This window comes from Pimephales promelas, chromosome 11, assembly GCF_988280905.1.
Source record: "Pimephales promelas chromosome 11, fPimPro1.hap1.1, whole genome shotgun sequence".
In the NCBI taxonomy this organism is placed as follows: Eukaryota; Metazoa; Chordata; class Actinopteri; order Cypriniformes; family Leuciscidae; genus Pimephales; species Pimephales promelas.
In genome coordinates this window covers 8090598-8231357 of record NC_142779.1, presented here as the reverse complement: position 1 = coordinate 8231357, position 140760 = coordinate 8090598, and the positions used below count along the sequence as shown (strand labels likewise).

General features: G+C 37.3%; 13 protein-coding genes across 21 annotated transcripts in view; 7 read left to right on the top strand and 6 right to left on the bottom strand.

Moving 5' to 3' along the window:
* The window catches only part of mrps26 (mitochondrial ribosomal protein S26), a 3365-nt gene extending 1526 nt beyond the window's left edge, over positions 1 to 1839 (bottom strand). The window contains exons 1-2 of the mRNA XM_039671840.2: positions 1443 to 1839; positions 1132 to 1278 (exon numbers count right to left, since the gene is read on the bottom strand). Coding sequence (XP_039527774.2) covers positions 1132 to 1278; positions 1443 to 1663 — 368 coding nt within the window. The 5' untranslated portion in view covers positions 1664 to 1839. The remainder of the gene's footprint in view (positions 1 to 1131; positions 1279 to 1442) is intronic.
* A 1799-nt stretch (positions 1840 to 3638) lies between these two features.
* neff2 (neuronal intermediate filament family member 2) lies at positions 3639 to 6193 on the bottom strand. Its single transcript, XM_039671839.2, has 3 exons — positions 5078 to 6193; positions 4198 to 4322; positions 3639 to 4032 (listed from the first exon to the last, which is right to left on the bottom strand). Exons 1-3 carry the CDS (start codon positions 6056 to 6058, stop codon positions 3972 to 3974), a joined length of 1167 nt encoding a protein of 388 aa, XP_039527773.2. The 5' UTR covers positions 6059 to 6193; the 3' UTR covers positions 3639 to 3971.
* A 233-nt stretch (positions 6194 to 6426) lies between these two features.
* On the bottom strand, positions 6427 to 13792 carry LOC120479422 (uncharacterized). The gene is made up of 17 exons (XM_089116866.1): positions 13667 to 13792; positions 13216 to 13560; positions 12784 to 13143; positions 11937 to 12038; positions 11571 to 11666; positions 11373 to 11474; positions 10957 to 11043; positions 9217 to 9378; positions 9001 to 9084; positions 8766 to 8903; positions 8085 to 8177; positions 7793 to 7876; positions 7560 to 7652; positions 7385 to 7483; positions 7274 to 7292; positions 7046 to 7100; positions 6427 to 6776 (listed from the first exon to the last, which is right to left on the bottom strand). Exons 1-17 carry the CDS (start codon positions 13725 to 13727, stop codon positions 6666 to 6668), a joined length of 2091 nt encoding a protein of 696 aa, XP_088972992.1. The 5' UTR covers positions 13728 to 13792; the 3' UTR covers positions 6427 to 6665.
* Positions 13793 to 15264: 1472 nt separating this feature from the next.
* Positions 15265 to 22310, bottom strand: LOC120479721 (uncharacterized). The gene is made up of 18 exons (XM_039672451.2): positions 22117 to 22310; positions 21751 to 21794; positions 21550 to 21628; positions 21140 to 21324; positions 20978 to 21061; positions 20819 to 20887; positions 20453 to 20644; positions 20170 to 20352; positions 18923 to 19004; positions 18753 to 18843; positions 18519 to 18660; positions 18293 to 18409; positions 18068 to 18158; positions 17162 to 17312; positions 17001 to 17075; positions 16816 to 16918; positions 16540 to 16643; positions 15265 to 16064 (listed from the first exon to the last, which is right to left on the bottom strand). Exons 1-18 carry the CDS (start codon positions 22142 to 22144, stop codon positions 15941 to 15943), a joined length of 1944 nt encoding a protein of 647 aa, XP_039528385.2. The 5' UTR covers positions 22145 to 22310; the 3' UTR covers positions 15265 to 15940.
* Positions 22311 to 23451: 1141 nt separating this feature from the next.
* Positions 23452 to 38967, top strand: alms1 (ALMS1 centrosome and basal body associated protein). 4 transcript variants are annotated; one of them, XM_039672233.2, is made up of 18 exons: positions 23452 to 23597; positions 25328 to 25487; positions 25961 to 26078; positions 26175 to 28011; positions 29280 to 29439; positions 29557 to 30531; positions 30634 to 30752; positions 31368 to 32289; positions 32394 to 32513; positions 33162 to 33287; positions 34195 to 35090; positions 35724 to 35844; positions 35976 to 36191; positions 36287 to 36546; positions 37296 to 37455; positions 37587 to 37644; positions 38411 to 38510; positions 38644 to 38967. In XM_039672233.2, exons 1-18 carry the CDS (start codon positions 23562 to 23564, stop codon positions 38686 to 38688), a joined length of 6429 nt encoding a protein of 2142 aa, XP_039528167.2. In that variant the 5' UTR covers positions 23452 to 23561; the 3' UTR covers positions 38689 to 38967. The 4 variants fall into 4 exon arrangements, with proteins under 4 accessions (XP_039528167.2, XP_088972990.1, XP_088972991.1 ...); XM_089116863.1 differs by having other exon boundaries at positions 23558 to 23597; positions 25308 to 25487; XM_089116864.1 differs by lacking the exon at positions 25328 to 25487 and having other exon boundaries at positions 23469 to 23597.
* A 913-nt stretch (positions 38968 to 39880) lies between these two features.
* On the top strand, positions 39881 to 46677 carry bbof1b (basal body orientation factor 1b). Its single transcript, XM_039672230.2, has 12 exons — positions 39881 to 39968; positions 40108 to 40360; positions 42334 to 42399; positions 42863 to 43006; positions 43178 to 43258; positions 43340 to 43410; positions 43533 to 43677; positions 43897 to 44237; positions 45072 to 45212; positions 45349 to 45447; positions 45798 to 45851; positions 46367 to 46677. The coding sequence occupies exons 1-12, from the start codon at positions 39928 to 39930 to the stop codon at positions 46461 to 46463; spliced, it is 1533 nt and encodes a 510-aa protein (XP_039528164.2). The 5' UTR covers positions 39881 to 39927; the 3' UTR covers positions 46464 to 46677.
* A 28-nt stretch (positions 46678 to 46705) lies between these two features.
* On the top strand, positions 46706 to 49482 carry LOC120479590 (protein YIPF7). The gene is made up of 5 exons (XM_089116862.1): positions 46706 to 47354; positions 47464 to 47597; positions 47681 to 47826; positions 47952 to 48133; positions 49292 to 49482. Exons 1-5 carry the CDS (start codon positions 47236 to 47238, stop codon positions 49452 to 49454), a joined length of 744 nt encoding a protein of 247 aa, XP_088972988.1. The 5' UTR covers positions 46706 to 47235; the 3' UTR covers positions 49455 to 49482.
* An 822-nt stretch (positions 49483 to 50304) lies between these two features.
* On the bottom strand, positions 50305 to 52436 carry grxcr1b (glutaredoxin and cysteine rich domain containing 1 b). Its single transcript, XM_039672727.2, has 2 exons — positions 51767 to 52436; positions 50305 to 50774 (listed from the first exon to the last, which is right to left on the bottom strand). The coding sequence occupies exons 1-2, from the start codon at positions 52190 to 52192 to the stop codon at positions 50739 to 50741; spliced, it is 462 nt and encodes a 153-aa protein (XP_039528661.2). The 5' UTR covers positions 52193 to 52436; the 3' UTR covers positions 50305 to 50738.
* Positions 52437 to 53789: 1353 nt separating this feature from the next.
* On the top strand, positions 53790 to 56370 carry pomk (protein O-mannose kinase). 3 transcript variants are annotated; one of them, XM_039672379.2, is made up of 3 exons: positions 53790 to 53973; positions 54450 to 54569; positions 55036 to 56370. In XM_039672379.2, the coding sequence occupies exons 2-3, from the start codon at positions 54480 to 54482 to the stop codon at positions 55801 to 55803; spliced, it is 858 nt and encodes a 285-aa protein (XP_039528313.2). In that variant the 5' UTR covers positions 53790 to 53973; positions 54450 to 54479; the 3' UTR covers positions 55804 to 56370. The 3 variants fall into 3 exon arrangements, with proteins under 3 accessions (XP_039528313.2, XP_039528311.2, XP_039528312.2); XM_039672377.2 differs by having other exon boundaries at positions 54280 to 54569; XM_039672378.2 differs by lacking the exon at positions 53790 to 53973 and adding an exon at positions 53989 to 54157 and having other exon boundaries at positions 54280 to 54569.
* A 1071-nt stretch (positions 56371 to 57441) lies between these two features.
* Positions 57442 to 64208, top strand: dcaf10 (DDB1 and CUL4 associated factor 10). Of its 2 annotated transcripts, none has more exons than XM_039672376.2 (7): positions 57442 to 58018; positions 58730 to 58843; positions 59845 to 60042; positions 60468 to 60670; positions 62422 to 62493; positions 62625 to 62770; positions 62847 to 64208. In XM_039672376.2, the coding sequence occupies exons 1-7, from the start codon at positions 57624 to 57626 to the stop codon at positions 63216 to 63218; spliced, it is 1500 nt and encodes a 499-aa protein (XP_039528310.1). In that variant the 5' UTR covers positions 57442 to 57623; the 3' UTR covers positions 63219 to 64208. The 2 variants fall into 2 exon arrangements, with proteins under 2 accessions (XP_039528310.1, XP_039528309.1); XM_039672375.2 differs by having other exon boundaries at positions 57443 to 58018; positions 62419 to 62493.
* A 6807-nt stretch (positions 64209 to 71015) lies between these two features.
* cpxm1a (carboxypeptidase X, M14 family member 1a) lies at positions 71016 to 79651 on the bottom strand. The gene is made up of 13 exons (XM_039672691.2): positions 79302 to 79651; positions 77965 to 78074; positions 77738 to 77877; positions 77100 to 77184; positions 76801 to 76951; positions 76088 to 76176; positions 75889 to 76012; positions 75186 to 75382; positions 74845 to 75024; positions 72677 to 72971; positions 72153 to 72292; positions 71964 to 72066; positions 71016 to 71539 (listed from the first exon to the last, which is right to left on the bottom strand). Exons 1-13 carry the CDS (start codon positions 79555 to 79557, stop codon positions 71229 to 71231), a joined length of 2181 nt encoding a protein of 726 aa, XP_039528625.2. The 5' UTR covers positions 79558 to 79651; the 3' UTR covers positions 71016 to 71228.
* Positions 79652 to 80846: 1195 nt separating this feature from the next.
* Positions 80847 to 95466, top strand: slf2 (SMC5/6 complex localization factor 2). 3 transcript variants are annotated; one of them, XM_039672359.2, is made up of 22 exons: positions 80847 to 80950; positions 81509 to 81548; positions 81842 to 81919; positions 82803 to 83188; positions 84084 to 84278; positions 84379 to 84412; positions 84519 to 85486; positions 85600 to 85679; positions 86767 to 86877; positions 87757 to 87924; positions 88231 to 88333; positions 89247 to 89334; positions 89418 to 89559; positions 89715 to 89808; positions 89914 to 90090; positions 90336 to 90430; positions 90569 to 90656; positions 90887 to 90994; positions 91114 to 91191; positions 92564 to 92650; positions 92757 to 92825; positions 94252 to 95466. In XM_039672359.2, the coding sequence occupies exons 4-22, from the start codon at positions 82811 to 82813 to the stop codon at positions 94789 to 94791; spliced, it is 3603 nt and encodes a 1200-aa protein (XP_039528293.2). In that variant the 5' UTR covers positions 80847 to 80950; positions 81509 to 81548; positions 81842 to 81919; positions 82803 to 82810; the 3' UTR covers positions 94792 to 95466. The 3 variants fall into 3 exon arrangements, with proteins under 3 accessions (XP_039528293.2, XP_039528291.2, XP_039528292.2); XM_039672357.2 differs by lacking the exon at positions 81842 to 81919 and adding an exon at positions 81717 to 81803 and having other exon boundaries at positions 80851 to 80950; XM_039672358.2 differs by having other exon boundaries at positions 80872 to 80950; positions 81717 to 81919.
* A 401-nt stretch (positions 95467 to 95867) lies between these two features.
* Positions 95868 to 129763, top strand: sema4ga (sema domain, immunoglobulin domain (Ig), transmembrane domain (TM) and short cytoplasmic domain, (semaphorin) 4Ga). Its single transcript, XM_039672291.2, has 15 exons — positions 95868 to 96032; positions 103665 to 103942; positions 115339 to 115487; positions 117438 to 117500; positions 117575 to 117673; positions 117785 to 117878; positions 117994 to 118107; positions 118683 to 118837; positions 121583 to 121758; positions 124041 to 124188; positions 125705 to 125927; positions 126185 to 126300; positions 126476 to 126630; positions 127183 to 127244; positions 127772 to 129763. The coding sequence occupies exons 2-15, from the start codon at positions 103816 to 103818 to the stop codon at positions 128683 to 128685; spliced, it is 2595 nt and encodes an 864-aa protein (XP_039528225.2). The 5' UTR covers positions 95868 to 96032; positions 103665 to 103815; the 3' UTR covers positions 128686 to 129763.
* Positions 129764 to 140760: the final 10997 nt, after the last annotated feature.

Here is a 140760-nt window from a genome sequence, read left to right as displayed (position 1 = left end):
AGAGGGCATTTAATGCTAAAGGGCCGTTCACACCAAGAACGAGACCTATTTTGATAGCGATAAGGATATATTTCTAAAAAACAAAAAGCTAAGAATAGTCCAGACCACAAATATAAAAATAATGGCACAGAGACGAAACGATATAGAACGACTTTCAGAACGTGTTTTATTTTTATTTTTACATAAAAACACTGACACCCAATTAGAATCCATTCTGCTTCAAAGAGCTCACATATTTAAAGCGGCAGATGATAAAACTGCAGCACACAAAACTGCAATATATTATTATTGGTGCTTTTTCTAATGCTGTAAGCCCTTCTTTCATTTGTGGAGCAAAAAGCAGAATTTTAATAAATTCACACTCGCTCTCATCCTTATAAATGGCAGTGAATAGCGAACAGCATCAAGCTTTTTGAAAAAGATGAAAAAGTATCAAAGAATGACCTTGTACTATATATTCCAAGTATACGATAGCGTTTGGTGAAAAACAAACAAAAATGTAATAGATTATTTAACGAAATTCTTGACATTGGCCGTTGGTCTTCTCTACACGGCTGCATGATGTGTGAGACTCTATTAGTGCCGCAGTTCACTTCACTTTGCCTCACCCAGAAAAAGTGAGAAATCAAGATAAACAAGGTACATGGGTTGTATTTTATCTTGTTTTTGTTCATTTTTTGTTCATTAATTTTTACAACTATTGTGCTTTTTATGGGCGAGTCGAAGTGAACTGCGATGCTAATAAGAGAAGACCAAAGGCCAAGGTCAAGAATTGTATTAAATAATACATTAAATTTAATTTAGTTTTTCACCAAACCCTATCATATACCCCCAGAACACTTGGAATATACAACGCTTGTGGCATGGATTCATTCTGTGATACTTTCGCATCTTTAAAAAAAAAAGCTTGATTCAGGTTGTATTGACTGACATTATAAGGATATGAGTGGGAATTTTTTTTTAATTCTTCTTTTGAGGTCCATAAAAGAAAAAAAAGTGTATGCGGCATTAGAACAACAAAAACAGGATGAGTAAATGATAACTAAACGTATAAGCAAGCATCTCCCAGGCCAGAACTCATCACCTCACGACATAATTGATACGTCACTGTATCACATCTAAATAACTCACCTTATTTGACGTAATCTGAGGTTTTCAGCATCATTCCAGGCCATTAATGACCGATGCTCTTCAGCCTCCCTTTTAGTTCTCTCCTCTGCTGCAGAACCAACCTCATCTTCATATTTCTTCCTCAACACTTGCTCCTTGAACTCAAGTCTACATGCATGAAATGTTCAAGTATGTCAATTCGTCAATCTCAAACGGCAAAAGTAATAATAAAAAGAAAATTAGAGGGGTAGAGTGACCTTGGTAATTACAGATCTACATATCATGCCTGGAAATCATAATCAGTTTTATGATTTAAAGTCATGCAGTCTTACCGCAGGGCTCTTCGGATCAAATTGTACTCAGTGAAACGCTCCTTTAATACAACCATTTCAACTGGATCCACGGGAGGGGGAGTCTTGATTCGGCCCAATTTTGATTTAGCTTTGGGGTCTGTGCGAGATTTTCTTCCCCTAACAGTTTCGACCAAAACTGTATTGCGAGGAGCGAGAAGACGGACTACAGGATCATGGCACCGCGATAAAGCCCGCAACATGTTGAAGATTATATATAGTTATGATTAATGGTAAGCGTCTATACAATTAAAAGCTAAAATAATTAATGAATGAATATACTACAAGCACCAGATTCAAGCATGTCTATATAACATTGAGCATTTTCACATAGGCCGCCATGTTCTTGAACTTTAACCACGGAAGATGTTGCTTCACTCGATGTAGTCACGGCTGAGCTGAACACAAAGCGCTCTCTACTGCCTCGCGCTGGAAATAAACAGAACTGTCTGCGAACGATCGCAAGGTAAAATTATTTATTCTGTATTGATTCTATTTCATCTTAATAATGGTTTATGTTTCCTTAACGGTTTATTAAATGTTCTAGCCTACTTCGGAGGAAGAAAAAAGCGTTTAAAAGCGGTTGGAGTTGAGACAATCTTAATCTAGTTAGTTAGGCTACTATGTTGAGACAATCAGGTGGTCTTTACTGTCGGATAAAAATACTAACTTAAAGTGGATTTTGTAACATATTTCCATCATTCGTTTTTGATTAAACACCATTGACAAAAACGCATAATCTTCACACAATGTGAACAGCTGCTAATGCTGAGAGACTGATTTAAATGGAAGGCCATTTCCACCACAAATTAGTCAATTGAGATTAAATTATGAAAATGATTATTATTTTTTTTTATTATTAAATTACTATTTTAAAAATATGACGTTAAAAGTCGAAATTCTGATAGAAAATGTACAAATCTAAATATTTGATTTTTATCTAATTATTATGGCTGATTTTAGCTTTTAATATCATTATGACTTGTCATACTTTAGACTTTTTGTCATAAGTATGACCTCTTAATATGACATCATTTGGACTCATAAATATTTCACAATTTTTTTTTATTATTATGTGATGGAATGTGTTCATGATTTTATATATATATATATATATATATTAGTGGACATGACAAAACTTAGGGTCAGTGAGTCAGACTGAATCAGTGACCACTCTGATTTATATTGGTTTTGTTCACTAAAAATTATTGTATCAAAAGAGCCAGTTCGAGGCCTTCAGCATTAATTGAAAAAATGATTATCCATTATATCCGGCATCCATTATATCATTTTAATGAGCAAGTTTCTGTCTTGCACACAGGCCCACACTCAAACACACAGCAGAAGAGGTACTGTTGCTTTATTCAGCGTGTATTTAAGTACAAACATACAGCACCATTCAGTTCAGAGACTGTCATGATAAACAGACTCGGTTCCTTGTTCATTTTCAAATTACTGATAATTGACTAACATTATAACTTAGATGACACAACAAAAGCAGATGAGAGCAGTTGCATTTGAACCACGAGTCTAAAAGCTCCAGTTCTAGAGCTTTTATTATTTCTACTCTTGATTTTTCAGTCATGCTTTTATCATGTCAAAAACTTTAAATGCAAAAGCAAAATAATCAAATATCCTCAACAAAACAAAAATATGAGAAGCAGAACACAGACAGATAGAAAACTAAATGTTATGCTACTACAACATTTTTAAAAAATAATACATTGTAACCTAACTAACATAGCTAAAACATAACTGTTGCACTAACGACATATAATCTAAAGAGCCAGGGATGGTGGACAGTATCCTGATGGCTGATTCTTGGTCTAATTTCAAATGAACAAATTGGCTTTAGTCGATTCCTAGCATCCAAAGCAAGCTGAGATCAAACAGGGATTCACCTCAACAAACAATTGGTTAAAAGTTTGCATATAGGGGATCATTGGTGAATCAGTGGGTGCTGGGAATCAAACGAAGAAGTTACAATTTAGCGAAAATCTCAATGGATTTATTTCCAGAACCATATAGTGTTCTTGAAGTGGAACCCACTATGGTTCTCCATGAGAATCGGCCAACATGACACTGAGCTCTGGCTGAGTGAGTGCTGCTCCTAGCGATGTCTGCAAGGTGGTCATTTTTCCATTTCTAGTGTAAAGAAGAAGGGGGACCTCCTTATGTGTACCTCTTGTGTGACACAAGGGCTCGTCTGACTTGAAAGCAATGATATGCTGAGGCTTAGTTTCATGGTTGGATGGTGTAATTTGGGTTAAGTAACTAATAAAGAACTAGGAGGTTAAAACAATAGTTATGGATTTGATTTTGACAAAGAGGGTCATAAATGGGGGGTCCAGTTTAGTCGTTTTTGGAGAGAAAAAGTAGGTTTATTCACCTATCAATGTTTGAAACTAGGTGACATTGGTTTTTAGGATCTTAAAGTGGGTCTCTCTTTCAGTGGTATTCAAAATATGAATATGATGAATGTGAGTTATTAGGATTTTGTGTTTTAGGGAGTTAGGCAAGGACTGGGAGGGTGGAATATGTAAATCGAATTTCTTCTCCCTCCAGGAGTTTCCTGTCAAGAAAAAAAAATGAAGGTCAGTTCAAAACAAACATGTTTGTGATATACCATCCAAGTTACTTAATTCAAGTTAGTACTCCCATATTTGTGATCCTACTTTTTAATTAACTGTAACTCTGATTAAAGAAATTAAAGGTGTACTTCTGTCAAGAATATTACCTGTAAGCTGCGATTTCAACATCCAAAGCCATCTTCACGTTAAGCAGATCTTGATACTCCCGCAAATAGCGTGACATTTCCTCTTTCGCATCAGCAATGTCGCTCTCTAGGTCACTTATCCTCCCCTAGAAGTTATTCAGAGAAAATTTCAAAGCATCAACTCATGCCTAAATGATTAACTGAAAGAAACATTCCTTCATATTGATACATAGTAGCATCATAGATGACAGATTTAGCTCATTAATACCTTTTTCCTCTAGAGAGTCAGTCTCATTTGTTCTACTCAGTGTGTCAGTCATGACTCAGCACTGATGGAATGAGTCAGCATCAGTAACATTTTTGCAACTATCGTTTGGACATTACAATGACAAAAGCACAGCAGAAGTATTCAATCAATGTTGAATCTGTAGAACAGCAAAGGTCAGCACACTGACTTATGTAAAGACTTAGAGACTCAGGAATACGTTTCCTTGTGGGGAAGCACTCTAGACAATGAAAATGTGCAAAAAATGTACTTTTATGGGTACAAAAGTTTATCACTGGGGCAGTACCCTTAAAGGGACAACTTTAAACATTATCACAGTAGTACCTTAAGGGTACATATTAATATGCATATTTTATAGGTAGATTCGATACAAAGTTGTCCCTTCGAGTGTACGGCTTCAGTGACCAGCTGTTGTACCTCTAAAGGTCAATTTTTTGCATATTTTGTCTGAGGATTGTGCCCCAAACACAAATAAAGATCTTCTCTTTTATCAATAACGTTTCTGCAGTCGATATCAGAATGACCTCACTTTTTTTCCAGTGTCTCTACAGAGGCATTTATCAGGTTTTATTGCACGTGTTGCAATTACGATTAACTACTTCCAGTGACCTATACCTGGTATTTGGTGACCTCAGAGTTCTGCGTCTCCTCTTGTTCCGCTAGTTGTGCATGCAGTGAATCGATGACGTTCCTCAGTGCTTCGACCTCAGCTGAACGGGACTGCAGTAGCCGCCGGTACTCAGTGGTCTCCTCGCGTACCAAGCGCACAGCCTCCTCCTGCTTATCCGTCAGCTCCACTGCGCTCGCCACCTTCCCCTGGAACCAAGCCTCGGCGGTTTGCATGTTGCGTCCAGCCAAGGTCTCATACTGCGCTCGGATCTCTCTGAGAGCGGCCGACAGGTCCGGTCTGCTTGTGTCCAGCTCCACGCTGAGGCTGGCGACCTGTAGCTGGACTCTCAACCCCTCCTGCTCCTCAGCGAACACTTGCTTCAGGAAGTCCACCTCCTGTGCCAGGGAGACAACGCTGGCCTCCGCATCGCAGCTGCACAGAGCGGCTTGGCCTGCCTCCTCTCGAAACCTCTGCAGGTCCGCCTCGGCCCGGCTACGCAGCCGTGCCTCTTCCTCCCAGCGCTCGTGCAGCTGTGCGTGCGCCTCCCGCAAGGCCTCCCTCTGTGCCTCCATGCGCGCTTTAGCCTGGGCCTCCTGGTGCAGCTGCTCCCTGAGGCCTCGTACTTCCTGCAGGTAGAGCTGCTGCAAGCGGGACGGCTGACTCTGCCTGCGCCGCAGGGCCTCCAGCTGCAGGAGCAGAGCCCGGTTTTGCTGTTCGAGGTGTCGAACCTTGTCAATGTAGGACGCAAAGCGGTTGTTTAAACCCACCAGCTGCTCTCGCTCTTGGACCCGCAGGTCTAACAGCTCGGTGTTCCCTACGGTCATCTGACTCGGGTCGCTCTGCTCCCAGCGCTGCAGAGGCTCCAAGCGCATCGGCCACCTGGAGGAAGACAAGGGCCCCCGGGAGAGCCGATAGGTGGTGGTACTGGAGTAGGAATGTTCCCTTCTCCGGGAGAGGGAGGAGGAGATGAATGGGTCAAAGCTCATGATGCAGGATTTTTTTTTTTGTTTGGTTTTCAAATGATGTTAATGTTTTGTTGGTTGAAGAAGTTTTTCTTTTTAAGTCCCCCTTGTTCTGCACACCATCAGTGGAGATGAACCGGCACTGCACCAGTTCAGAAATGCTGCAGAGCAGTCTGCTTTATACAAGACACACATACACACTCTCTCCACTCACACACAGATGCTCAGCCAATCAACAGCTCAGCAGTGTCATGATGCTGCTGATTGGTTTTGTGTTTCTTTTTTAGCTGGAGTAGCATATCAGGAGGAAGGGCTGATTTATACATTTTTATTATAGGGTCTATCAGTTTGAAATGTTACTCAAATGGCTATATGAATCTGTGTGTGAAAAATATTTTAAAGAAATCCATGCAGTTTGATTTGAAATATGGAAATGAACAATAATGTAAAGATAAGTTTTTCATATGCAATTATTTATACAAATCATTGTTCAAAGAATCAGCAAAACCACATTTTAGTTGTACAATAATGCTTGATTTTTCTATTAAAATATATACAATTAAATAAAGTTAGCACAGGAAGGTTAGCATTATAGCTCATCATACATTGTGTTATTGCTAAAACTAAGATTTTAAAGCTCTAGTTCTCGCTCTCCCAGGAATGGTGCCGCTTCTGGCTGACATCTTTGAGTTTCAGGAAGGTGAATCTCTGACATATTATCTGATGCACCTAAGTGTCCTTCCTGTAATGAACACAAACAGTTATTTTAGGATTTATAGGATAAATGTTAAGAGCAATAAAAGTTTAGTTCCCCATTTAGGAGTTTTTCCACTAGATTTTGGTATCAGAACCAAGATGATATTACAGCAATGCAATAACATGATTTTAAAAAGCGTTTAACATTATTTTAGTCCCTTACTTTTGTTACAGAACAACTAAGTAGTAAACTAAACAACATAAACCTGTGACTTCACTCTTTGCTATCAAATAGTCAGCCTCTAAAACAGTTACCTGTGGTGTGCACTGTGCCACAAAGTCCCTCAGCACAGTCAGCTCCTTCACTACTCTGAAAGATGATCAATTAACACTTGGTAAAGCAATTAAACAATGCAAAATAATGGCCTACTTATAAACTTTAGCTGTGAAAAAGTTCCATTCATCATATATACTGTTGGCTTCAAATCCTGCTGGTAAAAAAAAAAAAAAAGAAGAAGAAATTAAGGAAAAATGTAAACTTACTCTCTCCTGGCACCTTTCCCTGTAAATCAAGAGTAAAGCCAATGACAGTGAGCGGTGTCATTAACATTAACCGCTATTATACATAATTTAAAATATACCAATGAAACTTACAGTATGCATGGATCTGTAAAACCAGCCACACACCAGACATAATGCTTTCAAATGGCAGCACTATAACACGCAGATCATCCACTGTTCTCTCTCCCTTGTCTAAACAGAAGAATTTAGTGCTCTCTCCAACAGAACCGTTCAAAAATATAAATATTGTTTGGGTGTTGACACTTACAGACTTGCAGTATTAATTCTGTGGCAAGAGAAACAGAGTTGACCACTGGCAGGCCTGCCACCCCATACATGAACAAAGTAGTGTAAATGACATCTGCAAAAGAGGAAGAATTATTGCAGAATTAGGATGCATTTTTATGCCCTACTGATTCATTGAAAATGTTTACGAATTCCATTGGCACAAAGTAAGCAAAAATCTGAATGTTTCTTGACTTTCTTATCCTCATTTGTTACCAGGAACTGTTCTGTGGAATCGTGAGGGTGCAATCGCAGTTAAGACGTGGAGCAGAACTGTGACAAAAATCCATCCAAAACGCTCTATGATCAATAACACATTATAATAGTCAGGTTACAATTGCTGAAAAGCCATGCTATTCCATAAAAGCTAACAAAAAAATGTAAGAAAATATTTGGATGATATATTAGCATAAACCACACAAAACATTTAAGTAAAAATGCAAGCAATTTAAGTTTTTTTCAAAATGAATTGGGCAACTGATTTTGATAATATTTTAAACCAACTTACCGTTATTATACTCCAGAATCATGTTCAGATAATATAAAATAAACCCACTATGCCCGATGAGCGTGACAACCATAATGTTTACCCAAACTAAATCTAGGATAGCGAGAGACAGAAAGATCATCATTAATGCAGACAGCATTTTACTTTAACAAATATAATTTGGGATTTTAAGTCACCTTAAGATGACTTAAAATTTCATTAAAATTAGCTAAAATGACTTAAAGTCAAGATATTCCTTATTTTAATTTTTATTAAAGACATTCCTCTTTTTTTTGGCTCTGAAGAACCAGGATTTCCAAGGTCTTGGAAAACCTTGATATGAGGGGGCTTCATTTAAAACTCACTTGGAAAATTAATGTAATGTAAATTAATAAAATCTTAAAACTGTGGCCAATTTTAGAATGGATATGCATTTCTAGTTATGCCAACCTCAAAAATATTTTTTACAAAGCTTATACTAATTATAAACAACTGGAAAATGTATGGGGCCTTTGAATATTGTTGTGGACAACAGAGGGCCTTGAATTCAAAAAGGTTCAGAACATTTTCGTGTCCTAAAGCATTTTTTTCCTGACCACCATTATGATTTAACAACGAAACGGTTTAATATTCAATTCAAGTGGCCTCACCAGCCAGATGGAACATGACAAGTAAAATGAAAACATTTGTTTGTGCACTTACAACATCTCCATATAAGTGCATAAAGTTGATTTTTGTCAAGTTTTGAACAAAGGTACTGTCGAATTGCTGGAATTGGAAGAACTATGTATGAAATGGCAGCAGATATTCCCCCAAACGCATATGTCATTTTTATCATGGCTGAAAATAAAAACAGACACATTTTAATGACTGTCAGTAAATACATATGTAAAACAAGAGACAGATCCTGGATAACTTATATACAACTCCTACTTACATTCCTTAACGCTTGATGATCTATAGAGGAGGAGACGCATTTGAAGAAAGTTGCTTGACTGCATGAGAACATGTCCTAATGACTCTACATGACAAAAATCACACATTTGACCATTACACATTACAAGCCTAGTGGTTATCTGGAAATATGCCATTTATTCAATTTGTAGATGATTTCTAAAGCACAAATAATACAACAGAATACGTTATTACATACCTGTAACAAATCGAAGGGAAAAATTAACATCAAAAAAACGTATAAAGAAAACGTGGCTTATAGCTAGAAGAGATGCTGGCATGGATGACAGCAGAATAACCCCAACACTGACAAGCACAGCTTCACTCCACGGAGATGCATTCCACAGATCATGAAGAACAGCTACAAAAGAAAGATCATACAAGAATTACAAAAATCCAATACAGGGGCCCAGTGAATGTATTCTGCAAAATTTAAATTCATCTTTGATTATCAAAATGATATTAAAGTATACATTTTTTCCCTATTTGGAAATAAATTCTTCATGGTTGGAAATAGCTTGAATGTAACTATACCATAAAGATGCAAATTAGACCCCACCTCCACTCAACCATCTGATCCCAAAAGTACTGGGGAAATATGCTGGCACATACAGTTGAATTCTGAATATTTAGCAGTTTTTTTAATGGATTCATCAGGAGGATAAGAGTAAAGTGCATTGCAATAAAAAAGCCTATAATAAAAGGCATGAAAAAGCCATTCTGCATCGGGCAAGGAGAGAGAAGTTCTATGTCAATCTGCCAATATTTCTAATGTGGACAAAAGCAGTTTTTGAGACCATTTTAATATGGGCATCGAATGTCAACTGTGCATCAAAAATAACACCAAGATTGTGCACTTATGCTGAATTGGAATCCGTTGAAATAAAAAAAAAAAAGTTTATGCAGAGCCGTCGGCATACCAACAAGTAGAATTATGGTTTTTGACTCATTGTGAAATTTTTCTTTCATCCAAACAATTTGTAAGAAGTGTTATATAGAGTTAGGGTGCGTATAGAGTTAAATGTGTATCGTCAGCATTAAAATGAAACCCCAGACCAAACTTTCGAATGATCAGGAGGCAAGCAACATGCTAAACAGAATGGGCCCTAACACGGACCCTTGTTGGACACCCTGCTGTACCAATGTGGCTTCAGATTTATTTTCCCCAAACATACATACTCAGAAACTATCAGTGTTGAACCAATGAAATGGTTCTAATAGGTTATTTATGGGCAAATATTTCTGTAACTGACCATCAACAACCCATTTAGGGAGCCAGAAAAGGTAGATTCTTTATGGTCCTATAGTTAGACAGCGTTACACCCAGGCTTTTATGAACTGGTGTGATAGCCGCTGTCTTAAGGGCCAATGGAACCTTCCCAGTCATTATAGAATTATTGATAATTATGGTAGGGCATAAAGGTATTAAGCACTTTTTAAGAACCTCGGTAGGCAATTGGTCAAGAGAACATGTGGATGAACTCAGACATGACCAATTTTGAAATGTTGTGTCAATACCCAGTAACAAAGTTATAAAAGAAAATGGAAGGTGGATGCCAGTCTTAGGAGCCAGCCAGGTAGAGCCAGATTTAATGGAGCTATAAATGTTTTGGACTTTCTCCGTAAAAAAAAATTATGGAATTCTCAACAAAAGAAAGATTTTAGCTTTAAAGTTTAACATTTGTTGATGTTTTGTTCTTCATATCATTGTAATTTACATCATATACAAAATTCACCTATATGTACCGTAGTGTCCTGTCCATTAAAGTGTTCTTGCTCAATGATAGGAAAAGCCGAAAAAACCCTGCACGTTAACGGGATTGGTTACATGTTTGTGATGGGCAGTTTCAAACTGCAAAACTTGATTTTCACCTCAGGAGGTCTTTAGGTATTTTAACATAATAAATTCTTTACATTAAGACTTTAAAACTAGCCTTACCTGAGCAAAATGCAGTGGAAATCAGCAGATATGCAATAGGAATACCTGTATGTTCAATTATTTTGTGGATGAAACCTGGAAAATTAACTGAAAAAATAAAAATAATTGTTTTACAACCAATTTTTAAAAATTTTAGAGAACTATAATTTAAATGTAAACCATTTAATAAAAATGAAACTATATTCATAAAGTGATTTACAAATTTTTATTAGCTGACTCCATAACCTAACAGCCTTTAATTACTATAGAATTTTCCGGCAAAGTAAGAATTATTTTTTAGACCCAGGAATCTCTGGGCTTATCCCAGATCCCCAACGATGCATTTATGTACAATGTGATTTGAAATGTATTGCAGAATATATATATAATACAATATACAATCAAACAATGTCTTTCATTAAACTGCACATACATACCAGAAATTTTTTTATTCCAATTATAATAAGGGGCCACAAGAAACAATAAAATGATCCTTGTCAGATTAATTATTGCACACATTGTTACCTCAACCACAGACCCTGAAAAAAGCAGCAACAAAACAAAGTCATCAGAGGAAAAAAAAGATGGATAAATAAAACAATGCATGCAGACTTAGAAAAGTTAATGTCACATACCTTCAATTACACCCCACAGAATAAATGCAATACATAAACAGATGTTGGGACAGACGACTTGCAAATAATTTATGTACATGGGCTTTGTCCCAGTATCTGCAGAAGAACATACAGTAAATGTCATGTACAATCATTTAGTATGACTGTTTATTAGTGTCTTTATTATTGTTGCTCTACAGCAGGTTTGAATTCTTTTGGCATTACTCAAATCATTATCTTCCCGTTTATCACTGTAAGCTGCTTTGAAACAACTTGACTTGATATTAACATAAAGAGTGATGCAGTGGAAGAATAATAGAACCACAGTTTAACATCTTATTAATTTAATATAACTCTTTAAAGCATATTTCATATTGCTTGGCCTACCTTTTCTGCTTATATAGATTGCAACTGGAATACTTAATACAAAAGTCACAAAGAGGGAAATAAAGCAAAGCATCAGTGTAATGATGTGCAGAGCAGACATTCCTACATGAGAGAGACAAGGATTTTACTGGCATTAGATTTAGTTCATGTTAAAAAGAACGATTTGACATAACATTTGATTAAAAAAAAAGTTTTCACTACATAAAATTCTATACAAATTATATGTCCTACTGTTAAAATGTTTTGGGCTGGTAATATTTATATTTAAACATTTTTGAAAGGTTCAACAAGGCATTTTAATACAGTAAAGGCTGCAAAAAATACAGTAAAATTGAAAATTTAAGTAAAAATTAAAATACAAAAGAGGTTTTCTATTTTCATATTAGAATGTAATTTATTCCTGTGACGGCAAAGCTGAATTTTCAGCACCATTACTCAATTCTTCAGTGTCACATCACATGATCCTTCAAAAATAATTCTAATATGCTGATTTGCTGCTCAAGAAACATTTCTTATTACCAGTGTCGAACAGTTGTGCTGAGGTTTTTTTAGTATTATTTATATACACTTAAATTGATCAAAAGTGACATCTGAGACATTTAAAATATTTTTATTTTAAATGATTGTTTCAACAAAATATAAAGCAGTTCAATTTATTGCTTAAGTTAGTTCTAAAATTACTATTTTATCATAAGTAAAAGTCAAATAAATATATGTCAAAAGCATGTAATTACTATTATTATTTAAAAGAAAATGAAAACCTAATTCAAACTAATAATGCATACTTGCTGAATAAAACTTAATTTCTTTCAAAATCATTGTACAGTGTATTTCTCAGATGACTTACCCAACCGCCCTATTTCCACAGTAGCAGAGCCTACAGAATATTTTGCGTGGACTACACACATGTATTCTCCCTTGTCGGCAGTCTGGACGTTTTTTAGTCTCATTGAGAAGTTGCCTTTGGGAATTTCTTCAATGAAGAACTCTGCTCTGTCTCTGTAACGCTCGTGATTCGATCCTGAGAATATTGTCCCATTTTGGAAAAGCAAGACAGGGACGATGTCGGACTTTTTGTCCACCTTCGTCCACGTGACCTCGTCAAAGTGTTGAGGAGGAACATGCGAGTCAACCAGGCAATTTAGAACAACCTCCTCACCAACATGAGCAAACACAATTTGATCTCCTCCAGTCACAACAACACGCTCTGTCATAAGACAAATAATCATTCTAGCAATAATATAGGCATGTTTAAAGACTCTTGAAATTGGATACTTACCCACACGTTGAATTGTAACAGGGATCTCCCCAACATCCTGCTCAAAGTAAACTACACATTTGTAGATCCCAGTGTCCCTGACTGTTATATTTTCCAACAGGATTGAAAAGTTTCCTTTAAAGATCTGCTCAGGAAAAAAATGTGCTCTGTCACTGTAAGACGGATACTGAGCCTCGGGTCTGACCTCACCGTTCTGAAACAGGTGCACTAATTCCTCTTCATCTGTCTTCATCCACTCGACCTCCAGCTCCCCCACAGGTAATGGGGTTTCCACAGAGCAGGGCAGGATGATGGAACCCCCCAGTTGTGCAACCAGAGACTGAGCAGGTCCTTGAACCAAGAGCCCTTCAAAAACAAAACAGCAGTTCAGATGGGACTGTTAGTAAAGAACAGTGCACAAGTCATAAACACATAATGCAAGCAAGTATGGAACAAAGCATGTGATCCTTACCTTCAGTTGTAAGAAGAGCTGCGGCAGATATCAAGACTCTAAACATGTTTACGGTGCGCATATCAACAAAAATCTCTGAATTTAAGAGTAAAAATAAACAGCCCTAGTAAGAACAGACTTACATTATTAAAAGTTCTTTCTACTTTCCTTTTCTTCAAGTTGTGCAACATGGCCTTTGACCGAGGATGCACATGATTGACTTCATCCAGCCATAACTCAGCAGCTGAATTTGCTTTTAATCTCAGTTGATGGCTCGCTCTTGTTCTACTTTACCATTCAAAAGCTTGGGATTGGTGAGATTTTGAGTACTTTCCGGTTATCCGGACCCCACGATGGCCTACCTCTAACCCCGCACCTAAACCTGCCCGTCACTGTAGTTAAGACCAATCAGGGATGATGGCCTACCCCTAACCCCGCACCTAAACCTACCCATCACTGGGGTTAAGACCAATCAGTGATGACTATAGTTCTGAAATGGTATAGATTTTGTAATGTGTTAGGAAGAAGTCCCTAATGCTCGTCGAGACTGCATTTATTTGATCTAAAACGCAGTTAAAACTGTAATATTGTAAAATGCTATTACAATTACTATTATTACTTGAATATATTTGAAAAAGTCATGTACTCCAGTGAGTGCAAAGCTGAATGTTCAGCAGTTATTAACCCAGTCTTCAATGTCAAACGATCATTCAAAATTCATTCTGATTTGCTGTTCAAGAAAGATTTGCTGTTTTTATCAATGTTGAAAACACTTCTTTTGCTTAATATTTTTGTGGAAACAGTGATACATGTATATGAAAAACTAAAATTCATAGTCCTGAGTTGATGTTTGTCTTTGTGGCAATATGTGCCTGCAATTAACCATACATCTTTTGTTTCCAATAAAAATGTCAGAAACAAAATGTCATCATTTCCACTTCAGTATGCACTAGTGAATTCACTGGGAGACAAGTGAACACAAATCATCATTATCAGCTCTAGCTCTGGAATTAAGAAAAAAGATGTCTAAGCTACCTGACATTTGAGAGCAGGATACCATTTGCCTGGAAGACACACCCTCCATTGTAAGCATTATCTCTAAACTCTTAAAAACATTATTACCTTTTTATTAACTTCTTTGGGAATGAGACCTTAGTGCCAGTTGCACGGAGACATTTCAAATGATACCAAACATGTATAGTGTTTAATAATTTTTCACATTAAACCATATAGCTTCCATAAATTTCAGGTGATCTCAGCATGAGCGAGAGACAAGATGAGGAAGGGAGAATTGATTTTGAGTTGATTTACTGTGGTTCCGTCTTTGACGGGGACACTAGTTTCTCAAGAAGTTCAAATGTTAATTTCCTTAGTTCTCTTACAGTAAAAGCTTTGAAAGTGATATATATATATATATTTCACTTAGTATCCATTTATATCAGTCAGTTTACTCAGACTCAATTTAATTAATTAAAATTGCAGCAGAAAGTCCAAGTATATCAGTAACAAGAGAACATTAGTTTGAAATGTGCAGTCACTAAAATGGAAAAGAAGCCAGAATATTAGGTTAGAGACATTACGGATTTAATAAAGTTAAACAATAAAAAGAAAATGCTAGATTTTGAAATTTTCAGGACACTTTTTATTGCATCACAGAGCCAATTTCCATTGTGCAATTAAATATTCCAAGTACAATTACAATTTATTGCAAACTTTTCCATTGTTTACGCCAAATCGTTTGTGGCACAGGTGTTCTGAGAGACTTGAACACAATTTGAGACACATTTCAACTTTTACAGAAGCAGGTTAAAACCTGCAGGTTAGAAGTCCAAATAAAAGCTCTCAGAGAGAAACAATACTTATGGTTTGAAACCCACAGACTGGGTCATAAGCCAAATACTTTTCCCAATAATAATAATTAAAAAAAAAAAATACTTTTGCGGTGACCATTCATTAAACTTTTGACAGCCTTAATTATATAAAGCTTCATGCCACTTTCTTGCAAAATATTAAAACCAATAACTGAATTAAAAGGGAATGTATTATTTTGTGAGACAAATTAAGTTGATTAAAATCGCAGCCATCATACCCATTTGTCCAAACTCAAACTCTCTTTAACTTGTGTATAGACTGATAGTAAGACTTGAACTATTTTAAACAAAAATTACGAAACATTCAGATGAATGACCAAACACTAAAGCCCCAGGATGTTTTATGCATGTGAATTTTTTTACTGTATCCAATTAATTACACTGATTTTGAGATGCTGAAATCCCTCTGTCAGTGTGCTGTGAATCAGGGGTGTGATTTGGCGTTATGTCGCTCAATGCCCTTGTTTTCTGGAATATGCTTGTAAGTGCAGCGATCATTCTTTAAGCAGCCAGTTGTCCTCCAAAAATAGCATTCATCAGGTTGTTTGCTGAGAAAAAAAAAAGGTGTAAAGACAAAATTCAAATTACCATAAAAAACATTGCACATATTGCAGAAATTTAAATAGATAAGATTGTTAACTAACCATAAAGTTCTGATTTTATATTTATATCATGTAATAATCTATCCTACTTCAATTTCTTTGTCTTAAGGTGACTAAACTTTCCATTCTAGATCTAACAATAAAACAAGACAAATCTTATTTCCTTTTACGCAGCCATGAGGCAAACTTTCAATATGAACTAACCATCTAACAAACTTTTGACTTAATGTAACCTTGGTCAATGTAAATTTGAAAATGAACTGAACGTTCTGTTCTTTTACTGTTTTAACAACGTGATTGACTGAAATGTTGACCCCACTGTTTTTGAAGATATAGGATATTTTTTGCTGAGGTCACTAACAAAGGACAATGAGGGGATGGGTCTTGCTTAAAACAATTCAAAATAAGCAAGTTTACTCACTCAATCTTCCCTGACTCTGTAGATGCATCTCTGGACACTCCAAGACGCGTGTGAATCCTATCAGGATAACGCACCACTAGAGTTGTCCCCTCAATGGGATAACCCTGCAATACACAAGAAACATATATAAACTGTAATGTTTCCCTCATTAAAAAGACAATGCATTCCATCCCCACTGCAAGATCTTCATTTGACCCCCAATATCACCAGACAAGGGATAGACATATTATAAGCAGCTATATCATCACCAGCATGTTTAACGTTCAACATACTTACATGAAAGTCTTTTATGGCTTTCTCAGAGTCCTCCTTCTTGGTGTAGTTAACAAACGCACAGCGTCTCATTTGTAACACTCTGACACTATGGACATGTCCAGCTCTGTTTTTACAAAGATGAGATCCATTACATCAATACTGAATTAAGCATTTTACTAGTTTTAAAAACCAATGAGGTCACTTACAAGCTGAATAGGGAATAAAGCTTAGCCTCAGTTACAGAAGGCACTAGATCTCCAACCCAGATAGGGAATAGCTCTCTGTTTAGGGATGAAAGACACATCAGGATTCAGCTGATTTTATGGTGAAAGGTTGTCTCATGAAAGCTTGTATGCGTGCATCTTACGGGGCATGATGACGAACTGGAGCAGCGAGTGGCATACTGGGTCGAGGCTGATTCTGAGGAAGAGGTCTGAGAGGCAATTTAGCTGGAGGTTTTGGGTGACGCTCTACAGACTTAAACTCATTTTCTGTGGGAACCACGACAGGGGCTAAACCTAAAAAATAAAAAAGTGATATTAATGCTAATTTAATCATCAATCTCAATGAACTACTTATTTTAATTGTCTTCCTCTGTATTTGCAAATATATTTACATACATGGAAATCAGTGTCTTTCAGAGTGTTCCCACAAAAAAAAAAATTGGAGTGAAAGAAATGCATCAGGGTCAGAAATAAACAGCACCAAAATGAACATTAAACGCCCCCCAAATTCAAGATACAGGGGCAAAAAAATAACATAAAAAGTTCACAGCTTGTTTTGCCCATGTAAACTAAAATGTGCAGTTTCTCCAAAAACAAAAATGTTTGTACTGTACTACGGTAGTCATTAAAATATACAGGGCTATAATCTACAATATTGCAGCCCTACCCTGTAATGGGTTCCTATTTGTTTATTTTATAATTAATATACTTTAGGAAGGCTATTTAAAATTACCTTCATCTCAAACCATTATGAAATTGTTGTGTAAATACATTTATGCCACATTTAATCTGTAAGTGTATATCAACATAAGATTCAACTTTGCAATGTAAAGAAGGCATTAGTTGAACACATTTTCTAAGTAACAGACTATATAGTATTATAATTGAGGGAAATTAATTTCATAAATGTAAATAACTGGATACAAAAACAAGAATATACTTATTAAAAGAGAATTCTAAAAATAACGAATGCTCCAGGAAATCACTTTGTGAATATATCAAATGACGGGGCAACTGCATCTGACTGATGTGTAGATGCATTATCATACCTGGTATCCCAGAGAGAGCTTCTAAGGCTTTTTCTACAGTTCCATGAAGAATAAGGGCATTTGAACTCTGCTCTTTGGTGAATCCCATTTCCTGTTAGAAGAAGCAAGTGTATTTTGATATGATCATTCAGGTGATTCATAACCAACGGGCAACTTAAAACCAATATTCAAGCAGTGTTAACGCTAAAACAAAGTGTGGTCCATTATTTATTCCCATACACTCACCATAAGCTGCATGATCTGGACCCTCATCAACTCCTCAGCTGCCTCCTTCTGTTCAATGAAGCTGCCACTGTCCAGTTTTAACACTTCATTATATGTAAGTCTGGCTTCAAAATATCTCTGACAGAGGGGGAAACAAGATTGTGTGAGAATAAAAGAGGAGATGGGATTTGCAGGTCAGTCTGTACTCTAAATGATGGATGACACAGGCAAAAAGTTGTGGTAATACCTTCAAACCAACCAGCGCTTTGCCTTTTCTGTAAAGCCCTTTAATCCATTTGGGGTTCATAGAAAGAGCAATATCAGCATCAGTTAAAGCTTTCTCATACTCCAGCATCTTTTCATAGCAGTAAGAACGATTTCCAAACAACCTGCAAACACACAAACGCATTATAAATGTAACCTCTTCAAAGACATGATCTGCTTGATTGTTTTAGTTGAAACTGTTGACATGGACTCTTACTTATACTCTTTAGGGTTGTGTTTTATAGCATCTGTAAAATATTTCACAGCCATCACCAGGTTTCCTGCGTCAGCATACTGGTTACCTAAAACTATAGAAAAGAGGTGGGAATTTGGAGGGCATTTCATGACTAAACCATTTTTAAAGAAAAGAAAAAAAAGCACACACACCTGCCAGCTCCACGCTTCTTGTAATAAAATAATTTGCATTGACAGTCTCCTCTGACTTCTCCTCCTCCTTGTTGTTATCAATCTTCAGGAATAAAGAATTTAATGTTATGGAAATAAAGTCAAGAATTGGCAGCTTCAGAAAGGCAGGCTGAGAAGGATCATGGTTATATAAACATTCTTTTGCAAGAATATGGTAAATAAGCCTCTTATGCTCACCAAGGCTGCATTTATTTGATTTAAAAAAACGGTAATATTGTGAAATATTACAGTTTAAAATAACGTATCAGCTTGCATTGTGAAATGTTATTTCTATTCAACTACAATTTCATAGTCATCGTGTGAAATCCTGTGCTATTGCATCCTGTTCTGCTAGTTCTTATGTACACACTGTTAAACAGTAACTTTTGAGAAGAAAGTGGCACTTCTACCACTTTCAGTGCTGCTGAAATAGGCTTCTTTAACATTCATACAGCAAACCTGATACAATTTTTAATATTCACCTCTCTCTGGTTTTCCTTCTGGAATATATATACACATCTACTCTCATTGCCTTGTACCGGCCCATCAACCAGTTTTTCTTTTATTTGTTTTGATCTGATTACATAATTAGAGAAATGATTAACTACCTTCTGTCAGGATTTGAGGTCAGGTTTATAACAAAGTACACTGCATCACGCCCATACCCGTCTTTTTATCATCTTCCCACCAATACATTTTTTTTTTTTTTTTACAAAAAATAAATCTAAATCACAATCCTGAGTAAACAATTTGGAAGTTGATCAAAAAATACTAGACATAATGGATTACATATCTCAGTTATGTAGTTATGCGTCTTATCCCACTAAGACGCAAGATCTATTGCATATTTACCCGGTTGTCTCCAAAGCTTATTTGTATCTAGATCATTAAACATGATACAACTCTAAATCACCAGACAGTAAACCAGCTGATTTCTATTTTAGACATGCCCAATAACTATATTTTAATTTTCAGTTGTGATTTTAATTCAAGCACAAAATTCAAAAAAATATCACATAATAAAACATATGCGAATGAAGCAGTGTTTTCATCCTATGTGTGCAAGAGAACAAAACAGTCACTTCCTGAGAAATTGGTGCAAAATATCAGCATCTCAGAGCGCACAGAAAAAAAACACAGTTACCATCATACCAAGAACGTTCCCTCAACCTATTTAATAGTATTATATACATTTTAAAAAAAAACAAAAAAAACTCCATATTTCTTACATGTCCTCTTATATCATCCTTTCCAACCGGTTTTTGTGGTGTAGTGGTGCCTTTCTGCTCTGACCCACGCTGTTTTCTTGAGTTAGCTTGAACATATTTCTTGTCAGGTTTGGGTTTTTGTTCTAGTTTACGCTTGGCGATAGCAGCTGCGTTTGACACAAAGCAGCTATTCATGTCAAGCTCCTAAGACACATAAAGCACTGTCAACTGAAAAGCTCTTTATCTACAGTACAAATCATTTAACTTTTGTAAATGACAAGAGACATTAAGTCATATAGCCCACCTCTGGTTCCATAGTTGACTCTTCCTCTTCGTCGTCGTCTTCGTCGTCATTACTGCTATCACTGCTCTCCACAGGTTTTGAGGTGTGTTGAGGACCAGAAGTCACAGATGAACAATTTTTGTTTTTAATTTTATTTTCATTTTCATCTTTATCTGCATGTTTAGTCTTTTCTGGTCCAGGGTCAACTTGTACCTTAGAACAAAGAAAGAAACACCAAGATAAAATTAAGTCTGTGGACTTTCAGTGAGACAGACTCAAAACAATGGAGGTATGATATGACGAGTTACCATAAACTGAAGCATCATTTTAATTAATACTTAAAACACACAATCACAGTCACACACAATAACATTTCTCTTCTCTTACCGGTTTATTTTTTTCTTTATCTGCATTTTCCTTCTCTAATTTTTCCAGCCGACGCCTCTCTTTCTGTCTCTGTTATATAACAGAAAAATATAACAACTAAATATTCCGGCTTGTGATAATCAGGCAAAAGTACTTTTTTTTCTTCATGTATGCTCTCACCATCTTTTTCTGTTTCTTCTTCTCTGCCTTTTTCTTAAGTTTTTCTTCTTCATCCACTAGCTCTTTTGCATTTTTTTCTGCTTCCTAAAACGAAAGTTAAATAACATGTTAAATGAAACGTTAATTAAAACAACAAGTGAACCACAGGTGTTAGACACAAACCTCAGCTGTTATGCGTTTGGATGGTTTTGGCAGGCCTCTATCAAGGAAGTTTTGAGAAAAGCCACAGTATCTGTTGTTTGTATGGACATCATACTTATCGTTATCGTCATCATAATCATAATAATCCTCATCAGATGAATCTTCATATCTTGTAAATTGAGATGCAAAGCGGTCCAGTTCTGGAACTTTAATACAAAAATAATTGCTTATATGCCACAGCCACACACACCTAAAATTCATTAAGTGGAAATGAGTAGAGAACACTAGAACAAACAATATTTGGAGCAGTTTTAATGTATTGCAATAATAGCCAAATCTGAATATCAGACTAGCCCTACAACATAGGTTTTAAATAAACTACCGTGCATGGCTATTAGGTCATGTTTATGTGAAATAAAGACGTTTCTTACCAAATTGATAACCAAAACTTAAAGCATCTAAGAAGCTGCGGTTTGTAGGTCTATCTTTGATAAAATCGACCATAGCCTCCTAAAAAAAGACAGCACAGAAAAATAGAAATTACGGACTAAAACTCACCAACCCAGATTAATTAGAATTTAAATAACGCTGAATAATGTGATCAATCAATACACAGAAACGTAATCACTCACGTGAGTCCGCATGAGGCGTTCATCATCACGCATCCGGAAGTATTCTGAAAAAAAAATCATAAGAAAAACATATTTTTAAAAGTTGGAACATTCATTAACACAGATACAGTCAGTAAGAGTGAATTGTGTGGCTCAATCCGCAGTATGTGATCAAAACATGGCTTCTTTCGTAGAACTACTGCTTAAGTTTGAGATATACAAAACCCGAAAATATACTATTATCAAGACACCATACATAAAAATGGAACTCTTTCAGAGCCTCTGCACAATTTTCAGGCCTTTCTTTGTTAAGAGCTAACTTACATGTGTTTGCATGAGGTGGCGAAGTTTTAGTAGACGTCACGAAAAGAGGCGAGCAATACTTACCCGGTCCTATTGTGTTCTTTCTTGACATTTTTCCGAATATATTTATATATGTTAAGTAATTCTAAATTATAAAATATTTAAGTAACTTCTAAATGGTTTTACATTCCTTCCAATCGTAATGTTTTCTCGAGATTCGTCTCCACCTTTGCTCACACAAGACAGTGCCCGTGCCCGTTTACACGCATGCGCACCTACTTAATCTAGACGTACGCGCGCAACCATGTGCACCACGTGGTGCGGTTGGGAAGAGAGAAATAATTAGTTTGAAATAAAATAAGATAAACTGCATTTATCGCATACTGTGCAAATAATTAGTTTGCCTACTAAATATAATAGACCACATTTTAATGTAAAGATTTCTTCTAATTTTGTTTGTTATGAGGTTGCATAATCGACACATTAAATGAATGGAAACAATTTATTTACAGAATAAAATGCTAAATTAATCATTGAACATGTACCAGCCTCTCACGGTACAGAGATATTATGTATTTTTGGCTTGGGTTTTCTGTCAGTATCCGGAATCATTTGAATAGTCTTATGGAGTGAGGTAATGCCATTGGGGAGAAGCCAAGAATAATTGTGGTATGTGTTTTTAGGGATGTGCCAAAAAAAAAAAAAGAAAAAAAAAAAGAAAAGAAAGGGAGGAGAACACCTAGGTCATTAACTGTATGAAAGTGAAATTATTTTATTATTTTAAACTATTTCCCAGTTTACCAGTTTGTATTCTAGGCACTACAATAATTACAGTAAACATCTTTAGGTAAAATAGTTTAGTTTGTTGGCCACTGTAGGCCTATTTTTCTCAATGCATTTTTCTGAATCTGCAGCAGATCGTCAAGACAATGGCATCATGATGAAAACTGTTATAAAGTACAGTTAATGCACATTTTGTATAGATAGTTCTCAATAAATTAATCTAAAGTAACCAAAAAATCGAAATAAAACTTAAGCAATTATCTTGAAATAACGTTTACAGTACTCATGCCTTGTATTTCAGTAATGTCAAGATAGAAACATGGATAGAAAGACTAAATACTCTGCGGCAATGTAAAGTATAAATAAAGCTTTGCACATGTTGTACTCTCACTTCCCGCGCAAAGCCGCGGGCTTTTCTTTTTGCCATAGCAACAGCGTCATTTCGCCTTGCTACTGGCAAAGCACTGAATCTCATGTTGTATTCAATTTAGCTAAAGCTAAACCGTGTAAGTGTGTCTATGGGGTTCTTGTGTTTAACACGTTTAACATCATAACTTCGAGATAACCAAATTCGCTTAAGAAGCTAGCAAGTTATTAGCCGATGATTACACAGTACATTTTGTTACTGGAACCTGGTTGTATTCAGTTGTATTTTATTAGTTTCACGGACAATTCAAACTCCTGCAAGTGCGCATGCGCGCTAACGTCTGCGTCAGTGAGTGTGTCCGTCAGGTCACAACCAAAACATGGATTTAGAGGAGGATGCAGCAAACGTAAACAATGTAAGTGTATGGAAATTGCTTTCAAGTAGTAAAACTAGAAATATGGTTGCTTACGTGTTTTTTTCTGGAATGTGCGTGCTTTCGATATAATTTCTGCACGATAACGTTAGATCTTACCTCGCTAATCGAGACAACATTGATTGTTGCTAGTAACACTAACACTGCATGGCAACAAGTGAGCGGTGCTCAAACTTTGCGCTAATGACTGTCCAGTGACTTGCTGACACTCAACGCATAATTATTTATTTATATAACGTTAGTCAACATTCAACTGAAGGCACAAGAACAGACTTGTGGATGAACGTGAAAAGCTTTGTAGTCATCGGCTAATAACTTGCTAGCTCATTCAGGCTAAATAACGTCAGTGGATTGCAGACACAGCATCACAAAAACAAGAGTTTCTAGTAGTGTAACTTAAATCACTCTTACTCCACTTAAGTGATAAGGGATAATACATGATCAATTCTGCCATATGTAATTGATGGTCGAAGTAATCACACACATGCACTTGCATAGATAATTCTGTGAATATTCCTGATAGTGTGCTAAACCAGGATACGTTAGACAAGAAATTATGAGAAATGTAATTGTATAATTAGTAACCAATTTGAATAACGGAGAGGTAATTAGAGTACAATAAACTAGAGACTCATAATAATGGTGTAAGGGGGGCTTACAGTTTTCAGCTCAGGACCAGAGATGATGAAATGAGACCAGGAGTCGTGAAGTTCAATCAAAGAGAAAAATTTACTGAAGAATCGTACACCAATTATACTGTTTTCAAGGGCATACGTTACATAAATATTCACTTCTGATTGGCTAAGAGAACATAAAATGTAAACAATTATACATAGATAGAAGGGCATGTTGATGACATCAATCTTGATAACTGTCATCCAAGTCACGAAAGATTCAGCAATGAGCTCGAGGGTGCCATCGAAAAGCGTCATGAGACCTACTGCCTATGTCACGAGATCTGCACAGAACATTCAACACACACCAAAGCACAATGGAATACAGACCTTGCAAGATTGTACAGGCCTGAGCTCTTATTCTCATGTCAAGTGACCCATAACATACTGATAAAACCTTCCATCCTCAGAAAGAGAAGAACTAACAATTACTTTATTTCTTGAGAGATAAGTACAAATTTGTGAAACAAATCATAGAGCCATACAGAAGTTGACCTCTGTCCCTCAATGGGGTCAGCAGAAAAACATGATCAAATGATGAGGGTCTTCTTTAGGCTTAACACATTCATTAGTTTATTAAATCCATACATACAAAGAGCCTGCATTTAATGTCTAGCTCAGGGCCACAGCAGATTAGTCACAGACATCATGATCATGAGATATTCATGAAACATATAGGAATGATTATAACTTGATTAGTGCTTATTATAAGAATAATGTAATCATAAAAAGATTATATGTATACTTGAATTGAAGAGGCAAGGGATGATTCTGACCCCAACCCTTCAATGGATGGAGAAATAAAATGAAAACATAAATCAGATTAATGACGAAATTCAACTACCTGTTGCAGTCCATAAGAACATGAAATGTACTTGGCTAACAAAAAATTAATGATTAGCTGATAATATGGTAAAGTACTCATAAAAGATACAAGGAAAACATATATATATGAATATATGGATATATAGATATGTGAATACAATACAAAATTGAACACACTAATTCATTTTAATAGATATGCTTTCACCTTTACAGACCCCTGCAGAGGCTCTCTGCCAGGATCACAGACAACATGTGCATGCTTCAGAGGCTGACAGACCATACACAGATCCTGACAATCATGGAAGACCATCTAGTAACACTCAGGACTTAAGCGTGCAGCCAATGATAGACAGATCTGAGACTTTACAACTAGGTACAGACAGCAGGTGTATTTATACAGTGGGCTCCAGAGATCTGAGATTCAATCTAATTTAAACCTGGGATTTGGGGATTTTGACATTTTAAAATATTGTGATCTCTGCTGCAAATAAAATAAGCAATTTTTTTTTTGTACAGATGGTCAGATGCTCTTCCACTCAAGTTCAAGATGCTCTTTGCATCATATCAAATTATACTGGAGAATGTGATCATCAGGGTTTCGCACAAACTTGTATAGTCAAGCGGTGATACTGTAATTAAAGCAAAGGGCGTTTCAGATAATCTTTTCAATCGGATGCTGACAAATTTGTCATGAATTTTTTATTGAATACAAAACATTTCTCAGACGTTTGAACCCCATTGCACATTACTTTGTGCCTTAGCGCAAGTTACCTACATACATATTTATTTGTAATTTACATAAAGACATATATAATCATTACATCAAATGATTTTCTTTTTCCCCAGAGTTTCAGGATAGCCAGATGTCCCCTGCACTTACCCTGCTTCCCTGCATGGACAAATCTCACCTTCTTTCTGACTCCACATTTTTTCTGCATACAGATGCAGAATTTGTCCCTCTCCGGTACTGTTTCTTTAGTCATGTTTTGGGCTTTTCTTTCTTTCTTTACCTTTTTGTATTTTTTAGATAATATTTTCTTTATTTTATTTATGTACACAGGGGATTTCCTGACCTCTCAGTTGTCTCTGACAGATGCCCCAGGACTTCGCATGTAGTTGTAACTGATGCTTCCCTCCTCCAACATACTATTTATGACCAGGCTACGCTTTCCCAGCATCCTTTGGAGGCACCAGAATCCATGTTAGAGGGTGAAAAAAGCTGCTGTTCACTTTCCCAGCACAGCTTGTCACCTGGAGACAATTGCAAAGGACTTGAGGATCAAGGGATTGTTTCATATGTTGCTGCGGATAAAATCAGCAGATATATGGAAGGAGAGGAGCAGACCACTGCTCAGCAGCTTAGTGAGGGAATGTCTGCTCAGCTCCTATCAGAGTACAGGGAAGAGGATGTTACTGTGGCAGTTAGCAGCAGTAGTGCTGTTTCCTCTGCCTCAAATACCCAAAACACTGACAAAAGCCAGTTGGATCCTTCCATGAACCTTCAAACAGGCCGAGAGCAGCCACAAGGAGGTTCACTGTCATCACCATCTTCATTTCAGAAGGCTGCAGGTTCAGATGTGTCAAATATTACTTTTCGTGAGTCACAGATGCTCAGATCAGATCAGCTTCTGTCTGCAGGACAAACAGGCTCAATCTCTGCCCCAGCAAGTATTCATCATAGTGGGAACAAAAGTGGACTATGTGTCACACCTGCTGATGAAGGTGTGACGCATGTACCAGGTTTGCAGAGAGCGCTTTGGAGCTCCGGTCATCTAACAACGACAGATGGATCATTTTTGAGCTTGCAGCCTGTGTCTCAGTCCACACCTTCGGTACTTCTCATGAGACCCCCACCAGCATTGACCAAACTCTCACTCAAAGACTCCAAACAAGAGGCTGCTGCCTTTGTGGCTCCATCAGCCGAAAACAGTCACTCAAAAACTGGCTTATTAACATCATTGGACCTAAGTGACCAACATTCTTCTCCTATCTACTCTGAAACAACAGCTACAGCCTTTGGTGGACCTTCAGAGACTCCACAAATGATGTCACGTGTTTCAAATGAACAAGTCTCTCCTCTGGTTTTAAATCCACCAGCCCCTGATACACTTCACTCTAACACTCAGCCCTTTTACTCTGGTACTCTTGGCAGAGTACAGTCTCTTCCCAGTCTCAGCTACTTACAAAAAGTAGATGCCTGGAAAGCCAATCAAAGTTCTAGCAGGTCGTTTTATGATAATTTGGACCTACAAGGGTTTGATGGTGTGTTTCCCAAGAAAAAAGCACAGGATACAGTGTCTGAGACACTTAAGCACATGCTTTCTCGAGACACACATCAAGCATTTGGTGCTAATGTTAGCTCCCAAGTGACTCAGCCACTGTCCTCCCCTCATTCTGGAAGCAGCTCACCCCGTCGGGTGGATGTAATTGGGGCGGGTGCATGTAGAGGACAAGCATCTGAGTCACCTGTCAATCGCTCACGTTCTCACTCCTCTCTGAGCTCGGTGGTGACTTCTATTCAGAGAGACACTGGCACACACATTCAGCGAGTTCCAGCAGCACAATCTGATGACATCGTTCCAGCCACCAGATCATTGGACAGTCGGCCATCATTACTTTCAGGTGGAAGTTCAGCTCCTCACTTGGACAAAGGCTCCATCAAGATCTCTCCTCTGATCAGTCTTGGTCGCTTCAGTGATGTACCATCAAGTCTCAACATGAGCAGCACTCTCTCCAGCTCTCAAGGCAGTTGCCATTGCGAGCAGAGTATGCGGGCGTCAGTGGGGGCTGCTTCTTCTGTAGTGAGTCTTGAGGTAGATAATTATGCACCCTACTGGACCTCCAGACCTGCGTCTCCTCCTCACTCTAAGGAGCTCAACATTGAAGACAGAATCCCTGTAAGTTCACATAGTTCTGTAGAAGAAATTTAATCTAAATCCATCTTGATCTTATTGAGAATGGAGGAAATTATCTGTTGCTACTTCTGTTACATTTTGACTTTACAATCTGCATGAAATCAATGAAATTGCTGCATGAAATTGATCTCATTTCTTAATGTGGTTTTCTGTTCTTATAAAGCATGGTTCATCGGTGCACGTTATTTAAAACAAAATATTTATAATTGTTTTGTCATCAAAATGCTTGACTTCTTAAACACTTACCTTTTTATACCATAGGCTTTTTATTACCTTGGCTGCATGGGCGGTTAATGTCAACAAATAGCCAAATTGTTATTCAGATATTGTTTTAGGCTCTGTTGTTGGTAACAGCATTTCTAATATCTTGCCAGTAGTCAATGCAATGCAATTTAATTAAAGTTGAGTTGTCCACCATTTACTGCAAACTCAAATTCAGGTCTCTAATCTGTAATGGAATGCCCTACTTTCCATGATCACATGCATAAAATCAAAGGCCATACATTATGGAAGTTAAATGTTGAGTGGAAATATGACATTATTTAGTTTTCAGTTTCTAAAGTAGGAGGAACATTGAGGGCAGCATGTCTCAACCTTTTTAACTCTTAATGCCCCCATTGTCCAAGTCAATATTCTACAGGCCCCTAAAATTAATATGAATTAATATATTTATTTGTCCTCAAAGAGGAAATTATTTTCCACAGTGGTGCAATGCATACATAACAAAGACACTAAAACATTCACCAAATAACAAACAATGACAGGCATAGCACACCAGTGGATGATTTCTATGTGCATTGACACAATTCTTTATATATATATATGATACTTCTGCTGTATTGAAAGCTCATTTTCAAACTCAATACAGTATATAAAATAATAAAAGTGTATAATATGAAATTAGTATATATCATAATCAAAATAATGACATTCCATAATTACTGAACCTTCAGTAACTGAATGATTTCTTACTCACAAATAGTAATTTTTGCCTGATAAAATATTTTAGAGCTTGGCATAACTAAAAATCATTTTCATTATAAAAATTGCCTCCCTCATATATCCATTTTTTTTTTAGGGTGAATTAAAATAAGAAATATCTTAAACTTAAAATAAGTTTTATTTTAATGCTTGTTTTGTCTAATTTCAAATAATTTTAAGTAATCTTTAAGCACCCTTTTTGTCATTTGTTTATCTACCTTGATAGTCAAACCTTTTAAAGTTATGATTCTGTTTTTGTATTTCTACAGTTGTACCTCCTAAATTTGGGCATCGACCAATCACCTTCAACAATCCTAAATCCATTTATTCGACGAGGACCAATCAGAGAGCCTGAATTCTCTCCTACTGACTTATGTACCATCAAAGGCTCCATCGGAACATCAACTAAAAGCACACAGCCATCTGAAGGTGAGCCAAAGACATCTGACATCTTGTTCACTGTGAAAGTTTGATATAGGTTTCATTTGCATTCTGTTGCTGGGCATATTTGGTGATAAAGCAGTATGTTTGTTTTCTATGTGTAAGTTGACAGTCTACAGAAGGAGACATTCTCCAGTTCTAGCCAGCTGTCAGCTGACTCCAGTGCTTCTGTCACACACCGCATATCAGTGCATGAGCAAAGCCAGCCAACCAGTGACAGAAGTGTAAAGAGGATATTCACCCAGGCGGACACTCAGTCACTTCTTTCATCATCACATCCTTCATCAAGCCTACAACAATCTGATATTCTACAAAGTGAAGAAAGCTTTAGCCTCCCAATCCAGATCAGCTCAGAATCTGTGCCGCCTCCAGATCCCAGAGAAAAGGTAAAAGAGGGTGATGACTCGTTTGTGGGCTCTGGCACACTGCATGAAATAAGGCGTTTGCTGGGCCATGCAGAAAGCCTGGTTTCTGGTCGATCCTCTCTGTCTTCCTCCCCTGCTTCACACCGTCTCTCAGAGAGTGACACGTCCCTTGTTTCACTAGGGCGAAACACTCAAGGTTATCATGATGATACATCTCTGTCAGCTGGTGGGAACCTTTCTCTGCAGCTAACTCGCTCTTCATCAGATTCGGCTTTAAAAGAAAGCTTGTCGTCCTCCCAGAGGCCACAACAGACAGACCACACAACTATAGAACCTGCTGCTCTCTCTTTGAGCAGAGAGGAAAGTTTGAAGTCACGTGACCTCTGTGTGACCCCAAGGCGGGCTGAGCCTGAGGGCTGCAGTGCTGCTGACCCAGACAAGGCAAAGCCACCTACAGCCACATCTGTCATGCTGATAAGTGTCCCTTCCATACCGGGGAACCTTCAGCAGAACCAGGACAAGACTGAGGATGCTGGGATTGGCTCCTCAGAGAATAGTTCGACTCATTTCTCAGCTGAGGCTGAAAGTTTGAGCGATAGTTGCAGCGAGAGTTCATTGGCTGCCAGAGTTGCCAAGCTCCTGCAGAGTGAGTCACCTGTTTCTATGGTTACAAGCCGGCCAAGCACCGCCGACCCAGAAGATAGCCGTGCCCGAGGTAAACAATGTGTCGTATTGTCATATACATGTTTTGTCACTAGCAGTGGTGCTTTTCTTAAGTTGTCACTGGTTTGACATTGTGAAAATGGCTGTTTTCTAGAATGGATCCTGATGAAGGTTTCTGGGCGCCGATGTGAAAGTTTAGAACTAAATGCAGAGGACAGGGAGAGAATTGAAGACATCAAAAGAGAGCTTCTACTAAACACCAAATACACCAAGGTAACATCCATACGCCAACACAGTACACTGAAAGGTCTGTCAAATTTATTTATGTGAATGTCAGCATTGGTTGACTTGCTGTTGTAGTCAATTAAATAACTAAGTAAATATATTTAATTGTTCATTCTACGGTTCTCTTTTTTTTGTACCATAAACCACTTAAAGTTTACCTTTAAAAACACTAATGAATTAATAATACCAATAGCAAATCTCAAAATATCCATTTTTCATACTGGACATTATATCTGTGATGCCTAAATTCACTTGAAGTATTTAAAATAATTGTAGTTTTTTTAATTAGTTTGGACAAAATAAGTTTTTGTATGTATGTGTGTATATATAGGCCACTTATAATTCATATTATGGCTGATAATTAGTCATTATTGCGGATATTTATGGTCATCAGCCAGAATTTGATTCTGAAATAATGTGAATTTTGTTTCTGGTGCGGCAGACTGCATTGTGTATTTAAGGTAAAGCTGTTGTCTGCTCTCACGCTTGCAGTGTTTCTTCTGACTCTCCCACTCAACACTATCTTCTTCCCACAGTCCTCCTCCCCAACCCTAGATCTCATAATAACACATCTTTGTTTCGTTCTTTTGCTTTGTTTCTCAGTGGAGCTCAGATTCTGAGGGCAGTGCTCAGTCGAGTGTTGGTCCTGGATATCAGCAGACGAAGGACTTTGTTGGACTTCGTAACATGGAAAATCATATCTCACATCAGCTGCAGAAAGATACAGACAATGTTCCAATTACGCCTTTACAACAAGATACAGGGGCCAAAGTTCACCAGAGAGAAGGACTTACCCCTCAGCCTTTTACTTCTATTACTATAGCAACCAATCGCCGTACTCCATCTCCACAGTCACTGCCAAATTGCCCTATTACAGGTTCTGCAGAATTGGAAAGTGTTGTTCCCGAGTATGAGACATTAGAGCGAGAGATCCACCACAGAGGAGCAGATGCCAAATCGGGAACACAACTGAGACATCAGCCAGTCATTAAACCTTATTCATCTGACAGCAAAAAAGAGACCGACAGAGAAGGACCACATAAAAAAGAAAAGGAAAGAGAAGAAATGACTGATGACAAAGAGAATGCTGTTACGAATGATTCCAAGAGTGTTCAAAGACGGCCTCAAATGGATTATCCTGTCACGAGCAGTAACCAGCTAATATCGAGTGCTGCGACGGTCTCAAACTTGGGCTATAAGTCCCACCTCTCTCACATGCACGTGACTTTATCACCCAAACCCAAACATCCATCCAAATATCACTCAAGCAGACTATCCAGTCAAAACACCATTAAAGATGTCCCACTTCAGAGGCTTATGGTGTCAAGCATGACCGATGAACATCTGCAGTCCATCCCCCGAATCTCAACATCAAATCATGCCAGTTCCTATGAACACAGAGAGCCGGTTCAAGGCCAGAATGCAGGAACAGTCAGTGTACACTCACAGGCCAGATACCCACAAAACTATGTTCCCTCTCAGAGGCTGGCTGGGAAATCCAGAACTCTCTCTGTCCAAGCGGCAAGTAAGACAGCACTGATATAAGCTTTTCACTGCCATTTGAATATTCTGTCTCATTTTGGTAAATTAATCAGTTGATTTGTCTTTCCTTATGTACACTTCCTGTAGCTGTCCCTGCACTATTGCCATACAAACCTCATGGCAGCTCCGAGCTGTTCTATGTCCCGCAGGCAGATAAAGAGCTTTCTCCTGGTCGCTCTGATACAACTGTAGAAAGCTCTCACTCAGGTATAACACATAGAACTGTACTCTGATTTTGTATAGTTTTAGTTAACAATTACAACACTGATTACATACTGTATGCCGGGCATAGAAGTCTGCATAAACCCTGGCCCTTTTTTACAATCAACTGCAAGTTTGCATTCAGATCTGCCTCTACCCAATCAAGTCCCCGGCCTACAATTTCTTTTCACTCGGATATACAGTATGTCCCAATACGGAAGGAAAGATCTGTCACTACTTTTGTTTAAAACATGTTCTAGTTCTATCTATAAATAATGTAGAATGGGTTTTTTTTTACGTGAACTACATTTTCAGATAGTTTTTTTAATTAGGATTTAACATTATTTCATGGACCACTACAGTTTATTATAAATATCTAAGCAATATAGGCTATTACATATTTTCCAAACATTTTCCTATATATAACCTGGGATTGATACTTGCTCCGCTACTGGCCCCTCCTCCTGAGTCTTGCAGATGGTTCATGCTCTCACCCAGTCCTGCATTATTCATGGTCTTTGTCCATGAGAAAGGCAATCCAGGAACACAAGCCTCATTTGATCCACATGCCAAACCCTTCAGGGGCCCTCTGCTTCAGTGCTTTTGAGTATCTGTCTGATCAAGCTCTCTCATGCTCTCTCGCTCCCTTTGCAGGTTCTGATGATGCTGTCCCTCCACACTTTCATACAGACGTTTTAGGCTCTAGAGAGATAGAAGACAACATAATTACACCAAAACACAAGGAAGGCATCTACAGCAAGAGGGTCAATATGAAAAGAGGTAAGATGCACATCAGTGTTTCTATTGGCTATACAATATTTGCTGAATTAAAAAAAATAGTTCACTCAAAGAATTTAAATTCTAGTCATCATTTAATCACCCTCATATGACATTCTTGTTATAGAAGATATTTTAGATAAGATTTAAAAAATGAATGCATATATTGGCTGTGAAGCTCAGAAAAGCGCAAGAAAAGTGATCCATCCAACTCGAGCACAATATATCATGTCTTCTAAAGCCATACAAGCAGAATATATTAGTATGAACTACATTTATAGTCTGTTTATTTGCTCTTTTGTTGAATTTGGCAACCTCTGAAAATGCTTCAAAGTGTATAAGGGACCATTAACACAACAGGTTTTTGCAGTTAAAACAGACGCAAGCTCTTGTGACGCGTTTTTAAAAAGTTTAACTTCTTTCTACTTAAACACAGCTTTTTTAGAACACTGTCATGCGCAAGACACTGCAATGCAGTGCAATGGTCGAACATGTCTGTCAACCTTGTGTTTAAAAAAATGGCACAGTGGAATGTGGTCCATCTGTGTGAATAGACCTTTATTTATGTTCCATGGAAGTCAAGTCACCTTTATTTATATAGCGCTTTTTACAATATCGTTTCATAGCAACTTTACAGTGATAACAGGATTGTTGAATATTAAGCATCCCCAACTAAGCAATAGTGGCAAGGAACCAAAACTCCATCAGGTGACAGAATGAAGAAGAAACCTTGGGAGAAACCTTGGGAGATTTAAAATGAAATGCTCAATAAATGATGACAGAATTTTTTATGTTTGGGGTGAACTATTTTCGTCAAAATAAAAAATAAAAAAATGTTTTGCTGTGGACTGATGCTATTACAGTTAAGATATCAATATACAGTAAGCATCTTTGTCTCTCCCACTTTTAGTTTCAAGTGTGTCTGGAAATGGTCTTCCAGAATCAGTAGCCACTTTTGCTGACCAAAATGACTGGACTGCTCCTGAAGCTTCTAATGTTTGTAAGAAGAACATAGAGACTGTTAGTATAAATGAGCAGTATAAAGATGAGGAAGAAAATTTTGTCCCTCTTGACATGGAGGCAGACTACAGTATAGATGATGTGCATCTTCACAGAAGCTCCATGCAGGAGCCTAAATTACCACTAGAACCACTCCATTTACCTTCTCAACCAGTCAGAAAGTCCTACAGGGGGAACAAGAAAAGGCAGGATAGAACACCTCATGATACTAACGTGGAGATTAACAGTTCCCTGGATCACCTGTGGCGTCGCTTCAATGAAAAATGGAGCATGAATGAGACGCGACTCACCAATGAGGGAGAGATGTCTCTGCTTGATAGATTGGAGCGTCTGTCTCGTCTCATTCACAACACCACTCCAACTGACCCAACTATGCTACAACCAGACGGCAGGAATGGAGACTTTGACAGGAGAAGGGATCGAGAGGATGAGACCACTGAGGGAGGAGAGCAGAGAGAACGAGTCCAGTCAGAAGCAGCTCCACAACTAGCATGGCCTGACCATGAAGAGAGTCAAGAGAGAGTGCATCGCTGTCCTGCCGAGAGAGATGAGTCTGCGAGTGTGTCCATGGAGACGAGCAGTAGTAGCCTGTCCACCGTTGACACAGAGCGCCTGCTGCGAGCTTTTGGACCTCACCGGGTCACCACTAAAGGACTGAAAACTAATGACAGCTTGCTTAGACTTTACAACTCCATCAATATGCAGAAGACCGGCCGAAGGAAACCCAGTACCAAACATGCTGCTGTCTCTGTTGCTACCGATGATGTGAGCACGGATGACTCCACAGTAAGCCTATGCCTGATTTAGTTTTTCATACAGACTGTTCATTTTCTTTTTTTGTTCAAAGATAATCAGCAAATTTAAAAGAAAGATGCTATTAGATATTTTATATTGTTAAAAACATCTCTGTATTTACTTAGTATTTCACTACATCTTCATCTTAGCACTCTCACAAGAGACTGGGAGAGGTTGTTAAACTATAGACCATTTTGAAAGATGTGCTTCTGGACCAACACTGGTCCAGAAGCACTTCCTGTTTCAGTTTTTTAACACTACATAAAATCTGGGATAAAATACAACCAACAGAAAATGTAAAACTTAATCAAAAAGTTAAACAAACATCTTTAAGATGTTTTCTTTACATGTGAAATAAAGAAAACAGTTATAAACTGAAACAGGAAGTGTTTCTGGACCAATGTTGTTTACATCTTGCAAAATGGTCTATAATGAATGTGTCTGGGTAAAAACAATGGCTAAATAATTGGCTAAAAATGTTATACTGCCAGAACATTAAGCACAAATGTGTAACAGGTGTACAATACATTGGAAAACTCCAGTGTGAAAAACAGTAGGAACACTGACTCTTCATTCAAACATGCTTTTCTTTATTATTTAGCTAATATTTTGTTGTTCTTCCAGGTCTCTGCTGACTCTTTGTCATCTTCAAGCATGTTTTCCCATCATTCTGAAAGAGGTGTTTCCCACAGCGTCAATTCCAAAAGGTCAAAGGTCAAACTGCTCAGCAAAGGTGTACAGGCAGGTCAGTCACACAACAACGGTCCACTTTTTAAACAAAGCAACCTGTACATTAGACAAAGATAAAAAATAAATAAATTTAAAGTCAAATAGTAACAAAATATGTAATGTGGGAAATTGTACGCTTTTTTGCAGGTGATTTGGAAATTGTGAAAAACGCCACTCGCAGACACACTCGGGACGTAGGAACCATCTTTCCCTCCCCAGGTGCTTTCAAAAATGTCCATTCACCAAACACATTTGGCAGTGGCGTTCCCATCCCCACTGCTTCCACAGCTAAACCCACCCAAAGCCTGACAGCTCTGAAGAGAAACACCGGCAACAAGAGTGTCCGGACCTCTTACCCGAACGGTGCATATTGCATCTACACAGATAAAGGCATTTTTCATCATCTGATCTGTTTTCTCCCTTTGTCTTACTGTTTTATATATCCCAATCTCTTAAAGGTGTGTCATGGTTTGTCTCAGCTGATGAGCTGAAGTGTGATGGTCGCAAGGAAAACCAGCCACAGAGTGAATCAGCACCTTGCATAACCCATGCCTGGTTTGAGCCTTACAGTAAAATCCGGCCCTGGAGAGAGGCGACCCGAGAACCTCTGAGAGAGACACAGAACCAACAAGAGCATGAGAGGCCAACAGAGTCTAGAACAGCTACCGAGACTGATATCGACGACAAACCCTCAGCTCTTGTTCGCCTTTCACTACAGGTGCTGATTTGTTTACCCACCAAATTGTAGTTTTAAGCCCTATTCACACCAAGAACAATACAGTTTTAATAATCATTTTAAGTCTTTGAGAATAGCAGTCCACCCCACAACTATAACAATAATAGCACAGAGGAACAGTATTCTTGCAATTACTTTTAGAACCATTTTTTTTTTCAGCTTTTTTTGACAGCCAATCAGAATCCTCCTGAATTTAATGAGCATTTAAGCGTTACACAACATAATTATATATAATAAACAGAACATTATTGTGCGCTGGTGTGGACCCCAATATAGTTATCATTTTGCAACACTGACATAAGCCACATTTGCAGCTATATGTAAATAAATAGAAGAATAACGAGTGCAGTAAATAGTAAAACTAATTGTGCTACAAACCAGTGTGTTTATGATTACTTAAATACAATTAAATCATAAATACCAGTTTACAATATCAATCAGCATAATAAAATGTTTTTGCAATAAACAGACATTTTCATAATTTGAAGCGACTCACACTGAAAGCATTGCTCATTTAACTTAAGTTATATTTGGTTGCACTCGTTCATATATTAAAAATAAGGTGTATAGGTGTCCTTATAGTTATCATTCTTTACTCTGATTTGAAGCATGGTCCTTATTTGGAGCTATTGTTCATTTTGGACCCAGGCTGTGTGGTTTTAAGAGTACATGGATGTTGATTGTTAGATTAAGCATAACATTAAACATTTGCATTGATGGTTTTCCTACAGGAAGCTTTGGCGCTCCATCGGCCGGAGTTTGTGTCTCGTTCACGGGAGCGAATGAAGCGTCTGGGGTTGCTGGTTGAGGAGAGGAGGTTACAGGCAGTCTTCAGCAGAGAGAGAGAAGAGCTCTTCAACTGCCGTGGACCATCACGTCCACTCAGACCAGGTATGCCCTAATATTATTTAGATATTACTTTGATAAGATTACTGACTACTTAGTAGTCAGCTTAGTTTATATTTTACAAGCTTGGTACAGCTTGCATCAAGAATTAAGCTAAAACATGTCTCTTTCACCAGCGCCAGTACCCTGTAAACGAGTCGTTCCAAGAAGAGAGATGGTCCAACGATCCAAAGAGTAAGTATATATTATCACCAAGACTATATTCAAACCATCTGGATAGTTTATGTGGTGGTAACAGAGAGAGCATATATTACCTAAACATGTAAATATGGGTCATTTAACTGATTTGAACAGGATTCCATGACTTTGTTTTATTTGCAAGTTGTCTTATGCCTTTCTACATCCTTAGTTGGGTAGAGAGGAAATCACACAGTCAGAGAATAGACAGGACAGACAGATTCATGAGGTAATAATATGTGCGTGTGTGTGTGTGTGTGTGTTCCTATTTGTAAAAACGTTTTTAAAATGGTAAAAATGCAGTTTTCAGTTAGGGTGTAGGTTAGGTTACAGTATTTATAAATAGCTGTATATAAGTCTACGAATGTCCCCTATTAAAGTGATGATACACAGGGCAACTTTTTGAGCAATGTTGTCGTCAACGGGCAACCAGATGAGACACAGTGCCGGCCCACGACTGATGTGTAAATTATCCCGATAGAAATGCATTGCCCATTTTTAATAGGAAAGTGCCCAAGCAACAATTGCTCAGAAAGATTGCCCTGCTGCAACATTGCTCAAAAAGTTGCCCTATGTATCATCATCACCTTTAGGTGTGTGTGTGGGGCTGGGTGGGTGGGTGATGGAATACCTGATGTGATTCAAGTCAGAGGAAGTCAGTACCCCACCTGCAGTCTAATTCAACATTTTATGTGGATTTTATTGACTTTGATGTTCAGGTAATTATGCATTTTAATTGTCAAATAAATGTGCATTCCTTCAGGAAATACGCTCAACTTCCTGAGGTCCAGAAGAGAAAGGAAGAGGAAAGGAGACGGATGGAATACCGCTCCTACCGCCTCAACGCTCAACTCTTTAACAAGGTAAACCGGTTGTTCTGGGATAGCAGTTATACACAATAGGCCAGTTTTAAAATCAATGTTATTTCAAGAATTTCAGGAATACACGTGGCCGGTTTGATTAACAATTTAAATGCATTGCATCTTTCTTCTGCAGAGAGTCACCAATCATGTGTTGGGAAAGCGAGCAGCCTGGCAGTGAGGTCAAATAAAATATACTCGATTTCAAAAGCCTTACTGTTCCGTTAATGTCACAGGTTTTTTTAATTTTATATGGTGTCGTTTTTTATAATGGTTGTGTGCATTATGATTTTAGGTGTAAGATTGTATTTAAAATAGTTGTAAATGTGTATTATTTATGTTGTTGCAGTGTTCGATTTTTTTGATTATGACTATTATTATTATTGCAAAATTAATGTTTTGTTATATCTCTTGTTTTGGTCATATTTTTTATGAAGCAAATAAACAGCTATTTGTAACAGCTTTTGTGTGTGCTTTTTGTGTGGCTCAACAACAAAAAAGCTTGTTTTCAGTTTTTAAGTTAGAGTTAAGCAAGCCATTCCATTGAAAGGGTGACATTTCTGTCGCCAGGACATTATATGTATAAAAATGCATGTAAATTAACTCTAAAATACATTTTATCAAGCAAAATGTCCCGTACATTAAGCTAACTACAAATTTAAAATGTATAATTAAAAACATTAATAAAAACAAAGAACACTAAAAACTTGCATTTGGTGCATGTCCCCACTCTATCTCTAAACTTTACCATGAACTATACTGACTAAAGTCCTTCAGAAATCTTAATTTTTTTTTGCATAGTTGTGTCACTTCCGAATCCTATCCAATCTAAAAGGTTTATTTTTTCATGGGATTTTTTTAAATCTAATATTTTAGATAAAATACACATTTAGTCATGTCCCCGGGTTTTCACTCTTGGTATTTACCTAATACCTTTCCCCCTCTGGAAAACTTGGAACGTTCCACAAGACACATTTTCAACATGAAGTTGCATCATACACTTGATTGGTGTTAATTACCAATACACATGTTGAATAGTTAAATATTTGTAGTACTAGATTCAGAAAAAGATTTTAAAAAAAATTCATTTTAAAGAGTTACAACAAGCAAATGTCACCCTTTCCGTAAAAGAATGAGGCCACAATATAATGGTCATGTTCACGCAGGGATGCATTGTTATAGATATGCAGAGCTTCTTTCAATTTTAGTTGACAAATGTTTGATACAACATTTCAAAAGTTTTGTTTTGCATTTTCGTTTAAGCTAATATTAATTATTTTGAAAGATTATTAAAGGTTTTATGGAAAAGAAAACACTTCATGTTAGGACAGTGTGGACAGTGTTACAGTCTCCATGGCAATAGTAGGCTAGTAAACTAATCCTGCACGAGCAGATCACATTGAACACTGACTGCTGAGAGATGCCGATTAAAAAAGGAAAGAAGGGAAAGAAAGGAAAAGGGTGAGTTAAAATATTCCTTCCGTAGATTACGAAGTAGGCTACCCTTGAGTTTCTTTGAAAAACTGCGAATCCAACTGCTCGAATTTGAGAATATAACGTTATATGACTTTACTCTTATTATTTTTATTTTTTTACGTAGAAAAGGAAAAAAAGATGGAAAGCAAGAGTCAAAACGGGATAAGGAGTCTGATATAGAGAAGGCGAAAGCAAACGCGGCTCTGTGGGAGGCCAGGTGTGATATGACAGAGAGTTCCCGCGTGGAGTATTCTGAAGCAGCGAGACGACTGAACAAAGCCAACCAGCAGCTCACTGATCTACAGCACAACACAGAGAAGAACACCATCGAGACCATTGCTGTTCTGAGGAAGAAAGACCAGCAAAATGACGAGAGGGTATTTTGAATGCAGTTTCACCTGTCCTGTAAATTAATTTTAAAAAAAGTTGAGCTAACTTAGCCTACATGATACGTGGCAAGTGTATAATGATACAGTCACTCAAACGAAAATGGTCATCATTTACTCACCCTCAAGTCACCCAGAATATATTTTTCAATGAAACCTGTGAGATTATTGTTCCTCCATTCAAAGATTAAAGCTCTGATGCTTCAAAAAGTTAATAAAGAGATCAAAGTAATCTGTAAAATCTACTCAATGGGACCCACTAGTTACAGCCATGTTAACTGTGTTGTCTCTTCAGAAAACTTGGATTAAATGACTTGATTCATATTGATTGCTTCTTCTATGATCTCTTTATGGATTAACTTTTTGGATCTTAAAAGTTTAAGTTACATGGACTAGTATCAATAGTGGCACAGAAATCTCTCCGGTTTCATTAAAGTCTTCATGAATAGAGTGTCACTGAAACACCTTTTCAACTAGATTTTTTTTTCTTCCATCTGGAATTGAATGGATGGTTGTGGTTTTATTGCTGTTATGACATGTGAGTGACAGGTTGTCCTCACACATCAGAGAAGAGAAGAGTCATTGTAAGAGGTAGATGGCAGTGGCGGCTGGTGCAAAATATTGCAGGGGGGGCTGAATAAGAGGGGGGTCTGGGGCCCCCCCCCCAGAAAATTTTTAATTTAGTAGATGTGATTTCCTGCATTCTGGTGCATTTTAGGCCTTAGGCCATGCCCTTACCTATACCAATAAAATAACTTAAACCAGTCAATACCAATGGTCAAATAATACAATAATAATAATAACAGTTTGACAGTTACTGATAATGAACAAGTTGTTTATTATGCTCTGTGTGCTGACAAAAAAAGTGCAAACGCATAATATTGATAAATTATAATATAGGTAATACAAAAAATAATAGATAATACAACAATCTAGTTTAATCAATCCCCAGCTGTAGATTACATATTTTTGACAAATTGACAATTGGATAATGGATAACAATGTGTTGATACTAGAGAAAGAGAGAGAGAAAAGGCTGTGAAAGAGAGGGTGGGACAACATTCTTGCGGGTAACACCCAAGTATGAGAAGAAAGTTGATTTTAACTAGTATGAAACACAGTAATCTAGCTCAGAACTTAAAAACATCAAAAACAAAGCAAACACACAGGTATTAATATTCCTATAACTATTTTAATATCAAATGTGTGTGAAACAGTGTTTATGTGTGTGTGAGTGAGTGAGTGACAGAGACAGACAGGTCAATTCCCACGACTTACTTTACATTATTTCCACTCGACGTCACTGACGCTGCCATTCTGCTCTCATCTGAGGTAAAAAAAAAATGTCCCGCGGTGCGCGTGCACGGTGCACTCCCCTAGTCTGATACTGTGGGCGATATTTTCAGCGCCCCTAAACCATAAAATTTGACGACGCTGATTGGCGAAATATAAACTTTTTTGCATAGCAACCGGGGAACTATTGGCTTAAATTCCAGCACTGTGGGGCTGAGCGAACTGGCGCCCTGAGAAGACAGCCTATTGGCTATACTACTACACTAACATGATAAAAGTAACGAAAGTGAATGCAAATATCATTCTGGTGAGTTCAAAACACTTTTCAATGTAAAACCATTATTAGCATATAATTAACATTGATTATTTTTCAAAATTATAAATTATAATATATATTAAAAAAACAGACAGACAGGTCGGAGGGAGGGCGGCGCCCCAGCGCCCTCTATGGGCGAGCCGCCCCTGGTAGATGGACTTATTTCGATTTTAAGATTACGAGGGCACGTGAATTAAAAAATTAATGGTGTGCACGGATAAATCATTTGTAATAAATACTGCAATATTACATAAAATTTCATGATGACTTTAAATAAAAATCGTATGGGTTTGAGGGTGAGTAAATGACAGATTTTCGTTTTTGATACTAACCCTTTAACATGTTGTCTTCTCAGATCACTGCACTGGAAGAACAAATACAGCTTGAGAAAGCGAGGGCCTCTCAGGAAAAAGAGAATTTGGTAAGATGGCTTTCCCTTATATGGGAAAACAGGTATAAATTCAGTTATTGGTGCTCATCATTATTTTGTCCCTTTAATCTGCGAGCAATATCACAGAAAATACATCATTCAAAGAAAAGTGAATAAAATCGTGAATTTATTTTTGAAACAATAAGAAATTGTATTAGCTTTTATTATATAGTTAATATTTGTTTTAGGCTTTCATTTCAGTTTATTTTGTACTAATTTTGTGCTTTTGTCATTTAGTTGTTTTTTGTTTGTTTTATATATATATATATATATATGTGTGTGTGTGTGTGTGAAAATAAAAAAAAATGAAACAAACAAATATATATATATATATATTTCAGTAAGTAGTTTTACTACTACAGGATTCTTAATTTTTGTTTGTTTTTTAATTTTAATTTTTTTTTTATATAATATTTTTTTAAGTTTAAGATAACTATACTGATTGACATTACAGGTCACTGAATACTCGCTGAAGATCAATGAGCTGGAGGAGAAATTTAAGAAGAGATCTAGCGAGTTCAGCAGGATTCAGGAGGAGCTGGAGATCATCAATGATTTCTGTAGGAAGAAGCCCCAAATGGAGCAAGAACTTAAAAATGTATAATGCAATCTATTGATTTCATGTACACATTATACAGATGACGTATTACATCTGTTTTAACCCTTGTGCTTTGTTGAAAACCCTTTAACTTATTTATCCTTTACCTTATTAATGATCAAAATGACCGGAGCACAACATAAGGGATAACGGCAGCATTGTTTTGTACAGATGAAAGAAACTATGGACAACGCTGATCTAGAACACAAGAAAACACTTGCAAGAATGGAGCAAAAGTTCTTCAATAATAAGGTATTTATTCTAGGGGGGGAAAAATCCAACAAAATCTTTTCTCTATTCACTCTCTCAGCCTTTCTCCTACTTTCTCTTTAGGTTCACCTGGAGAAGGAAGCTGAGCAAAAGATTGCTGTGCTGGCAGAAAAAGCTCACAATGAAGCCATTATGTAAGCATCTTCTCCATCTCTCAACACCACTAAACATGTCTACCTGATGCCACTGGAACTGTCTGTGAGATACATTTTACATGAGACAAATGAGATGACATCCTCCATCTTGACCTTATCAGACAGCTGGATGACGCATCTCGCTCGATGTTCAAGGAGAATGTGCGTCTAAATAAGGCATTGGGTTTCCACATCAGAGAGGTGGATGATTTACGGAAGAGAAATGCAGCGCTGAAGGAAGAAAACGACATCCTTAGTCTGCATAAGGTGACAACACAACACCATAGTTACTATTTTTGGACTGTGGGTCACTAGAAGCACCTTCCACAAAAACACATACATGCATACATACACACACTCACAAATAAAACTAAATTTAAAACTAATTTAAAACTTACTAGACCCTTGGACTAAACAGTCCACTATAAAGCTTTCCTATGAAGCAGAAAGACTGATAATAAACGCACAATTTCATTCACCCTGCAGGAGATGAGTCAGGACACCTCGAATTACACCATATCTAAGCTAACAGCCCAGCGGGCCACAATTTCTGAGCTGAGGGAGAAGGTGTTGACACTGGAGCAGACCCTGGTCAGCACGGTGGCTGAGTTTGAGAGTAAGAAGTCTGACATTAAGCAGCGTGCTGTGGTCAGAACTCAGGCCAGCGGTGTAGAGCTGGACAAACTGCAGAAGCTCCTGAGCGCACGGGACAGAGAGTTGAGCCGACTGAAGAGAGTAGCCCGCAGCGTCGTGGAGCAGGGCTCAGACACGGAGATCCTCTTCCATGAGGCTCTAAATCATGTGAAGCAGGAGATGTTAACGCACAGGTGCACCTCATCATTCAGCATTTACTCACTTTGCAAAAAACAAAACAACACGCCTTGATAGTGCACTAGTTTTCAATCAATTAGATGCTATGGTCCCCCAAATATGATCACACTCATGTGAGAGAACCACCACATCCTAAAATTTAAAAGGCATCTGTCTTTTATAAAGACACAATTTATAAACTGAAAAGGGGATATTATAAAATATATCTAATTTAATCAATGAATTAATTACTAACTAATATTTTTTTTAATCACAATTGTTTATTCATTTATTTATTTTAATCAAAATCTTTATTTACTTATTTATTTTAATCTTAGTTTTTTTTTCTGTAGACTTTACCAGGGACTTTTCCCTGGTACTCTTATTTTTTTATCTAATTTAATATATTTAATAGATTAATAAAACTTGTACTTTTTTATTTATTTAAATCACAATTGTTTATTCATTTATTTATTTTAATATATTTTTTATTTATCTGATTTAAATCTGATTTCAATTAATTGATAACAGAAATATAAAAAAAATGCCATTATAAGGGTGAAAGGCTCATGGAAGCTAATTTTACCTTGTATTGAAAAAGTTCATTTCTGTCTCTGGTGTAAACTAAATATGACAAATGTAAAAATCTTCAGAGTCTGTTGTCAATGAGAGGCCTAAACCAGTCAAGCTACCAGCACAAGAACCCCAGAAAATATTGAGATATAATTTGTTGTCAATATCACACACACCCCAACTCTTTCTAGAGATAAAAGTTTCAGGCTCCATTTTACTGCAGAAACTTTTAGCCATTTGTAGATACATTATGTTATAATATACATTATGTTATCCAGACAGGAAGAAGAGGTGAATCGCAGCAGACGGATGGATACGTTTTTATCAAGCAAAAGGGAGTACAATCACGTTCACACCATCAACCAATCTCCCCATAGTACCAACAACATTTCCAATACTATTGAAGAGGCTGAAAAAGGGTAAGAGTCTTAAACTCTTTTCATCTGTGTTTTTGTACTATTTGTACAATTCTGATGAAATGATAACTCAACATATCATTACCTGGAAGATGCTTATCCATAACAAATCTGTAATAACACTGTGTTGCTTCATCAGAAATCTAAAGAAAGCTAATATTAACATATCAGAGATGACCTGGGAGCAAAAAGAGAGAGTTCTCAGACTGCTCTTTGCCAAAATGAATGGCCTGAAAAGGTAAGTACTTAGTACTTTTAGATTAAAAAAAAAACAATTTAGCACAAATGTTCAAATTTATGTGACCTTTTAACCTTATTAATCACACGAAACCACATTAAGATAAATGGTAAATTACTAAGTCATAATCTCCTAAATTAAATTGGTACAATTAACCTTCAAAAACAAAAACAGTTGGTGAGATGAAGATAGTGATAATAACCAGAATACAAATAAATGTAAAAAATAAAAATATTAAAAGCTTATTGGCACTCTTAGTTTAAGTAAAAAAGGAAAGAAAAATAAACTGACTCAAAGGAGTAATAAATGTGTATTTTCTTGTATTCTCATTTTTTTCTACATTTCTGAAGGAAACCAATTCATGCTCCAGATTCTGATTGGAACCAGTGTAGCAGCAATCCAGGGTGAGACATGCCAACAGATGTATGGTTTTCTGGCTAATAAAACAATTCATTTTAAAGTGACCCTATTATGCTATTTTAAAGGCTTACAGCGCATGTCGGAAACAGCGTCTTCTCAACACAAGCCAAACTCTTCCATGCCTCATCTACAGTAACATTGCTTGAGGGCGGCCCAAAGTAAACGTTGTTCGCAGGCAGCCAATTTTGACCATAGGCTGGATTTAGACCATAGGCAAATTTGATACAAACCTATTTAATTACTGACGATAAGTTTTAGTATAATTCTAATTTTAGTATAATTCATTAATCAATACAAAAGTGCAAAAGCATGTCAGTTCAACACTTCCATTTGACTGTAACATTTGTTGTTCTTTTAGTTCTGTACCATATGGTGCGTCCCAATTTCTCATACTTATGCAGTATTCAATGCTATTTTGTAGTATAATTAGTGCAAATAGGTACATAGTGGGACACAACTACTGACTCGTATTGCAGTGATCTGTCTGTCTTTTCCACAGGAATGAAGAGGAGGAATCCCATGTGACATTTTTAACCCAAGCATCAGTTTCCAGTATGAGCTCCAGTGATAATTCCAGTGCTCTACCAGACCTGTAGATCACCTGACCTCATCACAGATAAGAGAACTAAATAATGTCAAGTAAAGTTGGGTATTACATATGATATACCAAGAAGTGATCATGAATGTTTATTTTGTTTGTGTTTCATAAACAATGAATAACAATTAAAAGTAACTCAAATATATATTTTTTGAGGGAGTATGGTAAAATTATTATCATGCAAGCTAAATTTCCTAAGTAATGATGTATTTTGGAAATGTAAGGTGTAAGAAATACTGTACCACTTCATGCAAGTGACTCATATTAAAGCCAGCATTCAACTGAAGTTGCAATATTCTTTTCTTCTCTACTGTGATTTATAAACAAGTGAAACGGCTTCTCGAACAAGATAAAGTTTGGGCAGGAATGGATTTTGAATGGATCAGGAATTGATAGTTTTTTTTTTGTCCTACCTCTATATTTCTTTAACCATTTAATAAGAATCATTTTCATGAACAGATACAATTTACTGATCAATGAATGGTCAGCATGTTGTCAGCCAGTACAGTTGACTGCTCGGATATCCAGATCATCAGGATGGCGTTACAACATGACCTCCCTACACAGTGACAGTGCTTCTCAAGTAAATATAGAAAACTATTAATAGCATCATATACACACATACAGCAAAACAGCTGCTCCGTGACCACGCAAAGCCTCAGTGCAAACAAACCAAGAATTCAGAGGAGATATAAAGGTAAGAAACATAAATTCAAACTTTTCATATCACAACTGACCTTGTTTACATATGTTTCTTTGTTTAAAACAGAATGGGAGACTTTCAAAACTTTGAACAAGACTTCTATCAGTCTGGATATTATATGGACAGTCTGCAGGAGGAGGTATATGGCTATGACCCAGCCTATGTTAATCCAGAATACCATGATGTGTAAGTGTAACGTCGCTAACGGCATGCATGTGTTTTGATATATCATTGATTATATGAGCTAATTGTTAGTTGTGCAGTTATGATTCATTGTTTACCATCTGATTATCAGTGATAATTCCGCACACTTAGCAGATGAATATACCACTACAGCATCTTATACTGGACAAGTGTATCAGCCTGTGGCGCCACCCGAGCAAACAGACTGCATAGACTCATATGAGGAAGAACCACCACTCTTAGAAGGTAGGGAAAATAGTTTATAATAAAATATCTTTACAATAAAATAAATATTTTTCAAAATGGAAATATATGTGTATTTTTCTCAGAGTTGGGCATTAACTTTGACCATATCTGGCAGAAGACTCTGACAGTGTTAAATCCACTGAAGCCTGCGGATGGCAGTATTATGAATGAGACAGACCTCACTGGGCCTATTCTCTTCTGCGTTGCCCTGGGAGCCACACTATTGATGGTACCTTGAACCTTTTACAAATCCATAACTAGAGGCACACTGTGATTTATATTGCACTGAGTGAATGAAAACATATGTAATGTCCAGAGCACGGACCTGTGTATTTGTGTGGACTCTCTCCGTAGGCAGGGAAAGCACACTTTGGTTATGTGTATGGCATCAGTGCTCTGGGATGTGTTGGGATGTATACACTGTTGAACCTGATGAGCATTTACAGCATATCCTGTGGATGTGTGGCGAGTGTACTGGGATACTGTCTCCTGCCAATGGTTTCGCTCTCTGCATTTGCTGTTGTTTATTCACTTCAGTGAGTATCCATAACTCTATAGAAGCATTTTCCATTCCACTTCTTTGATTGTTTTAAAGCCACAACTAATAAAAAGCAGTTTTAGGCCACTAAATTTGTACAAGTCTATTTACATTTGCCATTCACTTTTAAAAATAAAGGTTCTTTATTGGTGAACATATGAAGAGTCTTTAACGTCCATGGAACATTTCCATTGCCCAAAAAGGAATAATTATATTATTAAGATATCTAGTTCAGTCATGAAACTGCTGATTATTCCTTTACAATCTGCAAGCTATCTCACCATGGCACAAGCTGATTGGCCAATGCTGATTCTGCAACCAATGAGATTGCTTGCTCAGCATTTAAAGTTTACATATGTATCTAATAGCTGTACCAGATCAAGTCTGTCAAGACCAAATACATTAAAGGAGTAGTTCTCTTTTGCTGATAATTTACTCACCCCCATGTCATCCAAGATGTCAACGTCTTTCTTTCTTCAGTCGAAAAGAAATTAAGGTTTTTGATGAAAACATTCCAGGATTTTCTCCATATAATGTACTTCATTGGGAACCAAATGGTTCAAGGTCCAAATGAGAGTTTCACTGCAGCTTCAAAGGGCTTTAAACGACACCAGACGATGAATAAAGGTCTTATCTAGGACCCTTCGAGTCATGACTCGAAAAAAGATTTGTTCATTTTGATGAACGAGTTCGAACAGGAGAGTGACGAACGCTCGTCACAGAACAGAGCAAGGCAAGCATTTGTGCGTATAAAACTTTTTTATTTATTTTTGAAATAAGACCCTTATTCATCATCATCGTCTGGTGTTGTTTAAAGCCCTTTAAAGCAGCTCTGAAACTCTCATTTGGACCTTGAACCATTTGGTTCCCAATGAATTCCATTATATGGAGAAAATCCTGGAATGTTTTCATCTAAAACCTTAATTTCTTTTCGACTGAAGAAAGAAAGACATGGACATCTTGGATGAGTAAATTATCAGAGTGAACTACTCTGACTGAGTGTACTACTCCTTTAACTGAAAAGATCTTTGGGAAACCCAAAACAGTTCTATGGCATTCAATACAAAAACCCCCCATTTGAAACCTTTATTTTTAAGAGGGTATCATTTCAGGTACATTGCATTTTTAATAACAAAAGGCTTTTATTTTAATGCAGAGGGCTCTTGGGAACGCTGTTGGCCTTGTTTGTGGTTGGCTGGTGCAGTCTATCAGCCTCTAAGATCTTCAGTTCCACTTTAAACATGAGTGGGCAGCAGCTGCTGGTGGCATATCCCTGTGCTCTTCTGTACGGGGTCTTTGCTCTCCTTACTGTCTTCTGATGAGAACTCAGTTAAAATTTGAACTATAAGAGATGAAAATCCAGTGCACATAATACGTATTGCTATCAAAGTGGCAACACATTTTCATTTACTATAAATCAGGATTATCAGATGAATTAAAACAATACTATTATAGAACGTCATGTACTAGGTTAGCAGAATCATTTTTGATATTGGAATGCACACATGATCAGATACTATAAACTCAGCCACAATAATTTAATGCTAAGCTTGATCCCAGAGAATTTCTATCACTCATGGGATCAAGCTGAATAATGCAATGGCTAAGGTAAACCATTTTTCATTGTCTTATTCTTACAAGATCTTGACCAAAAATGTATCCACGGTCCACCTTTTGGTGGATATAAATATTGATGTTTTTTTTCCATCAAGAGGTGCATCAATCTTTGGTCACGATCTTGTATTGACAATGACGGAGTCCAGCACTCTGTAAATTCTTCTCCAGCACATACTAAAGACTATCTGTGAAAATGATTCTTCGTGCTCCATACTTTCAAATGTTGTGCCTGATGAATCTTGCCCTTGTCATCCTGGAATATGGCCATCATGTGTCTTTCTACATGGTAGTTACACACTCCATCAATTAGGATTAAAAGAACTGTTGCCAAACTTATAACATGCTAGAAACATAATCACTGCAATAATGATCAATTCATAGACTCTTAAGCATTTACCTATTTAAATCCAAACAGTGACTTTTTTTCTGGATCGGGCAGTGTATTTAATGTTTATTCTTGTTCATTATTGATTATGTATTTGGAGGAAGCACCTTTTTTGTTTGAATTAATTTATAAAGTTCAAGTTATTAAGTTAATTGCTTATGCATAATTATTCAAAAATTAACATTCAAGTATTAACAAAAATAAAAAGTTTGATGTGACTTTTTTGTTTTTATTGCATTAAAACATAACAGAGATATGTATAAAAACATCTTATTGTCAAAAAAAAAAAATCACAATAATTTCAATCACAAACAACGAAAGGTAAAAAATAAAGAAAACGCACCCCAAACATATGCAACATGAACATTCCAAGCAACCAGTTGACTTTACATATCCCTTTGGTTCCTTTATTCAAAAATGCTTTTGCAAAAAGTTGATATAAAATATATTTACAGAACTACAATATACACAAATATTGAAAATCACATAGAAGCAAAAACGTTGGCCGCTGTTCATCACTTTCACTTGCTTAAGCCTGCTGCACATCCACCCAGGGTGACGCCCTATTTTGTGACCCAGCATCCTCTGCTCTTGAGCAATCTCATGGTCTTTTAGGCCGGTTCAAAATAAGCGAGTCCTTTGAGAGACACATATTTATTAGATATTATAGATCAATGATGTTACAGTCCTCAATAATATAACAAATGACAACTAACTTAGTAAGAGTCTTAATTATAAATAAATCTATAATTTGGACAAATAATACAAATTAACTTTATTTTTTAAGAGTAAATAATGTAGACCTGTGGGTCAATTACAATAACAGTAGGCCTATATTAAAAACACTGCCAAAACATACCTAACTGAATTTATTTATGTTAAAAATCTTAAAAAGTGTTAATTTCTTTAAGTTCTCAATTATGTTTTTGTACAAAAAATTGGAACACGAAAGAACCTCTTTTGTAAATTTAACTTTTTTTTTTACAAGTGAACTGAAGTTTAAAAGCACAGGGTGCAGATATCTCATACTTTGTAAATATGCTACTAAGTCAAAATGTTTAAATATAATACGAAATAATGAGACATGTCTAAACTTTTAACTGATTGCAACACTTGTTGGAAACACTGGTAATGAAATATAATAATTCTTATAATAGGCCTAATAAACAATCAACTGCTAATGGGGAATAATTAAGCAGGAATTCATTTTCCTCCAAATGGCAATAAGAAATTTCAGTACATTTCATGAAATCAACCCGAAACCAAAAGGTAAAATTATATATAATTATGTAATGCATAAATGCATATTATGTGCGTTTAGTGTTTAATTGTAATAACACACCTTAGACGAGTGAGTCCTATTAATCCTAGCCTACTTCATTGTTTTTAAAAGAACGTTGTGATTTATTTATTTAAAAGATGTTCTTGTGATTTTAGGATGAAATATAACCTGGACGTTCTTGAAATGTTATTCTGTAAACAGCGTATTTCTTACTGCAATTAGTCAGTCATTAATTCTAAATGTCTTAATAAGGGTGATAGGGTTCCTTTTTCCAGCTCACCCTTGCGTTTACATTTGTTTAAACGTCAATAAATGTATTAAGTAATTCTGCTCTAAATAAAACTTACCCCGTACATTTTGGACAGGTTGTTAAACAACACCTGTCCCGCGCTCACTTTGTCTTTCACGCCCCGAATAGTTCCGTTCTTGCTGAAGATGTTTACGCGCTTTCCGGTGAAAAGCTTCTTCTTGGTTGCACTAGCGTACATGAGCAGCTCGTCGGGTTCGCTGCCGCTGTCGTCCGGTTCAGGTCCGGGTCCCACCAGGCCGCTCAGATGGCTGTTTGCCTCCGTGATGACGGGAGAGGTCGCGCGCTCTGGCTCAGGCTCAGGCTCTGAGCTCACAGTGGTGTCCGTGTCCGCGTCCGCGGAGTCTTCGAGCGCGTGCTCTCGGAACACCTCCCGCAGCACGCGACCACTGTGCGCGGACGCCACGCGGAACCTCACTCTCCTCTCGGCTCGGTCCTCCTCAGCCCTGCATGTGCGTCGCTCCATTCTGCCTTAAAAAAATCTACATTATACAAATTTTGTTTGCCTGAAATTAGAGTGTGCTCCTGGTGAAGTGCATTGCCATGACATTAAAGGTCTACCTTGATCTTCAGATAAAAGGGTTCGTGGCACGAGGGTGTTAATTTGACACCACATTCTTTAATATTTAATAAACGTTATCCATGGAAACTGTGGAAGCCGACTTGCGTTCTCTAATGAATAAAATATATCTCTGGTGTGGGTCAAAGAACATAGTTTGTTTGTATAACTAATGACAAAAGAACCTGAAGTGTGAATGGGTTTTCCCCCCCCATTTTTTTGGGAAATTGGGCTAGAGGTTTCTTAAATTCATATAGCTACTTCAGTAAGCATTCAATCTTAAACTATAATACTTTCCATATTGAAATATAAATAGGGTAGGCTATATAAATATCCTGTTTAAAAAAAAACATTAAAAAAAAACATGTAGCCTATTTGAAGTGGCTCTAAAAAGAACTTAAAATAGGCTATTTTCGTTTTGTTGCATTAAACAAAATATCAAACCATGTGGCAAACATAGAGCATAACATATTTCTCAGAACTAACATCAACTTTTGTCAATCAGAAAGTGTCCTAAATGTTAGAAACAAATTTCATAATGTGAAATGTTTTTAATAAAAGTAGCTATATTACTGTATTTCCTTACAATAAATCTATAATGTGAACACATTAATAGACTAATTTTTGGGACACACACACACATACATTTGCCTTAGCCTTACATAGCCTACATTTGCGATACGTCATACACGTGTATAATGTAACTGAATTGAATTGAAATCTTTGACAAACAAATTTGATAAATATCAATAGTTTCAAGGCTCTTAAGATAATTGAAAAACATTTGTCAAGTAATTTGTAAATTCTCAAATGTCAGGGTTGTACAGCAGCATTTTTTTTTTATCATATCTTTTATAATGAATTGACAAGGTAAACACAACAATGCATCATCCAGAAGTGTGGCAGTGTGACAAGTTTGGTAGATCTCTCTCAAATACTGTTAAAAATTGCTAATTTCAATAGCTGTTAGCCATGTCTATTTGTATACCTGACATAAAAAAAAACAGTCAATGAATTTAAATAGGTTGAAATGTTACCAACTGCAACTTGTTGAAACACATTATTCATGACTCAAAAATATGCGTTACATCAGTTTTGCTAAAGCTACATCAAACCTTTTTTGAAGCTTTATTTGTCAAAATGACTCTTTTACTTTTGGGGGGCTACCCTTTTTTGACCTTATAGCTAATGCGATATTGTGACTGCAAGGTTGTTATAAGTCAAGTCAAGTCACCTTTATTTATATAGCGCTTTTTACAATACAGATTGTTTCAAAGCAGCTTTACAGCGATGACAGAAAAATAATGTTGTATTAATATTGTTAATTGGCCTATAAAATGAAATGTCCCCAACTAAGCAAGCCAAAAGCCAATGGCGAAGAGAGGCGAAAAAAGGCAACAGCGTCAGAACCATAGGCTGTAAAAAACTGTGTATGATTATGATTACACCATGATGGCGCTAGATGGCGATGTGACTCTGGGGTCCAGTGCGCTGCTCTTTTAATTATTCCATAGAGTAAGAAAATCCAGAAAAACAACATTGAGAAATCAGACAGCGTGGAAACTGAACCAACAATTATTCAACCCTTACACAAACGAAAGGAATTGCATTTGCATCGCAATCGCAATGACAGGAGGACACTGTGTCTGCGTCTGGTGATCCAGCAGTACGCATATTAATGCAAACTGGTGTGTTAAAGGCATTCATTCAAATCGTATTAGACAAAAAAACCTGTGGAAAATGTTTCTGGTTTCAGATCTCAAATTATTAGTCAATGCAGCGAGTAGCATCCTGAATATAGACTCAATGCATTATAACAGATGAAGCGCCCATAAGATACTACAGCACTCCCAAAATCTCTTCATTTTAAAAGTCTTTATGCGTGTCATCTGTTATGGTGTTAACTTACCTTTAAATAACCCAAACCTGTTGTATATGTTCTCATTTTCCACTAATTATTTGTCTGAAATCTCTTCATTTGTTTTAATCAATAGGTTAAGATGTCGTTATGGTTGGCACTGCTGTCAATGGCCTCACTGGGGCGAGGTGTGGACTGCCCGCAGTTTTGCTTTGCCTGGCAGCTCTCCTTTGTGCAAATCTGCTGCTGTATTTCTACCTAGATGCCCTTTATCAGGACACTAACCCTCTCTCAACACACACGCAGTGCCCGCTTCGCCACTTTAAAGTGGGCACAATGACCGTCTGCACTCCTTGGCTACGGTGCCCGGAAATTCGCTCCGAGGTCCGCCGTGTGAAGCTCATCGGACAAGGGGCTGTAAAGAAGGTGAGAACTTGCTACTAACTTATCTGTTGATTACTTTTTTATTAATTTAAAAATATATATATAAATTTAGTTAAAATATTCATTTAAAATGTGCAATTTGACGGCAATAACATGTGCAAAATAGGGTTGAAAGTAAAAGTTCACTGGTATGAGGAGCACACATTCACTCATAGCAAGTAATAATAGATCAATAATTTCCTTCTCTAACTTTAACCAAAAGCCCATTCAAAAAACACATTGACTTCAGAAAGATGCATTTGGAAGTTTTAAATGCTAACTTGCTCCTTGGTCTAACATGGTCTCTATAGAAATGTGTTGTTCACTGCTATAAAGTAACGTGACTGCAGATTTTACTGCGCACAGTGTAAACTGCTAGTTGTCGATTTTCTATAACCATTTGTTGTTTGAGTTGCTTTTCTTAATACATCCTTAGAGACTTACACTAATGCATGATTGTGTTTTCTAGGTTTATCTGTCGGAGTGGCGAGGCCAGAAGGTGGCGCTCTCTGTCTTGTCATCCGAGCAGTATACAGATGATTTCCTTCACGGACTGTCAATGCTACGTGCCTTGCAGAGCACCCACGTCGTGACGCTTGTAGGGGCGTGTGAGGAGGATGGTGTGTTTGTCACGGAGTACCACCCTCTTGGATCAGCGCTAATGCTCGATGCCACCCTTTCGCAAGACCGATATCACTGGCGAAACTCTTGGCATACTCGACTACAGCTGGCAATAGACTATGTTGCCTTCCTGGCATACCTGCACAGCAGTCCGGTGGGTGTCCGAGTCATGTGTGACTCCAACGACCTGCACAAAACTCTCAGCCAGTTTCTTCTCGCATCAGATATGCGTCTTTTGGCCAACGACCTGGATGCGTTGCCTGAGGTAGAGAGGGGAAGCCAAGGGGTGAAGTGTGGTCACCATGAGCTCAACGGGGACTTTGTTGCCCCTGAGCAATTGTGGCCTTATGGTGAGGATGTTCAATTCTCAGATGAAGCCATGCATGGTTACGATGAAAAGACGGACATCTGGAAGATTCCTGAAGTGACACGTTTCCTTTTGGGGAATGTCCTGGGAAGTGATGTCATTCATTTCCACTTGTTTCAGATCTACACAGAATGCAAGAGGAAGGAGCCTCACATGCGGCCCACGGCACTCGAGGTCCTCAGCGTGTATCGCTCAGTCTACGACAGCATGTTAGAGAGTCAATCGCAGAGAGTTAGAGATATGTTGTAGAGTTATGGTCATTAAAGGGAGTGTTAACCCAAAAAAGACCTGAATGTCTTTGTTTCTGCTGTGGAACGTCAATGAAGATATTTTGTGAAATGATCCATATAGTGGAAGTCAATAGTCACCAAAACGGTTTTGTTACCAACATTCTTCTAAATATTATATTTTGTGTTCCACAGAAGAAAGAGAGTCATAATTTATTTGGGTAAATACATTTTCCCTTTAAAGATACCAATGTAGTACAATGGGTTTTGTCATATTAGTATTATCTGGCACTGAAAAAATATGCAACAAATGTCTGACGACAATATCCAGCAGAGGATGAGATGCAACATCTCAGGGTTTCATATTTTAATTCAGCTCCTTCTTATGCTGACTAATATGTTTTGTGTAACTATACCTCATAAAAGTTCCTTCAGTTAAGTGACTAGAACTTACCTTACGGATGCAGTGATTGAAGTGATCTTATTAGTATTTTATCAATGATTATCATTTGATTCACAATATCTGCTTTGTGGATATTTTTTGTTCTCAGAATTTGGAAGCATTTAATAAATAATTTTCTCAAGAACACACTGTGATTCTGTTGTCAGTAATTGTCAGATGCTTTCGAAGCTCTGCTTAATTGATCTTTGAAGCATTTATGAATCTTTTGTTTCGAATCAGTGGTTCGGACCTTGTATTAAACTCTTCCAAGTCACGCGATTGCGTCATGCTGTTTTAAAACGTTTCGAAATGTTATTATTTGTTGGTTAAATTTAAAACATTGTACTTTCATGAAGACATTTGTAAAACGTGTAAATACATGTTTGTGCTGAGCTGTCGTTGCATTTACGCCATTTTGACCAGCAGGTGCTGCTGGTCAACGTGTTTCGAGTTGATCGAGCTTCGTTTCTTAAAGGGATACTCCACTTTTTTGGAAATAGGCTCATTTTACAATTACCCCGGAGGTGAGTTCCACCGTTTTCAAATGCATTCAGCCGATTTTCTGATATTTAGAAGAATATCAGTAACCAGACTGTTTCTGGTCTCATTGACCACCATAGTATATTGACTTCCATAGTAAATATTTTCCTACTATGGAAGTCAATGAGACCAGAAACTGTGTGGTTTACTGATATTCTTCTAAATATAAAAAAAATCGGCTGAATGGATTCGAAAACGGTAAAACTCGACTGTTTAAATCTGGGGGAGTTGTAAAATGAGCCTTTTTCCAAAAAAAGTGGAGTATCCCTTTAACTTGCTTAGTTGCTGTCTGTCATGTGAATGAACGTAGACTGTAAAAAATTAATCAACCATAATGACTAGATTTTGTGGAAAGGGATTTTGTAGCGCTGCTTGATGGCACGTTGCCTTGTCTTATTATCCTAATAGAAAATTACATGCAAGTCTTTGTGTGAATTTTCAGTCAGTGAATATTGTAAATGAATAGTCACCAAAAGCACTTCTGATATAAAAGTTAAAAATATATGTGTTTAGCAGTTATATGGACATTTAAAGTAAACACAATCCCAAAGTTTAAAGCCTTCTCATTTCTATATCGGAATACGTGCGGTGTGCACTATTTTTCGCCTAAAAAAACGGATTAAAATAGAAATCATTTAACGTGGATTTAATTTATTCAGAGAAGGAACCGGAAATACGTAGTCTGTTGTATCCGCACACATCCGCGCATGATTCTAGGGGTTGTATTAATGGATGTTTAAGCAGTCTCTGCCCACATTTCAAGACAACCTGGCTCGCATATCCAGTGCCTGTCCCCCAACTGCAGGAGGGTGAGTCTGCAAGAGTCTCAAAACGGAGCCGCCTGAATCATTCGTGCAACAATGAGCTCGGAGCAGCCGAGCGACAATGAGGAACCCGAAGAGCCGCGCGCTGATGTGCTGCGCGAGGAGGATGAGGAGAACAGCGATGAAGACAGGGGCTCCACGAGACCATCATCACCCCAAGCGGGCCGCGAGAGTACCGAAAAGCAGGGCAGCTCGAGGCTCGAGTTGGCCGCAGACGGCGGGACGGGTTCGGGATGCAGGGGTTCGAGTGACTCCCTGTTCTCGTGGATTTGCAACAGGACAATACGTAGGGGGCCGTTCGTAGATCCCGCGCGGGATCATTTCCGTACAATGACACGGCTTTATAAGTCCATGAGCCCTGCTACGGATTCGGTGAACCTTAGTACTCAAACTCACGGGGCTGTCTTCAACTTGGAGTATTCCCCGGACGGGTAAGAGTCTGTGTTTCCCTTGTCATGAGTCCCGTAACTACTCAATCCAATTACGAGTGTCTCTTCAATCATATGCACTTTTTTACTAAACATTAAAAATAAGTCTTTGTTAAATCAACCGTATTTTATTATATGTTTTGGAATACATTGGCCTTGAGCTTTTTTTTTTTTTTTTTTTGGTATTGTGAGGTAAACGTTTTACTTTTTCCAGTTACTTGATACCATTAACGAATAGAACAGTCAAGTCATTTTTAATGTATATACATAAAAATAAATTTAGTTTTTGGACTAAATGTTTAAATGCTGATTGATTTCGTTATGACAACTAATATAAAGACTGGTTTCACAGACAGGGCTTAGATTAAGCCAGGATTAGGCCTTAGTTCAATTAGGACATTTAGTAGCTTTTATAAACATACTTAAAAAATTTACATTACTGGTGTGAACCTTGAGACAAAACAATGGTCCTGATATATTTTAAAATATGTCAGTGCAAGTTGCGTAGAGCTCAAATAAGTATTCAGAATTTTAGACTTCTGTATTTATTTTCATGGGGACTTATGTCTGGCTAGAAAAGGTTGTAAGGGAAAAGTTGATAAACCTGTCATTATAAGCATGTTATAATTATGAGAAACCTGTTTATTATAAGATACGTGTGGTACAGAAAAGGTCCCCTAATTGACAAACACCCTTGTTTTTTTTTTTTTCTAGGTCCGTTTTGACGGTTGCTTGTGAGCAGACAGAAGTGCTTTTGTTTGACCCTGTTTCTTCCAGACATATTAAAACGCTAGTGGAGGCTCATGAGGACTGTGTAAATAACATCAGGTACATGTGAACACATCATATTATCAATTGCAGTGTGTGGAAGCCCTTTTTAATAACAGCATTTTTTAATGTAAGATCTAATTCAAAACCATTTGCATAATGCAAAATATTGTTTTTCCATCTCCTAGACTCACACACACATACATGCATACGTGTGTGTGTGTGTGTGTGTGTGTGTGTATATATATATATATATATATATATTAGTGTGCAAAGCAGTCGGTATTTGTATTTGTTGAGGGGGTGAAGTATTTGTATTCGAGTAAGGCCACGCCCCCCTTATCGCGTAATGATGTAGGGCTAGCTCATTGGTGACACGTCAGAGGCACCGGCGCCATTGGATGTGCAGTTTCCGCAGCACAGCCTATAAGTGAGCCAGACGCTTAATGTGCTAGCTGTGCAGCTGCAAATACGTTTTAATAAAAGCTTCCTTTTCCTCGATATACTGAAGCTTTTATGTAAAACATGTTTGCAGCTGCACAGCTAGTACATTGAGCATCTGGCTTACTCCTAGGCTGTGCTGCGGCAAGTGCATATCCAATGGTGCGGGCGCCTCTGACGTGCGAACATGGAATAACCTCCCGATCAAACTCCGCAAGTTATAAACTGCCTCTGGAAACCATTTAAGGTACAATAATCTATTCAACAAAAATAGTAATGCAGTTAAGTGTTATTTCGCTCACCCAAGCCCTCTCTGTTGCTGTGTGGAGCAGCCTGTGTCAGTCATTTCTTCCTGAAGATCACTCACTCACTGCGGTCTCATGAGGAAACGCAACTTTTTGATTACGTTTTTCTTGTTCCCGAATACAAATATTTTTGAAGTATTTGTTCGATTAAGTATTCGTAAAAAACATGTAATTTGTGCCTTTCTGAATACCGTATTCGGGTTCGGCTCCACCCCTAATATTTTTACACAGACACACTAAACTGTCTAGCACCAGCATAAAGTTCAGGTGGATGACCGCCATGTTTTCTTTGTGCAAAATTTGTGTACTATTCAGGTTTCTTGACAACCGGCTGTTTGCGACCTGCTCAGATGACACCACCATTGCATTGTGGGATTTGCGGAAACTCAACTCAAAGGTGTGCACGTTGCATGGCCACGCCAGCTGGGTCAAGAACATTGAGTATGACACACACACCCGCCTGCTTGTGACGTCAGGGTTCGACGGAAATGTCATCACCTGGGATACCAACAGGTGCGTGTAGTGATATGTGGTTAGAGCTGTTTCCTGTGTGTTCACACTTGGCAGGTTTGGTCCAATAAAACAGACTCTGGTGCGATTGCTCCAGGCGTCAAAACTATTGTCTTCTGCTGCAGATTTTCATTTGACTGTTTTCAATCCTTTGCACGTTTCGTTTTCAGCTGATAAAAATACCATGATATGAACGCACATTAAATAAGTAGCATATTTAGCCACATTTATCCTTATGCAGTTTGTTTTGTGTCTTTAGATTCAGAGCAGTGTGAACGCTAAGTGAACCAGGACTAAATGTATCTTTTCTTTTTTGGTGTGGACCAAGAGAACTGATCTAGTGTGAATTGAAAGTGTGAACAAGATTTTGCTTAATTAGGATTTCATGTATATAAGTATGTGCGTCATTGTACTTTCTGTGCATTTAGGTTCACAGAAGATGGCTGTCCACACAAGAAGTTTTTCCACACACGCTATCTAATGCGGATGCGTCTGACTCCAGACTGCAGTAAGATGTTGATCTCCACATCCTCTGGTTACCTGCTCATCTTACATGACCTTGACCTCACCCAGAGCCTTGAGGTCGGGAGCTACCGCATCCTACGGGCCCGTAGGGCCCCGCTCAGCACAGGTACATACATAAAGCATATACAAATAAGGTACATATGAGTTGGAAATGAAGATTGCAGAGATCTGAAATCAGGAGATATGGAGGCGACATGGATATGGATTAGTATTCAAAGGTTCATAATTGCTACAGGCAGGATTGGGTAAAATTCAGAATTGTTGGAATGGTCTTCATTTCAGTTCATGAGTTGGAATTTAAACCGAATTTTAATTGAAATTTACTGTACTGTGATTCAGAGATATTCAGCCCAAAGTCATTTAAACAAGGGATTTTATTAATCCAACACCATTAATATTAAGAGTCTCTTAGCTGTTTTATTTAAGGTTTCCATGTTATAGAATTATGTTTTGTTAAGCTCCATTAAAATAAACTGAAGATAATCATCTTAAGGATCATTTTGGAAATGCTTTTCCACTGGTCCATAAAACTAAATTGAATTTATTAAATATTATGAAATGTGTGTAATTGTCAAATATGAATTATTGGTAACATAACAATAACATACACTTCTGTTCAAAAGTTTGAGGTTGATAAGATTTAAAAAAAAATGTTTTTTTTTGTTTTTTTTTGAAAGAAGTCTCTTATGGTCACCAAAGCTGCATTTATTAGATAAAAAAAGAGTAAAAATAGAGGTATTACAGTTTGAAAGAACTGTTTTCTATTTTAATATATTAAAAAATGTATTATATTTTATTTAATATATTAAAAAATCTTCCTGTGATCGAAGCTAAATTTTCAGCATAAACCCTATCCCTCAGAAATCATTCTAATATGCTGATTTGTTGCTCAAGAAACATTTCTTATTATTATCAATGTTGAAAGTTGTGCTGATTAATATTTTTGTTAAAAGGTTTTTTTTTTTTATGAATAGAAATCTAAAAAGAACAGCATTTACTTGAAATAGAAATATTATTCATGTCTGTCACTTCTGATCAATTTATTGCATCCTTGCTCATGCTGAATAAAAGTATTCATTTCTTTCTTTTTTTAAATCTGATCCCAAATTTTTGAACGGGGGTGTGTATAATGATAACATGCATGGGTTATTCATAAAATATTAAGTAATATTAGTTATTTCATTTTTTTAAATCTGATCCCAAATTTTTGAACAGGGGTGTGTATAATGATAACATGCATGGGTCATTCATAAAATATTAAGTAATTTTAGTTATAAATATTAATTATTATTGAAAATCGCAGTTGTATCAATTTAATATTAATAAAACAATTTTGGATTAAATTTTAATGTATTTTATTTTAATTCTACTTCCTAAAATTTAACTTAGTTTGTTTGCTACCACAGCAACTGAACTGGAATTTAAAGACAGATCTGAATGGTGCAAAAAACCTATAAAACAGCCTGATATGACGGTGAACTATATAGGTGAAATGGTTGGCGCATCTTGTGCCAGCATATAACCCTGTAGCCCAAGAAGACTATCCCACTGAAGCTAAGCAGGGTTGAGCCTGGTCAGTACCTGGATGGGAGACCTCCTGGGAAAACCAGGTTTCTGCTGGAAGAGGTGTAAGTGAGGCCAGCAGGGGGCGTTCACCCCAGGATAGTGATGGAGACACTATACTACATTAAACCGAGGTCCTGACTCTCTGTGGTCATTAAAAATCCCAGGATGTCCTTTAAAATAGAGTATACTAATTGGCTCCTCTCCACCAATAAGCTGGTGTGTGGTGGGCATTCTGGTGCAGTATGTCTGCAGTTATTATTGTTAATATTATTATCCTCTTTCTCTCAGAAGGTTCATCAGCAGGTTCCAGGTCAGGTGGTTCTCGTCACAACATTGACAGCAAAACCCATCCACACAGAGAGGGTAAAGCTTTAGAATGAGTTATGAAATTTGTACATGCATAAGTAGTTTGGTCTTGTTTTTTTTGTTTTTTTTAATGATTGTACACTTTCGTTTTAACCAACTACTGGTGTTCACATATTGTCTTTGCCCAGGTTTGTCACCCAGAAACAGTCTTGAGGTTTTAACCCCAGAGATCCCAGGTGAGCGGGACCGTGGGAACTGCATCACCTCGTTGCAACTGCATCCTAAGGGCTGGGCCACACTGTTACGCTGCTCCAGCAACATGGACGACCAGGAGGTTAGTGATGGATCCTAAACCAAGTGTGGAACGTACAATCTGCCAGAATTAATTTTAACTTATTTCTGTTTCTCAGTGGACGTGTGTGTACGAGTTTCAAGAGGGAGCTCCACCTCGACCACCAGTGTCTCCTCGCTGCTCTCTGCGTCTCACGCACTACATCGAGGAGGCTAACGTAGGCCGCGGCTACATTAAAGAGCTGTGCTTCAGTCCGGACGGCCGCCTCATTTGCTCGCCGTACGGTTACGGCGTGCGTTTGCTGGCGTTCGACGAGCACTGCGCTGAGCTGACGGACTGCATGCCCGTGAGGACGGCTCTGCTGCGGGAGGTCCGCTCCATCTACTCTCACAGCGACGTGGTGCTCACCTCAAAGTTCTCACCCACTCACTGTCAGTTTGCATCAGGCTGCCTTAGTGGACGCGTAGCTCTTTATCAACCACACTTTTAACACATACACTGATCGCTGAACTACATCCTGCAAATGGCAGAAGCTTTTGATGTTTAGGGCAGACAATGGAAGAACGAAACTACCTTAAATGGAGTGTGTGTGTGGTCACGCTGCATGTGAACGATCTTGTACGTTTTTGTCATTTTTAGATGTAATTGTTCTTTACACTGTGTGAGCTCTGAACTTATCAGTCTGTGCGAGAATGAAAGCGAAGAGCATTAGTTTTTCTCCATGATGGAGGATGAATGAGTCACGTGAGCGTTAGAGAATTGTGGAATGTTTTTTGTTTGCTCATCCAGTAAATGCTTAAGCCAATCATTTTTATGCAACTGTAACACAGTTTAAGGCAATTTTTGCATTTTGCCAAACATTTTAGAACTTGCCATATTCATATTCAGAAAAAAAAAAAACACTTCTGAAAGTCACTTTTACTAATTGTTTGTGTTTACTTTTGGACTGCGTGTCCTTAACACTAACCGAGATCTGAGTTGTAGATTGTCAATGCAGTATGTACCATGTACGTGTGACTATTGGGATGAATATGACTTCTGTAGATGGTTGATTTTTTTAAATCTTCTGATTTCATATGCTTCTGGATTCTACATGGACAATCAGCAGTTATGAAATGTTCTGATGCTCATGATGCACATCAGTGAGAGCTTTGTACTCTGGTCATTAAAAACAATGGGATAGAGCAGTTTTGACGCAGGTTTAGCTGATGGATGAGTGTTTTATGTGGCTGGACATGATCCACATAGAGGACACAATCTGAATGTTCAGCTTTTCTGGGACTATTATCAGTGGTTCCTCCTCCTCCTTAGCAAGTTATTTAAATAGAGTGACTGTTCTGAATTAAATTTAAAAGCTGAGTAACAGTAAAAGTTACCATAACTTTATTCATCCTTGATTCTCATTTGATTCACTTTATTCATGTTGAAATTACTAAGGATGCAGTGCTATAGATTTATTAAATAAAGAAAGTTTTTCATAGCTTGTGTTTGGCTTTCGGGAAGAAAAATGCTGTAAACTAAAGAATTTTTAAGAAGCACTAAAACTTGTATTAGCATTCCTTAGACTGATGGAGTACGTAGTGAATATGTCTACTAATGGAGCCTGACTCACCTAAACAGATCAGGAATGAGTCAAGAGCTGCATTGGTGGAAAAAAGTCTTGTGTCTGCTGAATTTTTGTAAAACTGATAAATAGAAAATATATGGAATTCATTAGTTTCATATACCAGGCAGTTTTATGCAACTATTCAAAGTTTGGGATCTGTACATTTTTTTTTTTTAATGTGAACGAGTCTCTTCTGCTCACCAAGCCTGAATTTATTTAATCAAAAATACAATAAAACAGTAATATTGTGAAATATTATTACAATTTAAAATAATTGTTTTATATCTGCATATATTTTCAAATCAAATTTATTCCTGTGACGGCAAAGTTGAATTTTCAGCATCATTACTCCAGTCTTCAGTGTCACACGATCCTTTAGAAATCATAACCAAGATGGCGTAATATGCGAGGCATATGTCCAGTCCGTCTCGTCCTGTTTGTGTCGAATATACTGTCTTTGTTGTATCTTTTAAAGTCTTATAACATTTAAATGATCATCATAATTACTTTTAAACTAAGCCATATCTTCTTTGTTTTTAAACTAAGCCGCATCTAGACGCAAACTTTCCGATTACATGCTTTTACCCTTGTTGGGACTGACATAGCCCTGTGTGAGCTCACCTTTCACCGAGCCGAGGAGTGGATCGAGCTCCAGGACGTCTGCTGCTGTTGTTGGCGACTAGAAAACTGACGCACAAACCAACTGCATTACCGACATATTCCTTGGATGTGTCCTGTCCTGACAACGGCGGGATTTCCAGCGCGACGAGGTCGACGTGAGTAATCTCGCCGATTTGGTCGAACTCGCTTGATACTACCCTTGGCATCGGCTCTAGAATTTGACAGCTGGCTTGTGAATCTGCGGCTGTACAGCAGTAGCCTGCAGCCGTATGGCAGGCTAGCTCCGGTGGCTAACCCTGCCTCAACTTCAGTTCTCGTGTCCAAACTGTTTTACTGTCACTTTGTCACTCAGACTGTATACAGGTCTACTGGATCAATCATAGCAACGAAATTATTTCACCTGACTTGCGGCTTGTTTGCGGCTTGTTGCCGCGGGCCCCCGTGTGCGTGCGTGCGCATGTGAACGCGTAACGCTTGGACGTTGATTGCACTGGCTCGAATGACTATTCTCGCAAACCGCAGTATCAGCATGTCTCCTGTATATTTATGGCTGTTATTGACTATTGCTTCTCTTCACTGTAAACTTCCTACTCATCATGTATCAGAGACATTTGTTCATTTAACTCCCCTCTTCTCTGTAACTTCATCTGAAACTGTTTCTTCTAGAGATACTATTGTCTTTACGGTCACACAATGCTTAGGTTTGCCTCAATTTCATAGTCAGACAGCAATATCATTATTTGTACATAAAGTTTTGAATATATTTTACAATCTCCATAACCCCACCCTCTTATTTTATTTTCCCAAGTGTACAAAACGGCCAGTTCTCACAGCCATTAGCCGGGCTTTTATTCTTTTCCTTTTATTTTCCTCAGGAGATGTTCAGTTAAATCCAGGCCCTTCAACCCTTGCTGATAACCAAAGGTCTCACACATTTTCATTTAATGACTTCTGTAATCGTAAAAGTCTTGGTTTTATGCATATTAACATTAGAAGTCTCCTCCCTAAAATTGACTTAGTCACCGCTCTGACTCACTCAGCTAAACCGGACATTTTAGCTGTGTCTGAATCCTGGCTTAAGAAATCTATTCATAACTCAGAAATATCTATCCCAAATTATACCGTTTTTCGCCAAGATAGACATGCAAAAGGGGGCGGAGTTGGAATTTACTGCAGAGAAAACCTACAGTGTACCGTTCTTCTATCCAGGTCTGAACCCAAAATGTTTGAGCTCTTACTCTTAAAAATTAATTTCTCCAAAGATAAGTCACTTACAGTAGCTGTTTGTTATAGACCGCCTTCAGCCCCCAGTTGTGCTCTAGATACACTATGTGAACTGATTGCCCCACACTTATCCTCCGAGTTCTTACTGATGGGAGATTTAAATCTAGACATGCTAAATGCCTCAACAAACCTACTGTCTAAGCTGGACGCTCTCAACCTCACACAATTGATTAACGAACCAACTAGATATAATTTAAAATCTGTTAACAAAGGCACTTTAATTGACATAGCTCTGACTAACATGCCCTCAAAATATATTCCAGCGGTCTTCAGTCAAGACCTCAGTGATCATTGCCTCATTGCTTGTGTCCATAACAGAGCTGTAGTTAAAAGGCCGCCCCTCATCTCTGTTAAACGTTTTTTAAAACATTTCAGTGAACAGGCCTTTTTAACAGATCTCGCTCGGGTATCCTGGAAGGACATTGACCTGATACCACACGTGGAGGATGCTTGGTCTTTTTTTAAAGATGCCTTCATTACCATCCTGAACAAGCACGCCCCTTTTAAAAAACACAGAATAAAAAATAGACACAGTCCTTGGTTCACGCCGGAACTGAATGCCCTCAGTAAGAGTAAAAATGTTCTGTGGCGGACTGCATTGGCCTCAAAAAATCCTTACGATCTGCAGCTTTTTAGGGAAACCAGAAACAGGTACACGCAGGCAGTTAGGGAAGCTAAGACCTGTTTTTATAAACACAAATTCGCGTCTTGTAGTTCCAACTCTAAAAAGTTCTGGGACACAGTTAAATCATTGGAGAACAAGAACATCTCCGCCCAACTGCCTGCCACTTTAAAGCTGGGAGACACTATCACCACCAACAAGTCCGATATAATTGAGGGCTTCAACAAGCACTTTGCTATGGGTGACCATGTGATACATCTGACTACCTCCACCCAATGCAACAACACAGTATCTTCTGTAGCATCTGGCCCTAGCCCTCCACAATTCTCATTCAATGAAATTCAAACTGAAGATGTCCTGAGAGAACTACAACATCTTGATCCATACAAATCAGCTGGACTTGACAATCTGGACCCTTTCTTCCTGAAAATGTCTGCTAACATCATTGCCTCTCCCATTACTAGCCTTTTTAACCTCTCTCTTATCTCATCAGAGATACCTAAAGACTGGAAAGCTGCTGCAGTTATCCCTATATTCAAAGGAGGGGACACTTCAGACCCACATTGTTACAGACCCATCTCCATCCTGTCCTGTCTATCAAAAATCTTTGAAATTCAAATTAATAAACAGTTACTAGGTCATCTTGAAGCCCACCATAGCTTGTCTGACATGCAATCTGGCTTTCGTGCAGGACATGGTTGTACCTCAGCAACACTTAAGGTGTTAAATGACATCATAACAGCTATCGATGAAAGAAAACACTGTGCTGCTGTCTTTATTGACCTGGCTAAGGCTTTCGATTCTGTTAACCACAGCATCCTCATCGGCAAACTCAAAGGGCTGGGCCTCTCAAACGAGTGCCTTGCCTGGTTCCTGAATTATTTTACGGATAGATTTCAGAGTGTCAAGTCAGAGGGACTGCTGTCCGGGCCTCTGGCTGTCTCTGCGGGGGTGCCCCAGGGTTCGATCCTCGGGCCGACACTATTTTCCATTTATATTAATGATGTCGCTCTTGCTGCGGGCAATTCTCTAATCCATCTCTATGCAGACGACACTGTTCTATATACATCAGGCCCTACACTGGAATTTGTGTTGGAAACCCTCCAAAAGAGCTTTGAAGATCTGCAATTTGCTCTCTGTGATCTTAAACTGTCTTTAAACTCAAGTAAGACTAAATGCATGATTTTCAATCGGTCCCAGACTACACCGTTTTGTTTAAAAAACATCACCACCCTGGATGGGTCAAAGCTGGAATATGTGGAGAAATATAAATACCTAGGGGTCTGGCTTGACCCCTCGCTCTCCTTCCAAACACACATAAACTATCTCCAGTCTAAGATTAAATCCAGGATTGGCTTTCTATTTCGTAACAAAGCTTCCTTTACTTTTTCTGCAAAACAATCCCTTGTGAAAATGACCATTGTCCCAATGTTCGACTTTAGTGATGTAGTCTACAGAACTGCCTCAAGCTCTCTCCTCAAGAAACTGGATGTTGTTTACCACTGTGCTATTCGTTTTGTAACCAACGCCCCATATAACACTCATCACTGTACCCTTTATTCACTAGTTGGATGGCCTTCGTTACATACCCGGCGCCTAAGCCACTGGTATTATCTAATCTACAAGACCTTATTAGGCAAAACACCATCTTATCTAAAATCATTAATACCTGTGGCAGTACCTACACGCAACCTGCGCTCGAGTAGATACATCTTCCTCGTTGCTAGAAAAGCCCGTACCTCATTCGGCCGCTTTTCTTTCCAATTTTCTGCTGCAAACGATTGGAACAATTTACAAAAAACTCTCAAACTAGAATCCTTCATACCTATCATTACTTTTAAAGCAACACTTTCTAAACTACTAACGGACCACTGTACATGTTAATATTATTTCTTGTGCATATCCAAATGAACAGTTATTGTTGGTAATAATTTACACCGCACCATGTTATTCATGCTATCTCAGGATATCTATCCTTCAACTATACTGCTTGTGCTTTTATTTAGTACTAAGTTATTAGTAGTAAGTTGTTTTAAATTTTTATACTCTGTTCTGCATTTTAATTGAACCTGAAAATCTGTATGTGTGATTATACACTTGAGTGTTGTACACAATGTGTAATTTTATGTTGCCTTGCACTTTTAGCCTGTCTTGGCCAGGTCGCGGTTGCAAATGAGAACTTGTTCTCAACCGATTAACCTGGTTAAATAAAGGTGAAATAAAAAAATAAATAAAAAATTCTAATATGCAGATCTGCTGCTCAAGAAACATTTTTTAGTATTATCAATGTTGATAGTGCTGCTTAATATTTTTGTGTAAACCGTGATGTATTTTATATTAATATTTATTTACAAAATGTCTTTGCTGTCATCAATTTAGTACATTCTTGCTAAATAAAAGTGTAGCGGCGCATAAAGACAAACCATAAACCGCTAAGGAGCTGAGTGGCAGGAATAACTACTGTGACGTGTTTCTTTTGTACAGCTTGCACAATGTTTTTATTTTTTACAGGCTTGCACGTTTACACGTTCAACAAAATTTTGTGCTCCGGCACTCACCCCCATTCCTCCATAATAACACACACAAACAACAGGTGTTTTAACCCCAGTAACAAATGACACTCCCATTATCATTTGGTCACATGACTTTTCCATTACATGGCTCCAACATACCAGCCACTAATTATTATAAATCAATAATTATTTTAAATATACACAGGAGACATTTATAAATACAAGATCTCAAAATAAAAAAAAAATTAAAGTGAACTACTCCTTTAATTCACTTTCCTGCATGGTTTTTCTCCAACCCTTAAAGGGTTAGTTCCATAAAGTCATTAAAGAAAAGGTTTAAATATTCCATGTGCATCATAAGATGATGTGCTGATATAGCTGGAAGCGCAAAACTTTCTGTTTACAAGCAGAGGAAGATGCGCGCTGTACATACGCTTTTCAATTTGCGTATTTTCCGCACTATAAGGTGCACTTAAAAGCCTTTAATCTTCTCAAAAAACGACAGTGTTCCTTATAATCCGGAGCGCCTTATTTGGATCATCATTTTATACGGTAGGTGGCGGTAAAACTCCTAAGCGGTGAGCAGCCGGTAACAAGAAGTAGACGAATGAGAACGTCCTCGTCTCAGTTCTCGCGCATGCGCCCATAAGGAAGTAATGGAATAGTGGAATAAAGTCGTTATTTATGTTTTTTTTCGCACAAAAAGTAGTCTTGTCGCTTGATAAACTTATAATTGAGCCGCTGTAGGCACATGGAATATTTAAACCTTTTCTTTAATGACTTTATGGGCCGTCAAGAGCCAGTCCCTTAGGCAGCCTATCTAGGACTGATCCAGCCCTCAGATTCAATCAAAAATATCTTTATTTGTGTTCCGAAGATGAACGAAGGTCTTACGAGGTTGGAACAGCATGGGGGTGAGTAATTAATGACTTAATTTTCATTTTTGGGTGAACTAACCCTTTAAACACATGCACCTCATCAAGCAAGGTCATCAGGATTACTATATTATAGACCGGTAATTTCATCAAAGTTAGAGTTGAGAACCCCTGGTGTAAGAGGCGATACAGACAGACAGACCTCAGAGACTCATATTCAGGAAGCACATTTGTCTGCCCACCTCGTCCCCAGAGGAAGCACCTGTGCCTGCCTTGTCCCCTGATGAAGCAACCATGTCTGCGCTGCGGCATCCCCTGAGGAAGCATCAGGTCTCCCCTTCAGGGAGCACCTGACCTGCCAGGCCCCCATTCAAGGCAAAACTAAGGATCCCTAAAAAGATGAGACAGCTTCTGACAAGGGATGTCATCTATCAGGGACCATCTACGCCTGCCTCGTGCCAGCCACCATACTATATTTTTTATATTAAAAATATACATTGAAGATAAACAGAGTATGCACGTGTTTGCCGATTCACAAAATAATATTTTTAAAATAAATATGTGATGTGATTTATATCATATTTAGTTTAATTGAGAAAATCAGGGATTTCATTGTAAAATCAGGGATGAAAAAAAAAAATAATCAGGGCTAGAAATTATGAGAATAAAGTCAGGATATAAGGAGTTTAGAAGTCGCGATTACCTTTTGTTTTATTCTGTGACGGAAACAAGTTTCTATATATCACTGAATTAAGACAGCTGAAAATTATTTTATTAGCTTTATTATAATATCAGCATCAACATCATATTCTTCTGAGAGTAGAAAACCAGCTACAATCTCAGAGTCTAGCTCACATGAGGCATTCTTAAAAATATTAGTGGTTAAAAAAACATTCAAATCAGACAATCTCAATGTCTCTTAAATCGCAATGTCCTTCAACCTGTGACAGACCGGCTTATTGTTTTATAAATGAGCTCCTCACTTCCGTTTGACTTTGTTAAGGCGTTGCTGTTGTTCCCGGCGGCGATTGAGAATCTTGGTGCTGATGCGGAGTTTGCGCATTCGCATGGCTCGGATCCGTACCTGATCATCCCGGGGAATTTTCCTTCCTCTTGCCAGGATGTGTTTTAGGCGATCCTGTGACGTCTTGGTGAGGGTGAAGTCACAGATGGTTGCGTGGGGCTCTGACCCAACAGAGCAGTGGCGGATGCGAGGGAAGTAGCCTTCAGCCCACACCGTTATCTTGTACTCACCTGGGTTCAGCAGACGCCAGTAATCACCATCTAGAGCTACAAACATGTCAATCAAACATTAATATATCCTGGCTGTATTGACTAAATTAAATTGCTTTAAAGAGGACCTATTAAGCCCTTTTACAAAGTTTTGTTTTCGGGGTCTACTGAAAAGTTTTCACGCTGATTGATCGGCTGGACAAGTGTGTTGTGATTGGTCAGCTACTTTGAGCATGTTTCTGGAATGTCATGTCCCTTGCCATAACTGCAAATTTCACCTTGAGGGGGGGGGGGGGGTTATTTAAATGAGGCGTTTCAAAAATAGTGCAAAAATAACTCCCTTCCCTTTGGAGTGACTTTGTAACTTCACACACCTTTTTTCATGCTCAAACAGCAACATTACACAAGTTGAAAATCTAAACAAAGCATAATAGGTCCTCTTTAATGCAGTTTATTTGGCAAAGTGATTTTAGAAGTATACCAGATCTTATGTCATGGTCCAGGCCGTCCACTTTAATAACAGCATTTGCAATGCCATCTTTAGTGTCCTTATCCCTGATGACGCCCTTTATACCTCTGTGCACCTGCAGAAGAGCGAGAGAGCAGATGAAAATGGAAAGGATCCTATAGGATCATGTTTCCATACAGGACAGAGGGAAAATGAACTGACCTGCTCCATGTACAGCAGGAGGGACTCTTTGTTGTTCTCCCACTCGATAGGAAGCTCACTGGCATGTGGGAATTTATCACAGGACAGTTCTACAGTAATTTCGAAACAATTCGTGTGGAGATAACTGAAGTCATTCATGCCTATAAAGTAAAAAAAAAATGACATTGAAACTCATCAGTACATAAAGCCTTTTATATAATGAGCATGAAACTAGGAATGTCACTTAAAAACAAAAGGAAGAATTATCAGTATTAATAATTAAATTGTGCAATGAAATTGTTGCATTTTAAAATGAGTTATTACTTAATTATTTACTGTTTCATTTAACATTTTAATTCATAATCATTTGTCCTCCATATGGAACACAACTAATATCGGAAAACCTTGTCACCATCTACATGCTCCTGAATATATTCTACAAGACTTTTGACTGTGGACCTCTATTTGAATTACACCCGTGTCATCTCTTAAAATGTACTTTTAGAAAGTACCTTGTTGGAAATGAATATTGAATGTTTACTCACTCCCTGGAACAGTGTGCCAGTCAGCTCCATTGATGATGTTGTTGTGCTGTAGGAAGTCTTCTGAGTGACAGATCCTCCGATCTGGGTTTGCCATCACCAGATTGGTCGAGGCGTAGACGGTGGCCAACCAACGGAAGAAATCGTTGTCTGCGGTGGGCGTGTCCTGGCGAGGGATCCAGTCACGTGTGCAGTCGAAAGGGTAAGTGACCACCAGCTCTCCGCCATGCAGATTAGCACTCAGTACAAAAGGAATATCTTGCATCCAGCTGATTACAGCACGCGTCTCCGGGGCAATCTTAACATGAACATACGAATATATAGTGTAATATAAAATACAATAATAAACACTATATACACTAGCAGTCAAAAGTTTAGAATATTTGTGATTTCTTACAAAGTTTTTAAAGAAGTCTCTTATGCTCACCAAGGCTGCATTTATTCAATCAATTACAGTGAAAACAATAATTTTGTGAAATACAATTACAATATTAATATTGTTATTTTCCTAATTCTCTATTTTTATATTTTCTATGAAATATATTCAAAATGATATAGATCAATTTTGAGAAAAATCGAGTTAAAGTTTTCTGAAGGTTCCAAAACAAAATCAGTGTAAAATCCCTGGTAATAACACAAAATTTGGCACACACAAAGTCAAAACCAAAAAGGCTATCTATAAGAATAATTAATTAACAATATATTTTCCCATGATACCACAATTGTCTGATTAACATTAATGAAACCTACAGTACTGCATGGATCTGTTGAAAATATGCAGCTTCATATTTGTGTGGACAACGTGATGCACTACGCTACCATTAAAAAGTTTGGAATAAGTAAGATTTGTTTTGCAAATTAACATATTATTAATTAAATCAATAATTTTATTGTGCAATGACGCATTAAATTAATCAAAGGTGACAGTATAGACATTTATAATGTTATCATTATAATGTTATAATGAATAAAAACTTTCTATTCATCAAAGCATCCTGAAATTTTCTTTATTAAGGTTTCCACAAAAATATTAAGCAGCTAAAAACGTTTTTTAACATTTATAATAATTATAATTAATGTAGGAATAAAAGACATTTTTAAAATATATTAAAACAAACTAGTTCTTTTTTTAATTGTAAAAATATTACTGTTTTTACAGTATTAAAAACAAAAACAAATGCAGCCTTGGTGAGACTTCTTTAAAAACGTTTTTTTTTTTACTTAATTAAAATACTTAAAATACTTTACTTTCCAAAATACTGTATAATGTATATTGTATACAAAAGTAAACCTTTACCTATAATAATGATCTCATAAAAATGATAATTTTGTGTTCTTTCATTACATTTGTTCACTTTTGAGTCCCCCTCTATCATCTTTAAAACATGATGAAGAGTGAATTTCATTTCTAATCTGTGTATTGGTGTGTGTTTTCCTATCAGAGGCCCAGCACAGGGAGCTTCGGCTGACAGGAAGTGCTTACATTCTTCCCAGCTCTGCTTGACCCTGATTCCCCTGTGCACAACGTGTCCTGCTCTATAAGCCAAAGACTAAAGTCTATTGAAAGATTTAAAGTCACCATCAAATCTAAATGGATTTTTTTAATGGAATATGGAGTTATTTATGATTGATTTTTTTTATTTTATTTTTATTCATGCGCTCTCATAAGCTTTAACCAAAGTGTTCCCCTCCCTCTTAAAGTGATATCTCTTCTCTTCTCTGATGACGAAAGAGACGGGACAACCAGTCACTCACATGATATCACAGCAATAGCTAACCACAACCATCTAACAATCCAATCAATGCCCCATGGACACAATCAAGCCCTTCCTTACATTTTAGCTTGTTCGAGAAGTTTTACTTTGTATATAAATCACAATAAGGTAAAAAGACGGACTTTAATAAATGTGACCCTCAAAGCAAACATTATGAGGATACACTTAGAGCAACATCTGAACGTTTAGACTTAAGACTTGGCTTTTTTCTTAGACAAACAAGATGGATTACTTTGCTTATCTAAAAATGACCACATAAATATACTATTTGTGCAAACCAGAGGCTGGGGAGGGGCCAACTGGCTGCACGAAAATGACGCCCCTGGAGACTACAGTACCCAAAGTTTATTATAAGTAGGCTACACATACCAAAAGAGCATTATAATGCTTACGTACTAATGCTTCGGTTGAGGTGTAGTACTCTGGCATGGGAATGTAGTGGTTGCTCACTCTCCTCTTGTCCGTGGCCAACTCCTGAGCGTCCCACATGATGTTGTTGAGGTCAGGGAAGTTATGGTTCATGTCAATGCCCTCAAAGCTGTAGCGTCCAAGTGCCCAGCCAGAGAGTTCTGAGCCCTGTAGAAACAAACACTTTCACGATTTAACAATCTAAAGAAGCTTTTTCCACTATAAATAATCTTTTGTGCAATGGAAGGTTTCCAAGGATGTTTAAAGTTCTTTGTGGAACATAGATGCCAATAAAGAACCAATAAAGAACCTTTCGGGTTTTGGCTTACCTTCTCATAGGCTGTTTCATATCCGTCTGGGTTCATAGATGGCAACAGATGGATGCGTGTGTCCTTTACCAGTTGTATGACACGCTGATTTCCGCGGTTGTATTCACGGCAGATGTACTGCATAAGATTTAGCAAGAGCTCCCGGCCCAAAACTTCATTCCCATGCATCCCAGCAACATACCGAAACTCTGGCTCACCTATAAGCAAACAGTGAAAACATAAACAGTAAAATGTGTACGATTTGGAACAGGAAATAATTTAAAATCACTCACATTTACACCGTTTTACCACTATAATGTGATGTATTTCAGAGTGAAACAGCGTACAAGAAAAAAATAAGGTCAGGACTAGATTCTTTATCCTTAGAGAATTGCATCATGAAAAAAATTATACCTTATAGAGTGATTAAACAAGTCAAATTGCTGACGATATGTCTTTAGTAAAAGCTTAACAGCATCTGATCAATGATGGAATGTTGATGATGAAAAGCAGATGTGACAACAATGTGTTACATAAAAGTATGATGAATGCGCAAAATAAAGCCAAAAAAGCTAAGAAAACATCTTCTATCTGTGTTAAAGGGAAAATATATAAGGGCATGAACAATGAATTCTCTGCAAAAACACAATTGGTTATTGCACCAAAACACATGTGTGTGGTCTGTTAGGTTCAGGGATCTGAATAACAAGCACCAGGGTCTTACCCAGCTCATGTTTTCCCGGGTTATCGGATATTTCCATAACATAAAGCTTCAGTCCGGTATAGCTCCTCCCAATAGTGTAGATCCGTGTGATATCTGGACACTCGTCATTCACAGACTTCATTAACTAGAGCGAGAGTGACTTGTGTCAGTTTGGTTACACGAATAAGCAGGAAAAATAAGAAGGTCTAAAATCACTAACCTTCCTCATCTCATTGTAGTTATGGTGTCTGAAGTCAAGGTCATCTGTGGATCTGCTCTCAGTTTCAGAAAACTGTGGACTGTCAGGATCTATACATACAGATAACTGAATGACTATTCAATAATTTAATACTACAACATATAAACTACCAATAATGCTCTGTCTCTGTGTTGCAAGACCTATAGTGGCGGTTGACTGACTTTTGGAGGTTTTTGGCTGACAATAACTGTGAAGCCTTGTAAAAACAATATGAAAGAACTACACTAGCATTTAGAGTCAGTAAAAAGTCATACTTATTCAGCAAGGACAGTGAGAACATTTATAAAAAATAAGGAGCTTTATATTTTAAATAAATGGTGTTTCCACAAAAATATTAAGCAGCATAACTGTTTTCAAAATTGATAGTAATAATAATAATAAAAGTTCAGCACCAAATCAGTATTTTAGAATGATTTCTGAAGGATCATGTGTGTTATTATGCTGAAAATCCATATTTAAATACATTAAAATTGATAAAATTCATTTTAAAATTGTAATAATTCTACAATATTGCTGTTTTACTGTATTTTGAAGCATGAGACTTCTTTCAAAATCATTAAAAAAAACTTACCACCCCTTCAAATGTATAAATTGGAGTGAATGCAAGGAAATAGCTTTATATATATATATATATATATATACATATTGTCAAATCTGTATTTGAAATGTATTACCTGGCATTGGGCAACCCAACACTTCAGCCCGGAGACAAATGGTGCCATTGCTAAACCAGGTCTGTGGGTTAATGCGAATGTACTGGGCTACTGAAGGCTCAGGAAACAAAGCCAAAACCGGTGTCTCCAAATCTTCATTCCCGACAAACACCTGCACAGAAAACAAATTCACTTTACAGACTATAGACTTTAAATATTGATATGCTCCTCGACTTCTTAGCCCTATCTTACAGGGAAGCTTAATGGTACAGATTTAACAAATGTATGGTTAGCAGCATTTATAAAACTCATAAACTTACGGCCTCCTCTGATCCATTCATGCAGGGCTGCCAGAACGATGAGTCATTACTGAACTGCACCTTATACGTGCGGACCCAGTTCAAGCTAAACACAGAAAAATAGAGATTTTGGGGAAGGGAGACAAAAGAAAAACACAAACCCCGAAGGAAAACAATCTAACCGTCCCTAAGGACGTAACAACAAATATTATGAAAATAATAGGTTTGATATGCAAACATCCTGTAAAAGCTGACTCTTGTGAAAAAGATGTACACTTTAGCATACTTTTGAAAAGAGTATTTATTGTGGAAATAATATACTTTGTAGATGTGTACTGCAAATACTGACAAGTATTTATGGTAAACTAAAATATATTTAAATGTAATTTCTATTGAAAATTGTATTTCATATATTTGAGTATTTACTATTTACACATTAGTTCAATTAGGAGCTTTCATAAACGTGCCTTAGAAAAAATCATTGTGTGCAGTTTGAGTCAGTGCAAGTTGCTTTCAGTTAGCTCAATTATGCATTTTAGTTTAAGACTTGGCTCAAGTAATAATTATAGTATTTTCAGCAGAGTGCCACTATTTTGCAAGTACTAATAAAATGTGTGTAATATGAATGATGACAATAATGATCAAAGACACACAATGACCTCCAGATAGAGTTTCGGCCCTGGAGGATGACGCCAGTAAAGAGTGTCGGTCTGAGAGCATCCAACTGCAACCACTGTTCCTGATCCTTCACCCCAGCACACCACGCTCCGTCATAATCATCATCATCCTCCAGACCGGACTACAAACACACATATGCAAATTCATAACATGCTACTTCGAATCTACCTTCAAAGTCTTCTTAAACAAGCACACACAGTGGGCTGACCTGTATATTAAGGCGTCCCCTGTGAGGGCCGAGCCCGAAACTCAAATCTGAGGAAGACTGCAGCTGTTCATCAGAGACTTTCAGAGACTCCAAACCCAGTGGTGGACAACCTGATTGAGATTCAAACACACAAATTTAAAGCTGATAATGAACAGTTGCTTATTAAGCCAGAGATGAGCTTAAGATTCAGATATACAAATTTAAAGCTGATGATGAACAGTTGCTTATTAAGCCAGAGAGGAGCTTAAGAATGTTTGATAACAGTAAATGTGTCATCACATGGCAGTACGCTCTTTAAAAAAAGGTTGTTTTCACAGAAAACCATTATAAGTTCTGAAAAAGAACATTTCAGTGACCAGATCCTAAAAGAACCATTTTTTTAAACGTGAAGAATTTTTAATTAATCTAAAGAAACTTATTCCACTTTAAAGAACCTTTTGTGCAGTGGAAAAGTTCCATGGAGGATGTTCTTCATGCACCATCAGTGCCAATAAAGAACCTTTTATTTTTAAGAGTGTATGCAACAATTTCTCTCTCTTCTTGAAAGGAGTTTCATTTGCTGCACTTTTGAAATGACTTCAAGAACTGGGAGATGGTCTTCACTGCAGAACACGAATACCTAATCCTACCACTCTCCGCCCCCCTGATCCTTAACCCCACCCCTAATCCTGCCCATCTCCACCCCTTAGATCTGGATCCAACTCCGCCCCCTGGATCTCGTGTACTGCAATGAGGTGCTACTGGAGATCTGGTGGGAATACAGGAATGCTGAGCAAACACATGACACACTGATTCACTATTGTTGCTTCAAACAAAGCCTGGTGAATCTACATTATGTTTGTTGCTTAAGCATTCCTGTATTCCCACTAGTTCTTGAACTAATTGAGCAACTAATAGCCTAATGAGACCAAATAACAAATGTAAAAATTTGTACACATTGCAAAACAAGCACTGTGCATAGTGACTATCAATAAAGGAATAAGTGTGCTGAACAGATAGCCTTCTAATAATACAAATATGTGCTATTGGAATAAGTAGACAGCATTGGAACAGAGGGACAGATGAAACACATATTAAAGGCATAATTTAATTTACCCCAAAATTAAAATTCTGTCATACCACTCCAAACTTGTGTGACTTTCTTTCTGCTGAGGAAACATTAAAGACGATATTTTGAAGAATGTTGGTAAACGGTTTTGAATACTACCACTGACTTCCATTGCACTGAAAATAAAATAAAAATGACACATTTCTTTAAATATATTCTATGTTCCACAGAAGAAGAAGAAAAGTGCACGAAATTTGGGCGAGTAAATGTTGAAGTGTAATGAACTCGCCTGGTTTTACTCCATATGTCTCTTTGTTCAGCTGTTCTCCATCTTCACTGGTATTCCTCTGCGCTTTGGTGTGGTTTTCAGCAGGGGTTGCTTTGTCCAAACTTTTTGTAACATTTCCAGTCAGATTAAATACTGACTTTAAATCGTTCGATTCAGATTTAACATTAGTACTGACAGTCTGATTTTCAGATGAAAGACACTGGTGTGTAATGCAAAGTATTATTGCAGAACAAATGTGTACGCTTTGCACAAGCATATTCCTTCTTCAATATATTTTTGTCCAAGTCAGCAGAATTTAAAAGTCAGATATTGGAAGAACGCTTCGTAACATAATACCAGACTGTCGCCACAATACCGTATATTGTAGAATAGACGTCGCGCGGACCTTGATTGTGTTGTCAAGAAAAGTTTTAACCCTATAAAGCCTATCGTATTTGATGCCTGAATTTATCAACATGATCAAAACTTTGTTGCACACAATCTTCAACATAATAGCATACAATTAGGCTAAAAATAACAAATAAAGCAAGATTTTTCTGATTGAAATACCATTTTTTTAAATCATGTTAAAATGCATGTCAAATGTAATATAACAGGCTTTTGAGGGATGCTAATCTCTCTCAATCATTGTTTTGCATTGCATTATATGTTTTGCCACCACAATTTTAAGTAGCCTAGCCATAGCTTTGATCATAAAAATCATTATGATTATTGAAAGATGTAGAGGGAAAACTTACATGCATTTTATAAGTAGCCTGCTAAACTGTTATAAAATTCTCACTGATTTACATTAATACAAGCTATCAGAATTTCATCTTTATTTTTTAGGCCAATTAAAACAACATCTGCACTAAATTTTGCTTAGTTTGCACCTCTGAATAAAATGTATAGGTGTTGTTCATCCTCCAGTGAGGTTCTTTTTATCACTGTAACATATGGGCCATAAAAACTTGATAAAAATGAACATAAAAGACACAGGCTTTTATAATATTTGTCTATAACCTTTTTCCTGACTATTATTTATAGGCCTATGTCAGGCTTACAGGATTGATACAGAAGACTCATGTTAGTGTTAATTTTTATGCTAGTGAGTTGTTAAATGACTGCATGAAGCAATATGTCACATGATTTCTGCTATATTCACAACACTTGTTTAGGCATGCTGAACAGAAACACTTTCTGGGAACAGCTGGTTTTGCAGTTACTCAGTGGTTTCACTTTTCTTGAAAGTGTAGAATTATTACCAGTCAAATTTGCAAGAAAAAAACAAGAAAAATAAATAGCCTAATAGGCTAGCCTAAATAAAAAGGCAAATCTATATTTTATAATTTCCAGTGATATTTTGGAGCATTCTAAGAAATTATACATCTATATCTATTTTTTATCATAATTTATCTTATTTATTTTTTGCTGCGGAAATAAAGGTAGCTTTACTTTCTGCTGCACGAGCAATTAAAAAAAAAAAAAAAACCTGTCTGCTGCACTGTTTTTTAATTTTGGCGCTCGATCTTAGCGCCCTCTATTGGCCGTTTCCGTGAACTACATCATCCATCGCTCCTCCTACCTACAGATGGCGGCTCCCGACAAACAAAACAGACCTTGTTTCATCATGGTTATGGAGTGTATCGAATAGATTTCCACAAGGGCTGGTACGCATCTCATACAATTTATTTAGTAATGTTTTAAATACATTTTATTATTTTTCAGAACTGAACTGCCGTTTACCGTCAGCGTCACTCGGTGTTTGACAGCTAGTTCGGTGTGGTTTACAAATGTACTTGCAAAATGTATCATTTATAACTATAACTAGACGCTGTTTTATAAAGTTAGTGTTTTATTTTAGTTGGCCTGTGTGTCACGCTTCGTGCTGGAGCATAATGGTAACGTTAGCGTCTTCCAACTTACGGTTGGCATTTTTGTGAAACTGTTTATGTTTTTTTTTTTTCATAAAACATCAAGTACTTCGGTTAAAACAACCCAGGTCGAAGACTTGAACTGACGCAGAACTGTTGCCAAATTGTTATTTTCGTTTCTCAAGAACTGACTATAGCATACTAACGTTAGCTGTTCTGTTCCCGCCCATTCACGTTACAAAGTACAAATAGTGAAAGTCAACACAAATGATGAGAGGGATGCGTTAAAAGTATTTCCTTTTTATACACCAGTACGAGCAGCTAAAGTTTCCTCATTTGCCTTTCTGTTTGCAGACACACGCCCACCTAATAGAAGACTGGAAGCATGTAACAGGTCTGTTAAAAATGTAAACTCTTTCATCTATTACTGTAGAGATGCACTGTGGTGTAATGGCACAGACTTCACAGAACAGGATTTGGTTGTCTAAGCAAATGATAGTTTTTGCATGCATGCACGTAAAGTCTACTTGTTTTAACCCTTGATACTTATTACTTTGTACAGATCACTCAGAAGACTTTTAAAGACACCTGTCTGTTTTTCATCTGTGTAAAATGTCAAGTTTCCTCAAGAAGCACATTACCTCTATGGGTGAGATCACGAGTGTGGTGACGTTATATATTGTACAGGAATGCTTGGAGTATTGGGCTGCTGCTGATCTGCATTGTTGGTCTGCTTGTGGGCTTACTGCTGTGGTGGCTATAATGGTAATGTTGAATGGATTGGCTTGCAGATTTTTTCCCACTATTTTGTTGACATAACCCTGAAGTACACTACATGATTATTGGAACTGATTTTAAAGTGACCCTATACGCTATTTTAAAGGTTCCTAATTTTATTTTGGAGGTCTCCAAAATAGATTTCTGTGCATCCAAAGTCAATTTTCTCATGAGACACATTGCAGCATCATTCTTATCTCAGTGTCTGAAAGGGTTCAATCAAGGATACAGTCTCGCTAAACCTAGTCTCGCATAGCCTCCTGCAGACCTTTTACATTCACAATTGGTTATATTACACACTACATGCTAGGTAATGTCAAAGGCATAATAGAGTCACTTAAAAAACACCAGGCTTCATACACTTTGTAATAGAAACACTGAGGAAAAAAGGGCAATCACAAACTACCAGACATTCAAGTCGTTCTGAACGCAACGAATTTGCATAGATTTTGCACAAAATTTGTTCTTTAATCAGCTCAAAATATCAAACATTTTTGATATCGTTCGACTGGATGGAATATTATTCTGAATAAGCTTAAAATTTGAGTCTGTGCCTATCATAAACTACGTGATTTTCTGCAGTTTTTAAAATTTGACTACCCAAAATCGGCATTGACTTTGACTTTCTGCATTTTTCGCTGACTCCTCCAGACTGCAAATCATTTTTTTTGTGTGAAAAAGTCGTGTAGTGTATTCCAGCCATGATGTCATGATGCTAATGCTCTTTAATATCTGAAATGTCTGATTTGTGCCAGCTAACGATCTTAAGGCTCTGACATTTAAAACATCTTCCATGTTGATATGAAGGGGTTGCTTTTGCACTTTTTTTGTCTGAATGTCTGACAGTGTGTTTTTTATTTTTATTTTATAGTAAAAGAAATGATTCCACTTGGTATACCACGACGCAACAGTTTAGATGCCACGTTTCATCCTGGGACAGGTAGTCCATGTCTTGAAACTTCTGAGAAGTCTAAAAAACTCTTGATCTCACTGCCTAAATGCATCCCCCCCACTGAAAACCCTGTGCTGGAGCAGAGGGACAAGTCCACTTCAGCTGCATTCAAAGCCAAAGAACAGGATGGTATTCTGAAGTGCAAAGTTGTTCTGAAAAAAATACAATCAAACCATGGCAACAGTAAGAATGTCTCTCTTAATCCCACCATGGTTAAAAAGGACAGTCTGCGAAGGAACAGTACTTACAACAGAGAAAGAGAACTTTCTTTTGCTCTCAGTAAAGAGCTGAATGAAAACCTGAGGGTAACTGCAACTATTTATTTCTTCTCAATGCATTTTTAAGTTATCTATATTTCTAACAATATTTTTTTTGCAGGCATTCCCAAACATTTGTCAGTTCGACACTAATTGGATCCTTTGACAAATTTCAAAGGTTTTATTTTACACAATCGCTAGTTATAGCTATTGAAATATTTTAGAGATGAGCATAGATAATAATAAAAAAAATTGCCATGACTATACATTTTTTATTTATTTCCACCATTTTTACATTTTGGAAAGCCAAATAATTAATACAAATAATAAATTAATAAATAAACATTCGTAATACCTCTGTAGAATTTAAGTTAATATTTCAATAATTTACACATTTGCATGTTCATGGTTCTCTGCACTATTAAATACTCTTGAAGTATATTTGAGGGGGAATTCAGGGCTCTCACGCTCATGTAAAATGTGGAAATATTATGGAATTTTTAAAATAGGGTTTTTCAAGATGTAAAAGTGATAGAAATTAATACATCTTAAAAGTCATGGCAAATTTTTTGATGTGAATTTTGATTGTATTTATGATCAAATCTAAAATATTTAATTGGCTATTTATCTTGCTATTATGTACAACATGTCCAATTTGTGAGCAAATTGTTATTGTAAGATAATAATGTTTTTTTTTTAGTGAATCAGTCAAACTGGTTCTCAAATCAATCTGATTAATTAGTGCATCCGTCATAAATCAGAATGATTCTTTTTATTTTAAAATGTCTTTTCTAGTCATCAACAATTGACTGGAAAGGCCAATGTACTGGAAATTAATTTGTCTAAAAAATGGATTTGGTTATTGTATTCATAATTTTTATAGCTTGTCTGCTTACTGTTTTCTAACTTCATGAACATTAATGCTCTGATGTTTTGTGTTCAGGTTGGAGGAGGTTTGTCTCAGTCATCTGTGAAGGATCGGAGACATACTCTTCCTCAGCCAACTCACTACAGGCATAATCCTGAGAGCCATAATTCCAGATCATTCCAGCAGAGACCCAAAACCTCTGTTCACCAACCTGATGAGAAAAGAGACCACAAAACCTCCCATTGTAGTACCAACATGTCCTTAGAGAAGGTACAGTTCATAGTAAGCCACAGATGTTGAAATGGCATTAAAATGAAATGGCAAATAAAACTATACTGATACTGGTTTCCCCTGTTTGGTTGTGTTACAGGAATTGAGCATGTCTCAACAGAAGACTAGTCCAGGTAAGGATTATTACCCTATGTTACATTACTGACACTGTCCAGCTGTTTATTAGATAACTTTTCAAACTAAACTGGTTAATTTTCAATTACCCCTTTATGCCAACAGAGGGCAGGCTGTCCTTTACTGCCAAGAGAAAAAGAGAGGGTAGTACAGACAGTGAGAAGGAATTTAAACGGCCATGTGTTGATTTCCAAGCCACCCCCAGCTCTTCCATTACAACCTCACCTGCAAAGTTTGTCAGACGTGCTTTTGTGAAGTCCAGCAATGACTCAGTGATAACTATAAATGAGAAACAGTTTCCTAAAAAGCTGCCTTCCACATCAAACACCAACAACAAACCAAGACCTTCACCCACCACCCCCAAGCAGCTTTTTAAGGACTCAAAAATGGGAAGTGACAAACTTCACTCATTACAACTCACTAAATCACCCACAACTGCAGAGCCTAAAGATGTTATGCCTAAAAATACCAAAACTCCACCCAGTCAACCGCATTTGCGCAAAGTCTCTCCAAAGTCAACCACAGCGTTCGATGACATCGATACCCTCTTTACTCCAGACTATTGCTTCTCATCATCCAAAACTCATAACAAAAAAACAAATGATGAGAGAGAAATTTGTACTGTCTCCACACACACAAGCCCCTCATCCAGCCACGAGAAGGGTGTTCAAATTCGTTCATCCCCCCATCAGACTGATCTAAGATCACCCAGTTTTGCAGAGCAAGCCAGTTCATGTAAGATGGAACCAGATGAAAGTACACCGTTGAAAGTGGAGCAGTCACGCAGCCCCAAGGCTATCATGCCTGGCCCAGCTGTGTCGGTGAAAGTAGAAGGATCAAGAGAACAGAAGTGCTGCCTCCTATGGAAAGATCCCTTAGATATTGAACTGGGAGACGACTCGGGCGATGAGTTGAGAGAAAGCTGTGCTATCAGCCTGAGCAGCAGCAGCAGTAGTCGTGAAGATGAGCAGCTGCCATCCCTACGGGAGATCCTGGACTGGAGTGTCCGTGTACCGGTAACTCCCGAGAAAGATGCTTTCTCAGAGCCCAACACACCGGTCAAAAAGGCTGCAGTAAGTCTAAGAATATTCAGAAAAACTCATGATGACCTCATGTGCCATTAATCAATCTTTGACATGGCTGATCTTCTAAAAAAATATATTTTTTCTCCCTCCATCTGTATTAGCCCGAGGCAGTGAAAACCAAAGCCGTTAGTTATATAAATACACTGGAGCAGATGCTGCAAGAGAAGGAACAATATCAGAGGTTGGTTTGAAAACCTGATTTGTTTTTTGTTTTCCCCCCCAACACAAGTCTTGTTTTGAGCTTGGCAGTCCTTGGATTGCTGTCGTGCTTTGAATTTCAATGATTGAGAGGTCAAATCGAGCTCTATTCAAGAATAATTGAGATATCAGTGTTGATGCCAGTGGTGTTTACTATAGGCAAACATTGCTATTAAAAGGATAGTTCACCTAAAATGTTAATCATTTACTCGCTTTTATGTCGTTCCAAATCCAAAGACTTTAATTTATCTTTCAAACACAAATGAATGTATTTTTGGTCAAAACCTAATATCTCTCTATTGGAAGTCCATTCCATCAAACATAAAGACATCATAAAAGAAATCCATATAAATTGAGCAGTTTAATAAAAACCTTCAGAAGAGAAATGGTCACTTTATATGATGAACAGATCCTTTTCAGATCTTTCGATCTAATGGACAGAATAAGCTTGCATAATTTACAGATAAACGTGGCAGAAAAAACACTTTTTCATAACTCATACTGGCATAACTCTGGACTACGGACATAAATTATACCTCAAATCAACAATGCAGTCATCAAACCTATGAATTTTGCCTGGTGGACAATAAGACCACAGAACAATCTTATTAGTTTACATTAATATCTTATAGGGACCATACTATCATAGAGACTTAGGTGGGTTCTTTTGACTTTGAACAATTTGAGCAGCTTTTCAGACAAGGCTGTCCCGTGAATGACCGAGAAGAACCAATCCCAGAAACACCAGTAATGTGCTGAAAATTACCTAAAACACCAGTCACACAAACATTTGTTTTCTTCTGAAAATGTAATAGTATAGTCCTAATTCACTTATTCTTCCAAGTACTCTTGCTGTATTGATGTCATGCATTCTGGCAGTAACACTTTGGGTGTGTAAAATCGTCAGAATGTTGTTTATTCATACAGTCAGTCTCACAGACCTGTGATTATGCCATGACAGAATTTGTAAAGTCAAAGCACGCTGCATTTAACCTACAGTCTCACACTAATAAATGTCTAATTACTTGACTCACTTTTTAATTTTTATTTTATTTTATTTTAATACACAGGTCAAAAGAGCTGGAGAGACAGTTACTTGAGTCATGTGAAGAGGATCTGCTGAATTTATATGAGCATGAGAACAGTGAAAATAATGAGGAAGACATCTCACTTGAGAACAGGTATTTTGTTAATGGCTGGCTGGTTTCATTCACACCAATTGTTTTTCAAATCCAGTGTTTAGTAATGACTAAAAAAATGCTTTTATCATTTAAAGGTGCTCTAAGGGATGTCGGGTGACGTGACTTCTTGTTTACGTTTAAAGTATTTTCAAACAAAATGGAGGCTAGATAGACCCTCCCTCCTCCTCATCTGCACTGACCCCCCAAACCCCACCCCCAGGGCATTCTTGTCAGTTATTGGCTGGAACAGTTTGTTATGTTTCGTGGAGCGGGTTGCCGCAGTTTGTTTTTGTTGCCATTTGTGGAGCCTGGGTTGTCTGATTGTTTTTTACAGTTTGTTTAGGGGACACACTGTAAAAATGAATATGCTTTATCTAATCAATAAAATTGTGGCAACAGATTACAAGCAATATTATTTATTAAATTGAACAAATTAGAATTGAGTAATAGTTAATCAAATTAACATTCTAATTAATTCTAATTTGTACAATTTAATTAATAATATTGCTTGTAATATGTTGCCACAATTTTATTGATTAGATAAAGCATATTATTTTTTTCAGTGCAGGCCGCTAACGGATAGTGAGGAGATGTTTGCTTAATGTGACAAAAAATGTTTGGGCCTAAAAAACATGTGATATCGCTTAGAGCACCTTTAATCTTTTTTTGTGTTTTACAGTAGATTAAGGCATTAATTTAAATGAATAATTTGTTTGGATATATATGTGTGTGTGTGCGTGTGTGTGTGTGTGTGTGTGTGTGTGTGTGTGAATGTGCATGAATATAGTTTGAATAGGTATGCTGCTTAGTGTTATGTAGAATATTGTCAGCCTCTTGGATATTTATCATTAATCTGTGAAAAATTTGTTTAATTTTTAGGGAATTTTTGCAAAAGTACTCGGTCGCCTCATGTGCCATCAGGGACATCCACCCAGGAGAGGAGGTATTCACACCTGCTAAGTTTGGTCGACTCTTCAACCACCAGACGCTGGACCTGAGGAAGATTAGCGTGACTCCGCACAACAGATCACAACAAATCCTCCTTCAGTAAGACTGGGAATAATTTAACACTGTACCCTAACACAAATCATGTCCAGTTTTCTCTTGCTTGTATGATACCACTTAAAAAGGTGTCAAAAATGTCAAAATTTGCTTTTTGAAATGTGGAAAATTAACAAATGTATTTATTTCTTCTGTTGAGATCTGTAATTTTCCATTGTTACTAACCAGACACCGTTAAACTCAATATCAGTTTCACTTCTCGAAGAATGAGTGTTTATTATTATTTGTGTGAAAAGGGAATAAAATGAAAGTTCTGCTTGTTATATGAATGTTTTGATTCCTTTTCTATAGGGCCCGTACTGAACATGTGTTGTCTCTGATCAGTGCTGGCTTGTTGAGGAAAGCCTATTTTTCTTTCCCTTGTCAGCCTGAGGTTACATGCTGGCTTTTCCAGGTAAAATCATCCTCTTTCCTCATATTTTCTGTCCTACAAAACACTGTATGCTTAGTCAGTAACATCTGGAAGTATTTATAGTGGCCCAAAAGAACTTAAACTACACTTAAAAATGCTACTTTATATTTTGTAATCTAATACTTTTTAGGGACACTGTAGGTTTTGTCTCATGCATTAAATGTAAATGTTTTTGACCTGTTATCTTTTGATCAGTTTTTTGTTTATAAGCTGTATTGGTAATATATTTATTTGCTGCTTTCATTTTGTATTGTTATATGAATTTGTTGCAGTTTTAGGGTACGCTGTTCACATTATATACATCTGTCTTGAGTTATAAAATGTGCCTTGTTTCATTTTGTTTTGGTTAATTCCTGCTTCTACTCTCTCATGGGAAACCTGCATAACCTTAGGACATTTCCGTTTAAACCTGTCAAAACGTATACATTACAGTCAGGTTACTTTCCTGAGAGCTTATGCTTGTAGGACTTCAACATGCATACAAATTTGCAGACTCAACTCGTTTCTTACAAAAGAGACAACATCAGTTCAATAAATACAATCTAATAGAATTCAGATAATTTTAGATTAGGGTCCAATACATTCTCACTATTTCACTACTACTTTTTACTGCTTATTAATAGTTAATAATGTAGTTGTTAAGTTTAGGTATTGGGTGGATTAAGGGATGTAGAATATGATTATGCAAAATAAGGCATTCATATGTGCTTTATAAGTACTAATAAACAGCCAATATCCTAGTAATATGCATCCTCATAAGCATCTAGTTAATAGTGAGAATTGGACCTTAAACTAAAGTGTATATTTTTCATCATTATAAACTACAGGCACTTTTACAGGCAATTATCTGATGGAAATGAATGTATAGATTTATGTTGTTGTTGTTTTTTCTCAGATGATGTCAGTTCACCCAAACCCTGTCGTAACCTCACTGATCCTCCAGTCCCTGCAAACCATTGCTCTGTCAGCTGCTCAACACATCGGTACGCTAAAAATACCTCACAATGGCCAACTGTGCTATACCTGTACAAGTTATAAAGTAGTAAAATTGACTTTTGTGTTGTAGTTGAACACCACAACCAAAGTTTCAAAGTGTGGGAACCCTCTATACGGGACATCACTCTGGTTTTCCTGAACATGGGGGCGTCGTTCATCAGTCTCTTCCCTCTGGAAGCCCTTCAACCCCCTTTTAATGAGGGAGACCTTTTGTGAGTTTTTTTTTTTTAATATCTTTCTGCCGCATTATAACTTTTGTAGTACTATTATGTTTTGGTCTTTTAAATGTTAGACATAAGTCATGATTAGAAAAAGCTTCATAATAATGCTAAGTCTGCCTTTTTAATGTATGTGTATGTTTTGGCAGAGAGTCCTTTCAGCCAGAAGACACCAGCCAAGACCGAGTGATATCTGAAATGAAAGCCACTATACCAATGCATAATTTAGAGAGTGTTCTCAAGGTAAGCTGAATATTTGAAGAAATGTTTTATCAGTTTGTTTAATGCTAAAATAGCTTTAAATGTAATGTCATTTTCAATATTGTTTGTATTATTTTATTTGTTAAGTACCTCTCTCTGTGTACTGCGCTGTGTCCGAGAGCGTACACTGACGAGGAGCTGCTGTTGCTTCTGGCGGTGGTGTGTAGAATTGGATTGGAGACTCATTTTCAGCTGCTACCAACTGGAGACTTCAGCCTCCTGCTTCAGAATCTGCTCAAAAACATCACAAACTGGGATGTACAGGTCAGAAACAGTGTTAAATATTCACCACAGTTATCCCAAAAATAAGAGTCATCATTTACTCTCCCTCATGCCATTCCAAGCTATTTTCATTTTGGAGCCTGAAATCTAGTCATTAAATAATTAATAACAGTCACATATTTTGTGTTCCGAATATTAAAAATTAAAACAGAAAATGATGACAGATGATTTTAAAATTGTCAGTTCATTTTCTCACATTCTCGCTTTCTCTTTTTTTCTATGTGTAGATATCTAAAGCTTGCCAGATTCTGACTGATTTGTCAGAAGATCATCACAACCTCAGGAGACTCGTTTATCTTCTGCCAGATAGCACTCGTGGAAAGTGAGTGAAAACCTGTAATGCAAAATGAATATTTATTCTACTTGTAGACTTTTTAATGTAGACTATAGAGATAATTAGGTGAATCAGCATTTACTTTAAGAGTTTTCTGTAATTATTCATCTACTGTTTCATCAACAGGCAATTAAAACGGCACCTAAGTGTGTCTATCATCTCAAAGCTATTGAATCACACCTGCACTTACAAACTCTCAGGCACAGAGTTTATGGTGAGAATAATCCATAGAATATTAGCAGCTTTTCAATGTTCAGAGACAATTTTGCTCTATAGACCCAAACACCCAAATGGTCTATAGATGCTTTATGATTCGTGATAGTTTGAATTATGCAGATGTATCATTCACCAACTACACTTGGCAGCCCATGCTTTTGTCAAACATCTTTCAGTTTTGAAGTAATGAGATTGACTCATCTTTGTTTCTTACAATGTTTTTTCCAGCTATCTGAGCTGAAACCTTTCCTACCTCAAATGCGTCCCTCATCCCTGCTGAAAGTCCTCCGGTCTGCAAGGAGAGCAGAGGACTGTGATGCCACTCTAGACCAACAAGTGAGCAGAAAGCCATCTAAAGGCTGAGAGCTATTGGATCATTACTTTTTTAATATCTAAGAGTGATATAGTGAAACCACTTAGTTTAATAAGCTGATAAATGATCTTCTTTCATACAGGCATATTACCTCTGCTACAGCCTTTTGACTTTGACAAATGAAGCCTCCAATTTTGAGTTTTTACCCTCAACCCAGAGAGTAAGTGTCCAATTTTTTTTTATATACCATTTTATAGTAAGGGAGCCATCTGCACAATTTGATTCAATTTCAGGGAGGTAAAATCCAATTCCAAAACAGTTCTCTATGTATCTTAATTATCATTGTTGTGCCGCTTTCATGTTTGGTTTTAAATATACTTTTCCATCCATCAGAATTATTAATTAGATTTTTTTCTGGATCGATCCAGAAGAATCGTGATGCGTCTGTGAATAGATTCCCCCCTAACCTTATTTTACAGTGCACTCATAAAGGAGCAGTGTTAATGAATCAGTCACAGAAAGACCCTGTCTGTGAACACAGCCCTACTCTGTCTTCTGGTACCACTCTCACCCTCGGGAACCAATTAAGAATATAACTTATTTTACTCTCTAAAGAGAAAAGGAGTTGTGTGAAATTGAATTGAAGTAAGGGATGATTTTACTGACTAGAATGGATGTTTGGAGGGGTGAGGTTCAGTTTGCATGAGTGTATTTTTTAAAGCATTTCTCATTACATCTTGAACAAGATCGGTCTCAATTATTAATTTTCAGACTGTTGACAATATTCAATACAGTATATGTCAATTTGCATGTTTTATCTGAAGTGGCTTTACTAGATGAAAAATAAAACGGATGAACCAATATTTCAAAAGTAATTGTTGCTAATTAGAGATAAACGGGATTTTTTTCACGCTACAGTGTACTTGTGTTACAGAACAGGATGATTAATCATGTTCTTTTAATGTTTAAAAACAGTAGTACAGTCAAAATTGTTAAATAATATCAAGGTCACTACATGAAGACAAGGAATAATATGATGTATTATAATTTTCATTTATAAATGCACTAACATTATGAAATGAGAGACAGTGTATAATTAGATGGTCATTATGGTGAAATAAACCCGACAGGGTGAGCAGAACTTGTTTGATCTTGTATCATCCTTAAGGGGCTGACTGTCCGTTATCTTATTACACAACTGCTTACTAAATAATATAGTATATTGATTTCATTTGAAAAGTTTGATTTTGTAAGATGAGATTAAGTGCTAAGGGAGACATGGAACTGAAAGTGTAGGAAAGTGGTTGTCAGTGTTATTATGCAAATGTCATTATACAAATATATTTGACTATAGAATGTCAAGAGTTGAATATTTAGGAGTCTTGTAATAGCCAGCAATATTTTCACCACATATAGAGTTTTGACTCAAACCAATTCCTAATGGTGTTTTTTCTTAAGAATGAATCCAAGTGCAAAAGTTTAATACATCAGTGGTCTAATTTATCATCTCAATATTGTTTAAATGAAGTAAAGCACATCTGACTGTGTCTGTTTTCTGAACTGGACTAACTTTAGCCCTCTTTCACTGCCAGAATGATCTGCGGAGTCTTTCTTCTCAGCTGGAGAAGCACATTAAGTGTGACATAAGGGAGAGCGAGAAAATGCTGTACAGAAGCAAGGTGAAGTGCAGCTTTATTCTGTTCTCTGAGAATCCCTTATTCTGCTGATATCAAAGGGATTCAAATTTTTATTGCCAGTGTTTTTTTTTCTTTTTGTCTTCTGTAGGTGAAAGACTTTGTGGCAAGAATATACACAAAGTGGCAGGTGCTTCTCAGACGAACAAGGCCTCAAGAGGTAATGTGTAAGGATACAGGCAACTGATGCAGATGAAAGCTGCTATTACTTTTAGCTGGCTGTGAAGGCAACATTTTGCTCACATGTGTTTTCATAGTTCAAGCAGCAGCAGACTTCAGCTAAAATGTCAGTCTGAAAGAATTAGTGACATTGTTTGAAAATTGAAGAATTTGCTGTGTCAGTGATGTTATTTTAACGGTCATGCATGCATTACCAAGAATAGTTCACTTAAAATAGAAGCCTTGTTATTGACTCACCCATATGTTTTTTCTAAACCTAATTACTATATATTTTTTCTATAACACAAAAGGATTTTTTTAAAGAATGTCCTGGTTGCTCTTCAAGCTTGAAAAAAAAAAAAAAAACGAGCAAAAGGACCATCGAATGATCATAAAATCCTTAAAAAATGTAAAATTTCCTAGAATATAATGGCTTTGTGGGAGGAACAGAATTAGCTGAAAATCTGTGTGTTCAATAAATCAGTTGATCGCAAATCCATTATAAGCTATTTATAAATTAAATCTGGTTGATGCTGGAGCGAATGTCAAGATATTCTGTAAAAATCATACAAAGCTATTGTATGACTTTGAAAGACTTTGACATCAGATGAAAAGCTGCTGTACACGCAGAACGTGTTTTTGAATTCCACTGCTTTGCTTTTTGTTTGTTTTTCTATATAAACATGTGCTAGACAGATATGTTTAGACAGATATGCATCCTGTTCATGACACTGCATCCTAAAACTGTAGCATTCAAGTGTCACGGGCCCACCGGTGGGCCCAAATCCAATACATTTTAAAAACAGTATATCCTAATCCTATACTAAACCTAAACTATATATCATTTGAAAGCTTACAATCTCTAGTTTCCATATTTTGTGACTTTCAAAATAAATTACAGAGGAGTCGTAATTTATCAATTTGCAACAAGAATATTTTCATACTCCTAAGGTGTGTTTAGACCTTTATTTTGAAATTGTGATAAACATGAAAAATCATGAAAGAAGGGTAGAGACCTCAGTTTGTTTTCATGCCAAGAGTTCAAAGATAGCATCCATTCAATTATTTTAGAAAAAAGGTCTGAATGGTTCATATCAGTCAAAACACTTATGGAAATGGAGGCGCCCTTACTGTATATGGGCAGTGATGGAGTCTCGTTGTCATCTAGTGAAAAAGTTTGATTTTTTTTTAAACCAAAAAAGGCTTTCTGTATGAATGGCCACTAAGAATATAGTTTTCATGTGCACTACTTTTATCAAACTGTTAATTGAATGATAAAAAAGGAAGCCTGATTTTTTCTACCAATGTTTTCCTTTTGTGTTGCATGGAAGAAATAAAGTCAAACAGGTTTGGCACGACAGTTGAGGGTGAGTAAATAATGACTGCATTTTCATTTTTGTGTGAATTGTCTCTTGTGTAATTCACAGGGAAAGCTGTATGATTATTGGAAGCCCCCACCAGAGGATGAGGTGCCCAGCAGTCCTCAGGGCCAGTCCTGCATCAAAGCACAAGACACTTCAGCGAGTACAGATGAAACTCTGACCGTGGAGTCAGACGAAGATGCTGAGAGCGAAAAGGAAGATGAGTGTGAGGAGAACATAGAACGAGGCAATGAAAATTGTGTGGAGGACATCAGCGATGTAGAGGAGAAAAGTGAAGAGCCAAAGCAACAGCTGATCGAACTAGGTGATGCAAAGTTGGAAGAAATATCCGATGAAAAACTGTTTGAAAGTCACAAAGACTTTGAGAATGACGACGACGAGGATCTCGTGAACCGAGAGGAGGAGCTTCTTAAAGATGAAGAGCCTCATGAAGAAGACCGAAAGCACATACCTGTAGAAGAATACACCGAGGCACTAGAGGAGCTTGAGGACTTGTTAGAGAAAGATAAGGAGCTGTTAGAGATGAAAGAGGGAATGGAGGAAGGGATTTCAGAGGGGATGTATTTGGATTCGGAGGAGTCTTGAGAAAGAATTGTTGAAACATTCTCAGGTCATGTTAGAATTTTACATCACACCTTTGTTGCCCTCAATTCATATGCACATAATTTAAGGAATTCACCATTAACAAATAGTTATAGTCTTTCAGTGACACGTGATGCTTGTAGCTGTTTACATCTTGTTTATAATACATTCTGAGTATAGTGTTTTTACAAGGTTCATCTCTTTTAAGAAATAAGGTCTATTATTAAATGTTTGGCCCTGGTGTCTCTAAAAACGAGACCTTAAACATTTTTTATGTACATATATTTCATTTGTTGAAACGTAACATTGGTTAATGTGCACACTGGTAGTTATTAGGACCTGCTCTTTATGCTGCTGTGTAATCTATTCCATTACATTTTTAGTTTGCCAAAAACCCAGGGTATCTTTATCCAGACAATATCACAGCAAAAGCAAGGGCTTATATCATTGTCAACGTTTTCTGTAGGTTTCCGGATGTTTAAGCATCCCATTAGGTATAGTGGATATAGTGTATTTTTATTATTTGTTGTTGTTGGCAATCCAGTCTTCCTCAAAAATTAAAAAATTCACAGTGATGTTTATCATAAGGATTAATTATTTAAAAAGGCTGTATTTCTTAAAAAGATATAAAATCCTTTGGTTATTTTTTATGAAAATAAATGCTTCTGATAAAACAAATATGGTCTGTCTGTTTCCACTCACACTCATGACCAGCCTGGTCTTACAAGTGTTTACATCATAGTCTTGCATTATTCATCTCTTCCAAATGGTGGTGATCATTGAGCAACACGTGTGATTTTAAAAAAGATGGCAAGCTTCTTTCATGGATGTTCACAATTGTGTGTTTTGTTTTGTGGTGAGCATCAGTCTATCATGTTCTCTGATCTGTTTTACAACATCTTCAACAGAGTGTGAGCGTGTTTTAACAGTGCTCTTGGTTTATTATAATAATTGTGTAAGCGTGCTTTGTCCAATAGATAGCGAAGGAATGCGGTTGCCCAAATGTCCCCCCCAACCTGATATGTTTGTTGTTCGAGCGTATTGTGAGATGGTGTCGCAGGAGGGCGTATAGTATCTACCTGTGACGAGTGACGAGGCTCGCGCGCGGGCACGCTCAGCACAGACTCACAGCTGAGTTCAATCTGCGCCTCTGCTCTCTCTCTCATCTCACGATACTCGGCTTTACAGTAACTACTAGCCGACTTTCCTGTGTTTTTGGACGGTTTGTGACGAAAGACATTTCAGTAAGTAGACCACTTTGATACTATACACTTTTTCTTTTTGTTATCGATATTTGTTGTCGATACTGCACGTCTGCATCTCAATGGTGAGCTTCGCACGAAAGTGAAGTTCTTTCCGACAGATCAGTATGAAGTCTCTGACATGTTGTTGAGTGAAGACAACAACATATAGACGACACGAAAAAGCTAAAAATTATAATTTCACACAGACGAAATACCAAGGTATATGGCAAGCCGCTTTGACATTTATTCCTTAAAAAGAATTGTTTTACTAGTGCTAAATTATTAGTAAGAAATTGGATTGCACCCTTTTTTTTTACTAGTTTTAAATTAGTCAAACTAATGCTTATTTTTTTAATACCAGTCACTAATCCCAGCAGTGACAACTAACTATTTTCCTTTTTTTTTTTGTAACTAGGCTACTCATGTATTATAGTCTTCTAATACTTTGACAGACACTAATAATTATTTATTATTAGACAAAATTGGGTATTCAAATGGTTATGTATAATTTATTCTTGCTAGTTAGGTTTTTTTTGATAGAAATACCAGTCTGACTAGTCATTTCATATAACTCAACTCAAACTTTATTTATAAAGCACTTTCAACACCACCCTGTGGAAACCAAAATGCTGTACAGAAAGAATAAATAAAAGAATAAAAAACTTAGAACCAATAAAACATATACCAAACAACAACAAACAGAAAATTCTTAAACATTTTCAAATGCTAATGAAAACAAATTCGTTTTTAGCGCACTCTTAAATACACTAATACTAAGTAAAACAATTACCGGCTGAAATAAAAATGTTACTCGCAACAGTCAGACTCAGGATATATACTAATTTCTCATAAATAATACAATCTAATACAAGTTCTAATACACTAGAAACTATTGGGATATATATATATATATATATATATATATATATATATATATATATATATATATATATTACCACTATAAGAATTAAGTAATTTTAAAACAAAAAAATTAAAATATGTGGCAAGAGCAATTAGAATAGTCAATATCTGAACCATATCGCCACCGGATTTGTTAAAATGTAATACTCACTTGTAAGTATTGGTAATGTGACTAGTGGTAAAGTATTAAGAGCTAGCAAATGGTTGCAAGTATAGTTTATTTTTGGGAATACATGTGAGAATAGCTTGCCATACAATGTAAAATATTTCTGACAAAGACCAGTTCATTAAAAGTTAACCATTAAACTCTGTTAAAGGGCAAATGACTGAGAGATAGGCTTCTGGTACGTGATGTGAAAGCGTTCCAGAAAGATGTGGACATGTCTGCGTTTATTCAGATTAATGCACGAAGAATTACTCGCCTGACAGTTAGCATTTTCTGGGCAGTTTTCCTTGCACAAACACATTTAACTGTCCAATTTAAATGACATCTGGGAGAAGGAAGTCTTTTAGTGACACACCAGTATTGTATTTTAAATATCTTTTTATATTTATGAAGCAATAATTAGATATTTAAACACATAATTGACCGATAATTCAGAAAGTCTTTAGCGTTTAATGCTGAATCTTATGCTGAAGCATTGCTGATCTCATGCTGTCTTACATATTACGATTTTAAATAAAAAAATACCTGCTCTCTCATCATGGCATCAACAAAGTTTAAAGCTGCATCATTTTACACAGATGCAAAGCAGCATCAGAGCTGTCAGTGATATTATAGGGGCTGGTGTGGCTCAAAGCAGCATTTTTACTATGCATTTATGTGGTATTGTTTCTTTAAGCTGAATTTGAGGCAGATACAGAGCTGCTCAGATCAGCTGTGCAAAGACGTCTTTGGAGACGGATTTGTTGCATACTGCTATATGATTTTTCTTCTCTATTAACTGCTATTTATAGTTCAACAGAATGTCTTTTTTATTCTCAGCTGAAAAAGAGACAGTCCCTCATGTGATTTAGCATCCGGTCAATGACCCAGTGTACAATTGGGCACTATCATCGCTTATCCTCATGGTCTCATGCATGCAAGAATAACGTTTTTGTAAAAGACGGCTTTCATAATTATGCAATTCTCATTCATAAGCCAAACATTGATTTAGTTATACTAATATCTTAGGCTAGCTTCATTGGTCTGCCATCCTCTATGAAAACTTTTATTTATTTATTTACTTTCTTCGTTCATTGGCTTGTGCTAGAATATTGATGGATCATGTTTCAGTGATGATGAACTAGATGGCGGATATGCTGTTGAATTTCTGTGGAAGATTATTAGACACTCAACCGGTCTGCTGTTTTAGACTGCTATGTAAATTAAGAAATGCAGTGTTTAAATGTCAAAATTTTGGTTATTTACTCAGTCACAAAGACCCTGCAGGTCATTTACGCATGGAATATACAGCATGTCGTTGTCATTCGATTACATTAATGAAATCAAAATTCATGATATGAAGTTAAAGGGCTTGTCGGTGCTGCTCACTTTTTAGGACTCGGATGTAAATGTGCTCAAGGTGATTGACAGCTGTTTAAAGATGCATGAAGGGTCTCTTGCAGTCACTGTTGAGCTTTGCTGCTTGCAGAAACAGAGCTATCGTTTTCTCTTTGCAGCTGCTCAATTCTTTTCACATGACTCGGTCCACCCTACAGCTCGATGCCATGTACCCTGTTGTACAACTCAACACTTTATTTTTAAATTAACTTGCAGCCGATCTTATATTGTTTCTGTATTGGCTTTGGCCCATCTCTCCTGCTGTGTAGAATAATAAATAGCAGTGTGTGTTCGACTGATCTCTTTCTGTCTGATGTGACCACACAGCATAAGACCACTGTGCTGAGCTGTGGGCTACAGTGGACGCCAATTAATTTGCTTTCATTTGCTTTTTTATGGCGTTAGTGCTAAGAGATTTTCCACTGGGAAGATCTTGCCTCCTCGTGTGCCTGACCTATTCTATATTTCTTTCTTTATAGTTCTCATTCTCTCTAGGGCATCTGAATTGGCAGAATAATAAAACTGCTGATGGTTGTGTCGTTATAATCCTGTAATGGATTTCATTCATAAACCTCTTACATTTGAACTGGATTCTAGTTTTGGCCCAAACTTTCAATCAACATCGTTCTCTGAGCAGTTCAGCAGAAAAGTTATTTGATTCCTGAAGCATTCAGTGATTACATCTGCTAATGCTTTGTTTGTTGAGATAAATCATTTTCTAGCCTGGTAATACCAAACTCTGCTACTTGGCTTTGCTTCGTAGACAAAGTCTGGCATGGCATAATTGAAAAGTGTTTTCTTTCTCGCAAGTTTAAAATCATTAATTGGTTACCTGTAAGCCAGTCACATAACGTATGGACATGTGCTATTCGCCAGCTCAGCCGCATCGAACTTCCACTGTAAACACATGTATGATGCGAAAACGAAACCATCGAGTGAAATACCGGAGTGAACATGGCTGACCGAGTTTTGCTGCCTCCGTAACCTGATCCTCCATGAGTGCAACCAAGGGGGTCACAATCACAACTATCGCCTTCCTGGCCTTTGGCCTGCTCAGTTTTTCACTGACGATCGGTAATAGTTGATAAATTTAACTTTTCCCAAAACCTGTTGGGAGTAGGGCCACAACATCACCTCCATTGGAAATGTTTAACCAACACTCTTCTTGTTCGGGCTTCAGTTTGCTAATGCCGGGAATATATTCTCCACGACAGAGCGAATTGCATCCCGTGTCTCAATATCCGTGGTCGTTTTCGATTTCCCTAATCTAAAATACAATCTTAAACTCGGCTACTTCACGGCTCTCAGCCCGCCCTCTGTTCGTTGATTGGCCGGTTGTTTTCAGGCGGGAGGAAAACTGAAAAACATGTCTATATATGAAGAGTTCAGATGCAAAAGCCTCTAAGTGCCATTTGAAATTTTCTCCTAGAATGATGATTTTTATCAAGCTTGTAAATTTAAGTTCAGTGATTTCACTTAAATGGCAATGATAATTACCTATTAATTGTTATTTAAGTGAAATTACTGAACTTAAATGTACAAGTTTGATAAAAATCATCATTAAAGAAGAAAATTTCAAATGGCATTTAGAGGCTTTTGCATCTGAACTCTTCATATATATCCATAATAAAGGCTAGATGTCTTATGGCGGAGTCTCTATCGTCATCACAGTCGGCCATCTTGTCACAGGCAAGCTTTCTGGCGGGCTCCGTGGTACCTGTTGTAAGATGAGTGATCAGCACTAACACTATAAATACTCTTTATCTCTTTGAAATCTTGATGAATTTACAAACAGTTTGGTTTCTTACAAACGTTATTAGCGTGGCTATAATTCTGGATGATTATTTATTTGAACACTTATTATTCATTAGTATGCAGTGTCGTAACTACATCTCTGACGTTTATAACAAACCAAACCGTTTGAAAAACAATAGAAAATTGTGCAAGTTATGGTTATTTAAATAGTACATGCACCATTAAAACACGATGTGACAAGATGGCCGCCAGGTGCCGGACGTCAGCCTCCATTGGCCAGCAGCGCGGACAAGACATCTAGCCTTTATTATGTATATCTATGGACATGTAGATGTCTCAGACGCGAACTGAAATAGAGCGGAAGTACGAAGTCTAACATAGTCAGGCTAGAAATTTTCCACAGACCTTTCAAAGCATTGAAAAATAATTTTCTTATTTAAATCAATAATTTGTTGAGCAAATTATGGATATGGCTTAAACTGTACCAATTCTGACTTTTTAAATGAATTTATAAATTATATTCCAATATTTAAATGTATTTAAATGTTACTCCAGCACCAAATCAGCATATTTGGATGATCATGTGACATTGATGACTGGAGTAATGATGCTGAAAATTCAGCTTTGCCAGCAGGAATAAATTACATTTGGAAATATAATTAAAAGCGGACTGTTATTTTAAATTATATTAATATTTCACATTATTTCATGTATTTTTTGATCAAATAAATGCAGCTTTGGTGAGCATAAGATACTTATTTTAATGACATTAAAACTAAGAAATCAAAGCATCTTTTTCATTGTGCATGGGTCTTTTCAGCTTTTTTCAGCTCTGTTGTTGGTCGAGTGCAGAGCGAGGGATGCTGATGCGATATACTTCTCCGGCACAGTGCTGCTGATTCCTGTGCTATAGCAGGTGTGAATTCAAGCACATCTGTGCAGTTATGTTTCAGAGAGTTTGTTTTGTGTGTTTCATTTAAACAGAGAGGAAAGGAGTGAAATAGTTTTGAATGAACAAGAATAAGGAGGCCTAGAAAGCCTCTGGGAATGTTCTATCTGAAGTGGAGATAGAGGGAAAAGAAAACAGTGCTCATCTGGTGCGTAAGCTCGTTTAATGGAATGAGGGAGAGAGAGTGTGTTTATCTGAGAGAGGGGGAGAAGTCTGGAGTGTTTACAGAAGAGAGGGATTGAGTGTGTTAGAGTAGTGGGCGAAGGGAGGCGAACAGTTGGATGCTCAGGCCACTGTCCAACTAAATCACATCAGACTGAGTGTGTGTCCGTGTGTCTGTGACACAATGACTATTCCTTTTTAAGCAACAACCATGCCCTTACAGGTCAGTAAAAACCTAATGAACCAACAGTAGTGAGGATAGTTAACAGTGCCAATACGGAGAAAAGAACTAAAGAGGTTAATAGTAGTTTTGATAGATATGTTTATTAAATCGTACATTAGATCCAGTGATCCATTATCTCCAGTGGTATTAGTGTCTTTCAGACAGTAGTTTTATTCTATTTGAGCAACATTCATCAGTCATCTCTATGATCCCCTATTACTGGGTGCATGTGGCACTTCATAATTTACTGACTAACTTTCATCATTAATCATTCCTCGTTTAAAAACAAAAACAAAATCGTAATGGTCAGATATGATCTTAAGTAAACCATCTTAATGACAGTCCCTGAATACCAGTCTAATTTTGTAATCCATTTAAGAGTATGTCATCATCTATACTGTAGTGTTGATCAAGTAAAACTAGTATTGAGATGCAACTAGAAGTAAGTCATTTGTGATTTTAACGAACACAGTTTCTGTGCTATGATGGGGCCTGAATCCTGAGTGATTTTTTTCATAAATATATTTTTTGCAACACTCTGAGAAAAAAGGTACAAAAGCTGTCACCTTTTCAAAAAGGCTGTACCTTTTCAAAAAGTAAACTTTTGTCCATTTTAGGTGCTAATATGTACGTTTTAGGTGCTAATATGCACATTTTAGGTGTTAATATGTTCATCTTGGGTACTAATATGTACATTTTAGGTGCTAATATGTACATTTTAAGTGTTAATATGTACATTTTAGGTGCTAATATGTATATTTTAAGTCTTAATATGTACATTTTAGGTGCTGATATGTATATTTTAGGTGCTAATATGTTCATTTCAGGAGCATTATTGTACATTTTAGGTGCTCATATGTAGTGTACCACTAAGGTACCAATATGCAGCCTTTGGGTACAAAAGTGTACCTTTTGAAAAGGCACAGCCCCAGTGACAGCTTTTGTACCTTTTTTTCTGAGAGTAAAGAAGGATCACAATTGAGCAGACACAACTTTTTCTAGTATTTTAAACATATATGGAAGATTTGACATGGGTATGTAACTTGACAATTCATTTGGTTTTAGTTGATATAGTCTTAATGACTGCCAGGTTGAAGGGTCTTGGCACATGACCTAGAGATAAAAACGTATTAATAATATTGAGAAGAGAGGCTCTTCTGCTTTAGGTAACAACTCTTTTAGTAATTTAGTCGGTATTTGATCTAAAAAAACAATTTGTTGGTTTAGACGCAGTGGCAAGTTTATTTAGCTTATAAAGCACTGTAATTGTTCTTAAGGGTCAATAATATGGCTGAATCATAAAACACTGCCAAAGATTGTACAATTTATTTAGAAGGCGGGACTTATCCCTCCATATTGAGCATTGCACTTTTTCCCCATTCAAAATATAGTCTATAGTCTTTGTTATTACTTATTATTACTATTATTATTAATAATACTATTGCAGTATCCGCATGAACTCTGAACATGAAAACTCTAGAGCATTTCCATACTAAGCCACTCTGCTTTTGATGCAAGGTGAGTGAAGTCAGAGATGAGCTCTGGTTGAGCTTGTGATATTTGGATAAAGTCATGGCTCTTTTGGATTAGGACTCACACTATTCAGTTGTCATACTTTAATCACTGGCTTATTATTCAACACAGTCAACCGCAGACCGAGCTCAGGATTAAAGGCCTGAAAGGTCGGTGTCATTGGACGCGGTGATGCATCCAATAAAGCCTTTGATGGTCGCTTGACGTGTCTCTGGGTGTCCATGTGCTTTGTGCATGCGTCACTCAGGCTTTTTTCAATTTGAAAAGAAGACTTCATTTCTATTAAGGCAACCTTTTAGTGCCACAGGGTGCACTGGCTTCCTTTTAACATGCCCATGTTCCTTTGTTCCATGCAAACATGAGAATCTTGATAGTAAGTTGTCCTTAGGCGATAAGGGCAGGGAACCACAGTTGCATTGTGTTATTTGAGAAACCTGATTTAACTACAGCGTCAGTGCACACGCTTCACCTGATCACCTGTCCGCTTAACTATGACATCAGCACTGACTAGACATTTTAACCATCTTGTTTTTTCTTGTTTTGCAGAGTGAACTGCTTGAGGGAAGGACAGCTGTTCTAATTTTAAGTAAAACAACAGGATTTTTGGTCTTCAGAGACGGCGTGAGTGACTTCCTGCTCCCTTCTAAGGGGGTGGGCGGTGGTTTTGTGGTTCTGACCCCTCCTGGTCAGACTGAAGATGATGACCCCTAGTGCATGGCTGCTGTTCCTGCTGTTGCTGTGTATGGTGTCCACACTATGGGGTTACCCCTTCAGACCACCGCTAGACCTGGATGTGACCCCCAGAACTATGGTCTCCTCCAATGGTATGATACTAATGGTGTTTTCTGTTTTAAAAAATGCTTAACAAGAAGCTGCGCGTTGGATTTATATTCTGAGTTTATCTGCCTATCTCTACATAGTCATCAATAATGCGTGCATTGAATTTGGTCTTTTAACATCACTGTCTTACTACTTAGTTTTATATTAGTAAAATGACTGGCAGGCAATGGAGGAAAGCCTTGTTTTAGCCCTCCAGGTGGGTGTTTTTATATGTCTGTCATATAAAAATCATGAGAAAATGTCATGTCATGAGAAAACTATTAGTTGATGAATCATTCATTACCATGGTAATATAAAAGTCTTATTTCCATTAAAATCACCAACTACTGTGGCACTACAGTACTTTTCCGCACAGTTAATTTTCATGTATGGGTGCTTAGGCAGATGTGTGGTTACATGAGTGGGAGTGGGTTCAGGGACTGTTTACAACTATGCACTTAATCATTCAGATGTAAGCAAGAGCTCAGTCGCAGCTCTTTAGATGACTCGCTGCTTGCCAGCTTGACTTTTGTTTCTCTCTTCGCTGTTGAACAATAAAACCGCTTTCTCTCACATCTGTGAAGCAGAAATGCAGGAGAGAAGGCACAATAAGTCAACCTAAGGTTTCCTTTATCGCCTGCGTTTATAACACAATCGCAAAGAGATCAGAGGACTCAGAGACTTGAGGCCTGTGTTGAGTGTAACAACATTGGGCGAGCAGCAGGTTCACTCTCCAAGACTCGTCCTACCTTTTTCCTGCCAGGTCAATGCCTTAGAGAAGTAACGTTGCTGCAGATATTCAGCGCAGATGATAATTACAAATAGTGTTGGAGGATTATATTTACATTAAGTCACAAATTCCATCAAACATGTGGAAAGTAACATATTATTTACTATTTTATAACCATTTCTCACCTTCAAGTGATTGAAACTCTCTTCCAGTATAATTCTGTGCTTTGTCGAAGATGAGTTATTGTGAGTTATGAGTGTTGTGAACAAGTTAATTGCTTAAAAAACCTTGTGAGTTCAAAACATACCATGTTACACATTTATTATTTCCAAACTAATCAATTATGCATTCATAATCAGTACATCGACCAAATGAAAATGTTGCTTTGAAAACCTGCTTAAAATAAAACGTGTTTATATATATATATATTTTTTTTTTATATATTAATTTTTTAAAGGTTTTTGTTTCAGTTAAGTATGATTAAACCCTGATTTGTACTTTTTGTGCCATTAAGGTGTGTAGCCCCGCCCACAGTGACATTTAATTGGTTCAAAATATTACTCCATATAACAACAGGATACATTTTTGATTGTTTGCAGATGTTTTGCGTCAAGCAGTGTGCAACTTCACTGTGTACACATTTATTATATTTTTTATTGAAATAGATTTTCAGGGTACCTATAAACATGACCCAATACGTTGCATAGTGCACGAGCTGAGAAGCAGCTGAGAGGGAAGTCCACTAAGAAAAAAGCAGGCTGAAGAGACCATAATCAATCCCTGTATACATCAGTCTGACGGATCTTTTCATCAAAGTACTTAGCAGCTTCTACCAAATTTACAAAAACCACTGGGCTCATCTCTCCTCATCATTTCATCAAGCCTCCCTGTGCAGGCATGAGCTCAGATTATCACTGTGAGTGGAAAATGAAAGATCAATTAATCTGAGTTCATATCAAACCCCTGCTTAGCAACAAGCAAGAGATGAAAGTGTGTAAGAAGGAATAGATTCAACTTTAGTGTTCTTGGCTCACTTGTTTCCCTAAAACCAGGGACACACTTAATGAGTGTAAGAACCATAACGAATGCAATTTGATACTTATGACTGATCATGTCCAAATGTGCAGAGTCAGAAACAGTTCCGGTGTTCGGTGTTCACAGTCAGTTTTTAAAATCTGCTCCGGTTGTTGGAAAAAGTCTGACTGTTCAGTCTTAGAATGTTTTAGCTGGACGTTAAGTTGGTCCCCGGTATAAGTGAGATAAGACATGACCAAAGGACAAAAAAATACCTTTTAATACCCAGAAGGCTATGTTTTAAAAAAAATATTTATTTCAGATTTTGTGAATTTTCATATTTTTTGGTCATAGGATGGAAAGAAATTCAATTTGTGTATCACGACCCCAAGACTATGTAAAGGAGGTCAAAATTACCTGTATTAATCTAGTCTTTTTTATACATTTTTGTCAACAATAATAATAATTAAAAAAAAACATGAATTACTCAAAAATCAACTGTGACTTTGTGTGTGTGTGTTGTGAGACATGTATTGCCTAAAATATATATAAATTTTTTTTCAATCAAAAATATCAAAATATTCTTCGTCAAATATTTGTATATAACTATTTTTTTTTATATTCTATTTTTTGTATAATACTATTTAATTGTATTTATTTTTTTAGGAATTACATTTATAGACATTTTTTTTTTGTTTATTTATTTTCCAAGGATACAAGTTTATCCTGGGAAAATAAAAGAGAATATAATTATTAAATATCAAATTGAAAGATTTTCTATGACTGTTTATTGTTATTGTTAGATTTATTATTTTTTTTGTAAAGATAATATTGTTAAATTATTGCATTCTATTCATTATCAAGTATTATTTTTATGATTATTTTAAATTGTATTGAATATACTGTTTACCGGTAACTTAATATGGTATAAAATCTTTTTTTTTTAACCAATTTTTTTGTTTTTGTAGGCACTATGTACAGCTAGTCTCTCACTATTGCAAATGAATCCCTTCGTGTTGATGCAAGATCATTCAATTGAACAGACAAACATTTAATTTGGACTGTATGTCTTAAAAACCACAAAGCAGATAAAGAGCCAGTATCCTGCACCTCTAAAAACCAATGATTATCTCAGGCTGCTTAATCATTAATGAGTTCACAGAGCTCTGTACTTTAGTTTATACCCTAGTAACCCTCAGAGACACGAGAGAGAGAGATAGCGACTGGCTACCTGAGGGAGGAGAGTGTAAATTATATATACACTGTATGTATTGTAGCCTACTCCTCAAAGCCACATGCTTCTGTGAGATATCAAAGCTCACACTGCTGTGAAACTGCATGATGTGACCGGTTGAAACATGACGGTGAACGCAGTGTTCCTCGCTGGTTCTCGTGAGACCTTCATTTGTTTATTTAGCAAATACACACGTCTCTTTCTCACAACTCATGCACAAGGCCTCTGGGACGACAGTCTGAATCATGTTGTGGATGTCATATTGATTTGTTAATTAGTTAACCTTTACAGTTCAGGAGACAGAGGGAGGTGTGTGTGTGTGTGTGTGTGTGTGCGCAAAGTGCAGACTGGATGGGAGTGTCTTAAGTAAATGCACTACTGTAATGTCAGTTGTTAAGAACTGATGTTATCCATTGCATATTCACCGTCATGGCTAACTGCATGTTGACGTCCCCTTCTGACAGCTTCGGTTAGGCCCTTAATTCCAGTGAAGACAGATTTTATGTTACAGTTTACAGTGAAAATCTAGAGAATATTTGAGCTTCCAACTTTGTGGCCAAGCCAAGTTTGGTGTCTCTTTTCATTATAACAACATCTACTGGAAAAGAAGAGTGATGGTAATACAAATGGTTGATCAGAACATTCAAAAGAACAGCATTAATGAAGACTTGCTGAATAAATGTATTCATTTCTTGTAAAACAAAACGTACTGACCCAAACTTTTGAACACTAGTGTATATCGTGAGTTTCTTGTATTGTTGTGTACTGCAGTGGATGACAAATAAAATATGCTACAGTCAGAGATGGCGTTTCTTATAGTGGGTGAGTCATTTTTGGTCGGCTGCTGCCTCACCTTATCTGTCACAATGACTGGATTATACTTCATCCAGAGAACAGGAAGTGCTAGTATTTGTCTCTGTTGCTTCATTGTTACACCACATTGGACCTTATACCAGACTGAAAAACATCTGGTAAATGCAGGAGATTGAATCAGTTGTCTTAGTTCTGAGATATTGTTTTAAGAGTCATCACTATGTGTTTGAATAACAATTAAATGCCTGTTTATTCCTGGAATATTTATAGGCAAGGCAAGGCAAGTTTATTTATATAGCACATTTCATACACAGTGGCAATTCAAAGTGCTTTACATGGAAGAAATTAAAATAATCAAAAGAAATCAGAATAATTAAAACAGTTTAGAATAAAAGAAAAAATATAATAATAAAAATAACATTTTTAAAAGTACAGTAACAGTCGGACGAACAGTGGCACAGTGCTCATTCCGTTTATTGAGTTGGTTTTACATCGATTTGGTTCTGTGGTACAAAACACTGCTGGTTAGTGAGATATCTTCTCCACCAAACAACAACCAAAGCAGCTGAATACACAACCAAAGCTTTACAACACAACCACATCTTTGCACCATCTTTCTGTTATTTTGCTCTTCCAGTTGTCTTTTAGTGTTTGTTTGCATCTAAACATACACTCACACATTTTGTATGAGTGCTTTTAAATGAAATTAAATGGCATCACCACCAATAAATATAGTATAAAAATGCAAATGTAATAATTTTATTATCAAAAAATTAAACAAAAATCATAAAAGATAGCAAAGGCACTGAACAAAAAAATACCTTGGCAGTCCAGGTTTTTCAAACTGATACCAAACCCCTAAAAAAAGATTATGGCATTGACCAACAAAAGTAATTAACCATAATAAAATAATGCATAAATAACATAATACTAATATCCAGTCAAGTTTTTTTTTTTTATATAGAACATTCTTAAAAATATTTGCTAAGGTGGTTTGATTGAACAATAACTTCAAACGGTTATACCATGGTATTGAATGATTTCATATACCTGTATAAATGTTGGGGAGTTGTAACATTATCCGTTTCACCACATCAAACAGACTCTTTTATGTTTTTAGAGTTGTTAAGTCTGTATTATGTATTTACTATGTTCGTTTGGTCTATTTAATTATAATTTCTGATAAGTGTATCATTTTATGAAAATAGGGGGTGCTACTTTTATGACTAATATCTACTGTGTAAGCATTGTTAAAGCTTATAGTGTTATAGTGTGATATATATTATAACAAATATTTAAGTACTGAGTAATCTTAATTAACAACTTTAGGCACTTTAGGTTTAGGATAAGATTAGGGTTTGGTTGAGGGCAGGGGCGATTCTAGGATTTTTTCAACTGGGGGGCACAAGAGGGGCCACAATAATTACAGAGGGGCCATTCTTATGTTGTGTTTTTATGTAGAACTGTAGATATCCAAATCATTTCAAGTTCAGTAAGCTTTAAAATCAGCAATAAACAGTGATACCCTGTTATCTTTTAATAGCAGTTATGTACTGCTCTAAATCAAAACAATAAAATACAATTTATATTAACTTTTCACTTTACAAAAGTGATAGAAAAACTGTAATAAATAAAATAATCCAATGTATTAGTGTCCAACTCACAAATAATAATAGAACAACCTTATTTATATAAATGCATAATTATATTAATCATTCATATAATAAATACACAATTAATGAATTTATAAAACTGTAATAAAATTGTACACATCTTTTTCCCCACATCCTATTCAATTTGCATTTCAGCAGTTGAAGTAAATTTGCATTGATGAATAGACCAAATCTGCTTATTTCGAGGGAGGCTAATTAGTCTTGAGCATATTGATTGTAAAATATCACATATAATACTTTGTTAGATAGCTACTTTTTCAAAAGGTATGATTTAGTTTAACGTAATATATGTGGATCATAGAAACAGTGAATTAATTATCCAGTAGTATGAATTTTTTATTTTGCTATTTAATCATGCATTTTTATTTAATTATCTTTTTTTTTTTGAGAATGTTTCTGGATGTAGGGATTAAAATAAAAAAAAAATTATTTCGTCTGATTTTTTTTTTTTTAGGCCAAGTCATATTCCTGTAACTTTATTTAAATTGTCGAGACCAATAGCGTTTTAAGGAGAGATGTTTTAAACCGATCTAATAATGCCATTTTGCGTAATTTGAAAGCTATTTTAATCTATGAAAAACAATTACTTATCTTGACAAATAGGCCTAATCAACCATCTACATAACTTTTCAGTGCATGCTTTTATGTATCTTGTTTACTTTATTTTTCATTGTATAGCTTATTATAGCCTACCTATTAGGCTACTTATACTTTTGAATGGGATATATTATCATTAAAACTGACATTTAACAAAAGAGACAGGGTTGTGCAATTTTATATATTCTAAAATATATAAAATATTCTTTAAATGTGTATGTTTTTACTATACATTCTCTTCACTGTGTGTAATACAATAAAACGTTACAACCCTGTCTGTTTGTTAATGTCAGTTTTAATGATCAATGATGTTTCACATTTTTAAAATGAAAACAAAAAGAAGCAGGGTTGTGTTTTATATTTCGTGTTATAAATATATGCAGTGAAGATAGTCAATGTGAGTTAAGGTTACCTGAACCACATTTTTGTGGATATGTTTATGATAATATGTCCATTTATAAATGAAATGAGGCAGAGTGCTGTTTTATATGTATTTCGTTTTATTGTTGATGAAAAGAAGCAAAGTTGTGTTTTATACTAAGAGATAACCGGAGTAGCCGCGTGCTGAGTGACGCGAGAATGACCGGACTCGCGTCCTCTCGTCCTCGGGAGTTCGTTCTCCGAAGTTTGCGTTCTTGGTATTGAGAAAGGACCAATATTGACCCGCGTTCTGTTTTCTATCATATGACCGCAGCAAACGAGCAGTAGCCTGACATGCACTTCTCAAAATCTAAGATTAATTGAGTGAACATGGAGCAGTTTTTCCGTGAGCGGGAATTGAAAAACCGGAGTGGACCATGAGCGAAGTGATTACAGAATGCTTAGAGTGGAGAGAGGAACGTGCTTTCGCTCCACTCCAGGCTTTATCACATTCCCCTCAGCAGGGTGAATACACATCGTCTTTCCTTAAAAAATAATAAGCTGTATAAAACTTATCAACTTACCGTGTGGTTTTGAGAAGCATTGCGCGACGCGGAATCATGAATTATTCTAATACAAGCTGAAAGATTATGATTTGAATTTTTGAGTGACAGACAATTAGAAGGGTGGGGGCACACTGGGGGGCCAATCAGTTTTCAGGAGGGGCCAGTGCCCCCATGGCCCCTCCCCTGGCTACGCCACTGGTTGAGGGTAAGTTGCGTGTAATTATGCATAATTTACTGTTATTACCAGTAAGTACATGAAACACGTAACAAGGACACAGTAAAATAAAGTATTTCGCAGTATTCTTGGTATGTGGCATTCAGTTACACAATTTAGCGTTAAATTGTAGATTTTTAACTAAGTTGTTGAACAAAATGGGATTTTTTATGGGGTTAAGACCCAAAACATTACCATTGTATTTCTAAATAAAACAATAATATTAGCATGGTATCATGTCCAAAAATATATCATAAAAATGGATTTATAAGCAGTGTTGGGTATAAAAAGGTAATTAATTAGCTACTGATTATTACATCTTCAAAAGTGTAATTAGATTGCTGAACTAATTACTCTCTCTAAAAATATTGCACTTATTACTAATTACTTTCTAACTCCCTCAACCTCCACCAGTTGAACAATGCATGAAACCACTCTTTTAATTCTTTCAAATAAGTAATATAAAATTGCTTAAATTATTATTGGACTGTATTTAAAGGGTGAAGGTTACATTAAAAATTTTAAATTTTAATGTTAAATCCACTATTTTTTGTTGTTCTATACAGTATCTATACTATTTCAATTACATCAGACATTCAATTGCATGTAATCAAATTAGAGAAAGGTTGAGAATAGTCCCTTACTTTACTTTTTCAAGGGATACTGTTTATGAGTACATAAGTTTATAAGTAAGAGCTACACTGATAATCCCAAACTTTATGTTTGAGAACTTTATGGAGGTTGAAGCCAAAACTCATTCCCACTGAATAAACTCATTGTCTATCTGTTTAATTTGCCAATGTTTCAATGATCTCCATCAGTTCGTTGTAAGATCTCATGACCATGTTGAACAGACAACCATTTGTACAGCTTTAAAAGACACTCTATTCAAGCATTTAGGAAAACAAGTAATTCCGGTTTGGGGAAATAATAGTTCTTCCACTCTGCATTACCATGTACCTGAAAATGACAAGCACTTGTGTGGTTTGTATCTGTGTAATAGCAGGCCTGTAGACTGCTGTCAGTCAGGTTGCTGGTCTGGTTAGGAAAGTTGTTGCTTTATGCTGGGCCGGTGCCATTTTTACACATCTCTTGACATTTGTTTGAAGTTCAAAGCCACTCTGCTCACCCCAGCGCGGAAATATTGTGGAGGTCTCTGTGCTGTGATCACATAATCCTTGCTTGTGTTTGAATAACCTTGGCTTGTAATTTGTAAAACTTCTGTTTGCGTTGAATCTGGTGGCAAAGTACAACCTACAGTACATGTGATGTGTCTGTCAGTATGACTACGTTCAATATGTGTAATACGTTTTGTGACCAGACATCTTTTACATTGCTACACTAATGATTTGTGCAAGTCTCAGCCCAGTTGGGCTCTGTGGGTTTGAGGTTGCCATTATGCTTCTCAGGGCTAACACTGAAGAGTTGCGATATAATATCCTGGAGGACTGTGGGAAACACATTTTGTGATTTGATAGTGAATGTCTGAGTGAATCAATCTGTTCTTTTAACATTGTTGGCTCTGTTATGGGGGGTGGAGGGTGAAGATATTAAAAGGAGAGATGACAGCAATTGGAAAAGACCACAAAGTGGATCATTCTGCTATTTAACTTCGTGCCAGCAGATTAGACTCATAGCTTTTCTTAAGGTTCAAGAAATTGGTTTGATAAATTAAATCTTCCAGTCTCATGACCTCTTGGCCCACTAATCATTATTTGATAATTCTATGACTGTTCGGCTGAAGCAGAGTTTTGAAGCAAGACCATAAGGACTATAGGCATTGAAGGGAACAATATTCAAAGAAATGCTTGAGTTATGTTTTTTGTATTTTTTATTTTTTATTTGTCATTCACCCCTGGTGAATCTTGTCGGGTAAAATTGTGTCTGGTTAGTATTGTCAAAATCGGTGGCTATATTCATAATGCTGTTTATGAATACAAAGTACAGCCCTTGAATTAGGAAAACCTGACTTCAATAGAGAGTGAAATTAATCTGAGGGATCATTGAGCTGGTGGAGTCCAGGGCTCTGTGGCTGGAGACGGAGACAGGGGATCCTCATGAGGTGGAGCTCGGGACTGGAAGAGGAGAGATGGATGAGATGGAACTGTGGATGAGATGAAGGACTCCCAGGGATCAGCGGAGGAAGGGCTGATGAATTGGCTGGATTTGGTAGAGGAGAGAGATGCTGGGCGGAAACAGTGGTAATGGAAGGTATAAGGGTATCACTTCCTCAAATAAATCCCCCAAATTACCTCTAGGCTGGGTGGGGCTTCCATTCAAGTCCACAAGCTCCACTAGTACTCCCTCGGGGACGGGCGTTGTTGCAGTCTCGTGCACCTGGTCAGACGTGTTGATGGGCACAGGCTTCGGGCCGGTGGAGTTCTGCTGTAGCTCCCTGACCTCTGGTTCTGGAGTAGGACTTGTTTCTTTCGCTGGGCGGATGCTGAATGCCAAGGTAATGTTCATCACCAGTACCCACTCTACTCATGCAATGAAGTTATGACTGGGACCGCCCCTTGGAAGGCGTGCCCTGGACCACTCGAGAGGTAAAACACGCATAGCAAGGGGTCTGGAACGGGCGTTTGGCACGCCAACTCCAAAAAGTCCCTGGTATTTGGTTCCAGGGAGGGGGCTTTCTTCTCCAGACATAAAAGCTGGACAGTGGGGAGGTCCATGGTGATTAGAGGTAGAAAAGTAAAGACGCTGCAAAAATAATCGCAAAATTTTTTTTGGACGGTTTCAGAAGTAAACAAAATAAACATTCTGCTGTTATGTTGTCACTTTGACCCTCAAACCGTATTCACTTTATAGCCCTTAATCCTGTAATTCTGGACAAATGTGGGCACAGAGGACTCGGGTGTGATCCTAATTTTTATTATAAATGTTATATCACTGTCTTCGATAAAGTTTTGTCTATCCATTTATGGTGGTTTTTTTTATTTTGGGGGTATTTTTGAATTTATTTACTTCAAAAAGTACCATATTTTCTATGTAAATTGTTTCTATGTAAATTAATTACTATGTAGTTCACCCACTTAACATTGTAGAATTGAGTCAAAAAAATGTGTGTGTGTTCAGGAGGCAAACTTCGCTCAGAATCAAGGGAAGTATTTTTTTAAAATAAATTAAAACTATTTTCCCCACATTTGTCCAGAATACGGTTTTAGGGTTAAATGCTCAAACGCTTCAAAGTCAGTCCTCTGAGTAATCATCGCTGTGGTGCGGACTTCCCTGTTCTCACAAAATTGGAGTTATTATTAATATTATAGAATAGTTATCATGGTTTGAATGTTGATGAAGTTTCGGTTGTTAATACTATAATTAGTTTGTTTGATGTTAGATTATAATTTCTACCACAATCAACCTACACAACCAGACACAAAAACAGAAGAGTGAATGAATGGGACAGCTTAAGCATTAGAGAGAAGTTTAATTAAGTGTATTGAGCATGTGCGCGTGAGCAGGACCATTCTGCATGTTAGCGAAATACAGCAGTGCTATGTCAGCAGGGAGTCACAGGGCACCTTAATTAGCCTCTCTTTTTCTGTGCATCTACACTTCCGTCTGTCTCTCTTACGCCGTGCCTGTGGCCGGCTCCCATCTTTCTCTCCATAGCTGTATTTGTCAGCTCTGCTGTCATTGTAATGCTCTGGGTCGTCTGCCAAATCTGGCTGCGCTGCATAACCTGTCCTATGTGTGTCCTAGATGTGTGTCCTGCGTGTTGATGCTCTGTCTACAGCATGTGGGGTTATTTTTGCAGTGCACATATCGAACACCACGTGTCGTGAACACATCATCACAGTAGTGCGATACGCAACAAGCAGTTGTGCAAACAAGGAACCAGGAATGTGTGTGTATTACCTCACCTTTATGTTAAAAGGGCGTTCTGCCTCCTACACTTATGGAATGAGAGATTGTCTTTAGCTAATATTGGTGTCTTAACTGGTGTTATGTTCATTTGTGAATAATGGACACACACACACACACAGTATCCACAGCATGCATCCCTCAAGATTAATTAAAGATTTGGAAACGCGAAGATGAAGTTGAATGCCAATAAGTCGAACATGGACTCACTGACACAGGAAACAGCTCGTCTTCTCAACACCAAGCACCCACAGATCTTTCTGAAGTGCTTACAGATCCCTTTTATGGATAAAATATTTCTTTAACTGGTACAGTATGTCCTGTGTGTTCCAGGGCTGTTGGGCTGCAAGCGCTTCCGAGGCTTAACACTGAACTACAGTTTATTGCTGCTGGAGGAGGAGACAGGCGTGTTGTACGTGGGAGCTAGAGGGGCTTTATATGCCCTCCAGGCTAGTGACATCTCCAGCAGCTCTCCGCTGACCGTACGTACCCACAAAACACATCAGCACATCATTACAGAGCTTGCCAGCCAGAACTGTATTGATATTCCTGAAATGTCCTATTTGTATTCCTCTTCCCCACTAAAATATTCTGTAATTAATTCATTGAAACTGATTAAGATGCAGACTGCGTTCAAACATTATGTGAATCATTTCATTGTTGCCATCTATTTTTGGTTTTTGCAAACTTTATACTTTTCTAGAAGTGTAGAAATTTGGAAATCTCCTGGGAATGTACATTGCTAGTGGCCTTTCATATATGATATGGATCAAAATGCACATCATGAGATGTATTTTAAAAGTATATTAAGTTGATGCTTTGTCAAAGACCACCTTCTATAACAGTGGTTCTCAACCAGGGGGCCTCAAGATGACTTAAATGATTTACCGTATTCAAATTCAAGACAAAAATCAAGATGCTTCTTATTTTAATTCAACCCCTCAAAAACAAAAAAACAAAAATCTGGATATGTCTTGACCTTATAGACATGGAAAAGTAATGAAAATTATTCAAATTACACTCCATAAACCTTTTGGCTGCATAAGACTAACATGACACCTTCATTACCATGACATGACATACAGTATGTCTATGACAACTGTCATTAAGTGTCTTTCGCTCAATAATGACATTTTGAATGCAAATATGACATTGTTTAAGATGTCTTTGTCATGACAACTTGACATAAAATGAAGTTAAACTGTCATGTGGTTGGCTTTGACATTGGTTGTCATGAGGCCATTATAACTGTGTCATGAATATTTTTTGTGACCTCAACTACAGTGGTACTAATTGAATTTGTCATTAAAAAGTTATAATGGCTTCATGACAGCCAATGTCAAAACTAACCACCTGACACTTTAAGGCAATGTTAACCAATAAAGCTAGGTTGTTTAACTAGTTTGATAATTAATCTGCTATGTCATGTTTATGACAGGTTGTGTTGTCTTAGTAATGTCAGGTTGTCATGACAAAGACACTGACAGGTTATGCTATTGGTTTATGTCAAGGTGTCGTAACAAAGACATCTCAAACAATGTCATATTAACATTAAAAAGTCATAATTGAGCAAATGACACTTAATGACAGTTGTCATAAACATGCATAAAACTTCCTTCATATTCATAACATATGTCATGTCACGATGACATCCCTTCAAGTAAAGTGTTGCCATTATATCTTACAGTTCTGAGAAGAAAAATCAGAATTGCAAGATATAATCTCAATATTCTGCTTCTGAATTGCGAGTTTATATCCCACAATTCTAAGTATTTTCTTCTCAGAATTGATATATAAACTCGCAAGAAAAAAATCTGAATTATGAAATAAAAATGTTATAGGTTTAAATATTTCATGCTGTAATAGGGCTAATACATTTATGTATTGTTTATTTTTTTTATTTGCATACAATTTTTTTAATATAATATTGGTGCATGAGCACTGCAAAGGAGAACAGAAGTCAAATAATGTGTTGCAGTATCCTAAACTTAAAGGGATAGTTACTTACCCTTATGTTGTTCCTAACCTGTATAACTTTTCTTTCTTTTTTGAAACACAAAAGAAGATATTTTAAAGAATGTTAATGACCAAACAGTTTGGTGACCACATTGCAGTTTTTGTCCGTACAATGGGAACCAAAACTGTTTAGTTACTAACATTCTCATTTTTGGGTGGACTATCTCTTTAAAACTTACAAAATGCTTTTAAAGATCACCAGAGACCACTTTTATATAATTTGTAAATTCATTCCTCCTGAGAATTTTGTTTCACTGTGTTTTGTTTCACAGTTGTTTGCAAACATCCGTACAATTTGGCACTGCAACCTAGTACAATTTGGCACTGCAACCTAGAGCAGGAAGTTGTTTTGCCAGGAAAACATCTTTACAAGTCTTGACATTTCAAGAATTGTTGTTAATCTTTTACTTGGACAGATTGACTGGGAGGCATCAGACGAGCAGAGGCAACAATGCTTGAACAAAGGGAAAGATAACAAGGTTAGTCAAGATCTCCATCCATTGTGTTCTCATCTCTAGTAAACATACTGATGTAGAATTCCTCATCCTAACAGACGGAGTGTTACAACCACATACGATTCCTGCAGAGGTTCAACAGCACACACTTGTACACTTGTGGTACACATGCGTTCAGCCCTCTTTGTGCATACATAGTAAGTAACTGTAATGGCTACATTTTAAGTCTCTTAACACCCAGAACTCTTACTTTAAGTTGAGAACCGTCACATTTAGGATTGTCTAAACAATTTTGTTGCGTTTTTCAGGATGCGAGGGAGTTTAAAATCTCGTCAGCCTTCGAGGAGGGTAGAGAGAAATGTCCATATGATCCTACCAAAGGCTACACTGGCTTGTTAATTGGTAAGGCATCAATAAATGAGCAAAACACATTTCGTCCTTGGATATTAATAACGTTAAAATCTTTTTAAGCTATATTTCTTTCTTGAGCTATATTTTGGCCCTCTGTTTCCCTTAGATCAGCAGATGTACACAGCATCTCAGTATGAGTTCCGGAGCTTTCCAGATATCCGACGCAACTCTCCGAATCCCACATTGAAAACAGAAGAGGCTCCAACTCAATGGCTACAGGGTGGGTCTGCTGCAGCACATTTTATTTGCAAAATATTTCATCCCTCACCGTCAACATTAGCGTATGTTTAGATCTCTCAAGTCATAGTAGGTTAATAATATTTGGACATTTAACAGTACAGTGGCGTCCACAAGTCTGAGTCCACCATTTAACCTGGGAAATAATAAGTTGTAAGAATGATTTTAAAAATGTAAAACAAAGAAAATTAGGAAAATACTTCAAATTCTGGATTATATTAGATCACTAATCAAATGGTTCTAGAAAAGTAAAAAATTAAATTTTAAATGCAAATATAATATAATCATTACTGTATATAGATGTAGCAAGGTTAGATGTTGGGATGTGGGAAGAAGGAGGCGAACGTTTCACAACTTTTAATAAAAATAAACAAATACAAAACGAAAGTAAAGGCATTTGAACACATTAAAAAGAAGTTGAACGGTAATGTAGTTACTTTATAATAATAAAAAAGGTATTTACTTTTAACTAAGAATTTTAATGTGCAGTATTGCATTTCACTTGTCAGTATTGTGGAGTGATGTACTAACAGCAATCTACTCTCATATCCCACACAGAAGCTGATTTTGTGGGCTCAGCGCTGGTGAATGAGAGCGTGAGCAGCTCAGTGGGAGATGATGATAAGATTTACTTCTTCTTCACAGAGAAGACCCAAGAGCTCAGTCCATACTTCAGTCACAGCAGAGTAGCACGGGTCGCACGTGTGTGCAAGGTACGAGACTACAGAGCATCTCATCACTCCATTCATCACTGTACCTTTTCTTTCATGTGACTCTAAATTAAATCATTTAATTGAATTCTTAAAATTAGTAGGTGTAAATCCAGAGTGTGGTAAATATGCTTTGCATAGTAAAGTGGAACAAAAATGGTCTCTTCCACAGGGGATGGAACAAATGTTTTATTCTCTCCACAAAATAATGATAATGCATGGTCCCCTCATTTAATTTGTTCAGAGACATACATTGCCTTTACCTGAAAAATAACACACATACACAAAAGTTCTTCACAAATGTGTTTTTAAGTGCTAAACTGTTTCATTCACAGCATTGTAAGGGTTCTGTCTTCAAAATTTATTTGAAGTGTGGTTTTCTACAGGTTTTCTAATAGGGTTTTACAGCAGTGTGGTTGCCAGGCATTTCTTTCTCTCTCTCTCTCTTTCCGATGGCTTCCTTCCCACGAGACTCGCCTCTCTGTCTCGCTTCTCAACCCATCAGTCTAGCTCTACACATTCAGATCAAAGTGCCAATTGAACATGTCTGCAATTTTCACATCTTTTCAAGACTGCTACTCTACGGTGTTTATTTATCATCCGATCTAGCTGTCTAACATCTAGGTGTTAGCATAGGAGATTATAAATTGGGAGTGTATTTGGGTTCAGCTGACAGTATTGTGAAATTAGACATTACCACACACAGAATTAAGTTGCATTTTTCTTTATGAGGATGCATGTGAATTCAACTTTTCTTTAAAATGGGTTAAACCCTTTTTACGATAATATGGGCTACTACATATCATATGGAGTACACTAAATATCCAACAAAAGTCTATAATTTTATAATTTAATGAAATAAGCAATTTGTTTTTCAGTTTTTAAATCAGTCGTACAGTTTTTTATTTTACAATTGCCTCTGATTCCCAGCTGTGATGCATTTTTGCAAAGTATCCACCAGCGAACTACTAGCAGCTGTCATTCATATCAGCGTTTACCCAAATAACCTGCTCTGTCATTTATAAGTTTTTTTATATGATTGTTTTTGAAAAAGGTCCCATATTTCTCATCGAGGCTACATTTATTTGATGAAAAAAAAATAGTAAAATTTGAAGATTGAACACTGTTAATATTTTTGTGGAAAAATGTTTTCAGGATTTTTTGATGAACAGAAAGTTCAAAAGAACAGATCATCATAAATGTCACATACTGTCAGTTTTGACCAATTTAGTGTCCTTGCTGAATAAAACTATTAATTTATTTCTAAATGAATAAATGAAATCGTATTGACTTGTGAACAATAGTGTACATAATAGTAGCTTAGATAACATGGACTGAATTACACTGTATTCAAGTGGGTTGAGTCCGGGGCTAGTGAAGTGTGTTAAGCAGGCTGAGGATTGAGGGTAAAAGCAGTTCTCTGTTGCAGTTCACACAGCAGGGTCACATTAATGAGTAGATTATTGTTCATTATCCACATGCTTGTGGGGCTGAGTGCTGTTAATACACACTAACTGACATTGAGCTGAGGGGAAAGCCATAAATAAGGATAGTAACTCAGTTGTTGTGAGTAACTATCTGTAAAAAGTCTCAATAAAAGTGTTGAGTTTCTTCATAATGGTGTCTGCTATATAGGCACATCCTTATTTTGAGTTCCTGGGTCAACATATTCCTGTTTGAAAATTCTGTATCCATAACTTATCTCTAAAATCAGAGGGAAACTATAGGCGAATAACACTGATGTAGAAGCACCTAACCCTGATTGTAAGCCTAAATTTCCAGGATCTGTTTTTCCAGGAATATGTACTTGGCAAAATCAGGTTCTGCATAGGCTAGAAATTTTTAAATCTCCAAAAATATCTGCAGTGGGTTATTGTAAAGAGTTTTGTGCTCTGGTTTCATATCACCATACATCTGCTTCTGAATATCACCAGTTGAGAAGATGGCATCATGAATCAACAGTCAAAAGCCTTTTTTTTTTTTTCTCACAGTGAATTAAAGGTCATTACATTACTGAAAACTAAGTACTGGAGAAACCAAGAATTGCTAAGAAGCTTTGGGTCCCGTCAAAGTCATTCCTCCATGAAGATTTATTTTCCTCTTTGGAGGCAGCATGGAAAATTCACTTTATCCCCCTGACATGATGGGGGATTCCTTTACATGCAACCCCCCCCCCCCCACCCAACCAATTTAGTGCATTTCCTTTTCCCACAGTCACACTGACAATAACGTTAGCTTCCAAAAGCCATGCCAATAACCAGTGATCCATATTAAAAAGAAGTTATAGGCTTTATTCAGCTGTTTTCACAACGCACTTGTTTTTCTAATAGTGTTAAATTCTAGTTTTTTTTATATTATGTCACTAGGTGCGCCTAATGAAAATGATGTTTATTGTGTTTACGTTTAAGGCTTACTTCTATTTGTGAGTGGCTTCATATGCTTCATGAATACATGTTAAATGTAGACCCTCTTTCAAAAGTTTAGGGATGGAAAGAAGTCACCAAGGATGCATTAATTTGATAAAAAAAAAAAAAAAACATTTAGACAGTAATATTTAAAATGACTGTTTGACTGTTTTCTATTTTCATGTATTTTATACTGTAATTTATCCCTGTGGTGGCAAAGTTGAATTTTCAGCAGCCATTCTTTAGTGTCGAACTTTTGAATGGTAGCGTCCGCATACCTTCTGGAATCTGCTGTTGCGTCTTATGATTTTCCCTCAGCTGTTTTCTGTTCTTCATCTTGTAGAAAGACAGAGGAGGTCTTCTCACGCTGCAGAAGAAGTGGACCTCCTTCCTGAAGGCACGTCTGGCGTGTTCGTTACCGGACTACGAATTTCACTTCAACGTGTTGCGGAGTGTGTTTTTTCTGAAGGGCTCCAGCTCTCAAGACTCTGTTTTCTATGGCATCTTTGGCCTGGAATGGTAAGATCACTTGTACAATCCTTCAATATCCGTCTTTCACATAATGGGCTATTCATTTACTTGCAATTGTGTTTTTATGTCCATTACATTTGTTATCTGTCGTGACGAACGCCACTTCTTCAAAAAGACTGGATCTTAGTGATCTGCAAGTGGGTTCAAGCTCTTGAACTCTTAAATTAAAGCAAACCATCTTTCTTAAATGATCCTGGCAGTTGTGTATGGAAGCTTAAAGTGTGTTGCCGTACATGCATGCAAATGACGCCACAGTCGAGGATGATTAAAGGATTCTGCGAGGTGGCATCGTGTCATTTTGCTGTGACTGTTGAGTTTGTTGAAATAGATTTAGTCTATTAGTAAGTTCATCTATCAGCCTGGACATAGGCTTTGCTTTGGTTCATTCTGGCCATATACATCAAGTGAGGTGACAGCATTTACAGTCCACCAGGATCATCGGAATGAAAATCGCTGACATGACGTGTCCTCTGACTGCCTGCCTGCAGCACAACGCATGTTTTATTCATAAGCAGATCACAATCTCTGAAGAGATCAGAAAATTTGCTTGGGACTCGTATAGCCAGGCTTTGACTCAATACTGATAAAACTGACTGAACAATCCTAAAAGTTGTTCTTTGAAGCTTAAGGTCCACATTTCTATTTTTGTCAGCACGAGAGTAAAGAATTTTCCTTTCACAACTATTTTCAGTGCTAAACTGGTTATAGCACATAGGTCAGGTCACACGCGCGTTACGTCTGCCGTTGTGACTGACATGACAGTTTTGACGCCCTGCTGAAACCAGAGGGGAGGTTCTGATGAGCTGCCTGAGGTGCAAACCGCAAACATATGAGTAACAGTGATGAATGACAGCACTGGATGAACTATAATGTCTGCTACTGCCACTCTAGAAAATAATTAGGAAGCAGAAGAAGAGTGAGCAAAACAAGGACAGATAAATAAAATGAGAATGATTGTGTCAGCTGAGCTGATCACACTGACCTCTGGCAGGGTAAGGTTGAACGACTGATGTGTCACCATGTCATCAGTTTGGGTGTAAAGTTTACATTGACATGGGTGTTTGTTTTCCTGAGCATTAGGCAAGTCTGAATCAGACATGGAATCTCCAGTAAAAGACCTTTTCTCTTAAAGGGATAGTTCCCCCATAAATGAAACATTTTCATTGATTACATCATGGGTTTCCAATCCTGTTCCTGGAGATCTATATTTGTGCAGAGTTCAGATCCAACCCTGACATCACACCTGTCTGTAATTATATTGTAAACTTATTTAGCTGGTTCAGTTGTGTTTGATCAGGGTGGGATCTGAACTTTGAAGGAAAATCGATCTCCAGGAAAAGGATTGGCCACCCTTGGATTTTTTTTTGTGGACTCAGGCTCCATAAAGGTAGATTTACGTGCTATATTCAGTTTTATAGACATTCAGTCTTCGAAATCATATATCAAATAAACCCATTGATCTCTCAAAACAATCTTGAAATTTCTCTAAAAATCGCTAAGTAACATTACCCTGATGATACAATTAAATCAGCAGTATTTGCAATGAATATATATCTACTTTCAGTGTATGGAAAAGAGTAGCTTGTACACTCTGGGAAATTTCTCCTTTTGTGTTCCATGGACAAACAAAATCATATGGGTTTTTAGATGACACTGGGTGAAAAGATTGACAGATCTGTAAAATCTAAATGAAGTATCCCATTAAGCAACTATTGGGAGCACTTTTCCCTCCAGTGCTGTTTTTTTTTAACCCACAGCCCCTTCCTCTTTTTCTCAATAGGTTAACACTGATCACTTGAGGAGCTTTGTCTATGTTCCTGTCAAACACCCCACACCCCTTCACCCACTCACTGTCATCCCTCACTTCTCTCACACACTTTTTAATAAATTTGTAATCTATTTTTCTTGTTTCCATGGTTACACAGTGGGCTTATGAGGGTTCTATGCTGACATGCCGAGACCTTGAGAAACAATGAGCGCAGCACAAGCTGAGAGGCTCTTCGGTTAATAAACCCAAGTGTACCAACGGGAAACGGGATCAGCTACAAAGCGCTCACACACCTAGGCTGATTCACCACTTTCATGAATGCACATTCTATTCACTAATTTTCTTTGTGCTCCCTTGAAATATATCCTGAAGAAATGGCTGAGTGTGGGTGTTCATAGTCCCAGCGTTGGTTCAGGGTTTTACCTGATATCTTGTAGTGTTGGATTTCTCTCCTTTGTACTGCTTTGAAAGAATACTCACCAGAGCTTTTTTTTTTTTTCAGGAAAAATGTAAAAGCATCTGCTATCTGCCGGTACTCCATTTCGGATATCCAATGGGCCTTTGATGGGCCTTACATGGAGAGCAACGAAGACTCCAGCTCTAAATGGGCACAGTACACAGGGAAAGTGCCAGAACCTCGACCCGGCTCGGTAAGGCCTATGCAGGATTACAGCTATACTGATCCCCTGTTTCATCTTACACTGGCCTGATTATCCTCACCCCTGAAACTCTGCCTGCCTGCCTGCCTGCTGACTCTGATGGGGAAGCACAAGTCAGCACTTCACAGGTGGAGATACTAAAGCTCTCTAACCGCTGTGCAAGGTACAGGTAGAGCGTCGATCTAGTTTCATCCCGAAATCAGACGCTGATGAGCAATTTTATAGAGTGCACATGAAGAAAAGGGGTTTATTTTTATCAAAGCTTTTGCCGTGGAGATTAGCAGCAGGCAGAAAATCGTTTGCTGATTGGCTGCATTATGATTTTTGAATCTGTGATATTTCTAATGAGTGAGTCTGAATGCGAGTGAGGGTGGATATTGCACCTTTAATTGATGTTTGGAAGTTTTCAGAAATGTAAAGGAAAGAACAATTTTGGTTTTCCCTGGTCTATTTTAGGTTTTTGGAAAAGAAACGTTTGCTGTAAGATTTTGTTTGTGAAATCTTAGCAATTTCTGTCAGATAATTAAAATGACTGTTAAATTGTCAATTTTCAGTCAAGAGTCTGAGAATAGCTGAATGTCCTACATTCTCGATGGGTTCTTGGAAATGAGTTGGTAATCCCACTGAGCAAGAAGAAGGGATCATTTCAGATGCTGCTTTGTTTGTGTCTGCAAGCCTTTCGAGGCTGTGAAAATATGTCTGCATACTGTAATGGCCAAATGTGATATTTGTTTTTAACTCTTTTCCAGCCAGTGTTTTTGAAAAAAGTTGCCAATCATCGCCAAAAAGTTTCATGGCCCTCAGAATATTTTGTTGTAAGAATATCTGAACATGCAATACATCAAAACAAAGAACAGACCCTCTGCTTTTAAACATAAACCCTTTTTTATTCTAGCTGCATGTATTCTTTTTTGTTATCAGCATTTGAAAATAAAAAAGCAACATTTTGAGCTTAGAGTATGTCTGGATCGGCATAGACTGTGTCTGGATTGGATTCAGAATGATTATCAAAACATAAATGGAGTAGATCAAGTCAACACCCCGAAACCTTGCTCAGTCCTATAGCTCGTCCTGGGTCAGCATTTCATTCAGTAACGTTAGACATCAGTTTTGATTTATATGTGGTTGATGGTTGCGTTATTTTACATGTTTCGCCAGTGTTTTGATCAAGTGATCAGTCTTTAGGAAGATACATAATAGCGTCCCCTACCCTACCGTATAACAGTGAAAACATGGAAAGCTGGAAACTACCTTTAAATCATCAAAATATAAGGAAAATATTACAAACTAATTTTTTATAGTTTAAATATAAGGGCATTGTTCTGTTATCACAAATAAAACAATTGACCTAACTCCTAGCACAACTATGCAAATGCTTACTAAATCATTAACAAATTTGTAATGATATTTTAATAAAGGGTAAAGAGGTCAATTTTCCTAGGACGGGCTACTGTGCATGTATTGTTGGAAGGTGACTTTACCTCACTTGTGCTTTATTTCTCTTCAGTGCATCACAGATCAACTTAGAGCAAGAGGCATCAACTCATCCACCAACCTGCCAGATGACGTACTTCATTTTGTCCGCCGCCATCCGCTCATGTACAGGCAAATCCTTCCTCAAGGACAGCGCCCCCTGCTGTTTAGGAGGAATGTGGACTACACTAAAATTGCCGTTCACAAAGTGACTGCTCTAGATGGTCAGATATACCACATACTCTTCATTGGGACAGGTACTGCAGTGACCTCCCTTTAGCTCTCATCTATCAAAAACCTGGCAAGTAATTTGAGTTTTTTTTGATCAGCAGGGTTGTGCAGGTCCAAATAAAACATAATCTGTAGTGGTAAAATTACAGAATATGTTCAGTGAAGCCCCCAAAAAAAGTCTTCTTTGCTTTCTATAACACTTTTTATTAAAGTATTAAATCTTTTATCTGAAATAAAAGTGTGACACTGGAATGTCTTTCATCTGGTTTCGATGTTCCTCCAGATGAAGGTTGGTTACAGCGGGCTGTGATGGTTAATGGTCAGCTGCACATCATTGAGGAGCTGCAGCTGTTCGAGGAGCCCCAGCCAGTGGACAGTATAGTCATCTCTGAGAAACAGGTGAGAAATAAGTGTTTACATTCTGGAAGTTGTAAATACATTATTACAACAGGTTGTTCCCATTATAAAGTTCACGAGCCCATTACATCCTGTTTAATTTTATATGGGCGTAATTTGATTTTATGCACAGCCCACAATGTGAATCTTACTACCCACTTGAACCTTTCTTTGTCAGATGAGTGTGTATGTGGGTTCGCCCAGCTCAGTGGTGCAGTTGCCCTTGTCCACATGCAGCAGATACTCCTCGTGCTTCGACTGCGTGATGGCACGTGATCCTTTCTGTGGATGGGATGGACTGGAGTGTGTGGACATTACATCACACAACAGCAGGTACGAATGCATGGTCATAAAATACTAGTACCTCTTCTGTCCTTGTTAACTATTTAATTAACTGGATGAAAATGTGCGATTGTGATTGACATCATATCTCAATGCAAGTACTCTGTTAATAAGGACAGCTTAATTTTGTTATGCATGTCATGGAACATGTAATGCGTATTGGAAAAGGCCAGAGTTGGTGAACTTTGTCAATGAAACATTAGTAACGCACAATATGTACCATATTAGTTGTTCATTGAGCATATTCATGTTCATTGAGCATGCTCCTTTCTCATATTTTTAGTTTTTACATTTAGTTTACCTTTCCTGTCATCTAACGCTCATTTACCTGAAGTAAAATATTTGTTTTTCATGCTGTACATTATATTGATGGGATACCTATTCATTTGTAGCATTAAAAATCTCTGTTTATAGTATTAATGTTTATTTTTCGTTTAGATAATCACACATTTATCGGTGACCGGCCATAATATGAAAATAATTAGTATTGGTCAAAATTCTAATGTTAGTGTGTCCCAAATAAAAACCTCTCATTATTTACAGAGCTAATCTGACCCAGGATATTGTGAATGGAAACCAGGGCTGTGAAGAATCCACAGCAGATGGTATGAAAAACATTTGTTGTATTAGTCAGTGTTAAGCTGGTGATTCGGTGTTATTTTAGTATTATTTATATACTATTATGGTATTTATTAATATTTTGAATGAGCATTATTTTTTATATTCTCAGTTTTCATTTTAATTTCACTATTGTCTTTGTTATTGGTTTTTGTTTTCTTTAAAAAAAAAATGTAATAGATATTTGTTCCACTTTTTGTTTTAGTAATTTAGTACTTATTTTAGTTCAGTCAGCAAGATTTGTAATTTAGTTTTATTTTTTTAGTTTTCAATATTTATGTTTTCAGTTAATGAAAACTATTTTAATAGTTTTAGTCAACAATAAAAACACTGTGATTGTTGCTTTCCAAATCAGTGTAGTCAGTTTGTCTTCTTATTCCTCAGTTAGCAAATTGTATTTGTCAGATAAGGTGGGATGGGATGAAGTGGATATTCGCCAATATCTAAGGTTACAGGTTATTCCTAGTAACCCTGAATGACTAACATCCCTGTAACTGGTGTGTGTGTGTCATAGACCAAGTGTTACACCGCTCTCGCTCTGTGATGGCGGGTGATGACGTGCTGCTTCAGTGCGAGCTCAGCTCCAATCTGGCAACCCCTGAGTGGACGCTGGATGGAAAGAAACTGCAGGGTTACGGGCTGGACTCTGGCTACCGCGTCGGCACTGACGGCCTCCTGGTCATCGAGGCACGGTCTTACCAGAGCGGCCACTACTGCTGCTTCGCCCTGGAAAACAGTGTCCATGTTCCTGTGGTGAACTACAGCTTAACAGTTCGCCAGGAGCTTCCTGCACCTCCTCCTGTGGAGCCGACGCAGCCACACTTGACCACAGCGATCTACTGGACCTTTCAGACTTCCCAAAGTGACTCCCCAGAGGACTTCAATCCAACCCCAATGTCCCCTCGCTTCGAGTTCCTGTCCATGAGGAACATGGAGGCCATGTACCTCTCCCTAATCACAATCCTAGGAGGCCTTTGTTTCGTTCTAACCGTCGTCCTGCTGTACGTGGGATTCTGTTTGCAAGGGCGGAGAGGTAAATACTCTTTGCGGGCCGCTGCCCATGCCGAAAAGAAGCGAGGTGCTCACATGGAGCTCAAGACCATCTCCAGCCACTGCAACGGGAAAGCCGACGCTCACGACGGCCTGCTTCAGATTGTTCCCGGAGAAGCGGCAACGTCACCCAACAAAGAGCTTCCTCCCGCTCCACCTCTCCCACCGCCTTCAGAATCAGAGTACGTCAATGGACTCTCTGCCACTCTACCCAGCGTCTTACGCAAGATGAATGGCAACAGCTATGTGTTGCTGAGACAGACGGATGGAGATACCACGTCTCCGCTCTATTACTCCTTCACGGAGGAGCTCAACAGGATCCTGGAGAAGAGGAAGCACACGCAACTGTGTAGTAAACCCGACGAGAGCTCGGTGTGAACCGTACCTGGCTTGTGGAGAGGTTTTCGACCTGCTGGTGTGAAAATGTTCAAGGGATGTATCATTGTCCAATACCCCTTTTTTTACTTCAACGGGATGCTAATAAGTAGCCGCGGCAGCAGCTTTTGTTGGAGGATAAATAAAACATTGGTGTCCTTCTAGAAGGACAAACTGCCTCTCCGTTTACATTTTAAATGTAAAGCTTTTGACTTTCAGCAGACTGAGGAATGCCCACCGGTTACAAAATAGCAAAGAACGAACACATGGAAATTCTACCTCAGCAAGTTATATCACACAGCCAATGCGCTTGTGTTAAAATCGGGGTTGGAGAAGTTAGGGACACGCAGCAAAGTAAAAGAGCCCATCTTGTGGAATCAAGTAAATGATTCCATTACAAACTGGTTAGAAGAGACGTTTACAAGGCAGAGTTGTAAAAAAGCTACGAGATGAACTCGGATGGAAGTTTTGCGCCTGGACGTGTGCACAAGTCGTGTGAAAACTCGTGTGAATGTCTCTGATGTGTCCTTTATTTTAGTATTTTCTAATTTATGCCAACACTGACCATATCGGTAACACCTTGTAATAATAATCATGATTAAGAAGAGCAGGGATAACAGACTTTGAATACGATGAGAAATGCACTTGATGGTACTAATTGTGTAAATAAGGCTTTTATTAATAGTTTCACAGGGGTGGGAATCAGGGAAGATGACAGTATTAACCACTGAGATGCACTTTATGTACCGATAGCATTTGTTTTCCCTGAGGTGCTGCTTATTCTGACAGATCTGGAGAGGATGGAATGGATTACAAGGACTTATGTGAAAGTGACAATATGATAAAATTGTGTTGAAAATGCTGCGAGAGGGAAGACTACAGTATGAGTTCCTGAAAAATGGACCACTAAACATGCTAAGTCTGGATTTGTCTGATTCGGATCTGTACGTCTCTGATAAGTCAACGTGCACAAGAACTGACATGATTCCTTATTGGTTTCTTTCATCAGAATTCCAGTCATTAACTGCGAGGTTTCCATGGCAACCACAGAGTAGAAGTAAAGCTGATGCTGACCTTTTTAGATTATCCTTTTGACATGACCAATTATTTCTGCACCTCTTACAGTCAGGTCTTAACAAGGATTAGCAAATTAGCGGGACGTCATGAAATTGGGCTTCTGCTGCCAGCAAATAAACGAAATTCAGTTGTAGTCGGGTCATGATGAACAATGAGTATTGTAACGTGGTTATATTGGGGGGGTTGATTATCCTTTCTCTTCCAGTAAGTCCATTAAACTGTTGTGTAAATGTTCGTCCTGGAACCGGTCCAGCTTCAGCTGCCCACACTTGCGTGCAAGAGTGTTTTGGCGTATCTCCCGCCACTTAAGGAGAGCGTAGCACCTGGTTCTGTCTGTTTAGATCAGAATATGCAGATTGCAGTGGAGCCGAATGGAGAACATTAAGGCCACATGTTCAGAACAGAGCTAAGATGAGCACTGCTGATAGTGTAGTTTACTTTCTTCCTTAATCTTTGTGTTCAGACTCGTTTTTGTCTTGTTGAATGATTCTGTCTTTTTTAGTAGAGTTGGACTTTATTTTTTAATCTGAAGTGCTTTAAGTTTAAAGGGATACTCCACTTTTTTTGGAAATAAGCTCATTTTACAAGTCCCCCAGAGTTAAACAGTTGAGTTTTACCATTTTTTAATGCATTCAGCCGATTTTCTGATATTGAGAAGAATATCAGGAACCAGAAAGTTTCTGGTCTCATTGACCTCCATAGTAGGAAAAAAAATATACTATTGAAGTCAATGAGACCAGAAACTACCCAGTTACTGATATTCTTCTCAATATCAGAAAATCGGCTGAATGCGATAAAAAAAATGGTAAAACTCAACTGTTTAACTCTGGGGGAGTGGTAAAATGAGCCTATTTACAAAAAAAGTGGAGTATCCCTTTAAGGCATATTGCACCTAAAAATTTAATTATTTGCTTAGCTTCATGTCTTTACAAACCTGTACAGTATGTTGCTACTTTTTCATTGGGCTCAGTCCTTTTGAAGTATTTTTTTCCTTGGTTCTTTCCGTACAACAACAGCTCATGGTGACCCAAAAGGTTGAAATAACATTAACAGCTTAAAATCTTCTTAAAGCCAGATTCAAAATGTATCACAATGCTCATTTTAAAGCAATGAGAAATGCACTTGATTAGTGCGAATAAAGCACATGAGACACTTTTATGATGCCTTTATGGAGCTTTGTCATTTTTGGAGCCATTCCTATCATCAATCTTTCTTTTTTTTTTTACTCCCATCATCTCTCCATCTCTGAATCCCCCACAATTTCCATTTGACAAATGGCGTTCATGTCCGCGCATACAACTCCATCATAGTCTCTAATGAGAGCAGAATAGATCTGCATCCACGTCTGCCCTCGACTCTCCCAGAGGGTCACAAGCTGTGATTAGATGCTTGTCTTCATGCTGCCCGTATGGTCTGTGCTTGCAATGTTTACATCCCGTGAGACTTATATTCCTGCGAGAGATGCACTCCTGCAGAATCTTATAACATGCCAGGACAGGTTTGTGGATGAGAAATATCTTGACTGCTGCCCGCATTCAAAGTGAATTTAAAGTGGACTAGAGAGCGAACGAGATTGACAGAGAAAGATCAAAAGAGAGACTGGAGATTGTATTGAAATAGATTGGGAAATAGTCATTACGCCTTTTATCCTCAGTTAGGGCAACCACACAAAGCACTCGGCAGTGCTCGGATCTGCTTCCAGATTCAAAAATGTCACGTTAATGTTGCTAAATGCCATTGGTTCTCCTGGGTGAAGTAACTGAACAAGACATGCTACTTTTGAATTCTAGGCATGAGCAATTTAGTCTGTTCATCACATACTGCAAGGCTTCAGAAAAGTTGATATATCCCATAAGAGTCACAAAAAAACATTTTTTTCATTAAATACTGTTTTTATTAATAGCAAGCTACATCATGATAGCAAATAATAGCAGCATACATGTTTGGAATGACACAAAGGAGAGTAAATAAAAAAAACAAATCGGGGAAAATAGCCTTTAGCCTTTGGCCATTGTGGGTTTATTTTTTTGACAGATGTCAAGAGAGTCGGATCAGCTTCTGTTTGATGCACAGTCCCAAGAAGTGAAATGAATGGATCAAGACAATATGAGATTTTCAGACATTTCAGTCCTTATAACGGAGTCACCGCTGAGCTATATGGGAGAATTGTTATCGATCGAGTGTGTTACATTGTTTTGTTGTTGTACTAGTAAGCCATTTGCTATTTTCAATACGGACTACATAATTACTTAATAAATAATTAAAGAGGTTTATGCCCTGTATAGATGAACGGAAAACACATATATTGAGTTTATTGGTCCCTTCAGTCATGCATACTTTATTCCAGTACATAGTATAATTACAAAAAAATGTGTCAGTGAAAATATTTATTTTATAGCTTTGTACAGTTTTGTGTATATTTATTTAATTAGTGTTTCAAAATGGGATTTTCTAAATTGTGGTTAATGGTGCATGCTATGCATATTTGCGAACATATTTACAATTTTCGAAAAAAATTAGTGATGCTGATCATAATAATAATAAAGTAAATGTAATACCCATAGCATGGTAAAATCCCTTCAGTATTTTCCAAAATTGTAAAAAAAAAAATGTTTCCAGTTGTACATGTGCTACAATGTTACACAACATTCCAACCAAGATTGTGTGCTTCTTATTTCTTGTATTCTGATTAAATCTCCTGCCGAGCAGACCATGTCTCGAGTCACGTCAGTACACAGTTGTATGCCTCCTCAGTCGTGGGTAGGTTTGTGTGGGCTGCCTCTGGAACTGCATTTAATGAAGCTGGTTAGACCTATGCTTGTCACCATGGTGAAAAGACCATAGAATTATTACGAATTCGCTTAATGTTTCATTCTTGCCCCGTGTTTATTCAGACAGTCAAAGCAAGGTATGAATTTAATGTGTATATTTTCCCTTTGGCAAAGTGTTATGTTTTGTGTTTAATTAACAGTAATACTACAGGGACATGCTTGCAGGGGAGGAGGCTGAGAAGTGTGAATCCATTTTGTTCAACATTGGAAACTTGTAAGTCTGACATTTGTTTTGTTTACATTTTACCTAGTCAATTCTTTTAATAAACAGTATTGAAGCTTCAGTTTGTGGATTTTTGGATTGGTATATTGAATAAATGCAGTTTGGGCACTTTGGGAAAGTCTGAAATGAAATGAGGTCTGCTTTTATGAGTCAAGCATATTCATAATGTGTTGATATATAAATACCACTTGAAACATCAAACACAGCTGGAACAGGTTTTTCTGTGGTCAAGTGGTATTCATATGACAATGTTTTCTGTTTGAGAGGTGCTTCATTGATGAGGGTAGCCACAAATCACCAGTTCATCTGTTAAAAAAGGAGTAGGCTAAACTAAGAAAAAAGGTTACAAAAGCTGTCACTGGGGAGTTGCCTTTTCAAAGGGTACACTTTTTTTATAGGGTATATATTGATACCTTAAAGGGACATATTAGTACCTAAAGTGCACTTATTAGTACCTTAAAAGAACAGAAGTGTACCTTTTGAAAAGATACTGCCCCAGTGACAGCTCAGCTTTTGTACCTTTTTAACTGAGTGTATTTATTGTTTTATTAATAATGACTAGTGTGCTTTCTAATCTGGTCTATACACTTCCTGCATAAACAGGTATTGAAGGAGTAGTTCACTTTAAAAAAAAAAAACTTTTGCTGATAATTTTCTCACCCGCATGTCATCCAAGATATCAATGTCATTCATTCTTCAGTCGAAAAGAAATTAAGGTTTTTGATGAAAACATTCCAGGATTCTTCTCCAATATAATGGACTTCAATGGGAACCAAACTTGAGGCGAATGGGCTACAACAGCAGAAGACCCCACCGGGTACCAATCATCTCCACTACAACTAGGAAAAAGAGGCTATAATTTGCAAGGGCTCACCACAATTGGACAATTGAAGACTTGAAAAATGTTGCCTGGTCTGATGAGTCGCGATTTCTGAGACATTCAGATGGTAGAGTCAGATTTTGGCGTAAACAGAATGAGAACATGGATCCATCATGCCTTGTTACCACTGTGCAGGCTGGTGGTGGTGGTGTAATGGTATGGGGATGTTTTCTTGGCACACTTTAGGCCCCTTAGTGCCAATTGGGCATTGTTTAAATGCCACGGCCTATCTGAGCATTGTTTCTGACCATGTCCATCCCTTTATGGCCACCATATCCATCTTCTGATGGCTACTTCCAGCAGGATAATGCACCATGTCGCAAAGCGCGAATCATTTCAAATTGGTTTCTTGAACATGACAAGAGATGGTCCTCACTGCGGAACATGAAATCCATGGGGAGGAGTCGGATCCAGATCCAACTCCTCCCACCTTACATACACCTAAACCTAACCAACTCCGCCCCCTGATCCCTAAACCCACCCCTAATCCCTAAACCCAACCCTAATCTTACCCATCTCCACCCCTTGGATCGTGATCCGACTCCTCCCCGTGGATCTCATGTTCTGCATTGAGGTGCTACTGCATGACAATGAGTTCACTGAACTAAAATGGCCCCCGCAGTCACCAGATCTCAACCCAATAGAGCATCTTTGGGATGTGGTGGAATGGGAGATTCATGCCCTGGATGTGCATCCCACAAATCGCCATCGACTGCAAGATGCTGTCCTATCAATATGGGCCAATGTTTCTAAAGACTGCTTTCAGCAACTTGTTGAATCAATGCCAATGGCAAAGGGGGGTCAAACACATGGTGTTCCTTGTAATCCTTTAGGTGAGTGAATAAATAACGCTAAAATTGACTTAATCTCTGACAAACTTAGTGAGTCACTGCTTCTGGACATCTGGACTAAAAACACCAGATAGACTTGCATTTCTTCCCAGTCACATAATCTGTCCATAGGCTATTGAATTATGATAACGCAAGCAACATGAGTCAAAACAATGTCACTCCTGACTCGTGCCCTTCTACATTCTTTAGTTTATTTGCTGTTATGTCAGTTGTTTATGACTCACTGTAGTGATCATCAGCATCTCATTTGCGTGTGTGTGTGTGTTAAAGTGCATTGATCCATGGTGGAGACTCGATAATTTATTCGATCAGCCTGCTCACCACACCCGCTCAGCGCTAGAACTACCCGTTCTGCTGAACTTTACTTTAGGTATCACTGACACTTTGAAGGGTCAAGCTGTGCTGTGTAGGAGAATTCCAGGTAACTTAACTGAGATCGGCAGAACATGAAGGAACCCGACGTACTTCTACTGTGCGTGTGCTAGTCGTTACCAAGCAACAAAAGATTGTTACCCAGGTACTGCTGTGAACTGAGTGGAGAATTGCAGAAAAAACACTTTAAACTTTATGTATTTCTGGTAGTGGTGGATGCTATAAGGGTCACATATAAGGGTCCTGTATAAGGCAGAAGGAATTATCTAGTTTATAAAGGTTCCAATACCATTAGTTTAGAATTTAACTCGCCTATTAATTTATTAATTTGTCAGTAAAGACATTCATTTTCTGTTGCCATAGGCAATAAAGTGACAATAACAAATTATAGACAGTAAGATATTGTCCTTTATAACATGTTCTTTCCTTCATTTTGTCTCTGTCTCAGATGTGTTTGTTTGTTTTTGCAGGAACACCCTGAACCAGAGGAACAGGCTAGTCCCATTGCAGTAGGCCTATCATTTTTTACATCACATGTTTTTTTGTTGTTGTTTTGTTTACCATCATTTAGAATCACGTAGCCTACTTGCCCTTCTTTTTTCACAACGTTTCTTTTGACGCTGCATGCTTGACAAGAATCTGTTACTCCTCAAAACTATGATAGACATGCATGAGCATATTTGCCTTTTAGACGATGCCTGATAATATAAGGGGAAGTAGGCTGTGAAGGTCTAGTGTCTTTGCTTTCAAATCTCAAAAACATTAAAAACTCGCATATAGGCTACATTTGGTTATACTACATACTGTACATACTTGATCTCGTTTCTAATCTCGCTCTCTGATCGTTTTATGGTCGTTTTGCGCCACCTAGTGAAATATCATGTAAAATACAAGCACTGCACAACACGAGCTCGGAGTATGCATCATATCCGAGTGACGTGTTTGATTGTATTGACAACAACGAACAGATTATTAATATTATAACCATTATATAGCTACTTAGAAGCATTATTAACCTTTCTCTTTTTAAAGGAATGCTTCTGGTTACTAAAAGGTTATGTCATTTGTGGAAGAAAAAAAAATTAAAAATAATTATGACATACAGTTATCAATTCGAACCCTTGGGCTAAATTATTTCAATCCTATCACAATAAATTTGGAATATTAATTTTTGTATCAAAAATATCAAAAATCCATCAAAAATAAATTCTGGTATTATTAATCAGTTTAAGTTGTTATATTAGGCTAAAACCATTACAATTGTAAAAATATTAAACCCTTTGCATTTCCTTCCATTACCAAGTTGAACTATTGAGCTCGCAAGGCCAATATGAGCATAAACATAGGCCTAATGAAATAGTGAAAACTTGAACCATATGGTCGCTCTCTTAAAGGGATACTTCACCCAAAAAATGAAAATTCTGTCATAATTACTCACCCTCATGTTCTTCCAACATCTTCGGAACACAAATTAAGATATTTTGTATTAAATCTAAGAGCTAGATCTCTCCTCCATAGGCTTCTAAGGGATTGAAACTTGCCGGCCCAGAAAAGTTATTAAAGAAATCGTCAAAATAGTCCAAGTGACTACAGTGGCTCAATTTAAGTTTATCAAGTGATGAGAATAGCCTACTTTTTGTGTGGAAAATAAATAAATAATGACTTTATTCAACTATTAATTAAATGGAGATGAATGGCCATGCAATTCTGATGAAATCCAAATTAAAAATTATTGACAGCAGATTCATGTTTTACGATGTTCCGTATGTCCAAGTGAAACGGCTCCTCGAGCAAGGAGGAGGACTTGATTTGGTTTGTCCATGAGGATTTGATTTGATCATTGGCGTTTGCTATTGATGTGATGTCATGTGAGTGACAGATTTCCCCAATCTCGCGCCAGTAAACATGTCATCAGAGTTGAAGAGATGCACTGCAAAAGGGAAAACTTATTTTGATTATAGATTACAAGGCCACATGAAAAAAAAAGGATAAGAATAGTCTTACATGGTGACTTTAAATACTTAAAGTAGACCTATTTATGAGGGATTTGTCTCAGAAAATTATTCAGCTCCCCTGTGCTTATTTAAATTATATGACAAATGTTATATCCTTGTGTGACTCAATACCCTGAGGCTGAATGCTTACCTGGAAAGCTGCACAGTTTTCTTAACAAAGAAGCGAGTTACAGCACTCGTTTTCTTCAGACTCACGTGCTGTGGGAAATCCGTCAAGCATCATAAACAGGAGAGAAATTAGATTTAAAGTAGACTTATTTTTAATAACACCAATCACAGTGTTTAGAATGTGTTGTGTCTGTGAGGTAAACGTTGACATAAAATTAAAAAATGTCAGTATGCAATTTCCTCCAGATGTGTGAAGACAGCTGCAACATCCCTTTACATCCCTGTGATCTATATTCAGTGGCATTCTCTCCAGAGAGATCAAACACAGCAGCTCTCAGCAGAAGCTTACTCTTTGAGTTCTGGCTGCAAATGAAGTTAACTTTAATTGAGTTAGATGATCCTGCTGCTGAAAAATCCTGGATTAGAGATTATCTCACAGAGGATGTTCCAGAGGGAATTGACCCAGTTAACAATACAGGCGCACTCTGTGCCTTGCTTGGAAGCAGATGGCAGTGTGTCGAAAACTCAACTGTATCAACCATCAACTTGTAACACTGCTGTCCTCAAATAAAGTTCACACAAGATTGCTAGAAATCAGTTCAGAGTCAAATATACTGACACTTGCTGGCTGAGTGGTGCTTGTGTTTACTGCTATACCTGTGAAACCTATAAATGTACACCATCGTTCAAAATTGTGTTGTGTTGTAACCGTTTTACCGTGCTGTATCGTGAATAAGTAGGCAATTATTCATGAGATAATTACAAGACTATTTTAATATCATTTTTATTTTATATTATATTCATATTTTTATAATGCATCGTATATAGGCTTGAATTCAACTGTTACCAAGGCTTTTAAACGTTAATATAATCATAAATGCAGCTAAATATAATTGAATATATACACTGAGTTACATTTGTTGCTTTTCCCCCAGTCCCAGATCAGATAAACTGGCTGCTGTTACTCACTTTATTCTGTTTCCTCCTGTCCACTCACTGAACCATGTTATCTGAAACATCAGCAGTTTTTAGTAAATAGAGAAACCGTGCTTTGAACATACCGATTTAAAGGTGCAATTATAGACTATTTCTGGAAGGACCTTTGTATGGTACAGGCACATTGACTCTCTGGATGTTTTATTTTTAATGTAAATGTCTGATCTGTTTCTATATGCATAAAGAAATTTGAGAAACTTGTTTTATTATCTGAGACACATGATCCCTGTCTCCAGCAGAGAGGTTTTCTGTTCTTTGTGTGTCATTCTGAACTGAAGCAGGGCCTCAATAATGACACAGTGAGGAATCTGAACCCCACATCTGCTGAAAGCGCAGCCAAAAGACTGGAGCATTGTGGGAACCATTATGAAGAATAGGTAAAATGACTGCATGTTTTGTAAGATATTTCGTTTTTTTTCCCTCCCTGCCGGAATTATGACAAAAAAACTGCTAAAATTATATTAAATTACATTTTGTATGGGTTTGTTTTTGTTCCTGATGAAAGCCCTCTGGAGAGAGGTGATGGGATGAAGGGTGGATAACAGGAAGAAAAAGACAGAGTGAACAGCTGCATGTTCTTGGAGTTTTCTTCCCATGTGGATGTACAAATGCCTAGGATGACAAACGCACAGCTGTTGAGGTGGTTAAACTCAGTTCTCATCCTGAATATATGAATGTGAGTGCAGCCGCAGTCACGCATATGTAAACTTATAAACACATAAATAACTATGTTAACACATAGGCTCTGGTTGTGTTTTCGGTTCAGTGCACATTCCTCTTCAGAAACAGCCCCGCTCCACATCCTCAGCTACAGACAGGAAACAAATGCCACCGAGCTAAAAGCCGTCTCTGACTATTCCACTGAGATAGGAGCTAAAACAGGAACATAAGAACATTTTGAGTTAACCACACTGACATTGCTTAACAGATTTTAATGCTTTTCCCTGTAGATCCCCTGCTGCCTGGTAATTACATAAGGATCTAGAGAGAAAAAAGTCACTAAAAGTAAGTGTGATATACTATACTAACACTTCTATATTCATCCATATCAACGCATTCTCACCCCAAGGCGTCACCTTTGACCATGCTTCAATATTTGACGGTTTAGGCGCCCTTTAAGCCTAGTTCACACTACATGATTTTAAAATGTCGGGCTGAACTGTGCGGTTCACACTACATGACTTGCTCTCAGTGAAATCATGAGTGTTCAAGTTGTTTAGCTGTTCACACCACACAACACAACGTGATTGATCCACAACAGGAGGTAACTCACTACACGAGTTAACAACGCACTACATAGAGATACAACCACGATCGGATGATAAGAGCATATCATTTGTGACTCAATGAGAGCTGTTTCAGTACTATAATACGGTCTAAATCCTGAAAATAATCAAACAAATAGCAGTAACGAGTTGACAACAACACGATTCTATCTGGTCTAGAAACCATGTTTTGTAACGAAAAACCACGCAATAAAACGAACCAGAAATGACGCGAAACTGCAGAGAAGAACACAACACGCGAATATGGACGTCAGACAGAAACTAGTGCTGCACACTGTTTGCTCGACGATATGCTCTGAGAAAAAAAAATGCAAAAAAGAAAAAGTAAGATTTACCTGGTGTCCTCGACCCATGCGTTGCTATGATTGGCTGTACTCATGACATCACTGAGATTGAGTCGCGCGACTGCTCGAGATATCTAGCATGCTAGATATTTTTCTGAGCTCGGTGACCTGTCTGCGAGCTGTCTTTGATGCGTTGTTGGCTCTTTCACACTAACTGATTGGCGAGCGTTAATCGTCCGCAATCGCCCGCGATTTGCACGCGATAACACCCTGACTTGTCGGCGACTCAACGATTTGCAAATCGGGCTTAAATCGGGCTTAAAATCACGTAGTGTGAACTAGGCTTTAGCGTCACTTACATGACGCGATCCTACGGTGGGGGTAGGGTACACGCGATCCTAGGGCGTCATCTAACTGACGCTAGAGGGCGCCTAAAGCGTCAGATATTGAAGCATGTCCAAATGCTTCCCAAGGCGGGCAAGTACTCCTCGCTGCAGACTGTAGCGCGGTGACGTCAGGTATCTACAATACGTCACGTACGGACGTCACGTATGTGTTACCGCGCATGCGCCATATTGCGGTGACAACGCATGCGCGTTACGTGGTTACGTCACGTGTTTTGACGTCCCTGTCATATCATATATACGTTAAATGTATTAAAAACTCTAAAGTAATAATGAAAGCAGAAAAAAGAAGTACAGCACACATCCATAGTTTTAACTATGCCTGATTTAAGGTAAACTTATTTGACATTTCAGAGTGAATATTGTGTAATATCTGTGTAGTATTTTATTTAAAGTTTATTTTCACATTCTGTTGCACTTCACTTTGAAAATGACAAAATTATTGTAAACACTGGCACCTTATTTCTTATTTTAATCATTATTTATTTTTGATAGTTATAATGGTTTATTTTTGTGCATTATATAGGCTATCATAAAACATTAAACCAACTACTACATACAGTACATTGTCAATCTCTGTATCCAATTTTATGCATGCCAACTCAAAAAACTAAACTCATACCAGTGATAACTTTTATTTCAAAACAAATATAATTGTGTAAAAGAACAATGTACAAATACAGATAATCTCATACTTCTATACAGACAGACACACACAAGAGACAGACACTTTCACACACACGCACGCACG

Bases quoted from the DNA above. Each gene is read 5' to 3' on its own strand.
- neff2 (XM_039671839.2), bottom strand. From the start codon at position 6,058: ATGAGCTTTGACCCATTCATCTCCTCCTCCCTCTCCCGGAGAAGGGAA. The intron at 4,323-5,077 runs GTATAGGTCACT...AATAACTTCTAG, and splicing joins CTGAGGTCACCAAATACCAG to GGGAGGATAAGTGACCTAGA. The intron at 4,033-4,197 runs GTAATATTCTTG...TTTTCTTGACAG, and splicing joins GTTGAAATCGCAGCTTACAG to GAAACTCCTGGAGGGAGAAG.
- LOC120479422 (XM_089116866.1), bottom strand. From the start codon at position 13,727: ATGCGCACCGTAAACATGTTTAGAGTCTTGATATCTGCCGCAGCTCTT. The intron at 12,039-12,783 runs GTAAGTCATCTG...TCTCTCATGTAG, and splicing joins TGTGGAAATAGGGCGGTTGG to GAATGTCTGCTCTGCACATC. The intron at 11,475-11,570 runs GTATGTGACATT...TGCTTTTTTCAG, and splicing joins TCTGTGGGGTGTAATTGAAG to GGTCTGTGGTTGAGGTAACA.
- LOC120479721 (XM_039672451.2), bottom strand. From the start codon at position 22,144: ATGTCAAGAAAGAACACAATAGGACCGG. The intron at 20,888-20,977 runs GTGAGAGCATAC...GTTATATAACAG, and splicing joins AGAAGAAACAGAAAAAGATG to AGACAGAAAGAGAGGCGTCG. The intron at 20,645-20,818 runs GTAAGAGAAGAG...CTTTGTTCTAAG, and splicing joins ATAAAGAAAAAAATAAACCG to GTACAAGTTGACCCTGGACC.
- alms1 (XM_039672233.2), top strand. From the start codon at position 23,562: ATGGATTTAGAGGAGGATGCAGCAAACGTAAACAAT. The intron at 35,091-35,723 runs GTAAGCCTATGC...TTGTTCTTCCAG, and splicing joins TGAGCACGGATGACTCCACA to GTCTCTGCTGACTCTTTGTC. The intron at 37,645-38,410 runs GTAAGTATATAT...GCATTCCTTCAG, and splicing joins ATGGTCCAACGATCCAAAGA to GAAATACGCTCAACTTCCTG.
- bbof1b (XM_039672230.2), top strand. From the start codon at position 39,928: ATGCCGATTAAAAAAGGAAAGAAGGGAAAGAAAGGAAAAGG. The intron at 45,448-45,797 runs GTAAGTACTTAG...ACATTTCTGAAG, and splicing joins AAAATGAATGGCCTGAAAAG to GAAACCAATTCATGCTCCAG. The intron at 45,852-46,366 runs GTGAGACATGCC...TCTTTTCCACAG, and splicing joins CAGTGTAGCAGCAATCCAGG to GAATGAAGAGGAGGAATCCC.
- LOC120479590 (XM_089116862.1), top strand. From the start codon at position 47,236: ATGGGAGACTTTCAAAACTTTGAACAAGACTTCTATCAGTCTGGATAT. The intron at 47,598-47,680 runs GTAGGGAAAATA...TATTTTTCTCAG, and splicing joins AGAACCACCACTCTTAGAAG to AGTTGGGCATTAACTTTGAC. The intron at 47,827-47,951 runs GTACCTTGAACC...CTCTCTCCGTAG, and splicing joins TGGGAGCCACACTATTGATG to GCAGGGAAAGCACACTTTGG.
- grxcr1b (XM_039672727.2), bottom strand. From the start codon at position 52,192: ATGGAGCGACGCACATGCAGGGCTGAGGAGGACCGAGCCGAGAGGAGA. The intron at 50,775-51,766 runs GTAAGTTTTATT...TGTCTCTCAAAG, and splicing joins ACCTGTCCAAAATGTACGGG to GACTCGCTTATTTTGAACCG.
- pomk (XM_039672377.2), top strand. From the start codon at position 54,294: ATGGTTGGCACTGCTGTCAATGGCCTCACTGGGGCGAGGTGTGGACTG. The intron at 54,570-55,035 runs GTGAGAACTTGC...TGTGTTTTCTAG, and splicing joins GACAAGGGGCTGTAAAGAAG to GTTTATCTGTCGGAGTGGCG.
- dcaf10 (XM_039672375.2), top strand. From the start codon at position 57,624: ATGAGCTCGGAGCAGCCGAGCGACAATGAGGAACCCGAAGAGCCGCGC. The intron at 58,844-59,844 runs GTACATGTGAAC...TGTACTATTCAG, and splicing joins GACTGTGTAAATAACATCAG to GTTTCTTGACAACCGGCTGT. The intron at 62,494-62,624 runs GTAAAGCTTTAG...GTCTTTGCCCAG, and splicing joins AACCCATCCACACAGAGAGG to GTTTGTCACCCAGAAACAGT.
- cpxm1a (XM_039672691.2), bottom strand. From the start codon at position 79,557: ATGCTTGTGCAAAGCGTACACATTTGTTCTGCAATAATACTTTGCATT. The intron at 72,972-74,844 runs GTACGTAAGCAT...GTTCATGTTAAG, and splicing joins ACACCTCAACCGAAGCATTA to ATTGCCCCGGAGACGCGTGC. The intron at 71,540-71,963 runs GTATACTTCTAA...ACATGTTTGTAG, and splicing joins GGACCATGACATAAGATCTG to CTCTAGATGGTGATTACTGG.
- slf2 (XM_039672357.2), top strand. From the start codon at position 81,767: ATGTCAAGTTTCCTCAAGAAGCACATTACCTCTATGG. The intron at 91,192-92,563 runs GTAAGTGTCCAA...TTTCACTGCCAG, and splicing joins TTTTACCCTCAACCCAGAGA to AATGATCTGCGGAGTCTTTC. The intron at 92,826-94,251 runs GTAATGTGTAAG...TGTAATTCACAG, and splicing joins GACGAACAAGGCCTCAAGAG to GGAAAGCTGTATGATTATTG.
- sema4ga (XM_039672291.2), top strand. From the start codon at position 103,816: ATGATGACCCCTAGTGCATGGCTGCTGTTCCTGCTGTTGCTGTGTATG. The intron at 103,943-115,338 runs GTATGATACTAA...TGTGTGTTCCAG, and splicing joins AACTATGGTCTCCTCCAATG to GGCTGTTGGGCTGCAAGCGC. The intron at 118,108-118,682 runs GTGGGTCTGCTG...TATCCCACACAG, and splicing joins TCCAACTCAATGGCTACAGG to AAGCTGATTTTGTGGGCTCA.